General features: G+C 35.5%; 4 protein-coding genes across 8 annotated transcripts in view; 2 read left to right on the forward strand and 2 right to left on the reverse strand.

The window, feature by feature from the left end:
- Positions 1–793: 793 nt before the first annotated feature.
- Positions 794–23,340, forward strand: LOC148305054 (U-scoloptoxin(01)-Er1a-like). Its single transcript, XM_088267289.1, has 5 exons — positions 794–847; positions 4,215–4,335; positions 14,260–14,397; positions 22,139–22,240; positions 23,168–23,340. The coding sequence occupies exons 2-5, from the start codon at positions 4,234–4,236 to the stop codon at positions 23,249–23,251; spliced, it is 426 nt and encodes a 141-aa protein (XP_088123415.1). The 5' UTR covers positions 794–847; positions 4,215–4,233; the 3' UTR covers positions 23,252–23,340.
- Positions 15,699–21,067, reverse strand: LOC148305055 (uncharacterized). The gene is made up of 3 exons (XM_088267288.1): positions 20,938–21,067; positions 20,004–20,275; positions 15,699–18,962 (listed from the first exon to the last, which is right to left on the reverse strand). The coding sequence occupies exons 2-3, from the start codon at positions 20,270–20,272 to the stop codon at positions 18,569–18,571; spliced, it is 663 nt and encodes a 220-aa protein (XP_088123414.1). The 5' UTR covers positions 20,273–20,275; positions 20,938–21,067; the 3' UTR covers positions 15,699–18,568.
- Positions 23,341–33,824: 10,484 nt separating the features above from the next.
- Positions 33,825–114,137, forward strand: LOC148305056 (uncharacterized). 5 transcript variants are annotated; one of them, XM_088267292.1, is made up of 9 exons: positions 33,825–33,950; positions 56,702–56,820; positions 97,454–97,517; positions 103,803–103,930; positions 107,110–107,328; positions 107,833–107,966; positions 108,902–109,096; positions 110,399–110,485; positions 111,582–114,137. In XM_088267292.1, exons 3-9 carry the CDS (start codon positions 97,472–97,474, stop codon positions 114,046–114,048), a joined length of 3,276 nt encoding a protein of 1,091 aa, XP_088123418.1. In that variant the 5' UTR covers positions 33,825–33,950; positions 56,702–56,820; positions 97,454–97,471; the 3' UTR covers positions 114,049–114,137. The 5 variants fall into 5 exon arrangements, with proteins under 5 accessions (XP_088123418.1, XP_088123419.1, XP_088123420.1 ...); XM_088267293.1 differs by lacking the exon at positions 33,825–33,950 and adding an exon at positions 55,036–55,361; XM_088267294.1 differs by lacking the exon at positions 33,825–33,950 and adding an exon at positions 55,047–55,102.
- Positions 114,138–129,354: 15,217 nt separating this feature from the next.
- Positions 129,355–144,179, reverse strand: part of LOC148305057 (uncharacterized) — a 20,727-nt gene continuing 5,902 nt past the window's right edge. Inside the window, exons 5-13 of the mRNA XM_088267287.1 lie at positions 142,591–142,761; positions 141,877–141,969; positions 141,628–141,783; positions 140,702–140,884; positions 138,388–138,536; positions 137,249–137,441; positions 136,431–136,578; positions 134,546–134,655; positions 129,355–133,262 (exon numbers count right to left, since the gene is read on the reverse strand). Of these exons, the coding sequence (XP_088123413.1) occupies positions 131,065–133,262; positions 134,546–134,655; positions 136,431–136,578; positions 137,249–137,441; positions 138,388–138,536; positions 140,702–140,884; positions 141,628–141,783; positions 141,877–141,969; positions 142,591–142,761 (3,401 nt within the window). The 3' untranslated portion in view covers positions 129,355–131,064. The remainder of the gene's footprint in view (positions 133,263–134,545; positions 134,656–136,430; positions 136,579–137,248; positions 137,442–138,387; positions 138,537–140,701; positions 140,885–141,627; positions 141,784–141,876; positions 141,970–142,590; positions 142,762–144,179) is intronic.

Raw genomic sequence — 144,179 nt, forward strand, 5'->3', positions numbered from 1 at the left:
AGTTGCCTTTACACATTAGTGTAGCCGCACTGAGAGATCGCATTTTTACTGCTTTCACTCTACTTTCATCCTTCTTTTGCCAACTCTATGCTTCATTTCCTTACTTAACTCCTTTTGAACCCTTATCCGCACCCAATGTTACATATGGCACTACATCTTATAAACGCAGTGTTATCTTGATCGGTAACACGTGAAGGAAAGGTGATCAGCCCTCCGCTATTGAATAAATATAAGAATGAAAAAATCACTTATATTTGACCTGGGAATCAAACCCAGAAGCTCCAGCACGGTAGCTAAACACGCTAACCATTACACTGCGGAGGCGGACAGTTAATTTTTAATCACATTTTTATCTCAGCCTTGAATTCTCTCCTGACTTCTCCCTGCCTTTAGTTATTTAAAATATAATTTCTTTAATCCGCCTTTTTTGTCCGCCTCCGTAGTGTAATGGTCAGCACGCTCGGCTACCGTTCTGGAGGTCCCGGGTTCGATTCCCAAGGGGGGTAAAAATAAATATAAGTAATTGTTTTCACTGTAATATTTATTCAATATTACCATGGACTGGTACCTGAAGCGGAGGGCTGATCACCTTTCCTTCATGTGTAAAACAATCATGATAACACTGCGTTTATATGACGCAGTGCCCTATGCACCATTAGGGTGCGGATAAGGGTTTTGTTATTATTATTTATTATTAATTTTTTTAATTCTGTACCGAGTTCGCTCCTGCCTACCGAATATCCCTTCTTTTTTAAAAATGAATAAAACGTAAAGAAATATTGAATACGGATCAGTTCGTCTTTACTTACTAAAACATTAGTATCTCAAATTGTCAGGTGATTCAAAAGTATAAACTTACACAAATATCAATTAAATTAAATTAAGTTCAATTTAAAATTTAAACGGTTCAAATTAAATTAAAAAGTGCGTCAAAAATAACACATGAGTCGGAAAACAGAGTTTTGGAAAATGTGCTGATTTATAATAATAATAATAAAACCATTATCCGCACCCCAATGGTGCATAGGGCACTGTGTCATATAAACGCAGTGTTATCTTGATCGTTTACACATGAAGGAAAGGTGATCAGCCCTCCGCTTCAGGTGCCAGTCCATGGTAATATTGAATAAATATTACAGTGAAAAAATCACTTATATTTATTTCACCCCCCTTGGGAATCGAACCCGGGACCTCCAGAACGGTAGCCGAGCGTGCTGATCATCACACTACGGAGGCGGACACTAGGCTGATTTATACGAACATTAATTGAACGTTTTGAGTGTGTCCAAATACTTGTTCACAAATTTGGATTATTTGTTTTAAAAAATTGCACTTAATTTGTAGAACTCCATTTTAATTTATGTATTGAAAGTTAAATTATAACATAGATTTTTCAAGTCTGTTAAGTTGTATTTTATTATTAAAAAACACATAAAAAATATTTTGCGACAATTGTTTCGCCTTGTTATGTCGTTTTCAAACGAATGTATTTAAAAAATGCCATAACTAGGCGAAACAATTGTCTAGAATTTTTTAAAATGTTTTTTTAACTATAAAATACAACTTAGTAGGTACATTAAAACAATTTGTTTTTGATTAAACTTTTAATACATAAATTTGGATTATCTCAAATTATGAGTTATTTTTTTATATTATTTTTTGACAAATTTCTATGACGGTCGTAAGCCCCGTAAAAGCCCAGGATTCCATATTTTCATTCATCTCAGGCAGGCATCGTGGTGTAGTTGGGTAGACGCTCGCCTGCGAAACTGGCGTCGCGGGTTCGATTCCCGCGAATCGCAAAATAAATTCAAGAGAGATTTATTTTAAATTGGTCTGGGTGTTTGTGATGTATTTTTCACATTACCATCGCTATCCTTACTATCCTACCTGCAGACAAGCCTCTAAAAGTAGGTACTTTGCGGGTTATTCCTTGAAAAAAAAAATTATGTCGAGAAGTCAAAAGATAATATAAAACATGAATTAAAATAATATGTGTTTGGAGGGCATGTATGACTAGATGTATGGATGTAAAGGAAGCTAGAAGTGTATGTCAGGACAGAAGAGTGTTGCGTTCCATCCTCGCTGCCTACCCCTGCGGAGAAACAGCGTAATGGTTGTAGTAGTAGTTAATTCACATATTTTATACTGCTTTTATTTTGCATAGTTTGTAAATCTCAAATATAGTATTTTTTTTCATTTTTATTTACTGCCATTTTATAGCCAACTAACTGATTGGCCATCATGCCGTTTCATCGCAGGGGTAGGCAGAGAGATTAGAACGCCACACCAATGCGTCTTTGCAAACAATTTTCGCCTCTTGTGCATAAAAACAGATATATTTCTTAGTCGAGGGTCAATCAGAAATTAAATTAGTTGGTTATACTTACAGTTATGTAAATAAAAATCGAAAATCAAAGCGGGCATATAAGGAAAGGATGCAAGGCTGAGATAAGCTATCGATACAATTAACAAAGGTTTGTTGAGATGGTTTGGGCATGTAAATCAAATGGGCGAAGAAAGATTATTCAAACAAATTTATGAGGCGAATGCGGATGGAAAAAGAAGCGGAAACAGACCGAGGAAAACTTGGCATGATCAAGTTTATCTATTACTTCGGTGTGGTGAGGTCAGGAGTCGGAATATGTATGAGAGAATAAAAGAGGCATTAGAAAACCTCGAACTAGATGGTCGGACGACATAGTCGCTGTGGGGGGTAGAAACTGGCTGCAAGCAGCAACCGACCGGAGGAAATGAAAAGATACGGAAGAGGCCTGTATCCGGCAGTGGAGGTCAGAGGGCTAAAGACGAAGAAGATGCATCCTCATGTATCCGTGAATGTGGAAGAGTAAAAGATTGTTTGCAAAGACAGATTGGTGAAGCTTCTGTTCTATTCTCTCTGCCTACCCCTTCGGGAAGCTAGGGTGTGTGCAACTGGGAGTTGAATACTTTGAAGGGGACCCAAACATGTAAATTAAAAACAAATCACATTCAGTTTTTTTTGTGCGTATCTGTGTATGTGTGTGTGTGTACATATCGCTCACTCCTTTCAACAACGTCATATAACAAAAATCTTCAATTTTCAGTTGTGCATGTTTTAGGAATGCCCAGAAAATGTACTATATCCTAGCAAAAGAGGCATATTTTTAACTTAATGTTTACCCGCTACAGGGCAGAAAATGTTGTTTTTGCATTTTGAAGAAAAGGTATTGTTTAATTATTTTTTTAAATAAAATAAATATTTTTCAAATGGAAAACAACCAGCAGGTTTTACCTAAAAAGATCTGTAGAACAGTAAACAAATCAATAAGTGGCTTCATATTTATTTTTAATACATTGTACAATATTTTTAAACTTTAAAAACGTTCTCCTGAAAAATCAAGTTTTTTGATTTATGACGTTCTTGAAAGGAGTGAGCGATATATGTGTCTTCTTCTAACCCTTATCCGCACGCAATAAGGCGGACGGTGCATAGGACACTGCATCGTATTGAAGCAGTGTTATCTTGATTGTTACTTACATGAAGACAAGGTGCTAGGTTACCCCTGCGCCTAAGGCACCAGTCCAGGGTTATATTAATACTGACCTGAATTATATTGTATACCCACACACGGGCCATGCTATTGTGGGATCTTTTACAAATAATAAATAAAACCAATCCGCACCCCAATGGTGCATAGGGCACTGCGTTATATAAACGCAGTGTTATCTTGATCGTTTACACATAAAGGAAAAGTGATCAGCCCCCCGCTTCAGGACCAGTCCAGGGTAATATTGAATAAATATTACAGTCAAAAAAATCACATATATTTATTTGACCCCCCTGGGAATCGAACCCGGGACCTCCAGAACGGTAGCCGAGCATGCTGACCATTAAACTACGGAGGCGGATTTTATATATATATATATATATATATATATATATATATATATATGTATATATATATATATATATATATATATATATATATATATAATATATATATATATATATATATATATATATATATATATATATATATATATATATATATATATATATATATATATATATATATATATATATATATAGTACTATATATATATATAGTACTATAAGGCAGTAGCTAGTGACTATACGATTCACCCTGTTTTAAATCAAATTTTCCAAGCCTTCGAGTTTTCCTTCCCATGTGTTATATTAATATATTTACTGACATCTTTATCACGTACAGTTTTGAAAAATAACCCAATATGGACATGAGATTAATAATGCAAAAACTTAAAATGTGTAAGTGTGTAAACGTCTTCTTACTGACCATCGTGATGGCCATCTCAATACGGAGTATCGTTCTGGTAAGTTGCTTTAATTATTTATCTCTTCTCCATTTCATTTCCCCTGTAGTGAGAATATACATAGATGAGTTCATATATTTGGGTGTGTGTATTTGATTACGCATTTTTATCCATTGTTGCGCGGTATGATCGATAATGTATATATTTAATATATCGCTCACTCCTTTCAACAACGTCATTTATAAAAAAAAAACTTGATTTTTCAGGAGATCGTATTTAAAGTTTAAGAATATAATAAAATGTATTAAAAATAAATATCAAGACACTTATTGAACTTTTTACTGTGCAACAGATCTTTTTAGGTAAAACCTGAAGGTTTTTTTCCCATTTGAAAAATATGTTGTATATTTAAAAAAATAATTAAACAAAACCTTTTCTTCAAAATACAAAAACAACACTTTCTACCCTAAAACGGATAAATATTAAGTTAAAAATATGCCGCTTTTGCTGGGATATAGTACATGTTCTCTTCTCCGTCTTATTCCTCATTGCTGAGGGTTGTGACCCTTGCAGAAGCAATGACTCTTCTCCAGTCATACCTTGACTGCGCTGCACGTAGCGCTCCAACCACCGAGGTGCCTGCTGCTGCCTTAATTTGATCGGTCCATCGTGTGGGGATCTTCCTCTCCCTGTCTTTCCCTCCAGGCTATTGATCACAACTAGTCGTTCCAGGCTATCCTCGTTGCCACGCGCAACGTGTCCAAAGAACTGGAGAATCCGTCGGGTACAGATATTGGCCAGAGTCAGGCCATCCAAGCGTAGTTCCTGGCGAATGGAGTAGATGTTCTGGGCATTCCGAAAATATGCATAACTGAAAATTGTCGATTTTTTTTATATATGACGTTGTTGAAAGGAGTGAGCGATATGTTAAGTACAATAATAATAATGCCTCACATACTTTACTTAATAATTCCTTACATTCTTAACTTTTTTACCATTGAAACCATACATGGTTTTGCCGCACTGAGAGATCGCAATCCGACTGCATTCAGTCTACTTTCATCCTATGAATATGTTTTATAATAAATATATCCGTTGCCAAGTCAAATTGATCAAAATTAAGTTTTGTTTTCTTACCGTGCGTTCATATCTCTCAGAACAAAAATCATGTTTGCGGTTTTTATTTTATTAAATTACCGATGACGCTCAACCGACTAATCTCAGCCTTGCATTTTTTCCTAATTTCACCATTCTACATATCAATTCACCGTTTTGTCGCCCTTTGACGCTTCATTTGATACATTGGACCAGGACTCTGTTATGCATGTCTAGTTTAGCTTTCGCAAGGTTAGGTTACGTTTTTCCAAGTGATAATAAAAATACCTTAAAATTGGCTTTCACCAAAGACTGAATTTATAAGTTTTACCCATTTTTTAAAGGAATTTACGTTTAGAGGTTTGTCAGCAGGTAGGATAGTAAGGACAGAGAAGGTAAATGTAAAAAATTATCGCATACACCCAGACCAATTGAAAATAAACCTTTCTTGAATTTATTTTGAAAATGCCGGGAATCGAACCCGCGACGCCAGTTTCACAGTCGAGCGTCTACCCAACTGCGGCGTCCGTCATTGATAATGCTAATCTCAGCCTTGCGTTATTTCAACTTGATCTTTCTTCTTCCATCTGAGCATCTTAAACCTGGCATTTGGCTGGCTAAAATGATCACTTTATATAGGTACTTACAATATTTTGAGTGTGTCCAAATACTTGTTCACAAATCTGGATTATCTCCAAATATAGGAGTTATTTTTCTTATTATTTTTTGACATCTCATCAAAGATGAAGAAGAATATGGAAGTCTGGGCATTTACGGGACTGACGACCGTCATAGGCTGGTTTAAGTGATCACTTTACACACGTGTAACATAAATTATCACTTAAACCAGCCTATGACGACCGTCAGCCCCGTAAATGCCCAGACTTCCATATTCTTCTTCATCCTTGATGAGATGTCAATAAATGATACTTTTTATACTTGTGAAACGTTGAATATTCTGCCCATCACTAAACATGCACATCAAATATATTTCTTTAAATTGTAAACATATTATGATATGTATTGTCCATTGTATGTGCATTAATTTCGTATATCAGTTTTAATTTTGACAGATATGGAATTTCGACTGACGGTGGTGCGCTGAAGTTTCTTTCGTTTAAAAACGATAGATTCTTCGTCTCAATTAAGACACCTTTAATATATCTTCTTCTTCAAACCCCTATCCGCACTCCAATGGTGCATAAGGCACTGCATCATAAAAACGCAGTGTTATCTTATCGTTAAAACATGAAGGAAAGGTGATCAGCATTCTGCTTCAGGTAACAGTCCAGGGTAATATTGAATAAATATAAGAGTAAAAAATCACTTTTATTTATTTGAATCCCCCATGGGAATCGCACCCGGGAACTCCAGTACGGTAGCGAAACACGCTAACCATTACACCACGAAGGCGGACAAACGAAAAGTACAAATTAAAGAGTTTCTGCTTAATGCTTGCCTCGTCCCACGATAGATGTCTCACGTGAAGTCTATCGAGATAAGTCAATATATCTAGAAGTTCCAATAATTTTTATAGAGTGGTTGTCAATCATGGGTAGGATTGGTGGATGTCACACGTGTGTAAAGTGATCACTAAAAACAAGCCTATGACGGTCGCAAGCCCCGTAAATGCCCAGACTTCCATATTCTTCTTCATCTATTTTGAGATGTCAAAAATAATATGAAAAATAACTCCTGTAATTGGAGATAATTCAGATTTGTGAACAAGTATTTAGACACACTCACCGATTTTTACTGATAAGTATTTTATCAATGGTGAGAAGTAAAAAAATATTTGAAAAAGTAGTAGTTTTGTAAGTTAATAATCATACTTGGAATTCATTATTAAATTTATTTAAAAAAAAACAATGAATAAGTTTTAGCAATACATTTTGCAAACAATTTTCCACACAACATTGTTCGTAATTGATAATTACCGGCATAATGTGTTGCAAAAGTGATCCCGATTTAATCGTAAACACTGTCGCATAATTATGTCCACATAATTCGAGTATAATATCCACTGTGTGAACCCGGGTGTCGCAAGCCCTCCCCGCTCTATGGGCCGCACTGTGGGCCCCGCGCGACGTGTGAGAAACAAAATTAGTCGCATTATTTATTGCCGACACGCTGAGTTGGGACACACGGCAAGGTCGCTCGAGGCGCTTTGGGAGAAATGTCGAGATTTGTTGGGATATGCTGATTGAGAAGTTTTGCAGTGTGAAATGGGTAATATTTTATTATTAACGCTTTATTAGCAAATGGTTTAATGTAATGTTTTTCATGGGACAATGGGTGCATAATCTGCTGCTAAATATATATAAAAAAAACTAACTAACTAACCATCACGCCGCTTCCCCGCAGGGGTAGGCAGAGAGAATAGAGCGCCACACCACTCTGTCCTTGCAAACATTCTTCGCCTCTTCCACGTTCATGCATCTCCTCATACATACCCGCCGATATATATATATATATATATATATATATATATATATATATATATATATATATATATATATATATATATATATATATATATATATATATATATATATATATATATATATATATATATATATATATATATATATATATATATATATATATATATATATATATATATATATATATATATATATATATAATGTAACTTTTTGGTGAGGACCACCACATATAAACGTGTCCGACCAACAAGTATTGCCCGCCTCCGTGGTGCAATGGTTAGCGTGTTTAGCTACCGTGCTGGAGGTCCCGGGTTCAATTCCCAAGGGGATTATGAAAATAAGTATCAGTGATTTTACACTCTAATATTTATTTAACATTACGTCCCTGGAGCGCTGGTGTGATCACCTTGCCTTTATCTGTTAATTATCAAGATAACACTGCGTCATTACGATGCAGTGCCCTATGCACCATTGGGTGCGGATAAGGGTTAGAAGAAGAAGAAGACTAACAGGGCGATTCAGAAAAAAATATCTTTACACTTGTCCCGACAGCAATGTGCTGTAATAGTTCGGCTGTCCAAATTTAAAACACAGTAAGGGACATTTTTTTGTAGTAGGTTCTACTTACTAGGTAAGTAGAGTCTACTTTGTCCATAAATGCAAAAAAAAACTACTACAAAAAAATGTCCCTTACTGTGTTTTAAATTTGGACAACCGAGTTGTGCATTGGGGTCATTTTACACATTCCCATAAAGTAATTTTTCTTCTACAGTCATTTATGGTAAATTTGACGTTTTTTTTCTTCTAATAGCCATCATCGACTTGGTAAACACGAATGTCCAAAGGTTATACAGTGCCTACATTTATAATTTTAAAAGATATAATGAAAAAATACAATATAACCTCACAATAATCGTCTTCGTTTTGTAATGTCACTCCATTATCAATTTCTCAACATTTTTTGTACAACTTGTCAGTAGATTACGTTTTTTTTTAGATGAGAATTGCATTTATTATTTACCTTGCTTATTGTATACAAGGTTTATAGATCATTTAGTGAATTTTTGTTTCTTCTAGCTAGATAAATATGATTTTATTTTCAAATTATTTTTTTGACATCTCATCAAAGATGAAGAAGAATATGGAAGTCTGGGCATTTACGGGGCTGACGACCGTCATAGGCTGGTTTAAGTGATCACTTTACACACGTGTAACATTCACCAATTCTACCCATTATTGACAACCACACTACTCAAATTCTTGGAAGTTCTATATATATTAACCAATTTAGAAACCTTGTTCATGAATCACTAGAACTTCACTAGAGACATCTATTGGTGAGATGTAAAGAAGCTTTTTACTAAGCAGAAACTCTTATATTAGTATGTGAGATCCGAATCCTGGATTATAATCACACACATGAGAAACGCCAGAAAATACCATTTTCATTTTTATTATTAAGTTTATAATTTGACCAGATAATTTATTTACAACATTTTGAGTGTGTCCAAATACTTGTTCACAAAATCTGGATTATCTCCAATTACAAGAGTTATTTTCATATTATTTTTTGACATCTCATCAAAGATGAAGAAGAATATGGAAGTCTGGGCATTTACGGGGCTGACGAACGTCATAGGCTGGTCAAGTGATCACTTTACACACGTGTAACATTCACCAATTCTACCCATTATTGACAACCACACTACTCAAATTCTTGGAAGTTCTATATATATGAACCAATTTAGAAACCTTGTTCATGAATGCCCAGACTTCCATATTCTTCTTCATCTTTGATGAGATGTCAAAAAATAATATGAAAATAACTCTTGTAATTGGAGATGATTCAGATTTTGTGAACAAGTATTTGGACACACTCAAAATGTTGTAAATGATTTTATTTGAATCTGTGTTGGGATCAGGAGGGATAATCTAGTGTGGGCCAATCGGGAACTTGTCAGCATTTGCTCATTGCTTGGAGGAAACCACGTTGCACTCCTCGGGAGAAGCCGGACTGCTGACTGTCCTCAACAGGCCTTCCGTTCCACTAGAAGTGGGTTCGGCATTTTGTGTCCAGCTTGGTTTATGTTACCAACGTCCTTCACTAGTTTTATCATGTATGCTACCACCTCATATAGATTGCTTGACTGTTGACGAATTACGTTCACGTATAACATAAATGTCTTAGCCCTTAAACGCCAGGCGTCAGGTGTCACAAGGTTAAGGACAGTGGCGTGCGCAGAGTTTTTAATTAGGGTAGGTAGGGTTGGGTAAACATAGGCATAGTAGGCACTGGTCGTGGATGGAATTTAGAGCAACGTGTTCACGCACCAATCCGAAGAAAAACGGACAAAAGCACAAGCCGATCGTAGGGCGTTTGTACGCTTCACGGAATTTTACCGTCAACGTGTGTAAGGTGACGTGTGTAAACCAGCCTATGACGGTCGTAAGCCCCGTAAATGCCCAGACTTCCAAATTCTGAGATGTCAAAAAAATAACTCCTAATTGGAGATAATCCAGATTAACAAGTATTTGGACACACTCAAAATGTTACAAATAAATGTGAATACATCCCAATACAATTTGAATGTGCACAGTCAATGTCGGCTTATAAAGTTGCGGAAACCTGCGTTTACAAATAAGCTATACAAGAATAATGTGAATTCGAAAGATTGAAATCTCACGTTAAAACTTTCGCAACGGTTAAACTAAATCCCAAGATTAAGATCACTTAGATTTCGAAATAAACTAATTCAGTATGAGAAAATATATAACCGCTAGTAACTATCAAAATAGAAACTGTATATTAAACTGACCATTTATTTTTGCCTTCAAAACGGGACACCTTCAAGTTTTTACGTAATAGTATGTATATTAAAAAAACACGTATTTTTTCACTCTTTTTATGTATTAATAAAAGAAAAGGAATGTTGATAAAGAAAATAAGAGGAAAAAATAATATGAAAATAGAATATATCGCTCACTCCTTTCAAGAACGTCATAAATCAAAAAACTTGATTTTTCAAGAGAACGTTTTTAAAGTTTATAAATATAATACAATGTATTAAAAATAAATATCAAGACTCTTATTGAACTTTTTACTGTGCAACAGATCTTTTTAGGTAAAACCTGAAGGTTTTTTCTCCATTTGAAAAATATTTAGTATATTCAAAAAATTATTATACAATTCCTTTTCTTGAAAATGCAAAAACAAAACTTTCTGCCCTGTAGCGGGTAAATATTAAGTTAAAAATATGCTGCTTTTGCTGGGATATAGTACATTTTCTGGGCATTCCGAAAACACGCACAACTGAAAATTGACGATTTTTGATTTATGACGTTCTTGAAAGGAGTGTGCGATATATGAAAAAATATGTGGTTTTATTATTTATATAAAAAGTCGGCGGTCTTTAAATACATTAGTTAGTCTTTGCACATGACTCACCAGCCATCAAAATTCCGTGTTGTGCACAAACGGCTTATGACGGCCATAAACCTCGGAAATTGCCGGACTTCCATATTCTTCTTCGTCTATGTTGAGATGCCAAAAAAATAATATTTAAAAAAATAGCTCCTAATTGGAGATAATGCAGATTCGTGAACAAGTAAAAACACTCGAAATGTTACAAATTTTAATTTATTCTTAAGGAATAAAAACTCTATGCATATAAATGAGGGGGGGAGGGGGATGTATGGACAGAGGTCGACACTGCGTACCCACCCCTCAGGATCCCTATGCCCTATTAACCCATCCGCATATCAGTTTTTTTTCAAAACATGTACATAAAGACACTAATTGAATGTATCCCCGCAAGTAAGAAAGTTGCCCCGCCCGGAGGGGAGGTGATATGGTTTGTCAAACAAGGAGGCGCGCTAATATTTTGCACTTGATAAAACGAGAACAAACATAGAAATAATATTTAATGCAGAAAAAGGTACCGCGCACTAAACATTTGATGTTTAGTGCGCGGTCCAACAGCTGACCAATGACACCGCGCGCGTGGCTGCAGCGTTCACCCATGGGTGTTATAGCCAGGTCGAGTTATTTTTTATTTACACTTTTTACATTTGACTTGTGTTAGTATTCCTGTATTCCGGCACCTTTATTTATGTATAATTTTATTGTTTAAATTTTTAAAATCAATTAGACGAAAAAATGTTTACACTTACATAATTACAGTCTACAACATTTTGAGTGTGTCCAAATACTTGTTCACAAAATCTGGATTATCTCCAATTACAGCCTATGACGGTCGTAAGCCCCGTAAATGCCCAGACTTCCATATTCTTCTTCATCTTTGATGAGATGTCAAAAAATAATATGAAAATAACTCCTGTAATTGGAGATAATCCAGATTTTGTGAACAAGTATTTGGACACACTCAAAATGTTGTAAATAAATTATCTGGTCAAATTATAAGCTTAATAATAAAAATGAAAATGATATTTTCTGGCGTTTCTCATGTGTGTGATTATAATCCAGGATTCGGATCTCACATACTAATATAAGAGTTTCTGCTTAATAAAAAGCTTCTTTACATCTCACCAATAGATGTCTCTAGTGAAGTTTTAGTGATTCATGAACAAGGTTTCTAAATTGGTTCATATAAATAGAACTTCCAAGAATTTGAGTAGTGTGGTTGTCAATAATGGGTAGAATTGGTGAATGTTACACGTGTGTAAAGTGATCACTTAAACCAGCCTATGACGGTCGTAAGCCCCGTAAATGCCCAGACTTCCATATTCTTCTTCATCTTTGATGAGATGTCAAAAAATAATAATTACAGTCTATTATTTTTTTGACATCTCATCAAAGATGAAGAAGAATATGGAAGTCTGGGCGTTTACAGGGCTGACGACCGTCATAGGCTGGTTTCAGTGATCACTTTACACACGTGTAACATTCATCAATTCTACCCATTATTGACGTTTGTCAATAATGGGTATATGAACCAATTTTGAAACATTTTTCTTGAATCACTAGAGCTTCACTAGAGACATCTATTGGTGAGATGAAAAGAAGCTTTTTATAGAGCAGAAATTATTTCATTAATATGTGAGGTCCGAATCCTGGATTATAATCACACACATGAGAAACACCAGAAAATATCATTTTAATTTTTATTATTTAAGCTTATAATTTGACCGGATAATTTATTTACAACATTTATATTGCTGAGGAGGGATTGCCGCCGTGTCATACTATACATATGAACCAATTTAGAAACCTTGTTCTTTAATCACTAGAACTTCACTAGAGGCATCTATTGGTGAGATGTAAAAATTGTGTGAACAAGTATTTCGACACACTCAAAGTGTTGTAAATATATTTATATAACTTGCCAAAATTATAAAATATGATAATGTAATGAATTTTTAAATGATAGTATTTATTGATTCGGCATTAACTTTGTGGAATGACATGTTGATTTTTTTTAAAAATTAAACTCTGAATGAGTTTTATTTATGTATACGACTAGTTTCGAAAACTTACAGATGTTTTCATCTTCTGGTAAAATTAAAACATTTGTTTTAATTTTACCCGAAGATGAAAACATCTGTAAGTTTTCGAAACTAGTCGTATATATAAATAAAACTCATTAAAGTGGTATATTCAAGTGTTTAATTTAAAAAAAAAAAAAATAAATATATATATATATATATATATATATATATATATATATATATATATATATATATATATATATATATATATATATATATATATATATATATCTGTACCCGACGGATTCTCCAGTTCTTTGGACACGTTGCGCGTGGCAACGAGGATAGCCTGGAAGACTAGTTGTGATCGGTAGCCTGGAGGGAAAGAGAGGGAGAGGAAGATCCCCCACACGATGGACCGATCAAATTAAGGCAGCAGCAGGCACCTCAGTGGTTGGAGCGCTACGTGCAGCGCAGTCAAGGGATAACTGGAGAAGAGTCATTGCTTCTGCAAGGGTCACAACCCTCAGCAATAATATATATATATATATATATATATATATATAATATATATATATATATATATATATATATATATATATATATATATATATATATATATATATATATATATATATATATATATATATATATATATATATAGATATATATATATATATATATATATATATATATATATATATATATATATATATATATATATATATATATATATATATATATATATTTAAATGATATTTTAATATAATTTTTTAAATTAAAATGTAACTTTGTTTTAAAATCACCGATTTTGTTCTTCAAATATAAATTACATATTTTTTTTAATAAATGGCTTGACATGAAGTGAGTTTCCTACTTGAAAGTAAAGTAACAAAGAGTAAAAATTAATGTTAAAATTATAAACTAGGGTGGATATGACATGATTCCCAAAAAAGAAGGTCCTGGGTTCTATCTGATCTATTTGATGTAACGTTTTTAGGCGCAGGACGACCAGGAGCCTTCAGGAGGGTCTGAGGTGTATCCATACCCGACGTATCACACCGTGCCGCGGAACCTGGGCTTCACGTGTGCCGACAAGCAGCCGGGGTACTACGCAGACCCGGAAACCCAATGCCAGGTATGGTTACACAGCATCTTACACACTCCACCAACTAGCTAACTAACATCAGCTGCTTCCGTGCAAAGAGGATTCACACTACATCACTCAGTACAGTCCTATCCGATCCCCAAGGAAGAAAAAATCCATCTAGGCCAATCTTTTTTAGCCCGCAGGGTACTTACAAGTTTAGTATTTTGTCACAGCGCCCTACTTTAGTAAGGTATTTGGAAAAGACAATATGTCTGCCTCCGTGGTGTAATGGTCAGCGTGTTTAGCTACCATGCTGGAGGTCCCGGGTTCGATTCCCAGGGGGGGAGGTGAAAATAAATATTAGCGATTTAACACTGTAATATTTATTTAATATTACCCTGGACTGGTTCCTGAAGCGCAAGAGTGATCACCTTGCCTTCATGTAAGTAATGATCAAGATAACAGTGCGTCAATTTGATGCAGTGCCCTATGCACCATTAGGTGCGGATAAGGGTTATAAATAGTAGTTGGGTAGAAGATGCTAGCTCTCAAAAAATAAATTGTTGCTTTATAGGTACCCGAGAATATTTGTAGTTTTCGGATAGTGATAGAGGATCGACTCACGGCGCCCCACATTCTACGGGGCACACTTTGGGAACCCCTGATCTAGGCAATAAAAATAGCAACATTTTGAGTGTGTCCAAATACTTGTCCACAAATGTGGATTATCTCCAATTACAGGAGTTATTTTTCATATTACTTTTTTAACATCTCAATTTAGATGAAAAAGACTATGTAAGTCTGGACATTTACGGGGCTAACGACCGTCAAAGGCTGGTTTTAGTGATGACTTTACACACGTGTAACATTCACCAATTCTACCCATGGTTGACAACCACACAACTCAAGTTCTTGGAACTCCTGTATATTTTGTTCAAATTCGAAACATAGTGTTTGAATTGACTAGAGGAATCAATAGTACGATGAGGGAAGCTTTATATTAAGCAGAATCTTTTCATTTGTATGTGAGGTCCGAATCGTGTATTGTAGGAAACGCTTAAAAGCCTCTTTTGGGTACAGCGTCAGATTTCCTGGTCAAATTTGTCACATCAGGCAAGGGGAGTCAAAACAAACATGTGATTTTTCACTCTAATTTTTATTCAATGTCATCCTGGACTGGTACCTGAAGCACAGGACTGATCACCCTGTCTTTGTGTTATAAACAATCAAAGTTATACATACTTCTTTCATATGATTCGGTGCCCTATGCACCATTGCATGCGGATAAGGATTTGAAAAGGATATGTGGGTAAAATTAAAACTTCACAAATTATGCAAAAAATATTTTATAAAAAATATAAAACTAATTTAGTGACTATCACGTCGCTTCTACGCAGGGGTAGGTAGAGAGAATGGTATGATATACCACTCTGTCTTAGCCTCTTCTGCATTCATGTTTCCCTCATACATACCCGCCGATTATTCCGACTCATGACCTGACCATGCCCAAGTATTTGAAATAGTTGATCATGTGTTAACTTGTTTCTAATTCTAACTAACTAACTAACCATCACGCCGCTTCTCCGCAGGGGCAGGCAGAGAGAATCGAACGCCAAACCACTCGGTCTTTGCAAACATTCTTTGCCTCTTCTACATTCATGCATCTCCTCATACATACCCGACGATTATTACGACTCCTGACCCGGCCGCTTTCAAGTATTCGACATACCTGATTGTGCCAAGTTTTCCTCGGTCGTCCTCTGCTTCTTTTTCCAACTACATTCGCCTCATAAATTTGTTTAACCGTTCTTTCTTCACTCATACGCTCCACATGTCCAAACCATCTCAACACACCTTTCTTAATTTTATCGATAATGCTTATCTCAGCCTTACATTCTTTCCTTATTTCATCATTCGAACATCTATCAAACATCGTTTTGCCACACATTCGTCTGAGCGATCGCATTTCGACTGCATTCAGTCTGCTTTCATCCTTCTTTTGCCAACTCCATGCTTCGCTTCCATACATAAGGGTTGGAACCAGAACTCCATTGTGTACTGCCAGTTTAGCTTCCGCTGATAGATTTTTATTTGCTAAAACTGATTTTAGTGCACCATTCACTCTGTTCCCAGCATTCACTCTCCTTTCTATGTCTTTATCAATCTTTCCATCCCTAGAAAACATACTACCAATTCCAACTACATTAATAATAATAACAATTTCCAACTACATTTATATTGTATATATTCTTAATTTTTCTCTCTTTTTTGTGTGTATATTAGGTTAAAATGGTTAAAAACAATAAAAAATGTATTAAAAAAGAACTCCACCGACAAGACACACAAGGTGGCTTGGTGGGTCTTTGCAAAATAATTTTTTAAATATCGTAGTCATACAGGAGAAAGTGACCAACTAACACAATGTAAAATGTTCAGGAAAGCCATATAAATCTTCTTCTTCTTCAAACCCTTATCCGCACCCCAATGGTGCATAGGGCACTGCATCATATAAACGCAGTGTTATCTTGAACGTTAACACGTGAAGGAAAGGTGATTGGCCCTCCGCTTCAGGTACCAGTCAAGGGTAATATTGATATTGATAATAAATACTAAGAGTGAAAAAAGTCCGCCTTGGGCTACCGTACTGGAGGTCCCGGGTTCGATTCCCAGGGGGAGGTTAAAAAAAATATATATAAATCACTTATACTTAATAATATCAATGCAGTTAGTCATTTTTAAGAAGTCAATATATTATACTTCCAAGTTTAAAATCCTTTGGGATTTTTTCAGGGCAATATTAAGCTAGTAAGATATCAAATAGTCAATGATCACTTTTTTGTTAAAAATGCACTTGGTCACTTTCTCCTGTATGACTACGATATGTTTAAAATTGTGATTTAAATAAATGTATACAATTTATATTAATAAAAAAATAATAATAAATAATAAATTTTAGATAATATACCTAGTGCTATTTTTGTGAAATACTACCTCAAGGGCGCTTCACTGTGAATGAATAGGGGAAAATATTACCGTGGAAATGATTTAGCAAACAAATGTGTTTTTAGCTTTTTTCTAAAGATCATCTCGCTTTCACTATTTCTAACCGCTGGTGGAAGACCATTCATTAAGATAACTTTGCCCGTTGCAGCTTTTGAAGCCGATCGAAGCGTGTGACGTCTGTCAACTAATTCATCTAACCTCACAAATATGTTTTACCATTCTTTCTTCACTCGTTCGTTCCACATGCCCAAACCATGTCAACACGCCTTTCTTGATTTTATTGATAATGCTTATCGCAGTCTTGCATTCTTTCCTTATATTATATCACAGTTTAAATACATACTTTGTTTAAAACATTTTATAAAACATTAACCCTTTGCACTAGAATATGTTCTGATATGCGAGTACCGCTAAATCAATCTAATTCCGAAACTTATGACTATTTTTTTGTACTTATTTGTTTAATTATATTGAAAAGTAAACAACTGATATATTAAAAGTATTGAGTTTCAACACATTGTTTGCAGGAAACGCTTAAAAGCGTCTTTTCCATACTGTTGGTAGAGAGCGGGAGACGCTTGCGAGCGTTCTATTTGCTTACTTTAGGTAGAGCGCGAGAGACGCCTGCAAACATTGTACAGATTGGAATTGGGTGTTGCGGCTACTTGTGATTAGTATACTGAGGGTCGGGCGGCAGACTGCCAGAGTATAATTAGGGTCCTTTTCCATGCTGTTGGTAGAGAGCGGGAGACGCTTGCGAGCGTTCTATTTGCTTACTTTAGGTAGAGCGCGAGAGACGCCTGCAAACATTGTACAGATGGGAATTGGGTGTTGCGGCTACTTGTGATTAGTATACTGAGGGTCGGGCGGCAGACTGCCAGAGTATAATTAAGGTCCTTTTCCATACTGTCGGTAGAGAGCGGGAGACGCTTGCGAGCGTTCTATTTGCTTACTTTAGGTAGAGCGCGAGAGACGCCTGCAAAACATTGTATATATGGGAATTGGGTGTTGCGGCTACTTGTGATTAGTGTACTGAGGGTCGGGCGGCAGACTGCCAGAGTATACTTAGGGGAGGGGTTGATGAACAAAACCCCCCCGGCAACAATATGTTAAGACTTTATTTTCTTGGCACCATAGCGGCGGCACATAGTACGGCAGGTCACGCATGCCGCCTCTTTGGCGGCACTCCAGTGCTAAGGGTTTAATTTAGTGAATTCTACAAAAGTAGCTTGCTTCTTTTAGCTAAGGTCAGTTTGTACTCGTAAAATTTTGCAATGGCATTATTCTTACGTATTATAGACTTCATCACCTCATTTTTTAAACGGACTCTTTCAGCCTTTGATTCGGGGATAGGATTCAACAGCGGAATGTTCCATTCCTTGGACACACTGCCTGGAGTCTCAGATCCTAGAATTTGTGATGTTTTGGTATCGGAGTTCTCAACAGAGACATTTTCGAGTTGTGGCGTTTTGTCTTCAACCTTATTTTCTGTCATTTCGGCAACCGCGTCTAAATTCTTGTCTTCCAAATATTTTGTAGGGATCTCACAATTGCCCATATTCAATAATTCAAGTGTTCTATTCAAAAAGGGATCTGGAACTAAATTGCCTCTGAAAAATATAAAATAATAATTCAATATTAATTTCATAATAATTCTATATAAGTAAAAAAAAAAATCCCTTTACTAATGTGTAAAGGCAACTAGCCGTAACTCAAGTTGCGGCTGTTTGGCTAAACACGGCTCAAAGCATTCTTAAGGTGAAGACTGACCGGAGCATTTCGTCGTAACGTAACACGTTACGATGCGAGCATTCAGGCAGTCAGTACAGCGAGCCGAGCGCTCCATCCATAGTTTCGGATGCTCGCTGATGCTCGCCGCGAGCGATGTTACGATGTTATGTTACGACGAAATGCTCCGGTCAGTCTCCACCTTTATACCTGGCCTCTATCATAAACAATCACAGATTTTGCTCTATCTCTTTCCTTCTTCGAGATATTCATTATCCAAATAGCAGGAAAATTTTATTCATTTAATACATGTTTTGGCAAAAAGCATCATTTTAGTTTGTTTATCTCAAAACTACTGCTTTTAACTTGCGGATATTATCCGGAACATTGGTCTGTATGTTCCCGATAGTTACCTAAGACAGCGTCGACATAGATTGTTTCACATTCCTATACACAGGACCAACCTGCCGATGGTTATGCCTGTAGGAAGAGCTACCGCTATGTTGAACAATATCTCATTGGATATTAATCTGTTCCATGTGTCTGAAGAAGTTTTCCAAAGCGGGATTCTTCTACACCTTTAGCAATAGTTCTTGCATATATTTTATTTTTATGTATTTTGATGTATACGATAATTTTTTTTATAGTTTGTTTTGTATATATTAATTGAAATAAATAAATTGAATTGAATGAAAACATGGCACGATCAGGTATGCCAAATACTTGAAAGTGATCAGGTTAGGAGTCGTGACAATCGGCGGGTATGTATGAGGAGATGTATGAACGTGGAAGAGGCGAAGAATGTTTGAAGACAAAGACAGAGTGGTGTGGTGTTCAAAGACAGAGTAGTGTGGCGTTCTATTCTCTCGAAGAAGATAAAATAAAAGAAATTGTATAAAATTTTTGTTTTACACGATACATACTTCTTACGCGCGTTCATATCGCGGAGACGTTTCTTCGCCGCCTGCTTCATACAGGTCCACTTGTGGCGTAACTGGTCGATGTCTCTGTAGATGCCGTTGTTCAGTGCGTTGAACTTCACGCATATGTCGGTCCAGGCCGCGTCTTTCGCGGCGGTGGTCGCCGCGTTCGATCTCTTGTTATTGATCCAAGGGTTCAACTCCACCAGATAGACCAATCGCGCCAATTCTTCGGTGCTGTAGTTTCTGTTCTTGGGCTTTCTCACTTTCATACTCTGGAAAAGAAAATATGTAAATAACATTTTGAGTGGTGGGTGATATCGCTCACTCCTTTCAACAACGTCATAAATCAAATAACTTGATTTTTCAGGAGATCGTTTTTAAAGTTTAAAAATATAATACAATGTATTAAAAAATAAATATCAAGCCACTTATTGAACTTTTTACTCTGCAACAGATATTTTTAGGTAAAACCTGTATGTTTTTTCTCCATTTTAAAAATATTCGGTAAATGTAAAAAAATAATTAAACAATACCTTTTCTTCAAAATGCAAAAACAACACTTTCTGCCCTGTAGCGGGTAAATATTAAGTTAAAAATATGCCGCTCTTGTTGGGATATAGTACATTTTCTGGGCATTCCGAAAACATGCACAACTGAAAATCGTCAATTTTTTATATATGAAATTCTTGAAAGGAGTGAGCGATATATAGAACTTCCAAGAATTTGAGTTAACAGTTTATCTTTGAAATGTGTAATGTTATAAAAATGAGTCGAATGTAGTCGGGAATAGAAGAATAAGGAATTCAAATGGTTGAAAGTGCGTGAGATTCGTGAATATGAAAGAGGTAAAGAATGTTTCCCAAAGACCGACTGGTGTGGCCTTCTATTATTTGATTTACGTGAAATATTCTTAATAAAGTAGCGTGTCACTTACTTCAAATGGTCATATACATTGTAAAATCTGCATTAATTTCTTATTCTATCGTATACTGTCAACACCGACAAACAAAAATGACTCACTTTTGACAGCTGTCAACGATGGTCACAAACCACAGACGAAAAATAATACAGAACTTAGAAATTTCATGTCATCACATTACCATAGACACAGGGTATTGGGTGGGAGGAAGTAATACCACAGACAAAACGCAGACATATGGTACTTACGCACATGTTAAATTTTGAGAGGTACTGCTACCGGTTTTTATGTATAGGTTGTTTTTAAAACCCACCAATCAGTGTAAGATGGAGGATATCGTGAGGTGGGGACGAAAACGTAGGCGATACTGGAATGAGCATGTTAACAGAATGTCAGAAGACAGACCTCCATGTATGGCCCTTCAAGAAAACCCAGAAGGACGTAGACCCCCAGGCAGACCCGAAAAGGTGGAATGACAGCTGAGAGTCAACATCCCAAGAGCGACATGCGGAGGCACAAACAGATCCCTAGTATCTACAAAAAGAAGAAGACCAAACTGACTTTAAATGGATATAAGGGCGTCTCGATAAAGGTTTCTAGGTTTTCTCCACTCCAAATTCGGCAATTGTGCTTATTGACATTGCTATTTAACCAAAATTTGCTAAAAAAGAAGATCAAGCTGGCGAACCGAACCATGATACTGTATTTAAAATAAATTTGTACAATTTGCACGCGCTGTTTTGACGACAGTCTATTCATGGTAAAATGAAAAAATGTACTGACTAAAAATTAACTGTCAACTGTCAAATTTACAGTCTGTAGAAACAATGTTGCCAATATAAAAACTAAACCTAAAAAAAACTTTACGATTCTGGCACCAACCTTTTTTCCAGCATATAACGTTTTACACATGAATACGATTATGTCTATGGATGTAATTCTTACTATTTCCCTTTTTTCTTATTTTCTTTTTTTAATAGTATATTTAAATGTCCTTCCCCCTTCACGTTCTTCATTTATATCCCGAAAAGCAAATTCTCCTTTTCTATCAGAACTAGAACACAGGAAAAACCACATTACCTTTGTTTAATTAACCATCAAACTATGATCGCGTTCACACGATGAGATGCCCTATTTACTATTTGGGTGCTGTGAGGTGTCAATAAAAATCAAAGAAATGCTTTAATTGATTTGCGTTTTCTTCTCTTTTTTCTAGGTGTGGCACTGGTGCGTTCCTTCCGGTCACAAATATTCTTTCCTCTGCCCGAATGGTACAGTGTTCAACCAGGCTTACAGAGTATGTGACTGGTTTTATAATGTAAGTAATTGAGTACCTACTTTTAAATTTTTTCTTTATCTTTTTCTGAGTAAGAAGAACCATGTCAATATTTTGGATATCACTGTTAATAAATCACACGGCCTGCCTGTTGAAAAATAAATTAATTTCGCATATACAGGAGCCTATAGAAATGATACCAAGCGATTCTAATCACAAGTTTATATGAATTCTTGAAGAAATTCAAATAAGTTGTTTATTTTCTTCTATAACTCTAATCTTAGTTATTCAATTTGATCTTCATTACTGTTCTTGTTTTACAAATATTATTAAATATTTGTAAACCTTTTGTTTTTTTTATTTTTTACAGGTTTTTCATTTCAAATTGTACGTTTTACAAGCCAAATTGGAAGTTTTACAAAACAAATTGGACATTGTATTTAATAAAAACTGTTAGATTAAAAAAAATGTATTTATATTAGTACTACATTTACAATAAGTGTGAATACCTGCCCACATCTTTTCTTCTTAAGACTAGCAAGTGGGTTAGTTGTCAAGTTGGCAAGCCTGCGCAGCGCGCACTCATAGTCTGTGCGCGCGATGTGTACTGAAGTTTTCAGAGAAGATTTTAAATAATACTCTAAATGATGAGTACTGCTTTGAATATGTAATATGTATTTTTTTTTAATTCGAACTTTTAAAAATAAAATACCATAAAATGTCCAATTTGTTTTCTACAGCGTCTAATTTGGAATGAAAAACCTGTTTTGGCTTTGATTTTTAAGTTTAAAACAATTTTAAAACAAGCCTCATACCAAAGCGTATAATGTATTATTATTTTTTTCCACTAGATGTGGTTGATCGAATTAAATAACGGCTGCTCTAAAAGAAATCGTTATTTCATTCGGTTTTTTTACTCGATCATTTAAAGCTTATCACGCCAATAATAAAATAATTTGTAATTTTCAGGTAAACTGTGAAAAGGCGACATCTCTGTACAGCATCAATGACGACCTCTACAAGGATAAAGAAGGAAACTACATCCAAGGATAAAAAAATACCTGCAATGCATTATTTAATATATCAACGATTTGAAACAATTTAATTTATCTTTGTAAATAAAAATAAATAAAAGCAAACAAGAAAACACTAAATATTTTATTATTTGTAACAAAATATAAATAGAAATAATATGTAATTTTATTATTCATTTAAAGCAGATGATTTTCAAAGTTCTGTGCAGAAGAAAAAATATTGATATCACTGAATAAAAAGCTTCTTTCATCTCACCAATAGATGTCTCTAGTAAAATTCTAGTAATTCAAACACAATATTTCGAAATTGGATATATATATAGAACTTCCAAGAATTTGAGTTGTGTGGTTGTCAATCATGGGTGGAATTGGTAAATGTTACAGCGTGTAAAGTGATCACTTAAACCGGCATATGACGACCGTAAGCCCTGTAAATGTCCAGGCTTACATAGTCTTTTTCATCTATATTGAGATGTTAAAAAAGTATGTAATATGAAAAATAACTCCTATAATTGGAGATAATCCAGATTAGTGGACAAGTATTTGGACACACTCAAAATGTTGCTATTTTTATTGCCTAGATCAGGGGTTCCCAAACTGTTTCTTCCCCAAATTCTTCTTCATCTATTTTGAGATGTCAAAAAATAATATGAAAAATAACTCCTGTAATTGGAGATAATTCAGATTTGTGAACAAGTATTTGGACACACTCACCGATTTTGACTGATAAGTATTTTTTATGTAAATTATGCATTGGTTTCAGAAAGCGTTTATTTGACGGAATTCTAAGGAATATTTACTAACCATGAATTTATTTTAATTATGATTTTGTCCAGGAATAAAATACGTATCATATAAAAACACAGCAAAACATTTTTTTAAAGAGAAATATTTATGTTTTTATTATTCACACAAACATTTAAATTTCCTAGTATTTCTGTGAGCCTAAGCGGCTCATTTTTAGAAATAGGTATCAAATTGTGGTAGAGTGGGTTCGAACCGAGAAACTCTGACTTAAGAGTCCGCGACACTAACCACGGGACCACAACCCGACACAATTATCCAAAATTATTATTATAATTTACCGCCTCTGTGGTGTAACGGTTAGCGTGTTTTATTTTTAATATTGAAAGCATTATATATAAACATATAGTATAATAAGACCTATACATAAAGGAGGAGACCACTCATGCGTAAATAATTATAGACCAATTTCATTACTATCGTCAATTGAAAAAATTTTGGAGAAGTATGTATCGATTCATCTAGACGTATATTTGGAAAAATTTGAAATAATAGACAAGTATCAATTTGGATTTCAGAAGAAAAACAGTTGTGATGACCTGCTGCAAAAATTCTCCGATAAAATTAATTGTAGTTTAAATAACTTAAAGCACATTATTGTTATTTTCATAGATTTTACTAAAGCATTCGACACTATATGTCACGCAAAACTGGTCAGTATATTAGAATCAATAGGCATAAGGGGAAAATTGCTAAACTTCTTTAAAAATTATCTTACGGGGAGAAAAATGAAAATCAGAATCAAAAATGTTCTCAGTAAAGACAAAAAATATTTATCTGGAGTTCCGCAAGGTTCGATTTTAGGACCAAAACTGTACATAATATATGTCTCACTGATGAAAAAAATATTTAAATTTGTAAATAGATTTGTGTTCGCCGATGACACAGCTTTAGTCATAGAAAGTGAAAATCCATTAGAAGCTAAAGAAAAATTACAATATGATTTTAATCAGCTTTTAAAATGGGCGCATGATTTTGGACTCTTAATCAATTCAAAGAAAACTAAATGTATGTATGTTTATTAGTTCACCTCACTTTGCTGCCAAATTTGCACAGATAGGTAATATTATTGCACACAATTTTGACTGTTTGCACAATAAAAAGCAACAAAATTGTAGTTGCGATAGGATTGAATTTGTGGGCGAATTTAAATATTTAGGTTTATGTATAGATAATAAGTTCAAATGGGATGCGCATATTATAAAACTCTGTGATCGTCTGCGGGCTCTAGGGAGTACTTTTTATAAGTTGTACTTTATCCTGCCTAAACCAACCTTAAAGATTATATACTGTTCTTTAGTAGAATCCTTAATAAGATATGGAATTAAGTCTTGGGGACATTCGACGAAAACAAATTTAAAAATGGTTCAAAATCTGCAATATTCCATAATCAAAAAAATTGTACCCAGTCATATATATAATCAAAGGGACAATCCAATTTTGTTATATAAACATTTAAAATTACTGCCGGTACGTGGAATATTGTGGATGAGTATCATCGTTGAGCAACAAACTAGACAAAAATATCGAAATCTTCTAGTACACAACCATGATACACGATTTACACAAAACGAAGGTCTGATAGTCCCAAGAATCAACAATAAATATGGAAGTCGAACACTGCAATATATCGTTCCGAACATTTTTAATTTGTTGCCGACGGAGGTTAGAGGTCAAAATAAAAGATGGAACAAAGGCAAAATAAAGGAATGGGTACATGATCAAGAGTTAATTCTATGAACATTGTAAAAAAGATTATATTGTTAATTTTTCTCCTTTTTTGTGTGTATATATTAGGTTAAAATGGTTAAAAAACAATAAAAAAATGTATGCAAAAAGAACTCCACCGACAAGACACACAAGGTGGCTTGGTGGGTCTCTGCAAAATAACTTTTTATTTTTATTTTTAATATATGTTAAAAATTGTGATTTATAAAAAAAAAAAAATTAAAAAAAAAAATTAACTTTCTGGATCAATGTAATATATTTGTTATAACTTATTTTTCCAAAACATGTTAGCGTGTTTAGCTACCGTACTAGACGTCCGGGGCTCGATTCCCACGAGAAGGTGCAAATAAATATTAGTGCTTTTAATAATAATAATAAAACCCTTATCCGCACCCCAATGGTGCATAGGGCACCGCGTCATATAAACGCAGTGTTCTCTTGATCGTTTACACATGAAGGAAAGATGATCAGCCCTCCGCTTCAGGCACCAGTCCAGGGTAATATTGAATAAATGACTTTACACTCTAATATTTGCTTAATATGTGCTTTTACACTCTAATATTTATTTTATCATCAATATCAATATTTTATTATCACCCTAGACTGCTCTCTGAAGCGCAGGAATGATCACCCCGGCTTCGTGTAAAGATCACACTGCGTTTATATGATGCAGTGTCCTATGCACCATTGGGGTGCGGCTAAGGGTTTGGAGAAGATGAAGAAGACTTCGGAAATCTCAAATCTAATCGACAACTGTCAGGCAACATAAAAAGGCTTACTTACTACCGTAGAACGGGGCTACTTGAACTTTGATGTGTTACTTGAGCCCAGTACAAAAAAGAGATTTAAATCTGTATTTGGTCTACAATAATGAACGTATCGTGACAATAAGTGTCACCTGTCAGGGAAACAATGAATCATGTCGATACGTTCATTATTGTAGACCAAATACATATCGCTCACTCCTTTCGAGAACGTCATAAATCATAAAACTTGATTTTTCAGGAGAAAGTTTAAAAATATAGCACAATGTATTAAAAATAAATATCAAGCCATTTATTGAACTTTTTACTGTGCAGCATATATTTTTAGGTAAAACCTGAGTATTTTTTCTCCATTTGAATAATATTATGTATATTTAAAAAAATAATTAAAATATACCTTTTCTTCAAAATGCAAAAACAACATTTTCTGCCCTGTAGCGGGTAAATATTAACTTTAAAATATGCCTCTTTTGCTTAGATATAGTACATTTTCTGGGCATTCCGAAAACATGCACAACTGAAAATTGACGACTTTTGATTTATGACGTTCTTGAAAGGAGTGAGCGATATAATATTACAAATACACTAAATATTTTTTTTACTTGTCTGAAGTTGCACATCAAAGTTCAAGTAGCCCCGTTCAACGGTACTTCAACCTTCTTTTTGTCTAGTATTGAACCAAGGCCTCCCTTTTGAACTTCCACGTTTCTCCGTTTGGTTAAAAAGGCCGCTGGGTCATAAAACCTAATTTTTTTCTACGAATTTTTCATGGCGGTTGTTTTTTCGACGAAAACTCAATGAATCCATGATGCAGTGAATTGGTGAATTTGCAAATTTATGAATCAGACGTCTGTGAACCGGTTAGCGTTCGTGAACGATTCAATTAAAATTAGAATCCGGTTTCTTGATCAATGTTTGGGAACCGATTATTAAGACCCAGTTGTTCACGAACGACCCGTTTCTATTGATAACAGTTACTTGAGGGATTTATTTATTTAAAAAAATATCAAATAAACAAATAAGTAAGACAGATTTTTTGCCTAGAATTTTCATTCATGAATTACATGAAATAATAGTTACTTTTAACATAAAGAGTTAACTCAGTCATAAGTAAGAATACGTTAAAAAACTTATAAATGTAATGCCTAAGTAGGGTAATGATAAGCGGTGTTGCGAAAGCCGTAGGTAATCAGAGTCACTTGGACATCACGCTCACTCCTTTCAAGAACGTCATAAAACAAAAATCGTTAATTTTCAGTTGTGTATGTTTTCGGAATGTCCAGAAAATGTACTATATCCCAGAAAAAGAGGCATATTTTTAGCTTAATATTTACCCGCTACAGGGCAGAAAGTGTTGTTTAGGCATTTTGTAGAAAAGGTATTGTTTAATTATTTTTTTAAATAAACTAAATATTTTTCACATGGAGAAAAAACCTTCAAGTTTTACCTAAAAAGTTCTGTTGCACAGTAAAAAGTTTAATAATTGGCTTGATTTATGTATTAATTTTAAATCAAACACAGATTTTTTGAGTCTACTAAGTTGTATTTTATTAACACAAAACACATAAAAAATTATACTGTGACAATTGTTTCGCCTTGTTATGGCATTATCAAACGAATGTGAAGATCAAATGGACTACGGTCCTTATGTAGCTATACAATTCTAAGTGACAGTTTTAACATGTGCAGCAATAATTTATGGGAGACAACAGTCGCTAATGGGGGATGTAGGTATGTACCCTTATATTTGTTTTCTGGGAAAGGAAGAATTTATTGACATGGCCATATTTTAGAGATTTTAATACAATTTTGGTAATATTATTTTTAAGAATTTTTATATGTAGATGTAATTATTAGTTTATCAATAACGCATCATGCAAGCGTTTACATAGAGAGAGATGATGTACAGTAATAGTCTATTTAAATACATTTAGCAATAGTGAAGACCTAAGGTTAGTTTGTTCATTAAGTAGTGGGGGATGTAGGTATGTACCCTTATATTTATTTTCGGGGAAGGGAGAATTTATTGACATGGCAATTTTAATTTTTATTTTAAGAAAGAATTCATGTATGTAGATATAATTAATAACATATGTATATTAGAGCAATTAGAAATCAATAAATATGTAAACAATCCTAATTTTAAAATCATTAATGAACAAACCAACCTTATATCTTCACCACTGCTAAACATATTTAAATAGACTATTATTACTCTCTATGTAAACGCTTGCATGATGCGTTATTGTTAAACTAATAATTATATCTACATATGTAAATTCTTTCTAAATTCTTTCTTAAAATAAAAAATAAAAATTCCATGTCTAGTAATAATTATATCTACATAGGTTATTAATTATATCTACATATGTTATTAATTATATCTACATACATGAATTCTTTCTTAAAATAATAATAAAAATTGCCATGTCAATAAATTCTCCCTTCCCCGAAAATAAATATAAGGGTACATACCTACATCCCCCACTACTTAATGAACAAACTAACCTTAGGTCTTCACTACTGCTAAATATATTTAAATAGACTATTACTGTACACCATCTCTCTCTATGTAAACGCTTGCATGATGCGTTATTGATAAACTAATAATTACATCTACATATAAAAATTCTTAAAAATAATATTACCAACAATTGTATTAAAATCTCTAAAATATGGCCATGTCAATAAATTCTTCCTTTCCCAGAAAACAAATATAAGGGTACATACCTACATCCCCCATTAGCGACTGTTGTCTCCCATAAATTATTGCTGCACATGTTAAAACTGTCACTTAGAATTGTATAGCTACATAAGGACCGTGGTCCATTTGATCTTCACATTCGTTTGATAATGCCATAACAAGGCGAAACAATTGTCACAATATAATTTTTTATGTGTTTTTTGTTAATAAAATACAACTTAGTAGACTCAAAAAATCTGTGTTTGATTTAAAATTAATACATAAATTAAAATGGAGTTCTACAAATTAAACGCCAAGTCAATAAATAAGTGGCTTGATAATTATTTTTAATACATTTCACTATATTCTTAAACTTTAAAATCAATCTCCTGAAAAATCAAGTTTTTTTATTAATGACGTTCTTGAAAGGAGTGAGCAATCAGGTAATTCAAAATAAATTCATATTGTTCTAAGAGACATCAACGCGCGTACAAGATAAAAACCTGTGTGTAAAATGGAAAAAAAGTGTGTAAAGTGACCACTAAAACCAATCTATGCCGGTAGTAAGCACCGTAAATGCCCGGACTTCCATATTCTTCTTCATCTATGTTGAGATGAGAAAAAATATATATATATATATATATATATATACAAATATATTTTTTTAATTACCTTACGTCCAAGTGACTCTGAAATCTAGCTACGGCTTATGCAACATAACTTATCATGACCCTACTCAGGCTTCAACTTTTTAAGTTTCATATCCTATGCCTACTCGTGAGTGGATTTACTCTTTATTTTTAAAGTTACTATAACTTCATGGAATTCATGAGTGAAAATTCTAGGCAAAAAAACGTCAATTCGATTACAATATATAGGACGTAATGCGATATTTTAATATTGTTTCTTGAAAAGCGCCATCTGTATAATTTGATCGAAATAATCTTACAATATTTTTTTACCTCGAATCAAATCATATCGTTTATTTGTGTTCAAACAAATGAAGTTTGATATACATTGACGCTACGCATTAGGACAGTAGTCGACAAAATCCTGTCATATGATACGATTTAAATTTCACTTGTCCATAGGGTGATTTTGATGGGTGGCAATTATTTGCACTGAAACCATATAGAAAACATGTTGGCACGCACAGCGTCCATAGGGTTATTTAAATGGACTGTAATTTGAAATACAAATACCATGCTGACACCTTGTAGGCACACACAGCGTCCATAGGGAATTAAAGTGTTAAATATTTGTAGGGAAACCATAAGGAAAACATGTTGGCACGCACAGCGTCCAGATGTGAAGAAATCATGGTATTTATCGATTAAAATTTTAATTAAATAATGCGTTAGATAATACTACAAAGTGACTGCCTAATCAATTAATGTGTGTGTGTGTATGCATATATTTCGTTCGAACCTTACCGCACCCCAATGGTGCATAGGGCACTGTATCATATGAACGCAGTGTTATCTTGATTGTTAACACACGAAGGAAAGGTGAGCAGCCCTCCGCTTCGATTCCAGTCCAGGGCAATGTTGAATAAATATTAAATTGAAAAAATCACTTATATTTATTAGACCCCCCTCTGGGAATCGAAACCGGGACCTCCAGAACGGTAGCCGAGCGTGCTGACCATTACACTACGGAGGCGGACGGATATGGTGATATAACGAAATAATTCAAGGCTGTGATAAGTATTGTCGATAAAATTAAGAAAGGTGTGTTGAGATGGTTGGGTATGTAGTTCTGATGGCAAAAGAAGGACGAATGCAGTCGAAATGCGATCACTCAGTGCGGAAAAAACCATGTATGATAAATGTTCCAATGGTGATATAAGGAAATAAAAAGACAGAGTATATATATATATATATATATATATATATATATATATATATATATATATATATATATATATATATATATATATATATATATATATATATATATATATATATATATATATATATATATATATATATATATATATATATATATATATATATATATATATATATATATATATATATATAGTGTATATATATAATTATATATATAATTATATATATATATATATATATATATATATATATATATATATATATATATATATATATATATATATATATATATATAAATATATATAAATATATATATATATATATATATATATATATATATATATATATATATATAAACTTTTTTTTGGGAACGCGCTATTTACCTATTTTATACAATCTGAGGTTTAAACTATTACACTGGATTAGGAAATCTACTCTCTGTTGAAATGAAGTAGGTACCTACATAATTTTTACAAATGATTAAATTTTGGTTTGATTGGTTGTGAGATAGTGGCTCCGTTGTTTGCTTGTTGGCTTATATTGACTTGTCACATTGGCTATAATGTAATCGTACATTTGGGGCTGTTTTTCAGCCTCCCTTCCCGGTGTTGTGTACCTAGTACACATTGCTTCTAATAACCATAATATCTCTATAAATATAATAAATACAAGGCTAAGATTTTAGGTATTCCTCCATAACATATATACGCATTTATTTAAAAAATAATATCAATAATAATCAGAATTTATCGGGTACATCGGATGTATTTTGTGAATATCGGAAACAAATTCGCGTATAAATAGCGCGTGAAGAGTGCGGGAACCGCGACACTATATTCGCATCTCACTCTTGCATACTTGCACTGTGCAACGTGAGGAGCTCAAAGCTCAATGTTCTCTGGCCAGCGGCAGTAGCTTTGGGCTTCCGACAAGAGTGGACCTATGCTTGTTCCATGGGCGCTCACGGATGGTTTTTTTTTAATGTTTTCAGCAAATAAATTTAAATTATCATAATTTTTGACTTCATTCATAATTAATTAAGGGGATTAGCTATGAATGTCCGTATTTTTCCGATTTAAAATCGATATTTTTTTATTGTGTAGTGACTACCCAACACGGGACGCGCGTTTTATTTTAGCACGGGAAGAGAAAGGTTAAAGTATATTTATTTTGAGCAATAGTCCAAACTAATTTAATTTGAATGACATAAAATTGTGTCACACTACTTGACAGATCGCAATCAATTGTGGTCTAACATCAAAAAGTCCTATGTTCAATCGTTGCAAACGCATTTCACAACTGACAAAATAGCCTTTATTATACATGAGCACTGCGAATAAAATCGTTTGTCTACTGATTTTAAATATTTTTTCGTCTCGTGGAAAATTGATCCTTATTTTTAAATGCTGTAAGGCGTATTTTGGCGTGTGTTGTTTAATATTAACAATATAGTTTCCGATATATTTGAAATCGGTCATATGTGAAAGTATTAGGTAACTGCCGTGTTTCAGTTCGCGGGACGGAGTATACTCTGTCCGCTCTACGCGCGAAATAAATGTTTTTTAATTAATTTTTTGATAAAAAAAATTGAAATATTTTTTCAACAAATTTGACGTATTCTGTATTATTTATTGATTCGTGGAATGACATATTGATAATTTTTTTAAAAATTGAATACTTGAATATACCACATTAATGATTTTTATTTATATATACGACTAGTTTTGAAAACTTACAGATGTTTTCATCTTCTGGTAAAAATTAAAACTAACTTTAACTTTAACTTTACGTAAGTTTTAATTCAGAAGATGAAAACATCTGTATGTTTTCGAAACTAGTCGTATATATAAATAAAACTCATTAAACTTGTATATTCAAGTGTTTATTAAAAAAATTATATTCTGTATTTCACCCCACATATCGCTCACTCCTTTCAACAACGTCATATTTCAAAAAACTTGATTTTTCAGCATATCGTTTTTAAAGTTTAAAAATCTAATACAATGTATTAAAAATAAATATCAAACCACCTAATGAACTTTTTACCGCGCAACAGATCTTTTTAGGTAAAACCTGAATGTTTTTTCTCCATTTGAAATATATTGAGTATATTTAAAAATAATAATTAAACGATACCTTTTCTTCAAAATGCAAAAACAACACTTTCTGTCCTGTGGATGGTAAATATTAAGTTAAAAATATACCGCTTTTGCTGAGATATAGTACATTTTCTGGGCATTCCGAAAACATGCACAACTAAAAATTGACGATTGTTGATATATGACGATGTTGAAAGGAGTGAGCGAAATGTAAAGTTATCATTTTTTATCGATGTGTTTGTGATTATTATATTTTTCACATTTTACCTTCCCTATCCTTACTATCCTACCTGCAAACAAGCCTCTTATAGAGGCTTTGCGGGTTATTCCTTAAAAAAAAACAATTATAGGCACCATGTCAAAAGGGTTTAATGATATCGCCCACAGACGCAACATTGGGGACTACATGCACCCTGCTGTAACTAAAAAGTTCTCATTCATTGAAATTCAGATTCGTTGCCGGGGGCTTCTAGACACGCGTCAGAATAAGTACACCTGTGACAATCATTACATCCGCCCAAAAAAAAACTTATGATCTTGAGACAACAGCAGAATACCTGTTAAGGAAAAATAAAGCAAAAAATAAATAAATATCTCGTGTGTTAATTTCTCAGCGAACGTTCTAGAACTCCCACTCCCAGGCGAGAGCAGTCGGTCTTGTCTTAGTTTAACCCGCAGCACGGGCCAAGACGGTAGTGAACTGTAGCCGCTCGTCGCGCGCCATCTTGAATCGCGGAATTGTACAAATTTTCAATTTATAAAAAGTCATCCGACGTTTGAGAGTGAAACCGTAAGCTTATTTGCTATTTATAATGAAAATAAACAGTATGCCGTTGTGTTTTTACGACGAATTTTTATGTTTTGTCGTTTGAATTTGACCGTTTGTTGGAAATTTCTTGTGTGCCACGAAAAGAAATTTTCGAGTATGTTTTTGATAATCAGTGTATTTGGAAATTATTTGATTTCTACACGTTTTGAATGAAAATTTGGATTTTTAAGCCTTGTACGTCCTACCAAGTCAGTGACAGCTGTTTTTTCTTCTTGTTTCTTATTGATACACTTAGAAAATCTTTAAATATATGTAATATATACAGTCTCCAAGCAATTTATTGATACATTTCTAGTATGTTTTTGCTAATCAGTGTATTTGGAAATTTCGCTTTTCATTTCCATATTTTTAAAGGAAAATTTAGATATTTCAGCCTCGTACACGCTTCCAAGTCATTGACAGCTGTTTTTTCTTCTTCCTTAATGATACAGATAGAAAATCTTTAAATATATGTTATATATAGTCTCCAAGCAATGCATTGATACATTTCGAGTATGTTTTGCTAATCAGTGTATTTAGAAATTTCACTTTTAATTTCTTTATTTTTTAAAGGAAAATTAGTATATAAGCCTCGTAGGTGCTATCAAGTCTGTGCCGCGAGTGTTTTTGCCTAGAATTTTCACTCATGAATTACATGAAACTATAGTAACTTTAAACATAAAGAGTAAATCCACTCACAAGTAGGCATAGGCTATGAAACTTATAAAGTTGAAGCCTGAGTAGGGACATGATAAACGGTGTTGCATAAGCCGTAGCTAGATTTCAGAGTCACTTGGACGTTAGGTAATTCAAAAAAAAATTAAGTCTGTGCCGCGAAAAGAAATTTTCGAGTATGTTTTTTGTTAATCAGTGTATTTGGAAATTATTTGATTGCGACACATTTTGAATGAAATTTTGGATTTTTAAGCCTTGTACGTCCTACCAAGTCAATGACAGCCGTTTTTTTCTTCTTCTTTCTTATTGATACACATAGAAAATCTTTCGTGTCGGGTTTAGGTCCCGTGGTTAGTGTCGCGGACTCTTGAATTAGAGTTTCTCGGTTCGAACCCACTCTACCACAATATGATACCTATTTCTAATAATGAGCCGCTTAGGCTCACAGAAATAGTATGAAATTGAAATATTTGTGTAAATAATAAAAACACAAATATTTAGTATTAATAATAAATAATAAAACCCTTATCCGCACCCCAATGGTGCATAGGGCACTGCGTCATATAAACGCAGTGTTGTCTTGATCGTTTACACATGAAGGGAAGGTGATCAGCCCTCCGCTTCAGGTACCAGTCCAGGGTAATATTGAATAAATATGACAGTGAAAAAATCACTAATATTTATTTTACCCCCCTTGGGAATCGAACCCGGGACCTCCAGAACGGTAGCCGAGCGTGCTGACCATTACACTACGGAGGCGGACAAAAATAGTATTTAAATAATAAAAAATATTTAGTATTATAAATAATAAAAAAATGTATGTTATATATATAGTCTCCAAGCAATTTATTAATACATTTCGAGTATGTTTTTGCTAATAAGTGTATTTGGAAAATACACGTTCAATTTTCATATGTTTTGAAGGAAAATTTGTATATTCAACCCTCGTAGGTGCTGTTCCCAAGTCATTGACAGCCGTTTTTTCTTTCTTCCTTATTCACACACAGAAAATTAATTAAGCTATTTAGAAATATTACAAGTAAAATAACAAAGACTGCCTTTACCTTTTCTTAATAATTAATATTGTAAGTTAAAAAATAAACATTTTCTTCTAATAATAAATAAATATTTTATTGTTTATTATTGAAATGCTTTATTTTATTTTATGTTATATAATGCTTTATTTTATGTTTTATGTATTTATGTTATATATACACTCTCCCGGCAATTTATTGATACATTTCGAGTATGTTTTTACTAATCTATGTACATACTTGAAAATTTCGCGTTTAATTTCTATATTTTTAAGAAAAATTTGGATATTTAAGCCTTGTACGTGCTCCCAAGACAGTGACAGTTTTTTTTCTTCTTCTTTATTATTGATACACATAGGAAATCTTTAAATGTATATATACAGTCTACAGGCAATTTAATGCTAGGTTCTTTGCGAGTATGTTTTTGCTAATCAATGTACTTATTTAGAAATTTCGCGTTTAGTTCTAAATTTTTAAAGAAAATTTTGGAAAAAAAATATGTTGTACAAAATGGCATTTCAAATACTTGAACGTGGTCATGCTAGGGGTAGGAATAATCGGCGGTCATGAATGTTGAAGAGGCGAAGATTATTTGTAAAAACAGATCAGTGTGGCGTTCTATTCTCTCTGCCTACCCCTGAGGGGTTAGTTAGTTAAAACCGAAAAAATCCAAAATACACAATTAAAAAAGAAAATATTGTTCAGTCAAAATATTATCTGTTTGCCTCATAAAATAGGTTTTCATCTTGTACGCGCGTTGATCTCTCGTTACGTCTCTCGGGACAAAAAGTATTTTTTTTAAATTACCTACCATCCAAGTGTCTCTGATACCTACGGCTTATGCAACACCGCTTATCATGGCTAGTTATTTAATATTATATACACTGATATTAATTTAATATCACCTTGGACTGGTCCCTGAAGCGCAGTAGTTATCACCTTGCCTTCGTGTAAGTAACGACCGAGATAACACTGCGTCTTTACGATGCAGTGCCCTATGCACTATTGGGTGCGGATAAGGGTAAGAAGAATCCTTTATAGGTTAAGTATATACCTGTGTTAATTTGTTTAATCCCGAGAAATCCCGGGTAAAAATACCGGTTTATTCTAAGGATATATTTGAAGTAGCTCGATTTTTTATCCGTTATTTAATGTGTTGTGTAATAACATAATATAAGTGATTTTTTTTACTGTACTATTTATTCGATATTACCCTGGACTGGTACCTGAAGCGGAGGGCTGATCACCTTTCCTTCATGGTTAACGATCAAGATAACACTGCGTTTGTATTACGCAGTGCCCTATGCACCATAGGGGTGCGGATAAGGGTTTAAAAAAAAAGATAAATAACATAAGCGTCTATACGATGTAGTGCCCTATGCACCATTGAGTGCGGATATGGGTAGAAGAATCCTTTATAGGTTAACCATATACCTGTGTTAATTTGTTAAATCCCGAGAAATCCCGGGTATAATACCGGTTTATTCTAAGGATTTGTTTGAAGTAGCTCGATTTTTTTCTCCGTTATTTAATCTGTTGTGTAATAACGTTATTATGCTTCAACAATATGTCGTTTTAAGCATGCATGTATTCATTGAAAGTGAAAACAGTTTGTTATTTTTGCAAATTGCACGTTTTTATGTAAATAGATTCTTAAATAATTGGCGAACGCACTCATAATACAGTAGACAGTATTTTTTTTGTCTTGTGTTCTCAATTTTTAAAGGTGTCTCAACTTATCAACTTAATATTAGGGGCAGAATTCATTCCACAGGAGTTCATCAGGGAGGTCACATGTCGCTCACTCCTTTCAAGAACGTCATAAATCAAAAATCGTCAATTTTCAGTTTTGCGTGTTTTCAGAATGCCCAGAAAATGTACTATATCCCAACAAGAGCGGCATATTTTTAACTTAATATTTACCCGCTACAGGGCAGAAAGTGTTGTTTTTGCATTTTGAAGAAAAGGTATTGTTTAATTTTTTTTTAAAAATATACTAAATATTTTTCAAATGGAGAAAAACCTTCAGGTTTTACCTAAATAGATCTGTTGCACAGTAAAAAGTTCAATTAGTGGCTTGATGTTTATTTTTAATACATTGTATTATATTTTTAAACTTTAAAAACGTTCTCCTCAAAAATCAAGTTTTTTTATTTATGACGTTCTTGAAAGGAGTTAGCGATGTGTGTTTACGCCCGATTTTTTTTAAAGAATGAATAAGTATTGGTTTTTTTTTTGTTTTTTAGAATATATATAGAAAAAAAAAATATATATAATTCTTTTAAAACTTTATATTTCAGTAACTCTTTTCTTTTCAAAACCATGTAATTATTTCGAAATGTATTTTATCAATTCAAAAACGGTGTTATAAGAAAGGGATGAATGGCTGAACAAGGAATAATTGAAAACATTAGGAAGATTTATTAACGGTGGTATGGACATGTGGAGCGAAAGGATAACGAGAGAATGACTAAGAAAATATATGTGGCGAATGTGAGCGGGAAAACAGGACGAGGACGGCCGAAAAAGCACGATGTATATATATTTATTTAAATGTATCTATATATATATATATTTTATAATTTTTTTAAAATCACTTATATAATATAATATAAGTGATTTTTTCACTCTAATATTTATTCAATACTACACTGGACTGGTACCTGAAGTGGAAGGCTGATCACCTTTCCTTCATGTGTAATCGATCGAGGTAACACTGCGTTTATATGAAGCAGTGCCCTATGCACCATTGGGGTGCGGTAAGGGATTTATTTTTATTATATATATATATATATATATATATATATATATATATATATATATATATATATATATATATATATATATATATATATATATATATATATATATATATATATATATATATATATATATATATATATATATATATATATATATATATATATATATATATATATATATATATATATATATATATATATATATATTATCCAGATGGGATGTCCAGAGTGGATTTATGAATGGGAGAGGATGTACGGATCAAATTTTTGCCTTGCGCAACATTACTGAAAAGTTTTTGTCCAAAAACCAAAAGCTTTTCTGTGCTTTTGTGGATTTGCAGAAAGCGTATGACCGAGTTGATAGAACGAAGCTATGGAAGGTGTTATCTGAGTATGGGGTAAGCAGTAAACTTATCCAAGGCATAGCATCCTTGTACGAGGATAGCACTGCATGCATAAGGGTAAGTGGTTCATTTTCATCCTGGCTTAGCATCTCTAAAGGTGTTAAGCAGGGATGTGTAATGTCACCGTGGCTGTTTAACCTATACATGGATAATTGCATGAAAGAACTGAAAGATTTAAATGTTGGAGCCAGAATGAATAATTTGACTGTCTGTTGCCTTTTGTATGCTGACGATGCTGTTCTTCTTGCCGATAGCAGAGAAGACCTGCAGGCGTTGGTGACAAAAGTGTATAATGTGTGCAAGGAAAGTGACTTATTGATGAATGTTAGCAAATCTAAGATTATGATTTTTGAAAGAGAAGAATGCAGATCTGAATGTGAAATATTGGTAAACGGAGAGATTCTGGAACAGGTAGATGATTTCGTGTATTTGGGTAGTATGTTTTCTAGGGATGGAAAGATTGATAAAGATATAGAAAGGAGAGTGAATGCTGGGAACAAAGTGAACGGTGCACTGAAATCAGTTATAGCAAATAAAAACCTATCAGCGGAAGCTAAACTGACAGTGCACAACGGAGTCCTGGTTCCAACTCTAATGTATGGAAGTGAAACATGGAGCTGGCAAAAGAAGGATGAAAGTAGACTGAATGCAGTCGAAATGCGATCTCTCAGAAGAATGTGTAACAAAACGATGTATGATAGATGTGCGAATAGTGAAATAAGGAAAGAATGCAAAGCTGAGATAAACATTATCGATAAAATTAAGAAAGGTGTGTTAAAATGGTTTGGACATGTAGAACGAATGAGTGAGGAAAGAACGGTAAAACAAATTTATGAGGCGAATGTTAGCGGGAAAAGAAGCAGAGGAAGACCGAGAAAAACATGGCACGATCAGGTATGCCAAATACTTGAAAGTGGTCAGGTTAGGAGTCGTAACAATCGGCGGGTATGTATGAGGAGATGCATGAACGTGGAAGAGGCGAAGAATGTTTGCAAGGACAGAGTGGTGTGGCGCTCTATTCTCTCTGCCTACCCCTGCGGGGAAGCGGCGTGATGGTTAGTTAGTTAGTTTTTTTTTTTATATATATTATCTTTTTCTACGATATTTACATATAACAATACGATATTTTGACGTGACCGCAGTGTTGTCTTGGCCGTTCATTCCGCAAAGGAAAGGTGATCAGTCAAGGGTGACGCGTTGAAAATTGTTGATAAGGAAAATTGAATCGAAGTGTCGAAACAGAATGTTGAATATTCATAGGCCGACCGCTGGCCGCGATATTCGTGGTGATATATCGAAACGTGCTAAAATGAACAATTTCTCTATCACAGGGGAAATATAAGTACATTGCCACAAAATACTATATAAAGTACTGAAATATAGCTTTTAACTAAATCAGAAAAACATATTTATGTCATTTGGATACGATACGGTATTATCACTCGGGAGGAATATCTATTTTAACATACTTAACCTATAAAGGATTGTGTAACACTCGTTTTGTGCTTATAACACCCGATATAATCAATATTTTCTTTCATCATTTTCTTTTGCAAAGTTTGCCTTCGTAAAAACGTTGTTTTCATAAATTGGTAACGAACAACGTCACAGAAACGAATCCAGACTACAACTATTACAGCTCTATAAAGCAGATTGTAACTATTGTTAAAGGCATTAGCCGTTAATAAAATAAAACAAAATAAAATAATTAGTCATATCTTTATCACCATTTAATTTTTATATTTAATTTTTACTTCTTCGAACCCTTATCCGCACCCCGATGGTGCATAGGGCACTGCATCATATAAACGCAGTGCTATCTTGATCGTTAACACATGAAGGAAGTGTGATCAGCCCTCCGCTTCAGGCACCAGTCCAGGGTAATATTGAATAAATATTGGAGTGAAAAAAACATCGCCAGAACGGTAGCTAAACATGCTAACCAATGCGCTACGGGGGCCAACAAACTTATATTTTAATTTACAACGTTTTCAGTGTGTCCGAATTCTTGTTCACAAATCTGGATCCAATTATAGGAGTTATTTTTCATATTATAGTAGTATTGAATAAATATTAGAGTGAAAAAATAACTAATATTTATTTTCGCCCCAGCTGGGAATCGAACCCGGGACCTCCAGCACGGTAGCCGAGCGTTCTGATAACTACACTACGGAGGCGGACTCTGTTTTTTTTAGGATTTCAATTTTGAACACCCTGTATTTTAAATTGAATCCTCAGGAGTCACGTAGATATTTGGTCACTCGAATCTCAGCCCACTCTCACTAGTAACAGACGTTGTGAATTGTAATTTTCCTCAATGAGAAATGCCATTAACAATTCCACGGGCATAGACTGTTATTCGAATCGCTATAATGGCACTTAGCTCATAATTCTACATAACCAATGGATCTTAGTCAAACGGGAGGAATATCTAATTTATCATACTCAACCTTTAAAGGTTTGTATAAGACCCCTTTTTTTTATAACAGCTGATATTTTCATTCATCATTTTCTTTTGGAAAATTCGCCTTCGAAAAAACGATATTTTCGTATGTTGGCAATGAATGACGTCACAGAAACGATGGAGTTATTTTAATGTTGGTGTCATTGCTTAAAGGAATGTAAGGCTGAACGAGGAATAATTGAAAAGATTAGAAAGAGCTCTTTGCGGTGGTATGGACATGTGGGGCGAATGGATAGCGAGAGAATGACTAATAAAATATATGTGGCGAATGTGAGAGGGAAAACAGAACGTGGACGACCGAAAAAGACTTGGCACGATCAGATCAATCAGAACCTAAAATCTGGCGGTGTCAAAAGTCTGCGTAATCGGAGGGCATGTATGACTAGATGTATGGATGTGAAGGAGGCTAGGAGTGTATGTCAGGACAGAAGAGTGTGGCGTTCCATCCTCTCTGCCTACCCCTGCGGGGAAACGGCGTGATTAATTATTGTTGATGTCTATGGTCCACCCTTGTGTCCAAATACTTGTGCACAAATCTGGGTTTTTCCCGTTGGGAGCTATTTTAAATATTTATGGTGATATAAGGAAAGAATGCAAGGTTGACGGCATTTGGAAATATGTTGCCATTGAAGCGTACGGAGAATCAATCGTGATTCAGTTTTGATGCACATTCCACGATATAAAGGTTTGTTTTTTAGTGCGTTGATGTCTTTGCTTGGATTTTTCGATTTTTTTTTTTATATCGACTGATCGCCGGTTTCACAACTAGCATATTAAAATCATGAAAATGCGTTTATTTGAATATAAAAATGAAACACTTGTATTTTACCACTTTTCAGTTTATTAATGTAAATTATATTTCGACATCTCAACATAGATGAAGAAGAATATGGAAGTCTCGGCATTTACGGGGATTACGACGGTCATAGGTTGGTTTAATTGATCACTTTACACGCGTGTAACATTCACCAATTCTACCCATTATTTACAACCACACTACTCAAATTCTTGGAAGTTCTATATATCGCTCACTCCTTTCAAGAACGTCATAAATCAAAAAACTTGATTTTTCAGGAGAGCGTTTTTAAAGTTTAAAAATATAATACAATGTATTAAAAACAAATATCAAGCCGCTTATTGAACTTTTTACTGTGCAACACATCCTTTTAGGTGAAACCTGAAGGTTCTTTCTCCATTTGAAAAATATTTAGTATGTTTCAAAAAATAATTTAAAAATACCTTTTATTCAAAATGAGAAAACAACACTTTCTGCCCTGTAGCGGGTAAATATTAAGTTAAAAATATGCCGCTTTTGGTGGGATATAGTACATTTTCTGAGCATTCCGAAAACACGCACAACTAAAAATTGACTCTTTTTGATTTATGACGTTCTTGAAAGGAGTGAGCGATATATGAACCAATTTAGAAAACTTGTTCTTGAATCACTAGAACTTCGCTAGAGACATCTATTGGTGAGATGTAAAGAAGCTTTTTATAAAGCAGAAACTCTTATATTAAATAATATGAAAATAACTCCTGTAATTTGAGATAATCCAGATTTTGCGAACAAGTATTTGGACACACTCAAAATGTTGTAAACTTGCTTTCTTTCCCTTAATTACCATTCGAGAAATCCACGTGTTTTTTTGTACGTTTTATCTAATTTTAAACGCTTGTATTACGTCTGGGAGCGAGTATCATTACGCTTTCTGCCCGTTTTTGTCAGGTTATTTGTATTGACAGGTTATTTGTTGCTAATTGCATCTAGCCGGAGTGAAATGGTTTCGTTTTGTAGTTGGTTTTGTTATGGCGTCGGTGGAAGCGGAGGGAGCGGTGGTTTCACGTCTCGCGACGCCATTTTGCGAGATTGCATGGTCAACTAATACTGCGGTCTGAATGCAAAACAACTTTATAATGACAGGACCGGCTCAAATCGATCGTTTATTACTGTTTTTTTTTTTAACTTTTTTTAGAACGTTTTACAAAACAAATTGGACGTTGTATTGCATTTTATAAAAAAGTTGGAATTTTCAACAAAACAAATTAGACGTCATATTGCATTTTATAAAAAATAAGAATTTAAAAAAAAAATGTACATATATTTAAAGTAGTACTCATCGCGCACATCGCGCGCATAGACTGACAGCGCGCGCGCAGGCTTGTCAACTTGACGATTAACGCACTTGCTGGTCTTAAGAATAAAATATGTGGGCAGGCATTCACGCTGACAGTATAATATGTAGATATATAATAATACATGGTCTGAAATAGACGCTTTGCGGGTAATTCGTTTTTAAATGAAAAAAAATAAAAATATAATAAGTGTAAAATAAAAGAGACTGAGCTCTTGTGCTTGGAGAGGGACTTTTTTCTTCTTTTTGTGATAGTGACATGAATTCAATAGTGAATTTATTTTTTTCATATTGAATTGATAGTTGAAATAATGATATTGAATTGTCATATTGAAATAATCATCATAGAATTGAATTGATAATTGAAATAATTATATTGAATTGATGAAATATATATATATATATATATATATATATATATATATATATATATATATATATATATATATATATATATATATATATATATTTCATCAATTCAATATAATTAGTTCAATTATCAATTCAATTCTATGATGATTATTTCAATATGACAATTCAATATATATATATATATATATATATATATATATATATATATATTTCATCAATTCAATATAATTAGTTCAATTATCAATTCAATTCTATGATGATTATTTCAATATGACAATTCAATATCATTATTTCAACTATCAATTCAATATGAAAAAAATAAATTCACTATTGAATTCATGTCACTATCACAAAAAGAAGAAAAAAGTCCCTCTCCAAGCACAAGAGCTCAGTCTCTTTTATTTTACACTTATTATATTTTTATTTTTTTTCATTTAAAAACGAATTACCCGCAAAGCGTCTATTTCAGACCATGTATTATTATATATCTACATATTATACTGTCAGCGTGAATGCCTGCCCACATATTTTATTCTTAAGACCAGCAAGTGCGTTAATCGTCAAGTTGACAAGCCTGCGCGCGCGCTGTCAGTCTATGCGCGCGATGTGAACTCAAGTTTTCAGACAAGATTTTCAATACTACTTTGAATCATGAGTACTACTTTAAATATATGAACATTTTTTTTTTAAATTCTTATTTTTTATAAAATGCAATATGACGTCTAATTTGTTTTGTAAAACGAGTATTATTTATATGTATTATTTATGTATATATATATATATATATATATATGTATATATATATATATATATATATATATATATATATATATATATATATATATATATATATATATATATATATATATATATATATATATATATATATATATATATATATATATATATATATATATATATATATATATATATATATATATATATATATATATATATATACATATATATATATATACATATATATATATACACACACATATATATATATATATATATATATATATATATATATATATATATATATATATATATAGCTCTTAATTAAGTCTGCCTATTAATCTTCTTTCTGAACTCGTCCGCCTCCGTAGTGTAATGGTCAGCACGCCCGGCTACCGTTCTGGAGGTCCCGGGTTCGATTCCCAAGGGGGGTAAAATAAATATGAGTGATTTTTTCACTTTAATATTTATTCAAAATTACCATGGACTGGTACCTGAAGTGGAGGGCTGATCACCTTTCCTTCATGTATAAACGATCAAGATAACACTGCGTTTATATGACACAGTGCCCTATGGACCACTTGGGTGCGGATAAGGGTTTTATATATATATATATATATATATATATATATATATATATATATATATATATATATATATATATATATATATATATATATATATATGTAACATTCGCCCCTACCCAGTCCGGGCCTGTCGTCTCCGCTTTTACTAAAACAGCTTGTTATAATAACATAATTTATTTGTCCGTATTGCAAAAGTATTGCATTCCATCGGCTAGTTCCCGTAAGGGTGGGCGGAGTGTTATGTATGACCAAAGAGAGGCTATTCATAAACAAACCCGTCTTTTTACTGGCATCTGAACAAAGATGAAGAATAATGTGGAAATAACTAAATAATTGATGTTTTATTATGTAAAATGCAGTTCCACCAAGAAATGTCAGTACAAAACTCAAAAGTATTTTTACCTGTTGGTGAGAGCAGCTCTCGAAACTAGTCGTGTTAAGTTAGTTAGTTAACATTAATAATCTCAAATTTGGTATTTTAAAAGTTTTTAATTTTTATTTACAACGTTTTGAGTGCGTCCAAATACTTGTTCACAAATCTGGATAAAATTAAAGGAGTAAATTTTCATATCATTTTGATATCTCAACATGGTCGTAAGCTCCGTAAAAGCCCAGACATTTATATTCTTCTTCATCTTTGTTGAGATGTAAATAATATTTTAAAAACTAACTAATTTACCATCACGCCGCTTCACCGCAGGGGTAGGCAGAGAGAATAGAACGGCACACTACTCTGTCCTTGCAAACATTCTTCGCCTCTTCCACGTTCATGCATCTCCTCATACATACCCGCCGATTGTTTCGACTCCTAACCTGACCACTTTCAAATATTTGGCATACTTGATCGTGCCATTCGGTTTGTTTTTATTTTAAATAATATTTAATTTTTATATTTGAACCATGAATATCTTCTTCTCCTAGCTCCATCCCAACTTATCGTCTTTGTAGAATGTCGTCCTCAGATTGTAGGTCCTTCTGTCATATACAACGTCACCTAGGCCATGCCTTCGAATCATGAAATCTTTCTGCAGCATCCATGAATTCTTTGGTCTTCCTCTAGACGTCTTTCGAGGAAGATCCATGGCGATTGCCTGGTTCACAATATGAACAGGTTCTCTGCTTTCTATGTGCCTATACCATCTCCAATTGCCTTTCCTCTTCCTTACTATTGATGTCTATATATAAAGCTGAATTAAAATAATTATAACTAACTAACTAACTAACCATCACGCCGCTTCACGGCAGGGGTAGGCAGAGTGAATCGCCACACCACTCTCTCTTTGCAAACATTCTTTGCCTCTTCTACATTCATGCATCTCCTCATACATACCCAACGATTATTACGACTCCTGACCCGGCCGCTTTCAAGTATTTGACATACCTGATTGTACCAAGTTTTCCTCGGTCTTCCTCTGCTTCTTTTTCCAACTACATTCGCCTCATAATTTTGTTTAACCGTTCTTTCTTCACTCATACGTTCCACATGTCCAAACCATCTCAACACACCTTTCTTAATTTTATCGATAACGCTTATCTCAGCCTTACTTTCTTTCCTTATGTCATCATTGGAACATCTATCAAACATCGTTTTGCCACACATGCGTCTTAATATTTTTATTTTTTATTTTTAATAGGCTCTCGTTTTTAACGTGTTAACCATCTCCAATTGCCTTTCCTCTACCTTACTATTGATGCCTGTTACAGCCAGGCTTGCACGAATGCGTCAACTCTTTATCTTGTCTCCAAGGGACACTCCAGCTGACCAGCTAAGCATTCGCATTTCAGCAGTTTCTAGTTGCCTAGAGTAGGCGTTGTACATCGTCCAGCATTCGGAGCCATAGAGGAGTGCGGGTCTGACAATTGTTTGGTAGACTTTTTCCTTAGCTCGGCTGGTAGCTTTGGGTCACAAAGGACTGCCGTTAGGGTATCTTCATCGCTGATGTGATTTAAATTATTTTTCAGGCGTAGAGAGAGAAAGAGTTGGAAAGGAGGGCCAAGGGACACTCCAGCTGACCGTCTAAGCATACGCGTTTCAGCAGTTTCTAGCGATTGAACCTTGAATATAAATAAATAATAGTAAAACAGTAAGGTTAATTGTCGGGTTTCATGGTATAAACTGTTCCTTGGCATGAATTCAGTCAATCTGCCGTGGGAAAAACGATATCAACTCGGTGTTACGTCTTATTGTTTAGTTAAAGTACTCTTTCTTTCATTTTCTCCGAGTTATAATACACGGTTTATGTACGAAACGGATAAAAATAAACGAAATACTTTCCATATTCCTATTCGATACGTATTTTAATAAGTGCAAAAAACGTTAAGTTTAAAATCTCTGTTTGAATAATGCCTGTTATTTAAAGCTTTTCGGCTGTCTAAACTCAAATCAAATAAAAAATACGAGGAAAAAATTATTTACATAATTAGTTGTTATTTTATTACATTAAATTCACGGCTGTCCAAATTTAAAACACTTATACTTATAACCCTTATCCGCACCCGATGGTGCATAGGGCACTGCATCGAATTGACACAGTGTTATCTTGATAATTACTTACATGAAGGCTAGTTGATCAATCTTGCGCTTCAGGAACCAGTCCAGGGTAGTATTAAATAAATATTACAGTGTAAAATCACTAATATTTATTTTTACCCCCCCTGGGAATCGAACCCGGAACCTCCAGCACGGTAGCTAAACACGCTGACCATTACACCACGGAGGCGGACAAATTTAAAACACAGTAAGGGACATTTTTTGTAGTAGGTACGTTTTTTTGCGTTTTTGGACTAAGTAGATTCTACTTCTAGTCCAAAAATGCAAAAAAACGTACTTAAAAAAAATGTCCCTTACTGTGTTTTAAGTTTGGACAGCCATTTTAGCCGGAATAAAATGCCCGCTATTAGATTTAAAATTGAATTTACTTGTAAAACCATATAAATATGACATTTCAAACTACTTAGTGTATTTTGCCAGTTTATGTAACGTTGAAACCTTTATAATACTACATCATTAAGTCAAAATTGCATATTTTTGAGTTAAAGTTTTTTGCTAGTACACCTACGTTACATTGGATGATTTTTTTTTAGAATACATATTGTGTATAATATATATAATTATTTTTAAACTCCTAACTTCTCAATAACGCTTAACCTTTCAAAACCATGTATTTATTTTGAAGAAACACTTGTTTTTTCAATATAAAAACGATATTTTAAGCAAAAAATTCAATTACGGGTTCGTTAAATGTTACCTGGGTTAAAAAAAATTAATTTAATGAGGGCTATCGATAATCCCGCTTAAATATTAATGTCCATTAGTTTACTAATAGACTTTAGTCTAAGTTATGGACACCTCGTAGTTAAAGCCTTATCTATTCACTATGATCGGCTACTCAGTAGCAGGGACTATATCGCTCACTCCTTTCAACAACGTCATATCGCTCACTCCTTTCAAGACCGTCATAAATCAAAAATCGTCAATTTTCAGTTGTGCATGTTTTCGGAATGCCCAGAAAATTTACTATATCCCAGCAAATGAGGCATATTTTTAACTTAACATTTACCCGCTACAGGACAGAAAATGTTGTTTTTGCATTTTGAAGAAAAGGTATTGTTTAATTATTTTTTTAAATAAACTAAATATTTTTCAAATGGAGAAAAACCTTCAGTTTTACCTAAAAAGATCTGTTACACAGTAAAAAGTTCGATAAGTGGATTGATATTTATTTGTAATACATTGTATTATACTTTTAAACTTTAAAAACGTTTAAAAATACACTGAAATGTTTTAAAAATAAATATCAAGCCACTTATTGAACTTTTTACTTTGCAACAGATCTTTTTAGGTAAAACCTGAATGTTTTTTGTCCATTTGAAAAATATTTAGTATATTTAAAAAAAATAATTAAACAATACCTTTTCTTCAAAATGCAAAAACAACACTTTCTGCCCTGTAGCGGGTAAATATTAAGTTAAAAATATGCAGCTTCTGCTGGGATATAGTACATTCTCTAGCATTCCGAAAACATGCACAACTGAAAATTGACGATTTTTGATATATGACGTTGAAAGGAGTGAGCGATTTGGCAGTGATATTCTTTTAACGCGTAATTTTTCACATTTGATTCGATTAAATAATAACTCCCATGGTCGAATCGAAGTTGTGTCATTTTAAAGCCATATTCGGTTACAGCACCATTTCGTAATCCGCTTGTGGTAGCCACACACGAGTATTGCACACCACACGACAACATATTAATGTTTTCATCAGCACAGCGCTACCATTCTAAAAATGCATCGTAAAATATTAATTAACGGAGAAGTTAGTTTACTCAGAAATCCGCTAGGTTCTCAATCTATGATTACACTGGCCAATAATTTACAACTTTTATTTTGTAACTTGTATGGAAATACCTGATCCTTATGCACTTTGCATAGCTGAATTAAAAAACGAAAGCAAAAAAAATGTAGCACGTCAGATTTTTTAGTTATGGATGTTTTTAATTCTGATATTGACCAAGTTTATCTTACAACATTTTGAGTGTGTCCAAATACTTGTTCACAAAATCTGGATTATCTCCAATTACAGGAGTTATTTTCATATTATTTTTTAACATCTCATCAAAGATGAAGAAGAATATGGAAGTCTGGGCATTTACGGGGCTGACGACCGTCATAGCCTGGTTTAAGTGATCATTTAAGCCTATGACGGTCGTCAGCCCCGTAAATGCCCAGACTTCCATATTCTTCTTCGTCTTTGATGAGATGTTAAAAAATAAGTTTATCTTATTATTTATGTATAAATATATATATATATATATATATATATATATATATATATATATATATATATATATATAATATATATATATATATATATATATATATATATATATATATATATATATATATATATAAATACATATATATATACATATAATGCTATCGTATTCAATATAAATAAGTAAATACATATTTTCTTGTCCGCCTCCGTAGTGTAATGGTCAGCACACTTAGCTACCGTACTGGAGGTCCCGGGTTCGATTCCCAGGGGGGGGGTTCAAATAGATATAAGTGATTTTTTCACTCTAATATTTATTCAATACTACCCTGGACTGGTACCTGAAGCGGATGGCTGATCACCTTTCCTTCGTGTTTTAACGATCAAGATAACACTGTGTTTGTATAATGCAGTGCCCTATGCATTATTGGGGTGCGGATAAGGGTTTGAAATATATTTCCACTGGTACTCCGTAATTATCAATACATTTTTGAATCCCTTAGACCTTAGACTAAAGCATGTCTAGATACCAACCACTATTACGGTTTCAACGTATATGACTGTAATACAACTCCATGCAAACAGTAATATGACTGTAACAGCAAAACTTGACGTGATACAAGCTTGTCACCATATAGACTTTGAATAAGAACTATTAACTTAGTCCAAATTAGTGATCAAAATTTCAGTTACAAAATCATTATTGGCCAGTGTCATCATCAATACTGAGGGAGCTCTTCAGAAACAGAACTCAAAGAGCTGCATGTATAATTTGCCTTGCTTATTATGTACAAAATTTACAGATCATGTGTCGGAAAAGTGTGGCTTTTAATTCATCCTACAAACTTGAGTGAGTGATGTGTGACTTATCCTCTAACAACCTTACTAAATGTGTGATTTTCTTGTCCTCCAACGAACTTAATGAGTGATGTGTGACTCTCTGTCCTCCTGCGAACTTATTGAGTGATTTGTGACATTTGTTTCATCCCATGCATTCATTGATTGATGTGTGACTTTTGTTACATCCTACGAACTTATTGAGTGATGTGTCATTTTTATTTTATCCTACGAACTTATTGAGTGAAGTGTTTTTTTTTTTAATTTTATCCTACGAGCTTATTGAGTCATGTGTGAGTTTATTTGAACCTACGAACTGATTGAGTGATTTGTGACTTATTTCATCCTACGAACTTACTGAGTGGTCTGTGTCTTATTTCATCCTACGAACTTATTTAGAGATTTGTGACTTATTTCATCCTACTAACTTACCGAGTGATTTGTGACTTATTTCATACTACGAACTTATTTAGAGATTTGTGACTTATTTCATCCTACGAACTTATTGAGTGATATGTCATTTTTATTTTATCCTACGAGCTTATTGAGTCATGCGTCAGTTTGTTTGATCCTACGAACTTATTGAGTGATTTGTGACTTATTTCATCCTACAAACTTACTGAGTGATTTGTGACTTATTTCATACTACGAACTTATTTAGAGATTTGTGACTTATTTCATCCTACGAACTTACTGAGTGAGGTATGACTTTGTCCTCCAACAAATTATTATCCTCCTACGAACTTATGAGTGAAGTGTGACTTTGTCCTCCAATCATCCTGAGTGATGACAAGATACACATGTGATTTAACGACAAGCTGGTTTCGTTAGTTTTGCATATTAACATGTTCGCAGCCCACCGAGCATATGTATACTTAACAAATATAATATATTAATACATCAGAGGATACGAAAAGTGTGTCATCCATTGAAAATGACATAACGCATTTTCAGCATCACCAAGTCGTTTGGTCATCTGACATTTCAAAGCTTGACACAAATGATTATTATTACATAAAGAACTACTAATTATTCAATATTATGTTAAAACGCACTCTGCAAGGCCCTGTACTCGCATAAATTCAACACAGATAAGCAACTGGGTGGTATTTATGGCTATTTTATTGCTGACTTGTAAATTTCGACCGTGGATGTCGTAGACTAAGTTTTGTTCAAAATATGTTAAATACTTATATAAAATATATGTAAGGTGTTTTTTAGAGGTACACAGATTCAAATTTCCAATAATAAATTGATGGTGGCTGCCGCAGTGTGGCCAGTTGCGCCATCTTGTTGAATCGACAGCTCTGTCACATCAATGCCATTCAACTAAGGTACGAAGAAGTCAGTAATTATGGTTCTGTAGCGCTCTCCATTGACAGTAAAATTCTGGCCGGCATCGTCTTTAAAAATATATGGGCCAATGATTCCACCTGCCCATAAAGTACACCAAACAGTGACTTCTAATGGATGTAAGGGCGTCTCGACAAAGGATTCTGGGTTTTCTTCACTCCAAATTCGGCAATTCTGCTTATTGACATAGCAATTTGACCAAAAATGTGCCTCACCGGTGAACAAAATTTTGCGTTGAAAAAGAGGATCAAGCTGAATATTGTTTTCGGCCCATTCCCCAACCTACGACGCGCATAATGGTCATTTAGTCTATTCATGGTGAAACGGCAAAACGTTCTGACTTCAAATCAACTGTATTTCTACAGACTGTCAATTTGAAAAACAGGGATGTGTAATGTCGCCGTTGCTGTTTGATCTATACATGGATAATTGCATGAGAGCATTGCTGAGACACAGCTGGCAACTGTGCCTTCCTCGAGTTTCTTGCCTTGTATATGCTGATAATACTGTGCTACTTGCTGATAGTGAAGACGATCTGCAGGAGTTGGTGTCAAAGGTGCATAATGTATGCAAGGAAAGTGATTTTCTGATAAATGTTACGAAATCCTCCAAAGTCATTATTTTTAAAAGAGATGAATCTGTGTGTAAAAAAGTATTGAATGGGGAAATTGTAGTACTGTTTAACCCTTACCACTCTGTAGGCCAGACATTCTGGCCCGTATGATTCTAGTAGGCAGCTCCGTGGGCCACAATGTCTGGCCCGGCGCAGGTATAACTTTAATCACCGATTTCTCTATCACCCAAGTATATTCTTCCAAAAAATATTTCAGATAAATACAGTTAATCTTAATTAACATGGTCATACGAATTGGCAGACAGTGTCCCGAAATCAGGGAACCAAAATATTTATTTTAATGGTAGAAAAACGTCGCATTTTTTTATCAGAGTAGCTGATTAGTTATGAGAAAAAATGGTCAGAGTGGTAAGGGTTAAAGATGTTGTATATTTGGGTATTATGTTAAATAGGGATGTGTAATGTCACCATTGCTGTTTGATCCATACATGGATAATTGCATGAGAGAATTGCTGGGACACAGCTAGCAACTGTGAATCTGAACACGGTGAATTTGTACCTTCCTCGAGTCTTGTAGAGCGCTTGTTGCTTTGTTCTTCTCGCTACATTGAACAGCGGCAGTGATCTCGTGTGTGTGCTGGTAAATTAGATTATCATAGTTATTCAGTTTCCATCTGCGAATTCCGTTTCTCCACACTACACTTCCACACTCCGTTACACACCTAACATACGAGAAAAAAGCGATTACTTGAAAAGAAAACCGCTCAAACGGACATACAGATGAAAAAAATATATTTACAACATTTTGAGCGTGTCCCAAATACTTGTTCACAAATCTGGATTATCTGCAATTATAGGAGTTATTTTTCATATCCATTATGATAAATTTCTCTTATAATTGGAAATAATCCAGATCTGTGAACAAGTATTTGGACACACTCAAAATGTGGTTAATAATTTAACTGGTCAAATAATAAGCTAAAATAATAAAAATGAATATGATATTTTATGGGGTTTCTCGTGTATGTGATTATAATCTAATAAAAGAGTTTCTGCTCAATAAAAAGGTTCTTTTCATCTCACCAATAGATGTCTCTAGTGATGTTCTAGTGATTCAAGAACAATGTTTTGAAATTGGTGCATATATAAGTATAAAACTTCCAAGAATTTGGGTAGTGTGGTTGTCATTAATGGGTAGAATTGGTGCATGTTACACGTGTGTAAAGTGATCACTTAAACTTTTATATTATACGGTTATAAGCCCCGTAAATGCCCAGACTTCCATATTCTTTTTCACCTTTGATGAGATTTCAAAAAATAATATGAAATAAATTTAATTATTTAAATTTGATATCTCAACAAAGATGAAGAAGAATATGGAATCTGAGTATTTACAGGGCATTTGAGCCGTCATAGGCTGGCTTGACTGATCACTTTGTGTAACATTAAGGATTCTACCCATGCTTTGAGTAAGCTTAATTTAGCGCAGACCCTTTGGAATGTATGCAAAGATCCTTACCTAATTATTTTACATACTAGGAGACGTCTGATAACATGATTTTAAACGATTCTTATTGAAATAAACCGTTTAAATACCGTTTAAACTTGGAGAACTCATGTTTTGTGATTCCTGATTTTTTTTAACTATGTGTAGGCAGAATTAGCATTCTACAGTCAATAAGTTGCCTACACGCAGTGTGACCGGCCACTTTCAATGTCACTCGACAGAATTGCGAGCAACTATTATAATATCGGCATTTACACAAAAAAATAAGCGACCAACCTTGATTTTACACCGGTATGCTACAAGTGTGGAGCTCGTTGAAAGCCATAAACAGGAACGGCCATTTAATGTAAGTCTCGAATATTCGACGGACGCCATTTTGCCTGCGGTTTTTACATAATATTTCATTTTAATATTTCGTCACGAACTTTTATTATTTTCGTATGTACCTACCTATTTATTTGTTTAATTTACTTCGTGTTCTATATAACATACTTTTACTTAGGTACCTACTTGGTTGTGAAGTAATAATTTTCAACGGGCCAATATATAATATGTGTAAAAAAATTATTTCTGTATTTTTTCTTTTAGTTTGTACATAAAAAAGGAATTACAAACTTTAAATATAGTAATCATGTACGTGAAATATTATGTTTCTTTTATTACCACTAGATTTTTACATTAAAATACCATTTATAATGTTTATTTTTATATTTATTATTTATTAAATTATTAGATTACAAGTACCCATTCGAGTACCTACCTTCGTTATAATTTTATTTGTAATTTTTTTCTATGGCAACACGCTATTTGTTTATAATAATGATTTGAAAAAACAGCTGTAAACTGGGACCAATAGGATTCAAGTTAGAATTGCAAATGGCGGCTCGCGTTAACGTTACACTGACAGATACCGCGCACGTTTGTTAAAAATTTAATATTTCGTCAACAAAACTCTTACAGAAATGGATATATACAATTCTATTAAGGATTTAATTTGGCTATATCTGAAATTCGCCTTGTACGCTATTGGAATATACGTTTTGGTATATTACTACATTATTCACTTCGGATAAAAGTGCAGTGTTTCAAGTCTTCCGAAGTTTTTGCTAGCGTTTTTACCGCTGGATGTTTTTCGTCGGTTTTTATCGTGTCGCTATTACCGGTACTGCAGTGTTTGGTATATTTTTATTATTGTCTCTATCATAATTATTCACGCATTCAGTGAAAGTGGCCCCGGAATTTCGTATAATTTTTTCTAGAACATCGAATCTGTGGCGTAATTTTATTGTTTTCAGCTCATAAATTTATTTGAAAAAAAGGGGAAATTTGCGGTTTTTGTATGTTTTATTTTTCTTTTCTTCTTAAATATAATCTAACTAGCTAACGATCGTGCCGCTTGTGGGCAGGGGCAGGCAGAGAGAATAGAACGCCACACCAATCTGTATTTGCAAACTATCTTCTCTTCCATATTCGTGCATTTTCTCATACATACCGCCGATTATTCCGACTTAAGACCTGAACGCGATCAAGTATTCGAAATACTTGATCACCCTAAGTGTCCCTCGGTCTTTCCCTGCTTCTATTACCAACCATATTCGCCTTATAATTTTTTTTACTGTTCTTTATTCGGTCATACAATTTACATGTCGAAACCATCTCAACACACCTTTCTTAATTTTGTACCTTGACATCATGCTAAGTTTTCCTCGGTTTACTTCTACTCCTATTTCAAATTACATTGCCTCATCAATTTGTTTTACCGTTCTTTCCTCGCTTTTCGACACATCTTTCTTATTAGATTTTAGTTATTTACTGACATTAAATAGTAAATTCCATCACGCTAAACTGTCGTAGTCGCTTTCATTTTTCAAAACCGGACTGCCGGACGGTAAAATTCCGTGAAGTGCACAAACGCCCTTACGTTCTTTCCTTATTTCGCCATTGGAACATCTATCACACATCGTTCTCGGCACTGAGGGATCGCATTTCGACTAAATTCAGTCTTTTTTTATTTTAAATTTTTTTAATTTATTTATTTTTTATTTTTTTTATTTTTTTTTTATTATTATTTTTTTATTGGACACTGTCTATCCTCACTAGGTATTTGCAGATACCTGTTCTGAGGTAGGCAGGGTATGCTTATTCTTTTTATAATACAGCTTTATATATTTTTAATGATAATATAAAAGTGGTAAGACTGAAATAATATGAAATAATAATTATAAAATGAAAGCAAATAGAGAGTAATATTATAAAATTAGAAAATAGGATTATATAATTATAAAACACTGACACATAGATTAATCACACACAAACTTTAATTTGGTGCTCCAGCTGGGATCTTCCAATTTTTAGGAGCCATTCTTTTGTGTGCATTTTGAATTTATTTTTATTATTATTATTTATTTATTTATTAGTCTACTCTAATCCTTCTTTTGCCAACTCCGTGCTTCAATAAAAAATAATCTCACCCAGGAATTAAAAATTACCCATATTGATTTTATGTTTTTTTTTCAGAGTTGATCCTTTAACACAGTGCTACGATTGGATGAATTAGTTTGTAGAAACAGTGGTAAAAAATTTCGAGTGTAGTGTGGAGTTCATTTCACGGACGGTCATTGGTGATACCAGAAAATGTAAGTACTTTTTAAATTATTTTAATATAATAATAATAATAATAATAAAACCCTTATCCGCACCCCAATGCTGCATAGGGCACTGCGTCATATGAACGCAGTGTTATCTTGATGGTTTACACATGAAGGAAAGGTGATCAGCCCTCCGCTTCAGGTACCAGTCCAGGGTAATATTGAATAAATATGACAGTGAAAAAATCACTTATATTTATTTTACCCCCCTTGGGAATCGAACCCGGGACCTCCATAACGGTAGACGAGCGTGCTGACCATTACACTACGGAGGCGGACATTTTAATATAGTAACATATTTTTTTACAATTTAATACAATTTCCATACTGACATTCTTATTTTTTGACATCTCATCAAAGATGAAGAAGAATATGGAAGTCTGGGCATTTACAGGGCTGACGACCGTCATAGGTTGGTTTGAGTGATCACTTTACACACGTGTAACATTCACCGATTCTACCCATTATTGACAACCACACTACTCAAATTCTTGGAAGTTCTATATATATGAACCAATTTAGAAACCTTCTTGAATCACTAGAACTTCACTAGAGACATCTATTGGTGAGATGTAAAGAAGCTTTTTATTTAGCAGAAACTCTTATATTAGTATGTGAGATCCGAATCCTGGATTATAATCACACACATGAGAAACGCCAGAAAATACCATTTTCATTTTTATTATTTAAGCTTATAATTTGACCAGATAATATTTGGACACACTCAAAATGTTGACATTCTTATTGAAATCTGTAGGGAACTAAGGGAGATATGAAGGTTTAAACTTTAGATATTTGAAAAAAAAAACAAAAAACGTGTTACGCCAAACAGCCGCAACTTGAGTTACGGCTAGTTGCCTTTACACATTAGTACGTTTCTAAAACTAACTAACTAACCAATACGCCGCTTTCCCGCAGGGGTAGGCAGAGGTAATAGAACGCCACACCGCTCTGTCGTTGCAAACATTCTTCGCCTCTTCCACGTTCATGCGTCTCCTCATACACACCCGCCGATTGTTTCTACTCCTAACCTGACCACTTTCAAGTATATGGCATACTTGATCGTGCCAAGTTTTTCTCGGTCTTCCTCTGCTCCTTTTTCCGATTAAATTCGCCTCATAAATTTGTTTTACCGTTCTTTTCTCACTCATTCGTTCCACATGTCCAAACCATCTCAACACACCTTTCTTAATTGTATCGATAATGCTTGTCTCAGCTTTGCATATTTCACTATTCGAACATCTATCATACATCGTCTTGTCGCACACTCTTCTGAGAGATCGCATTTCGGCTGCATTCAGTCTACTTTCATCCTTATTAGAGATAATCCAGATTTGTGAACAAGTATTTGGACACACTCAAAATGTCGCGAAGCGTATTGAATTGATATTTGACGCAGTGATATTTGATTTCCATTCCATACTGCGAAACGTGCGTTACTTTGCCGCGTACAGCACGCCCGTGTTATGCGGACGCGAGTAGACAAGATAGCATCGTTGACTTGCCGACCGAAACCATTCCAACACCGAAAATCACTCAAAGTTTATACTCGTTCGTCTGGAGTAATCATTCATCAGCTGTACTCTCTTGACCCTTTCTGTACCTGCTACATTGCCGAACCAATGAGAAGCCGATATTTTTAATGCGTCCGATTTTTGTTTTTTTTTTGTTTTTGTTTTTTTGTTTGTTTTTTTTGTTTGTTTTTTTTTGTTGTTTTTTTGTTGTTTTTTTTTTTTAAATAACAATAGATCGCCACATAATTTTGTCTTTGTAATCCGTCTTTGCCTCTTCCACATGATGGGAATGTTGTCGGAAATGGGAGCAGAGGAAGACGGAGGATAGCTTGGCATGATCGAGTATGTCATATACTTGAAAGCTGTCAGGTCAGGAGTCGAAATAATTTATCTAAAAAATGTATCGTTTTTATAATGTTTGTGTGTAACATACGTTTATTTTAACATTTTAAAAAAATAATAAATTCTTCTTCTTCACCTTCTTCACCCTCTTCTTTTTCAACTTCTCCTTCTTCATCTTCTTCTTCTTTACCCTCTTCATCTCCTTCTTTACCTTCTTCATCTTCAACTTATTCTTCATCTTCTATTTTACCCTCTTCTTCTTCAACTTGTTCTTCATCTTCTTCTTTACCTTCTTCGTATTCTTCTTCTTCAACCTTTTCTTCCCCTTCTTTTTCACCTTCATCTTCTTCTTAACCTTCTATACCTTCTTCTTCAACTTCTTACCCTTAACCCTTTCTTCGCCTTCTTTTTCACCTCCTTTTTCACCTTCTTCTTCTTCTTTGCCTTCTTTACCTTCTTTGCCTTCTTCATCACCTTTTTTACCCTTTTCTTCACCTTATCTGCACCATCTTCATCTTCTACTACTTCTTAAAATGCCCATAAATCCGATAAATTTGCATCTAACCAGTCTGAGCCAAGGTATCGCGTGGCTGGGTACAACTACATAGCACGCATATAAAGGTGGAGACTGACCTCCATATTTGGTCGTAACGTAACACGTTACGATGCGAGCATTCAGGCAGTCAGTACAGCGAGCCGAGCGCTCCATCCATAGTTTCGGATGCTCGCTGATGCTCGCCGCGAGCGATGTTTCGACATTATGTTACGACGAAATGCTCCGGTTAGTCTCCACCTTAAAATTTCCTCTAATTTTTATTCTATCTTCTGGCAGTGAGAGTGTTAAAACTGCCGGATGCGCTGTGAAGATGACTTGCGATAAAAAACCGAAATTCGGGAAACGATCCAACCTTGTACAGAAGGCATTGGCCATGAAACAGACTGTTATTAAAAACTTATCACTCCGCATTTTAAAAACACATTTATCACTCGGCGAATCGTGTGTTATTATTTTTATTTAAAAGAAAGTAAATAATAGATTATTTCCAGCAAATATATGTGAATCCGAATCGCGTTTTATCTGAATTACAGCCGTGAAAATTGCGAATTTAAATGTGTGTATAATGTATGTATAATGTTCCCTAAGATTTGAAAGGCCGAGATGAGCATTATCGATAAAATTAATGAAAGGTGTGTCGAGATGGTTTGGGCACGAAAAAATATGAAAAATAAACACAATTGTGTCGGGTTGTGGTCCTGTGGTTAGTGTCGCGGACTCTTGAGTCAAAGTTTCTCGGTACGAACCCACTATACCATGATTTGATACCTATTTCTAATAATGAACCGCTCAGGCTCAAAGAAATAGTATGAAATTGAAGTATTTTTGTAAATAATAAAAAAAACACAAATACTGCTCTTTTTTAATAAAAAAATAATAATTATTTATTTTATTATTTTTGACATCAAACATAGATGAAGTCTGGGCTTTTGCGGGGCTTACGACCGTCATAGGTCACTTTACAGACGTGTAGCATTCACCAATTCTACCCATGATTGACAACCACACTAATCAATTTTAAACTCCATATTGATCAAACTCGTGACATCGTACATGTAAGTTCACTACCTCCATCTATGTTGGAATGGGGAAAGCTTTTGATAAGCAAAGACTTTTTCTATTTGTATGCAAGATCCGAATCATGGATTAAATTTATACACTTGGCCCCGCCGGAAAACATGATTTTAAATGTTGAAATGTTACACGTGTGTAAAGTGATCACTTAATCAAGCCTATGACGGTCGAAAGCCCTGTCAATGCCCAGAATTCCATATTCTTCTTCATCTATATTGAGATTTCGCGCACTCCTTTCAAGAACGTCATAAATCAAAAATCGTCAATTTTCAGTTATGCATGTTTTCGGAATGCCCATAAAATGTACTATATCCCAGCAAAAGCGGCATATTTTTAACTTAATATTTACCCGCAACAGGGCAGAAAGAGTTGTTTTTGCATTTTGAAGAAAAGGTATTGTTTAATAATTTTTTTAAATATACTAAATATTTTTTAAATGGAGAAAAAAACCTTCAGGTTTTACCTTAAAAGATCTGTTGCTCGGTAAAAAGTTCAATAAGTGGCTTGATATGTATTTTTAATACATTGTATTATATTTTTAAACTTTAAAAACGCTCTCCTGAAAAATCAAGTTTTTTGATTTATGACGTTCTTGAAAGGAGTGAGCGATTTGTGTACAATTAGTCGCTTTTATTTTTCAAAACCGGACTGCCGGACGGTAAAATTCCGCGTGGTGCACACACAAGCTGCCAAAATGTTGTGAACGAAAAAATCGTTACTTTTCGCTGTAGTTTCAGCCCGGACCAGCCTATTTTTTAAATATCGCTCACTCCTTTCAAGAACGTCATAAATCAAAATACTTGATTTTTCAGGAGATCGTTTTTAAAGTTTAAAAATATAATACAATGTTTTAAAAATAAATATCAAGCCGCTTATTGAACTTTTTACTGTGCAACAGATCTTTTTAGGTAAAACCTGAATGTTTTTTCTCCATTTGAAAAATATTTAGTACATTTAAAAAAATAATTAAACAAAACCTTTTCTTCAAAATGCAAAAACAACACCTTTTGCCCTGTAGTGGGTAAATATTAAGTTAAAAATTTGCCTCTTTTGCTGGGATATAGTATATTTTCTGGGCATTCCGAAAACATGCACAACTGAAAATTGACGATTTTTGATTTATGACGTTCTTGAAAGGAGTGAGCGATATGTAAAAAAAACATAATCCATTTGATTTGATGTCAATAAAACACAGCGGACTCACTTTCATAATATTTTCGCAATGTTTGATGGTAATTATTACCTAAAGTAAGGTACATTAGCATTTTTTCCGTAATACCGCCAAAAATAATTATACACTAGTACACTTTATACGGTTTTCTTAGTGAATTATTCACTGGACATGTAATAATTACGAACAGATTTATTTGCGCAATGTTATTTTGCATTTCAAACAATGAGATTGATCTAATGTAAATTTGTAATATGCATTTGATGGCCTTTCATGACAATACACTGTTAATTTGTTTACAACATTTTGAGTGTGTCCAAATACTTGTTCACAAAATCTGGATTGTCTCCAATTACAGGAGTTATTTTCATGTTATTTTTTGACATCTCATCAAAGATGAATGAAAATGGTATTTTCTGGCGTTTATGTTCATGTTCTTCTTCATCTTTGATGAGATGTCAAAAAATAATATGAAAATAACTCCTGTAATTGGAGATAATCCAGATTTTGTGAACAAGTATTTGGACACACTCAAAATGTTGTAAATTATTTAAGCTTATATGGCTCATGAAAAAAATCAGGTTTTTGATGTATGACGTTCTTGAAAGGAGTAAGCGATATATTGGAGATAATCCAGATTTTGTGAACAAGTATTTGGACACACTTAAAATGCTGTAAATGTTTTTTTTATTCCTTGAGAAACAATTTTTTTGATTTTTTTTGTTTGTTGATAAAATACCTCAATAGGCCCTTTTCAAAGGTCACCGAAGTTGTAAGGATGGGCCTCGCGCATCGACTGCGTTTCCGCAGTCGAGTCACGTAACTCTGCTTGCAGACAGAAGGTGTGGGGGTTCAATGCCGTTCGGAGCCATTTAGTGTCAGGCATGCAGTCATTGTATTCCCCAAATAACGGTGCAGATGTATTGTCTTCGAAAATTGCATTAATTATGCCGTAAGGCCACAGCGCGTAACTCAATGGCAATGTCAAAGTTATATAATAATAATAATAATAAAGCCCTTATCCGCACCCCAATGGTGCATAGGGCACTGCTTCATATGAACGCAGTGTTATCTTGATCGTTTACACATGAAGGAAAGGTGATCAGCCCTCCGCTTCAGGTACCAGTCCAGGGTAATATTGAATAAATATTACAGTGAAAACATCACTTAGATTTATTTGACCCCCCCTGGGAATCGAACCCGGGACCTCCAGAACGGTAGCCGAGCGTGCTGACCATTACACTACGGAGGCGGACGAGTTATATAAATGTATATTATTTTTTGACATCTCAACATAGACGAAGAAGAATATGGAAGTCTGGGCATTTGCCCCGTAAACCAAAATTCCACATCTATAAAAATAACTACTAACATACAAAGGAATCCAACAGCAGTGCATATTTACATCTTATATAAGTATCAAATACAGGCACTTCTAATAAATTATAAAAAAACTCAATAATGCTCTAATAATTACATTATTTTTTGGCATCTCATCAAAGATGAAGAAGACTATGCAAGTCTGGGCATTTACGGGGATTACGACCGTCATAGGCTGGTTTACGGGGAATTGATTGTATTAGACTCGTTTTGTGTTTATAACAGCCGATATAATCAATATTTTCATTCATCATTTTCTCTTGGAAAATTCGCCTTCGAAAAAACGTTATTTTCGTAAGTTGGCAATGAATGACGTCACAGAAGCAATGGAGTTATTTCAATATTGGTAACATTGCTAAATTTTTGGCCGCTCTATTTGTTGATGTCTATGGTCCACACTCCCACCCCCCCCCCCTCATATTTGTTTAGCACAAATGGTAGTGTATTGGTAAACAAACAATCCAACACTGCTACTATTACAGCTCTATAAACCATTGACAATAGACCATATGACGTCATAAAACGTTCGACGACGGAAATTTGATGACGTATGCGAACGCACGTTTTTCGTTTTATAAAAATATCCAATGTTTAAACCTTCATATCTCCCTTATTTTTCTACATATTTCAATAAGAATGCTACCGATAGTCTTGTGATTTTTCATATTAATTTAATGGCCAATAATCACACATCGTGATATATACTATCCATTTTCCGTTCGGGTACGATCGCCCATTATCGTACCCATCCGCTGTGACACGTTGACGACACTAATGTGGCTACTGTGTACGTAATACAGTGTCCACTATTGACGCAATTAGTGGACCGTTAGTAAATATTAATTTACAGTTACATTAGCGTCGCGCGTTGAACGGGCGCCATACGAAATACGATAATTGCACCCGTAATAATTATTTTAATTTTACTTACGAAACGAGAACGGTTGCATTGAGGAACGTGACATTTCTTTCGTACAGTGTGTTTGTTGTTGAATTAACCCGTTCGCGCCGTATGGAAGGTCTTTGTGACCCAAAAATGCTAGCAGAACTTAAGGGAAAAGTGTACTGAACAATTGTGAGTGTGTCCAAATACTTGTTCACAAAATCTGGATTTCCATATTCTTCTTCATATGATGAGATGTCAAAAAATAATATGAAAATAACTCCTGTCATTGGAGATAATCCAGATTTTGTGAACAAGTATTTGGACACACTCAAAATGTTGTAAATAAATTATCTGGTCAAATTATAAGCTTAAATAATAAAAATGAAAATGGTATTTTCTGGCGTTTCTCATGTGTGTGATTATAATCCAGGATTCGGACCTCACATACTAACATAAGAGTTTCTGCTTAGTGCTTCTTTACATCTCACCAATAGATGTCTCTAGTGAAGTTCTAGTGATTCAAGAACAAGGTTTCTAAATTGGTTCAAATATATATAGAACTTCCAAGAATTTGAGTAATGTGGTTGTCAATAATGGGTAGAATTGGTGAATGTTACACGTGTGTAAAGTGATCACTTAAACCAGCCTATGACGGTCGTCAGCCCCGTAAATGCCCAGACTTCCATATTCTTCTTCACCTTTGACGAGATGTCAAAAAAATAATATGAATTATTTTATTTGTAATAGGCTGTCGTTTTCAACGAGTTAACTATTTTAGTTGATTGGTGTACAAGCGGACTAACTCCTTTAAGGACACCGGAAGATTGTTCTAGATGTAGTAGAAATTTAAGGTCAATGGATATGTGTGACGTAATGAGAAAGTCGTCTTGTGTACATATATGTAATATAATGTCAAGTTATAATATGTAATAATATCTAGTAATATAACATTCCTTTACTAAACAGTAAAGGTCCGCCTCTGTAGTGTAATGGTCAGCACGCTCGGCTACCGTTCTGGAGGTCTCGGGTTCGATTCCCAGGGGGGTCAAATAAATATAGGTGATTTTTTCACTGTAATTTTTATTCAATATTACCCTGGACTGGTACCCGAAGCAGACGGCTGATCACCTTTCCTTCGTGTGTAAACGATCAAGATGACACTGTGTTTATATGAAGCAGTGTCCTATGCACCATTGGGGTGCGGATACGGTTTTATTATTATTATTACTAAACAATAGTATGTCCAAATACTTGTTCACGAATCTGGATTATCTCCAATTATAAATGATATTTTCTGACGTTTCTCATGTGTGTGATTATAATCCAGGATTCGGACCACACATACTGACATAAGAGTTTCTGCACAGTAAAAAAAGCTTCTTCGTTTCATCAATACAATGATTAGATGTACAATGTTGCAAAACTGGATCATATATCACTCACTCCTTTCAAGAACGTCATATTTTAAAAACTTGATTTTTCAGGAGATTGTTTTTAAAGTTTAAAAATATAATAAAATGAATTAAAAATAAATATCAAGACACTTTTTGAACTTTTTACTGTGCAACACATCTTTTTAGGTAAAACCTGAAGGTTTTTTCTCCATTTGATTTTTCTAGAGAACGTTTTGAAAGTTTAAAAATATAACACAATGTTTTAAAAATAAATATCAAGCCATTTTTTGAACTTTTACTGTGCAACAGATTTTTTTAGGTAAAACCTGAAGGTTTTTTCTCCATTTGAAAAATATTTAGTATATTTCAAAAAACAATAAAACAATACCTTTTCTTCAAAATGCAAAAACAACATTTTCTGCCCTGTAGCGGGTAAATATTAAGTTAAAAATATGCCGCTTTTGCTGGGATATAGTACATTTTCTGAACATTCCGAAAACATGCACAACTGAAAATCGTCGATATTTGATATATCGCTCACTCCTTTCAAGAACGTCATAAATCAAAAATCGACAATTTTCAGTTTTACATGTTTTCGGAATGTCCAGAAAATGTACTATATCCCAGCAAAAGCGGCATATTTTTAACTTAATATTTACCCGCTACAGGGCAGAAAATGTTGTTTTTGCATTTTGAAGAAAAGGTATTGTTTTATTGTTTTTTGAAATATACTAAATATTTTTCAAATGGAGAAAAAACCTTCAGGTTTTACCTAAAAAAATCTGTTGCACAGTAAAAGTTCAAAAAGTGGCTTGATATTTATTTTTAAAACATTGTGTTATATTTTTAAACTTTCAAAACGTTCTCTAGAAAAATCAAGTTTTTTTATTTATGACGTTCTTGAAAGGAGTGAGCGAAATGTGTGACAACTATGTGCAAATCTTGATTGATATAAGATATTGAATCCATTGTATTGTTTTTTTAAGGATTAACTTTATTAATTTATTTTGAACTATACACATGTACTATCATTTGTATGAGATATAAACTAAATATGATATAAATCCTTGTACATAATAGGCAAGATTTTTTTTCTTTTTTCCCTCCCATAACGCTCTATCTATCTCTCGTTATCAGGGGGTTTACTCTAGCTCTAAAAGGTCGAGAACCTGTAGTGCATATGAAGGTTTTTCTGTATTTTTCCATTGTGTAATTGCACCACATATATACCAGTTTTTCATTCTGGTGACAAGGTGTGTCATACTTCCTCGTTCTTTCTCTCCCAAGGCTGTGTTTTGTTAATTCATATCTCAGTGTGTTTATTACACACATATAAATTAAGTACCTCAATCTTTCCACTCGTGTTATTTAAAGAAAATACCCGTTGACATTGAATCGCACATATAATTTACATATACATACTGTATCGAACATATTAATTGAAACAAACTTTTTTTTCGTATTTTCAACACCCTCTAAAGAAAATGTTGTGGATTCTGATTCTGACAGTTAATAATATTATCGGAAGTCTTTTGTTTTATTCTGAGCGACGCATGCGGCATCTGGTGGTAGAACTGTTTTATGTAGGTACTTTTTGTAAGTACTTAATAAAATGTATAGGTAGGTACCTAGGTATTTTATTACATCTCCCCCCTTGGGGATGAAAATTCATAGTAAAATTTTCACTCGTCCTCCGTAACATCTTCTTGTAGTGAAGGGACTGGTATAAGCTTAGTGATATGATTAAGTTTTCTTTTTTTTTCTTTCTTTCTTTTTTCCTTCTTTTTTTTTCTTTTTTTTTCTTTCTTGTTTTTTTTTTCTTTCTTTTTTTTTTTTTTTCGTTCTTTTTTTTTCCTTTCTTTTTTTTGTATTTTTTTTTCTTCTTGACCCTTTTAAAGTAGACACAGTTTTTTTTCAATCCATTTGTTTTTATCTTTTGAATTCCTTCATTTTTATTCTGACCTCTTAAAGTATCTTCTAATCTAACCAAATTTACAACTTTTAATTGTTCATCTGCATTTTCATTCGAATTTAATACTGGATTCCTACTTAGACAATCTACTTCTAAATTCTTCTTTCCTGGAGAATATTTTATTTTATCTTTCGTAGAAGTTTTTTCTACTTTATTTTTATTTTCATTTTTCAAGCACTGTTTCTGTGTTATTTGTATGTCTTTATTTTTATTCTGATCTTTTAAATTATCTTCTAATTTAACCAAATTTACAACTTTTAATTGTTCATCTGCATTTTCACTCGATTTTAATACTGGATTCCTGCTTAGACAATCTACTTCTAAATTCTTCTTTTCTGGAGTATATTTTATTTTATATTTTGTAGAAATTTTTTTCACATGATTTTTATTTTTAATTTTATCACTAGTTCTTAAATTTCCACGTCTTCTTTGACTATCTTCTAATCGTTTTCTTTGATCATCTTCTAATTTTTCTCTCTCACACCGAACATATTGTAGTAATTGTTTTAATACATCTAATGTTTCATAATCCATTTCCAATTAACAAAATTGTCGTTTTATAACGTGGTAATATTTTCCTTTTGAAAATTAAGTGTAAATAATATGTAAAGTGGGTGTATAATAATAAAATAAACAATGTGTTGCTTTGTAATTAAAGAAACGACAATAAAAGTTTATTCTTAATTAATCTTTATAATAATTTTTATATCTATCTATCTATCTATCTGATTTTGACAGTTAATAATATTATCGGAAGTCTTTTGTTTTATTCTGAGCGATGCATGCGGCATCTGGTGGTAGAACTGTTTTATGTAGGTACTTTTTGTAAGTACTTAATAAAATGTATAGGTAGGTACCTGGGTATTTTATTACATATATATATATATATATATATATATATATATATATATATATATATATATATATATATATATATATATATATATGTATATATTTAGGAGTAAATGGGTTAAGTGTCTAGGTAAGTGAACTAGATATGAGTAAATTTGAATAATTTGAACGAATTAAAGAGTTGTGTTACGCAAGGCAACTAACTGCACAGTACCTACTTCCGGAGTCAGACATTTAAGATAAAATCGAATGACACATCCTGTACTGGATTTCTTCCGGTCCATACGTGTATACCTTCAGCGTACGTTTTATAACATCCTGTACATATTCTCAGGAAACTTTCTTAGTCCAATGGTGTTCTGGGTTGGTTCCCAAAGACTCTGTGATTTTTCAGGGGATCGTTTTTAATGTTTAAGAATATAATAAAATGTATTAAAAATAAATATCAAGCCACTTATTGTTACTTTTACTGCGCAACAGATCTTTTTAGGTAAAACCTGAAGGTTTTTTATCCATTAGAACAATATTTAGAATATTAAAAAAAAATAATTAAACAATACCTTTTCCTTAAAATGCAAAAACAACACTTTCTGCCCTGTAGCGGGTAAATATTAAGATAAAAATATGCCGCTTTTGCTGGGATATAGTACATTTTCTGGGCATTCCGAAAACATGTACAACTGAAAATTCACGTTTTTTTATATATGACGTTTCCCGTGTGACGCGTTTCCTCTTATTAAGACATTATCAAACACTATCAAACATTGCACGATGTATCATTCTATATTATAATGAAAGATAAATATATATATATATATATATATATATATATATATATATATATATATATATATATATATATATATATATATATATATATATATATATATATATATATATATATATATATATATATATATATATATATATATATATATATATATATATATATATATATATATATATATATATATATATATATATATATATATATATATATATATGTATATGTATATACCAGATTGTCCGCCTCCGTAGTGTAATGGTCAGCACGCTCAGCTACCGTTCTGGAGGTCCCGGGTTCGATTCCCAGGGGGGTAAAATAAATATTAGTGATTTTTTCACTGTAATATTTATTCAATATTACCCTGGACTGGTACCTGAAGCGGATGGCTGATCACCTTTCCTTCATGTGTAAACGATCAAGATAACACTGCGTTTATATGACGCAGTGCCCTATGCACCATTGGGGTGCGGATAAGGGTTTTATTATTTTATTTATATATATATATATTTATATATATATATATATATACATCATTTTAATATGTAATTATACATCGTCACATATATACAAAAAAAATATTTCCCGGAACAAGCAAATTAATTGGAATTAGCTCATAAGAGCGACCTCAGAAAGAAGTCAGACCTCAATTTATTTCCAAAAGTGAATAATTAATGACGCTTGGCGACCAATTATCTCAATCTCGTATCGACGGATGTTTGAATAAAAACCAGTTTTTGAAGCGCGTACGAAAATAATTTAATTACAAGCGAGAAACTAGAGTAATTCTGTATATGGGTGTCAGAAAGGGCTACTCATGGCACTGTTAGAGAAATATATGATTTATAATCGTTCATGGTAATAATATACTCAGACTTCGTCAGCCCCGGAAATACCCAGACTTCAATACTCCTTCTTTGATGAGATGTAAAAAAAAATAACTGCTATAATTGGAGAAAATCCAGATTTATGAACAAGTATTTGGACACACTCAAAATGTTATATTATATATATATATATATATATATATATATATATATATATATATATATATATATATATATATATATATATATATATATATATATATATATATATATATATATATATATATATATATATATATATATATATATATATATATATATATATATATATATATATATATATATGTATATATATGTATATATATGTATATATATATATATATATATATATATATATATATATATATATATATATATATATATATATATATATATATATATATATAAACAAAATAATAAAAAAAACCCTTATCCGCACCCCAATGGTGCATAGGGCACTGTCATATAAACGCAGTGTTATCTTGATTGTTTACACATGAAGGAAGGGTGATCAGCCCTCCGCTTCAGGTACCAGTCCATGGTAATATTGAATAAATATTACAGTGAAAAAATCACTTATATTTGTTTTACCCCCCTTGGGAATCGAACCAGGGACCTCCAGAACGGTAGCCGAGCGTACTGACCATTACACTACGGAGGCGGACGATTATAATATATAATATAATATAATATAATATATAATAATAAATTAACTGTTCAAATTATAAGCTAAAATAATAAAAATGAAAAATATATTTTTTGGCGTTTCTCATGTATGTGATTATAATTAAGGATTCTGACCTCACATACTAATAAAAGAGTTTCTGCTTAGTAAATAGCTTCTTTTCATCTCACCAATAGATGTCTCTAGTGAAGTTCTAGTGATTCAAGAACAACGTTTCAAAAATAGTTCTTACAAATATATAAGTTCCAAGAATTTTAGTAGTGCGGTTGTCATTAATGGGTAGAATCGGTGAATGTTACAAGTGATCACTTAAACCAGCCTATGACGGTCGTCAGCCCCGTAAATACCCAGACTTCCATATTCTGCTTCACCTTTGATGAGATGACAAAAAGTGATATGAAAAATAACTCTTGTAATTGGAGATAATCCAGATTTGTGAACAAGTATTTGGACACACTCAAAATTTGATTCGATCGCAAAAATGCACAGAAACAGGCTTACAGTCAGGACAAACATACATACGAGTGCATAATATATCCGAAATTTGGAGTCAAAGGATCGGGTAAGCAGTTGAAGGGACGGGGGAGAGGATCCAAGAAAGGGATGACGGGATGATGAGTTAAGACTGAAGAATAAAATCAGACATTTGAGAGATGTGTATTTCTGTTTTAAGAGTGTTTTAAAATGACTAATCACCTAACCATCACGCCGGTTCCCCACAGCGGTAGGCAGAGAGAATAGAACGCCACACCAATCTGTCTTTGCAGTTAATCTTCGCCTCTTCCACATTCACGCATATCCTCATACATACCCGCCGATTATTCCGACCCCTGACCTGACCACGCCCAAGTGTTTGAAATACTTGATCATGCCAAATTCATCTCGGTCTTCCTCTGTTCATTTATACGATGCAAGATCAAATTTTCATAGAATTTGTGAATACGGATATCAATGATGTCATTCAACAGCTGCGCCTTGCAATAAAATTATAAATTATATGTAAAAAAATATATATGTTTATACATATTTATTCTAAAATGCATTTGCTACGGCAAGAAAAAATGGTTTTTTCTCCTCGAAATCTTTAAATTTAAAATTCACTTATTCAAACAGAGTAACTTTGGTATTTAAAATAATTACTTTTAAATGTCAAAAACTACTTTTTCGATGTCGATAATTGCTCATAAAAAAAGTTGATTTTAAAATTTTAAATCTATTTTATTTTTCAACTTTAAATAAGCGCCGATGGCATACGCGAAAATCGTTGAAAAATGTTTAAAAATATTCGTACTTAATTAACCATCACGGCGCTTCCCCGCAGGGATAGGCAGAGAGGATAGAACGTAGCGCTGTCACCAACAAACTCACGTTCCTTTGATTGACCATCAGTTATGTGAAGAAATATGCAGCTTAAGAACCAACCTATGCAATCTTTTATTTGCTTATTCTTGACGAGTATTTGCCAAGAATTAACATATATATCATCGGTATTTTTTTTTTATATAACCATCATGCCGCTATCCACTAGGGTAGGCAGAGATAATAGAACGCCACACCAATCCGTATTTATAAACAAACTTCGCCTCTTCCACATTTACACATATCCTCATTCATGCACGCCTATTATTTCAATAAAAATCGTTTAAAATCATGTTTTCAGGCGTCTCCTAGTATGTAAAACAATTAGGTAAGGATCTTTACATACATTTAGAAGGGTCGGCGCTAAATTAAGCTTACTCAAAGCATGGGTAGAATGCTTAATACTTGCTTAATACACGTGTATAATGTGATCAGTTAAGCCAGCCTATGACGGGTCAAATGCCCTATAAATACTAAGACTTCCATATTCTTCTTCATCTTTGTTGAGATATCAAATTTAGATAATTTAATTTATCTTAAATGTCGTCAGTGTCATTCCTCAGGCAGATAACACAGAGAACATATTAACATGTAGCTCACTCCTTTCAAGAACGACGTGTATCAAAAATCGTCAATTTTCAGCTGTGTATGTTTTCGGAATACCCAGATAATGTACTATATCCCAGCAAAAGCGGCATATTTTTAACTTTATATTTACCCCCTACAGGGCAGAAATTTTGGTTTATGCATTTTGAAGAAAAGGTATTGTTTAATTATTTTTTTTAAATATACTTAATATTTTTCGAATGTAGAAAAAACATTCAGGTTTTACCTAAAAAGATCTGTTGCACAGTAAAAAGTTGATATTTATTTTTAATACATTGTATTATATTTTTAAACTTTAAAAGCGTTCTCCTGAAAAATGAAGTTTTTTTTATTTATGACGTTCTTGAAAGGAGTGAGCGATATTTCATCAAATATAAATAAATTAAACTTATGGCACACCCTGTAGATGATGTGCGCCACACATGCCTGGATGTGACATAACCAGGAATACACAGTCCGGTTTTTAATGTCAAAGAGTCAACTTGTCGCTTATACATATGTACCATGTACCATATATGTATGTAAAGACACATAATCCTTTAATTTTAGAAGTATTTCGCCTATACAACGGTGTGCGATATGGCGAAAAGCCAAGATGGCCGAGTCAAGTCAGTTTTCAGTTAAACGTCCAATTTGTATAGTTAAACGTGCAATTTGATTAGTTAAACGTCCAATTTAATTCGTTAAACGTTCTATTTGATTCGTTAAACGTTCAATAGGATTCATATACGTCCAATTTGTTAAGTCAAACGTCTAATTGATTCTTTTACGTCCAATTTGATTAGTTAAACGTTCGATTTGATTATTTACTGTCCAATTTGATTAGTTAAACGTCCCATTTGATAAGTTAAACGTACAATTTGATTAGTTAAACGTTCAATTTGATAAGTTAAACGTCCAATTTGATTGACAGCATTTTGAGTGTGTCCAAATACTTGTTCACAAAATCTGGATTATCTCCAATTACATTACCTATTTTCATATTATTTTTTTACATCTCATCAAAGATGAAGGAATATGGGAGTCTGGGCATTTACGGGGCTGACGACCGTCATAGGCTGGTTTAAGTGATCAATTTACACACGTGTAACATTCACTAATTCTACCCATTATTGACAACCACACTACTCAAATTCTTGGAAGTTCCATAAATATAAACCAATTTGGAAACATTGTTCTTGAATCACTAGAACTTCACTAGAGACATCTCGGCTGTCCAAATTTAAAACACAGTAAGGGACATTTTTTTTGTAGCACGTTTTTTTTTCACTTTCGGACTAAGTAGAGTCTACTTAGTCCATAAATGCAAAATAAACGTACCTACTACAAAAAAATGTCCCTTACTGTGTTTTAAATTTGGACAGCCGATCTATTGGCGAGATGAAGTTATTGATTAGTTAAACGTCCAATTTGTCTCGTCCAACGTCCAATTTAATTCGTCAAACGTCCAATTTGATTTGATAAACGTCCAATTTCAAGTTCAAAATCTGTGTAAGTGTTTTATTTTAACATTTAAATGAGATGTTATAACTGTAGGTTATATCCATGTTAAGAAGATATGTATAATTATATATCGCGGTAAACGTTTGGCTACGTTATTTGGAATACGTACCAGATTTGCGGTAAGGTCGTGACTAGGTGTCAGGATTCGTGATGCCTTCAGAATGAACCCATATACCACGAGATCTTCGCAATTAATCACTGCGCTGCAATTACCAACTAAATGCCGCTCGGAGGGCCGTTCTAAGAGTACCCACATAAAGGCTTGGTTGATAATTAAAAATATGTACGTTAACTAAACATTTGTGGGGCTAGTGTAGTTGGAAATATGAACAGATTAAGGTCGAGGAAAACTTGGCACGGTCAAGTATCTAAGAAAATTGGGTTTACAAATCGACGTGCCATACGTAAAGTGCTCTAACTACATTTTTGTCGATTTTGCGAAATTTGGTGTATGTTATCAACTGACCGTTACCTTCAAATATAATTAAACAAAATAATATATATATATATATATATATATATATATATATATATATATATATATATATATATATATATATATATATATATATATATATATATATATATATATATATATATATATATATGTAATAAAATAACTAGGTACCTACCTATACATTTTATTAAGTACTTACAAAAAGTACCTACATAAAACAGTTCTACCACCAGATGCCGCATGCGTCGCTCAGAATTAAACAAAAGACTTCCGATAATATTATTAACTGTCAGAATCAGATAGATAGATAGATAGATAGATATAAAAATTATTATAAAGATAAATTAAGAATAAACTTTAATTACAAAGCAACACATTGTTTATTTTATTATTATACACCCACTTTACATATTATTTACACTTAATTTTCAAAAGGAAAATATTACCACGTTATAAAACGACAATTTTGTTAGTTGGAAATGGATTATGAAACATTAGATGTATTAAAACAATTACTACAATATGTTCGGAGTGAGAGAGAAAAATTAGAGGATGATCAAAGAAAACGATTAGAAGATAATCAAAGAAGACGTGGAAAACTAAGAACTCGTGATAAAATTAAAGATAAAAGTCCATGTAAGATTTGTGAAAATTTAAATAAGGGAACTCGATATCACTCTGAAGCAACGTGCTGGTTTAAAACAAAGGAGGATGATAAGATTAATAATAAAAATGAAGATTTACAAATTACACAGAAACAGTGCTTGAAGAATGAAAATAAAAATAATGTGGAAAAAATTTCTACAAAATATAAAATAAAATATACTCCAGAAAAGAAGAATTTCGAAGCAGATTGTATGAGCAGGAATCCAGTTTTAGAATCGAAGGAAAATGCAAATGAACAATTAAAAGTTGTAAATTTGGTTAAATTAGAAGATATTTTAAAAGATCAGAATAAAAATGAAGACATACAAATAACACAGAAACAGTGCTTGAAAAATGAAAATAAAAATAAAGTAGAAAAAGCTTCTACGAAAGATAAAATAAAATATACTCCAGGAAAGAAGAATTTAGAAGTAGATTGTCTAAGCAGGAATCCAGTATTAAACTCGAATGAAAATGCAGATGAACAATTAAAAGTTGTAAATTTGGTTAAATTAGAAGATACTTTAAGAGATCAGAATAAAAATGAAGGAATTCAAAAGAAAAATACAAATGGATTGAAAAAAAACTGTGTCTACTTTAAAAGGGTCAAGAAGAAAAAAAAATACAAAAAAAAAGAAAGGAAAAAAAAGAACGGAAAAAAGAAAAAAAAAAGAAAGAAAAAAAAACAAGAAAGAAAAAAAAGAAAAAAAAAGAAGGAAAAAAGAAAGAAAGAAAGAAAAAAAAACTTTATCATATCACTAAGCTTATACCAGTCCCTTCACTACAAGAAGATGATACGGAGGACGAGTGAAAATTTTACTATGAATTTTCATCCCCAAGGGGGGAGATGTAATAAAATAACTAGGTACCTACCTATACATTTATTAAGTACTTACAAAAAGTACCTACATAAAACAGTTCTACCACCAGATGCCGCATGCGTCGCTCAGAATTAAACAAAAGACTTCCGATAATATTATTAACTGTCAGAATCAGATAGATAGATAGATAGATAGATATAAAAATTATTATAAAGATAAATTAAGAATAAACTTTAATTACAAAGCAACACATTGTTTATTTTATTATTATACACCCACTTTACATATTATTTACACTTAATTTTCAAAAGGAAAATATTACCACGTTATATATATATATATATATATATATATATATATATATATATACATATATACAATATATATATATATATATATATATATATATATATATATATATATATATATATATATATATATATATATATATATTGTATATATGTATATATATATATATATATATATATATATATATATATATATATATATATATATATATATATATATATATATATATATATTGATTTGAATTGAAAAATATTTAGTATACTTATTTAAAAAATAATAATGAAACTATAGTTTTTCTTCAAAATGCAAAAACAACACTTTCTGCCCTGTAGCGGGTAAATATTAAGTTAAAAATATGCCGTTCTTGCTGGGATATAGTACATTTTCTGTGCATTCCGAAAACGTGCACAATTGAAAATTGACGATTTTTTATATAAATGACGTTGTTGAAAGGAGTGAGCGATATGTAAATATTGTGCGATCCACAAATGGCATTGTATCTACAAATATAGTTTAGGTTTCTAGGGTTAAATAAATAAATAAAATGATATGCATGACGACTTTTACTAAAATGAGAGTGTGGCTGAATTCGGAGAATATTTACTGGTCAGATGACCCTCAAAATCTGTATAATCATGTATATCAAAGACCGGGTTACATAATTTTATATACATATGTACATATACGTATGTAAACCAGCCACGAACGTCGATTCATTATGCAAAACCAGCTGTGATTGCAAGGACATGGAAAGCGAACCTCACTGCATCATACTTTGAAGATGGCTTCATTTTTTATACGTAAAAAACTTGTTAAATAATACTAGGAAATTCAAATTGGGTAAAGGTCGACACCGCTTGTAATACTGGCTCGTCGAAATAGAAATTTTAGTGTATTTGTTAGCCACAGCATTTTGAGTGTGTCCAAATACTTGTTCACAAACCTGGATTATCTCCAATTACAGGAGTTATTTTCATATTATTTTTTGACATCTCATCAAAGATGAAAAACAATATGGAAGTCTGGGCATTTACGGGGTTGACGACCGTCATAGGCTGGTTTAAGTGATCACTTTACACACGTGTAACATTCACCAATTCTACCCATTATTGACAGCAATGGGTAGAATTGGTAGAAGAATTTGAGTAGAACCACACTACTCAAATTCTTGGAAGTTCTGTATATATGTACCAATTTAGAGACCTTGTTCTTGAATCACTAGAACTTCACTAGAGACATCTATTGGTGAGATGTAAAGAAACTTTTTACTGAGCAGAAACTCTTATATTAGTATGTGAAGTCCGAATCCTGGATTATAATATCACACATATGAGAAACGCCAGAAAATACCATTTTCATTTTTATTATTTAAGCTGATAATTTGACCAGACAATTTATTTACAACATTTTGAGTGTGTCCAAATACTTGTTTACAAAATCTGGATTATCTCCAATTACAGGAGTTATAACTCCTGTAATTGGAGATAATCCAGATTTTGTGAACAAGTATTTGGACACACTCAAAATGTTATTTTTTTTCATCTCCAAATACTTGTAAACACACCTAGATTATATCCAAATATATGAGTTAGTTTTCATATTATTTTTTTCATCTCACCAATAGATGTCTCTAGTGAAATTCTAGTGATTTTGCTACAATGTTACGAAATTGGATCATATATATAGATCTTCCAAGAATTTGAGTAGGTAGTGTGGTTGTCAATCATGGGTAGAATATGTGAATGTTACGCGTGTGTAAAGTGATCACTTTAACCAGCATGGCGGTCATAAGCCCCGTTAATACTCAGACTTTCATATTCTTCTTCATCTATGTTGAGATGTCACAAAAAAACAAATTTGTTAGCTAGTTTCGTGTCGATTTTTGCATTTTATGGTTAGGTGCAATAGCTATATAGAGTATGGGCCATCATAGTTTATTTTAAATGCTGCCCGGGTTGGAATATTCTGTTAAGTTCTTACCTTATCCATTTTATTCCAGAAGTGATCAATGCTCAGACGAATGTGTGGAAAATCATTGTATGATTACCAGTGCTTACTATTTGTTATCTTATTATTATTTTATGTTTAAGACTTTTTGTTTCTCTATGAGTGTATTCATTAGTGTATTTTTATATGAAAAATTGTATATATGTATTATGTTAAAGGCTTTAGCCGTTCAATAAATAAATATACTGCTCTGATTTCACGACAGAATTAAAAACGAAGATATAAGAAAGGAATGTAAGGCTGAACGAGGAATAATTGAAAAGATTAGGAAGAGTTCTTTGCGGTGGTATGGACATGTGGAGCGAATGGATAGCGAGAGAATGACCAAGAAAATATATGTGGCGAATGTGAGAGGGAAAACAGAACGTGGACGACCAAAAAAGACTTGGCACGATCAGATCAATCAGAACCTAAAATCTGGCGGTGTCAAAAGTCTGCGTAATCGGAGGGCAGGTATGACTAGATGTATGGATGTGAAGGAGGCGAGGAGTGTATGTCAGGACAGAAGAGTGTGGCGTTTCATCCTCTCTGCCTACCCCTGCGGGGAAACGGCGTGATGGTAGTAATAGTAGTAGTAGTAGTAGTAGTAGAACGTTTTTAAAGTTTAAGAATATAATACAATATATTAAAAATAAATATCAAGTCACTTACTGAACTTTTTACTGTGCAACAGATCTTTTAGGTAAAAGCTGAAGGTTTTTTCTCCATTACAAAAATATTTAGGATATTTAATAATAATAAAATAAAACCCTTATCCGCACCCCAATGGTGCATAGGGCACTGTGTCTTATAAACGCAGTGTTATCATGATCGTTTTACTTATGAAGGAAATGGGATCAGCCCTCCGCTTCAGGTACCAGTCCATGGTAATATTGAATAAATATTACAGTGAAAAAATCACTTATATTTATTTTTACCCCCCTTGGGAATCGAACCCGGGACCTCCAGAACGGTAGCCGAGCGTGCTGACCATTACACTACGGAGACGGACAAGAGGATATTTAAAAAAATAATTAAACAATACCTTTTCTTCAAAATGCAAAAACAACACTTTCTGCCCTGTAGCGGGTAAATACTGAGTTAAAAATATGCCGCTTTTGCTGGGATATAGTACATTTTCTGGGCATTCCGAAAACATGCACAACTGAAAATTGACGATTTTTTATTTATGACGTTCTTGAAAGGAGTGAGCGATGTGTATCTAGAAGCTAAGACTGTATGCCAAGGTAAAGTCAGGTATAACGCAGACCTCCATTGCTTCATGTCTGATGAGATACAGTATACTCACAAGTATTTGGACATAGGCAGTATTGTAAACATTTTTCATAAGCGAAAACCGTATTATCAATGGCCTTCCTGACATAATCGACTTCAGACAGACCAAGGTTAATTAAAAATTACTAATTGGCTTTTAACTAACATGCTTTTCTCCCAGCACTATTGTTATTATTTTAAAATACAGTAAAACTTCGATATAACGGACCTCTATTTGACGGACTAAAAATCCAGTAAAATATAGAAAACTACAATTAAATTTTAATAACAAATATTTGTGTTTTTATTATTTACACAAATATTTCAATTTCATACTATTTCTCTGAGCCTAAGCGGCTCATTAGAAACAGGTATCAAGAGTCCGCGACACTAACCACGGGACCACAAACCGACACATCGCTCACTCAAGAACGTCATAAATCAAAAATCGTCAATTTTCAGGTGTGCATGTTTTCGGAATACCCAGAAAATGTACTATATCCAAGCAAAAGAGGCATATTTTCAACTTAATATTTACCCGCTACAGGGCAGAAAGTGTTGTTTTTGCATTTTGAATAAAAGGTATTGTTTAATTATTTTTTTAAATATTCTAAATATTTTTTAAATGGAGAAAAAACCTTCAGGTTTTACCTTAAAAGATCTGTTGCACTGTAAAAAGTTCAGTAAGTGGCTTGATATTTATTTTTAATACATTGTGTTATATTTTTAATCTTTAAAACCGTTCTCCTGAAAAATCAAGTTTTTTGTTTTATGACGTTCTTGAAAGGAGTGAGCGACATTTTGATTTTGTTTATGTTTTGTATTGTTTATTTGTATGCTTGTGGTTATTTTGTTAAAAAAAATCATACAGTGTCCAAATTTTCAACAGCAAAAAAGATTTATTTCAAACCTATTTTTATACAACGGACTTTCGGCTTTGACGCACACCCCCCTCCCCCCAATTAGTCCGTTATATCGAGGTTTTACTGTACTGTATTATTTTAAATTACAATGTACATTGTAAACAATATACTACACTGGTCAAATGGATTCATTGTTGCTTTTGAGTCAAGTTCACTAACCGTATTGTTTCACAATAGTAATTAACTTAGATTAAGGCCCGGTGAACAATTGCTTGATAGATTCCAGTGATAAGATGGACAAATTGATACAGCAAGCTGTGTATTTGGGACCTACTGCGCGCATATTCACTGTATTGTAGAATTTACATAAGAAAAATGTCCCTATTTTAGAGTGAAATTGGAGGATTTTATCTGATTATAATTCTGTTTCTACAATAGTTATAAGACATAGGAACACAGATAATATTGTACTCTAATTTATTGCATAGTTTCACGAGTAACCTGCTCCGCGCGTATTCACTGTATTGTAGTATTTAACGTTAGAAAAAGGTCCATATTTTAGAGTGAAATTGGAGGATTTTAAATGATTATAATTCTATTACTGCAATAGTTATAAGACATAGGAACACAGATAATATTGTACTCTAATTTATTGCATAGTTTCACGAGTAACCTGCTCCGCGCGTATTCACTGTATTGTAGTATTTAACGTTAGAAAAAGATCCCTATTTTAGAGTGAAATTGGAGGATTTTAAATGGTTATAATTCTTTACAACATTTTGAGTTTGTCCAAATACTTGTTCGCAAATCTGGATTATCTTCAATGATGAGTTATTTTTACATTATTTTTTGACATCTCAACATAGATGAAGAAGAATATCGTAGTTAGAAGACATAGGAACACATATAATGGCGTCACTTCAACCAGCGCATAAATCTTCAATCTCTCACGCTACTTTATAATATTCTTCACAACTCTAATGCACCTAAATATCTCGCTGAAAATTCTATACGCCTCTCAAATCATGGTCTATCACTTCATTCTTCCCAAGAAAGAACACTTTCCATTCCTCGCCATATCACATCATTCTTCAGCAATTCCTTCTCTGTCCAAGCGGCCAGACTATGGAATGAATTACCTCTCCGCGTAAACAAATGCACCTTCTCTAATAACTTGTAAGAAACGTCTGAGACATTACTATCTATCATTAGAATCCTAACTGTCCATTAAACCTCCTCCCTCTACCTCCTTCCCTAAACTGCCTTTTTCCTTTGCCCTCCTTATTATCATATTTTGTAATTTATGTTTTTTTAAATGTTCAAGTACTATCTACCCTCTGATTGCCAACAGCTTTATATGGTATCAAACGTTTTGATCAATATCACTAGTCTGTTTTTGGTTGGCTGGAGGATATTGCTTTTTAGCCTAAGCCCGCCAATGCACTCATTTCTTTTGTGTACATGAAGTTTAAATAAAAATATGAAAGTCTGGGCATTTACGGGGCTGACGACCGTCATCGGCTGGTTTAAGTGATCACTTTACACACGTGTAACATTCACCAATTCTACCCATTATTGACAACCACACTACTCACATTCTTGGAAGTTCTATATATATGAACCAATTTAGAAACCTTGTTCTTGAATCACTAGAACTTCACTAGAGACATCTATTGGTGAGATGTAAAGAAGCTCTTTTATTAAGCAGAAACTCTTATATTAGTATGTGAGGTCCGAATCCTGGATTATAATCACACACATGAGAAACGCCAGAAAATACCAGACATCTATTGGTGAGATGTAAAGAAGTGATGTATCTCTAGTGAAGTTCTAGTGATTCAAGAACAAGGTTTCTAAATTGGTTCATATATATAGAACTTCCAAGAATGTGAGTAGTGTGGTTGTCAATAATGGGTAGAATTGGTGAATGTTACACGTGTGTAAAGTGATCACTTAAACCAGCCGATGACGGTCGTCAGCCCCGTAAATGCCCAGACTTCCATATTCTTCTTCATCTTTGATGAGATGTCAAAAAATAATATGAAAATAACTCCTGTAATTGGAGATAATCCAGATTTTGTGAACAAGTATTTGGATACACTGAAAATGTTGTAAGTTTAAGTAAATAAATAATAATGTAATCTAATTTATTGCATGAGTTACCCTGCGTGTGTAGGCATAAAAAAAGTGTACAAGGTGCAAACGCCTGATTTCTAATTGCATATAACTATTGACATTTTTTCAGCATTCTCTTTTCTGACTCTGTCGTTCTTTCGATTCGATATAATATATCTTATTAAATCTCTTCATAGATATACCTTTTTTTATAAACGTCCGAACGTGATTCCAACAAGAATAGCATAATCTATTATAATTGCGTTCTTGTGATTGTTTATGTACCGTTGTTAGGCCCTCCGTTCACGCGCAGTTCTCTCGGACTGATTTGTCGTATTTTATTTGTACAATCAAAATGATTTTGTTACTGCTAATGGTACTGGAACACTGATGATGAGGAAGACGGAAACGCGCAAATGGAAACAATTATTTATTCATCAAAAATTACAAAATTATCAAAGCGAGAGGAGCAAAGCGACGCCAATAAATTGAGTGAAGCACGATGTTTCGCTTCTTAACAGTACTGAGTATAAACACAAAGAAAACACGTCACCAAACCGATCAAATTATACTCAGTACTGAAACTCAAAGGACAAAGAGCGAGCGCGACGTATAAACGTTTGAATTATCTTATCTGAGCACACAAATATTGGTCCTCCACCCCTTATATACGATTTTAAAGGAGTTAAATGTGGTAGGAACAATATTATAAACAGAATAAAAATCGATGAATTGCGTCTCTTTGTTCTTCTCGCATAAATTTATGAATACAATTTTAATACACAAATTCTAAAAAAAATACACAATTTTGGAATAAACAGATGTGTTACATAGTAATCGCTCTTTTGAGACAGCCCGATCACTTTTCATGATAAAAATAGTAAGGGACATTGGTACCATAAACCAAGTTAGGACACAAAATACCCAACCCTCTTCTAGTGGAACGGAAGGCCTGTTGAGGACAGTCAGCAGTCCGGCTTCTCCTGAGGAGTGCAACGTGGTTTCCTCCCAGCAATGAGCAAATGGTGACAAGTTCTTGATTGGCCCACACTATGGTGGGGACTGACCGGAGTCATTTCGTAGTAACGTAACACGTTACGATGCGAGCATTCGTAATGTCAGTACAGCGAGCCGAGCTCGTACCGAGTACTCCATCCGATGTTGGGATGCTCGCCGCGAATGTTACGTTACGACGAAACGATCCGGTCACAGATTAAAATAAAACATTTTTTTAAAGCTAGAAGAAACAAACACCCACTTCATGAATTATAAACCTTGTACATAATAAGCAAGGTAGATAATAAATGCAATTCTCATCTAAAAAAAGGCCGATTACTTTGATAGTCGATACAAAAGTAAATCATAATTACTTTTTGATTTTTCATCTACTTGTGGGCCAATCGGGAACTTGTCAGCATTTGCTCATTGCTGGGAGGAAACCACGTTGCACTCCTCAGGAGAAGCCGGACTGCTGACTGTCCTCAACAGACCTTCCGTTCCACTAGAAGAGGGTTCTGCATTTTGTGTCCTAACTGGGTTTACTGTACCAATGTCCTTCGCTAGTTTTATCATGTATGATACCACTTCTCGTGAGAGTTGGTTAAGAACTATCACGAATCCGATGTCGGATAGGTCCTCACCCAGGCTCCTGCAATGACGACTAAATAATAATGAATTGGAAATGAACATCGATTAGTTTGTGCGACACCGTCAGACAATTCTTTCGCATGATCGTGACGCGTCGTCCGCGGGGGCTCTTACGTACACAGTTCGTATGGCAAATAACAAAGAGACCAGGCCGAGTAGTGACTTGGGCACTTTTACTTTCATAGCGAAGGTCACCCGCCGCGGCACCTGCCGACCGCCGTTCGCGTACCTAGCCACAGGCAGAGGTGACCAAGTCCAAAATAGAATACCTGCATACTATTACAATCACTGCGTCAAATGTCAATTCAGTTCAGTTTAGTTTAGTTTAATTTAATAAATTAAAAACCCTTATCCGCACCCCAATGGTGCTTAGGGCACTGCTTCATATGAACACAGTGTTATCTTGATCGTTTACACACGAAGGAAAGGCGATCAGCCCTCCGCTTCAGGTACCAGTCCAGGGTAATATTGAATAAATATTACAGTGAAAAAATCACTTATATTTATTTGACCCCCCCTGGGAATCGAACCCGGGGCCTCCAGAACGGTAGCCGAGCGTGCTGATCATTACACTACATTACATCATTTTGAGTGTGTCCAAATACCTGTTCACAAATCTGGATTATCTCCAATTATAGCGCTATATAAAGATTATCTTATTTTTCTGGCGTTTCTTATGTATGTGATTATAATCCAGGATTCGGACCTCACATACTAACATAAGAGTTTCTGCTTTGTAAACAGCTTCTTTACATCTCACCAATAGATGTCTCTAGTGAAGTTCTAGCGATTCATGAACAAGGTTTCTAAATTGAATATATATATATATACAGAACTTCTAAGAATTTTAGTAGTTTGGTTGTGAATAATGGGTAGAATTAGTGAATTGTACACGTGTGTTAAGGGATCACTTAAACCAGCCTATGACGGTCGTCAGCCTCGTAAATGCCCAGACTTCCATATTCTTCTTCTTCATCTATGTTGAGATGTCACAAAATAATATTCCATACATATTTATAGACTTCTACCATACACATTTTAGTACTAGACACGTTCTAATGTAAGGAAATAGTACACTCGTTGACCATTAGATTCTAGTACCTTTTAGTGACCAATATAATTCCGGTTGGTTATATAACGCATAACGCAGTACTTTTTAAAGGCCCCCAATAGAACCTACATAATACCAAACCTACAGTATTGGTGTCAGCCTATACAATCACACATCGCTCACTCCTTTCAACAACGTCATATATAAAAAAAACTTGATTTTTCAGGAGATCGTATTTAAAGTTTAAAAATATTATAAAATGTATTAAAAATAATTATCAAGCCACTTATTGAACTTTTTACTGTGCAACAGACCTTTTTAGGTAAAACCTGAATATTTTTTCTCCATTTGAAAAATATTTAGAATATTTAAAAAAATAATTAAACAATAACTTTTCTTCAAAATGCAAAAACAACACTTTCTGCCCTGTAGCGGGTAAATTTTAATTTAAAAATATGCCGCTTTTGCTGGGATATAGTACATTTACTGGGTATTCTGAAAACATTCACAACTGAAAATTGACGATTTTTGATATATGACGTTGTTGAAAGGAGTGAGCGACATGTAAAGATATATTACACACATCAAATCCACACCGGTTGCGTGTGGCTGGAATTCGACAATATATCAACTAAACACAATCACTCAAGAAGTTCATAACTAAGTAATGATCACGCCGCTTCCCGCAGGGGTAGGCATAGAGAATAGGACGCCGCACCGATCTGTCGTTTCAAACGATCTCCGCCTCTTTCACATTCACGTATCTCCTCATATATACCCGCCGATTATTCAATCCTGACCTGACCACGCTCGAGTATTTGAAACACTTGATCGTGCCATGTTTTCCTCGGTGTTCATCCGCTTCTGTTAAAGCTGCACTAACTGTTACTCGCCTTACATATTTGTTTTACCTTTCTTTCCTCAGTGATTCGTTTTGCATGTCCAAATTATACCAACACACCTTTCTTGATTTTATCGATGATGCTTATCTCAGCCTTGGATTCTTTCCTTATATCACCATTTGAACATTGTCGAACCGTGTCCTGTTGTGGTCCCGTGGTTAGTGTCGCGGACTCTTGAGTCAGAGTTTCTCGGTTCGAACCCACTCTACCACAATTTGATACCTATTTCTAATAATAGCGCTTAGGCTCACAGAAATAGTATGAAATTGAAATATTTGTGTAAATAATAAAAACACAAATTGCTCACGCCTTTCAGTAACGTCATATATCAAAAAACTTGATTTTTCGGGAGATCGTTTTTAAAGTTTAATAATATAATAAAATGTATTAAAGATAAATATTCAGCCACTTCTTGAACTTTTTACTGTGCAACAGATTTTTTAGGTAAAACTTGAATGTTTTTTCTTCATTTGAAAAATATTCAGTATATTACAAAAAAAATTAAACAATTCATTTTCTTCAAAATGCAAAAACAACACTTTCTGCCCTGTAGCGGGTAAATGTTAAGTTGAAAACATGCCGCTTTTGCTGGGATATAGTATATTTACTGGCCATTCCGAAACGTTGCACAGCTGAAAATTTACGATTTTTTATATATGACGTTGTTAAAAGGAGTAAGCGATATATACATGTATATATATCAAAAAACTTGATTTTTCAGGAGATCGTTTTTAAAGTTTAAGAATATAGTAAAATGAAGAATTAGAAATAAATATCAAGCCATTTATTGAAGTTATTACTGTGCAACAGATTTTTTAGGTAAAACCTGAATGTTTTTTCTCCATTTGAATTTTTTTTAGTATATTTTAAAAAATAATTAAACAATACCCTTTCTTCAAAATGCAAAAACAACACTTTCTGCCCTGTGGCGGGTAAATATTAAGTTAAAATATGCCGCTTTAGCTGGGATGTAGTATATTTTCTGGCCATTCCGAAACGTTGCACAGCTGAAAATTTACGATTTTTTATATATGACGTTGTTAAAAGGAGTGAGCGATATATACATGTATATATAATTTGATTGTTAGCTAAATTGCGTTATTGGAAGAGCAACATACACGTATGTGTTTGGGTAATTAAAATTCAGTTAGGCGTAAAAGCGTTCTAGTTTCGCTTTCGACGGACATGCGCAGAATCGGCGAGCCACTCTATTTATTCTGATCTCGTATTGCGCACGTACAGGGTGGAGTAACGCGTCGTGAGCTACTACCGGGTGGGGCAGAAGACGAGTTCAAATTATGAAGACTGAAGAAGAAGAAGACTCTGATGTAGACTTTGAACAGAACGTTTAGCATTTTGTGCAAACGTATCGAATTGCTAGACAACATTGTTTCTATATCGTGCAGTGCCCTAGGCATCATTGGGTGCGAACATGTATATATATATATATATATATATATATATATATATATATATATATATATATATATATATATATATATATAAATACCCTCAGTCTGCCTCCGTAGTGTAATGGTCAGCATGATCGGCTTCCGTACTCGAGGTCCCGAGTTCGATTCCCAGGGGGGTTGAAATAAATATAAGAGATTTTTTATATTCATTCAATATTACCCAGGGCTGGTACCTGAAGCGGAGGGCTGATCACCCTTCTTTCATGTGTTATCTATCGATCAAGATAACACTGCGTTTATATGGTGCAGTGCCCTATACGCCATCGGGTGCGGATGAGGGTTTGAAGAAGAAAAAAAATATATAGGGTGTTTTCTAGAGGTAAACAAATTTCCCACAATAAATTGATAGTGGCACGCGCCGTGTGGCATGTTGCGCCATCTTGTTGAAACCACAGCTCTGTCACATCAATGCCATTCGACTGAGGTACGAAGAAGTCAGCAATCTTGGTTCTGTAGCGCTCTCCATTGACCGTAACATTCTGGCCGGCATCGTCTTTAAAAAAATATGGGCCAATGATTCCACCTGCCCATAAAGCACACCAAACAGTGACTATGAACGGATGTAAGGGCGTCTCGACAGAGGCTTCTGTGTTTTCTCCACTCCGAATTCGACAATTCTGCTCATTGACATAGCCATTCAACCAAAAATGTGCCTCATCGCTGAACAAAGATTTTACGCTGAAAAAGAGGATCAAGCTGAATATTGTTTTCGGCCCATTCACCGAACCTACGACGCGCATAGTGATCATTCAGTCTATTCATGGTGAAATGACAAAACGTACTGACTACAAATAATATAAACCCCCTATCCGCACCCCAATGGTGCATAGGGCACTGTGTCGTATAAACGCAGTGTTATCTTGATTTTTAATTTTTAACACATGAAATAAATGTGATCAGCCGTACGCTTCAGGTACCAGTCCAGGGTAATATTAAATAAATATCACAGTGAAAAAATCACTTTAATTTATTTGACCCCCCTGGGCATTGAACCCGGGACCTCCAGAACGGTAGCCGAGCGTGCTGGCCATTACACTACGAAGGTGGACAAATTGACAGTCTGTAGAAACAATGTCGCAAGTTTAAAAACCAAAACAACAAAAAAACACGTTATTTTAATTTAATTTTAATCGTCACTTAATTTATGAAAGGTAATAAGACTATTACCGCATATCCGTGTATACAGGGTCGTCCGACTTGTTTTTATTTTAGTTTTTTTTTAATTATATATACGGAACACAAAATGTCCGCAAAAAACGAGGTCGAAGATATAGCAATATTTAAATTATTACCATAATTAATTTTGCATATCATTTAATACGTTTTCATGGGCGTATACTTTTTTTCGAACCACACTGTATCGCTTATATGATGAAAATAGTTTTAATTAAATACAAATTATGTCCTAATACAGATGAAAAAAAATAGGGAATTTCATTAATTGATTCGGCAGTCATTTTGTGGTAAAATCTATCCATTTTTAATTTAAGTTTTACTTACAGCATTTCGAGTGTGTCCAAATACTTGTTCACAAATCTGGATTATCTCTAATTAAAGGAGTTAGTTTTCACTTTATTTTCATCTCACCAATAGATGTCTCTAGTGAATTTCTATTGATTCAAGAACAATGTTTCTAAATTGGTTCATGTATATATAACTTGAGTTGGTTCATGTATAAGAATTTGAGTAGTGTGGTTGTCAATAATGGGTAGAATTGGTGAATGTTACACGTGTTTAAAGTGATCACTTAAACCAGCCTATGACGGTCGTCAGTCCCGTAAATACCTACATAGAATTACATGTTCTTCTTTATCTTTGATAAGATGTCAAAAAATAATATAAGTTTTACTTGGTAAATACCAATATTTCTTAAAATCTATTGTGACACGTGTTTCGATGCATTCCGCATCATTTACAATTGATGCGGAATGCATCGAAACACGTGTCACAATAGATTTTAAGAAAACGTGGTATTTACTAAGTAAAACTTATCTAATTTTTTGACATCTCATCAAAGATGAAGAAGAATATGTAAGTCTGGGCATTTACGGGGCTGACGATCGTCATAGGCTGGTTTATAAAATGAATTTGGCAGTCTGGGTGTTTACAGGGATTATAACAGTAATGGGCAGGTTTAAGTGATGACTTTATACACGTGTAACCATCGCGTAACCAAGCCCATGACGATCGTAAGCCCGGTAAATGCCCAGACTTACATATTCTTCTTCATCTATGTTAAAATGTCAACATAGATGTCAGTTCTACGTATTAACCCTCATCACTTGAGACGTGCCGCTACAGCGCCACATAAAATATTAATTCCACTCGTAAGGCGCCCCAGCGGCGCCACGAACGATAGTCGTACATTTTATTGTTTTTAAAATCCAAGGGTGCACGGACAGGTTCCTTCATGTTTACTTGTTTCTTCATATATCGCTCACTCCTTTCAAGAACGCCATAAATCAAAAAACTTGATTTTTCAGGAGAACGTTTTTAAAGTTTAAAAATATAATACAATGTATTAAAACTAAATATCATGCCACGTATTGAACTTTTTACTGTGCAACAGATCTTTTTAGGTAAAACCTGAAGGTTTTTTCTCCATTTAGAAAAATATTCAGTATATTTAAAAAAATAATTAAACAATACCTTTTCTTCAAAATGCAAAAACAACACTTTCTGCCCTGTAGCGGGTAAATATTAAGTTAAAAATATACCTCTTTTGCTGGGATATAGAACATTTTCTGGGCATTCAAAAAACATGCACAACTGAAAATTGACGATTTTTGATTTATGACGTTCTTGAAAGGAGTGAGCGATATGATTTTTTCTTCTCGAGTGATAAGGGTTAATTGAACAGGCCAAATATATGGTTTTATTTTTATATTCTTTTTTGAAGTGAAACTGATTGTCTACTCAAATAATAGGTCTGAAATCACAATACTTATATTTTTTTATCAAAACGCTTTCACTATTGTAGATCAAGTACACTGCCATAGTCCACCTTCCGTGTAGGCCAAACCAGCACGTACTACCCATTACTTAGGTTTCAAAATCGCTTGGCCGCGTTTAGAGTCTTAAGCCTTTATAGATGTGTGCAACAGCAAATTAGTGTGTAATTTCTAATACCAGCTTTAAATGCCAAATAATCAAATGCCGCGGTCGCCGGTATTCGTACAAGACGAATTCGGAAGCCGGACGAATAGCGGTGTGCGAATGTGGAGACATTTTTTTGGTGTATTATTTTCTCAGCATTCGTTTTCGAGTCGGATTCATTCCATCGGAGAGGTCACATGTCTACTCACGCCTGATTTATTTTTAAAAGAATGTATTCATTCGTTCAAACCCTTATCCGCACTCCAACAGTGCATCTTATAAACGCAGTTATATCTTGATCGTTAACACATGAAGGAAAGGTGATCGGCCCTGCGCTTCAGGTACCAGTCCAGGGTAATGTGGAGTATATAAGAGTGAAAGAACGAATGAGTACATTCTTTAAAAAAATCCATCATAATATATATATATATATATATATATATATATATATATATATATATATATATATATATATATATATATATATATATATATATATATACATATATATATAAAATGCCGGATTTTTTTAAAGAATGTACTGATTTGTTAAAACCCTTATCCGCATCCCAATGGTGCATAGGGCACTGCATCTTATGAACGCAGTTATATCTTGACCTTTACATATTTTTCTACCACCAGTATTTAGTAGTATAATAGTTTTAATACTAAATTGTAATTTTTCGTATCTGAAGTGAAATCAGCCAGCTTAATTTTTTGATACAGCTGGAGATTTGTCACGAATGAGCGCGTAATATAAGTGAAATTTCATTCTCTTTGTTGCCTAAATAATAATATAGTAAGCCGTGTTGCTTTTTCTTGTTGCACTTAGCCTTTGTACCGTAAGCATATTATTTTTCTTTTTTTACTATTAAAATCTTATACAAGGTTTCTTGTATATTCTTTGTTTTCTAATCGTGTTTGAATGACGTCGACTCTAAAACAACGATTGAGAAACGACGTGTCTTTATATGAAAATATGTCATTAAATTTTACTCTAAAATAGGGACCTTTTACTAACGTTAAATACTACAATACAGTGAATACGCGCGGAGCAGGTTACTCGTGAAACTATGCAATAAATTAGAGTACAATATTATCTGTGTTCCTATGTCTTATAACTATTGTAGAAACAGAATTATAATCATTTAAAGTCCTCCAATTTCACTCTAAAATAGGGACCTTTTTCTAACGTTAAATACTACAATACAGTGAATACGCGCGGAGCAGGTTACTCGTGAAACTATGCAATAAATTAGAGTACAATATTATCTGTGTTCCTATGTCTTATAACTATTGTAGAAACAGAATTATAATCATTTAAAGTCCTCCAATTTCACTCTAAAATAGGGACCTTTTTCTAACGTTAAATACTACAACACAGTGAATACGCGCGGAGCAGGTTACTCGTGAAACTATGCAATAAATTAGAGTACAATATTATCTGTGTTCCTATGTCTTATAACTATTGTAGAAACAGAATTATAATCATTTAAAGTCCTCCAATTTCACTCTAAAATAGGGACCTTTTTCTAACGTTAAATACTACAATACAGTGAATACGCGCGGAGCAGGTTACTCGTGAAACTATGCAATAAATTAGAGTACAATATTATCTGTGTTCCTATGTCTTATAACTATTGTAGAAACAGAATTATAACCATTTAAAGTCCTCCAATTTCACTCTAATATAGGGACCTTTTTCTAACGTTAAATACTACAATACAGTGAATACGCGCGGAGCAGGTTACTCGTGAAACTATGCAATAAATTAGAGTACAATATTATCTGTGTTCCTATGTCTTATAACTATTGTAGAAACAGAATTATAACCATTTAAAGTCCTCCAATTTCACTCTAATATAGGGACCTTTTTCTAACGTTAAATACTACAATACAGTGAATACGCGCGGAGCAGGTTACTCGTGAAACTATGCAATAAATTAGAGTACAATATTATCTGTGTTCCTATGTCTTATAACTATTGTAGAAACAGAATTATAATCATTTAAAGTCCTCCAATTTCACTCTAAAATAGGGACCTTTTTCTAACGTTAAATACTACAATACAGTGAATACGCGCGGAGCAGGTTACTCGTGAAACTATGCAATAAATTAGAGTACAATATTATCTGTGTTCCTATGTCTTATAACTATTGTAGAAACAGAATTATAATCATTTAAAGTCCTCCAATTTCACTCTAAAATAGGGACCTTTTTCCTTCGTTAAATACTACAATACAGTGAATACGCGCGGAGCAGGTTACTCGTGAAACTATGCAATAAATTAGAGTACAATATTATCTGTGTTCCTATGTCTTATAACTATTGTAGAAACAGAATTAAAATCATTTAAAGTCCTCCAATTTCACTCTAAAATTTGTTCATTTCTCTGAGGCTAAGAAAACGCTATTATCAAGCTCTGCGCCATTGAGACGTAATCGATAGATGTCGCATTTGGCTGTAATTATTTTATCTAAGTATCTCTTTGACACTCGGACGTAGCAATGGCAGGCTACAGCGACAGTATCTGTGAATAGCAATCTTGTAAACTGTATATCGACAACTTTCTTACGGATTTATTATCATTATCTTCACTCTCCTTTCATATTTTTATTTATTTTTTTAGTTTAATTTTGTTGTTAGTAATTATTATTATTTAAGGCTTGGTCCATTTGGGCTTCCTATATGGAGCGCATGGAAATATGGAATCCATAATCTGATTCGAAATTCTTTAGTCGAAACAATACGGCCAATCATTACGCAGTTTTAAAAACAGTCTTATTCTTTTTTTTTCTTTTTTTTTAATGGGAATTGCATTTATTATCTAATTTGCTTATTAAGCACAAGGTATAGATCAACAAGTGGATTTTTGTTTCTTACCTCAAAAAAAAACTTATTTTTCTTCTTATAACCCTTATCCGCACCCAATGGTGCATAGGGCACTACATCATATAAAAGCAGTGTTATCTTGATCGTTAACACACGAAGGAAAGGTGATCAGCCCTGCGCTTCAGGTACGCGAGTCCAGGGTAATGTTGAATAAATATTTAAGTGAAAAATCACTTATATTTATTTGACCCCCCCCCCTGGGAATCGAACCTGGGACCTCAGCTACGGTAGCTGAGAGTGCTGACCATTACACTACGGAGGCGGACAAAAATAGTAGTATGACAAAACAAAAAGAGAAGTGTGGCTGTGGGGGCATGGGTAGAATGGTGAATGGTGCACTTGTGTAAAGCGATCAATCAACCCGCCCATGACAGGTCGTAAGCCCTGTAAATACCCAGACCTCCATATTCTCTTTCATCCATGTTAAAATGTAAAAAATACGGCATTTTATTGTTTTGTTGGATACGTGTCGGGTTGTGATCCCGTGGTTAGTGTCGCGAACTCTCAAGTCAGAGTTTCTCGGTTCGAACCCACTCTACCACAATTTGATACCCACTTCTAATAATGAGCCGCTTAGGCTCACAGAAATAGTGTGCAACTGAAGTATTTTTGTAAATAACGAAATCAATTTTTTTTAAATAAAAATATACCTACTCATGCGTACATAGATATGCAGGTATGTAGTTATTAGAGTACCTACCTGCGATTCGTTCTTGGCACAAATTCGACGCATTGTTTGATGCATGTGAACCTATTATACACACACTTATCTAAGCGCATATTGTCTATGAATTTTTCCTCTGAACAATCAAATTATTCCTTAAAGATTTTTACTGATACATATCGCTCACTCCTTTCAACAACGTCATATATAAAAAATCGACAATTTTCAGTTGTGCATGTTTTCGGAGTGCCCAGAAAATGTACTATATCTCAGCAAAAGCGCCATATTTTAAACTTAATATTTACCCGCTACAGGGCAGAAAGTGTTGTTTTCAAACTTTGAAGAAAGGGTATTGTTTAATTTTTTTTTATGTACCTAATATTTTTCAAATGGAGAAAAAACATTCAGGTTTTACCTAAAAAGATCTGCTGCACAGTAAAAAGTTCAATAAATGGCTTGATTTTATTTTTAATACATTTTATTTTATTTTTAATCATTAATGAATCACTAGAACTTCACTAGAGACATCTATTGGTGAGATGAAAAGAAGCTTTTTATTGAGCAGAAACTCTTTTATTAGTATGTGAGGGCCGAATCCTGGATTATAACCACACGTCGCTCACTCCTTTCAACAACGTCATATATAAAAAAAAACTTGATTTTTCAGGAGATCGTTTTCGTAAAGTTTAAGAATGTAATAAGTGTATTAAAAATAAATACCAAGCCACTTAATGAACTTTTTACTGTGCAACAAATCTGTTTAGGGAAAAATCTGAAGGTTTTTTCTCCATTTGAAAAATATTTAGTATATTTAAAAAAATTAATAAAACTATACCTTTTCTTCAAATGCAAAAACAACACTTTCTGCCCTGTAGCGGGTAAATACTAAGTCAAAAATATGCCTCTTTTGCTGGGATGTAGTACATTTTATGGGCATTCCGAAAACATGCACAACTGAAAATTGTCGATTTTTTATTTATGACGTTGTTGAAAGGAGTGAGCGATATATCTAACAGCTCATATATTGAAGGCCCTATTCTGCAATTGCAGTGTGATGTTTGTATCAACACTCTCCGTTCACACCTATATGGGTAAGGAGAGCAGAATTATAATAAAAATTATGCTTTGATTTGCATAATAGGCCCTTTTCGGCCGAAAGTAACAGTCTACAGTAGCTGTCAATACGCAGTTAGGAAATCTACACGGGAGACTATTCTCTAACTATATGGACTGTTTAAGAAGAACGATAAATTTATGAGGCGAATGCAATTGGATAAGGCGAACTGGGTTGAATTTAATTTTTTCATTTTTATATTATTTACGGGGCTGACGACCGTCATAGGCTGGTTTAAGTGATCACTTTACACACGTGTAAATGCGTAAATGCCCAGACTTCCATATTCTTCTTCATCTTTGATGAGATGTCAAAAAAATGATATTTATATATTGATGCTAATTATATACCAATATATGAATAGCTACGTATCTAAATTAAGTATGTCTATTAATCTTCATAACTTCTGCTATATTTTATTCTTGCTGTTTACTTTTAACTCATTTAACATTTCGCTCACTCCTTTCAAGAACGTCGTAAATCAAAAATCGTCAATTTTCAGTTGTGCATTTTTCAGAATGCCCAGAAAATGTACTATATCCCAGCAAAAGAGGCATATTTTTAACTTAATATTTACCCGCTACAGGGCAGATAGTGTTGTTTTTGCATTTTAAAGAAAAGGTGTTGTTTAAGTTTTTTTTTAAATAAACTAAATATTTTTCCAATGGAGAAAATACCATCAGGTTTTACTTAAAAAGATCTGTTACACAGTAAAAAGTTCAGTAAGTGGCTTGATATTTATTTTTAATACATTGTGGTATATTTATAAACTTTAAAAACGTTTTCCTGAATAATAAAGTTTTTTGATTTATGACGTTCTTGAAAGGAGTGAGCGATTTGTGAAATTTGGTAATTTGAATGTTACAATTACCTGTTGTATTTATTATCAACTAACTAACTAACCAATACGCCGCTTCCCCGCAGGGGTAATGAGAAAGAATAGAACGCCACACCACTCTGTCTTTGATAAACATTCTTCGCCTCTTCCACGTTCATGCATCTCCACTTATACATACCCGACGATTGTTACGACTCCTAACCTGACCACTTTCAAGCATTTGGCACACATGATCGTGCCATATTTTTCTCGGTCTTCCTCTGCTCCTTTTTCCAATTACATTCGCCTCATAAATTTGTTTTACCGTTATTTCCTCACTCATTCGTTCTACATGTCCAAACCATCCCAACACACCTTTCTTAATTTTATACATAATGCATCTTGTTATTCATTATTGTAAATGTATTTATGTGAATTTTCTGTTAAATTTCTAAATAAATAAAATTAAAAGAAACTTTTGTAACCATATTAAATAATAAAAAACGAAATAAAATTAAAAAGTACGACACGGACGTAGCCGGGCACGTAGAAAAATGTGTTAACGAATGATCGCTGAGGAATAGGCCCCCAAAGTATTACTGAAATGGAAATTATGCTAATATGAAGACTAGCATTATCTTTTATGCGTTGGGTTATTTTTTTCACTCTTTTTCTCTTTTAGACATTATTTTAGTAAACAAACCATTATTTCATTATCTACTCAATTAATTTACATATAGTTTTTTTTATGAAACTTTTTACATCTCAACAAAGATGAAGAAGAATAAGGAAGTCTGGGCATTTCGACTGTCCAAACTCAAAACACAGTAAGGGACAATTTTTGTAGTACGTTTTTTTTTTGGATTTTTGGACTAAGTAGATTCTACTTAGTCCAAAAAATGCAACAAAAAAAACGTCCCTTACTGTGTTTTAAGTTTGGACAGCCGATTTACAGGGCTTAGTGATCACTTTACACACGCGTAAACATTCACCAATAGATCAATATCAGACGGGAGCAATATCTAATTTAACATACTCAACCTATAAAGGATTGTATTAGACTCGTGAAGTGTTTATAACAGCCGATATACTTAATATTTTCATTCATCATTTTCTTGTGGAAAATTCGCCTCCGTAAATATGCCGTTTTCGTAAGTTGGTAATGAATGACGTCACAGAAACGATGGACTTATTTTAATATTGGTAACATTGCTAAATTATTGGCGGCTCTATTTGTTTATGTCTATGGTCCACCCTGTAAATACCCAGACTTCCATATGCACTCTCTCATGAGATTGGTCGATATATATAGGAGTTCCAAAAATTTGAGTAGTGTGGTTGTCAATCAAGGGTAGAATGGTGAACGTTGCACGTCTGTAAAGTGATCATTTAATCAGCCTACGGCAGATCATAAGCCCTGTAGACATTCATATTCTTCTTCACCCATGTTGATATGTCAAAAAAATGTAAAAATAACTCCAGATTTGTTAACCAGTATTTGGACACACTCGAAACGTTTAAACCTAATATGTTTTTTTTCCATTTTTTCAGAGGTGACACCCCTTCAGCATGAAAAGAGCAAAGGACCGATGGACGAGTGGTCACCTTGCAGTTGGTGAGTACTTAATATAGCTAATTAACCGTCACGCTGCTCCCCGCAGGGGTAGGCAGAGGGAATAGAACGCCGCACCAATCTGTTTTTGTAAACAATATATTCTAATATTCTTCAGAGATTTTTTTAAATATGTTATTTTTTAAATTTCAAACCTTGAGGTGAAGTGTGCAGACCTCTATTGTTCATATATACCCGCCGATTATTCCGACTCCTGACCTGACCACTTTAAAGTATTGGCATACTTGATCATGTCAAATTTTCCTTGGTCTTCCTTTGTTACCATTTCCAACTACTACATTTGCCTCATTGATTTGTTTCACCGTTCTTTCTTCACTCTTTCGATCCACATGTCCAAACCATCTCAACACACCGTTCTTAATTTGATGGATAATGCTTATCTCAGCCTTGCACCCTTTCCTTATATCACCGTTGGAATATCTAACACACACGGTTTTGCCGCACTGAGAGACCGCAATCCGACTGAATTCAGTCTACTTTCATCCTTCTTTTGCCAACTCCATGCTTCAATTCTATACATTAGGGCCTCCGTGGTGTATTGCAAGTATAGCTTTCGCTGTAAGGTTTTTATTTGTTACGAGTATAACAGAGTTCAGTGCAACATTCACTCTCCATCCTTAGAAAACATACTTCCCAATAAAGCAAATTATCTAACTAAGCATCACGCCGCTTCTCCGCAGGGGTAAGCAGAGAGAATAGAACGCCATACGCCACACCACTCTGTCTTTGCAATCACTATTAGCCTCTTCCACATTTATGCATCTCCTCATACATACCCGCCGATTATTTAGAGTATAGGAAATCGTGAACCTGTTCCAAAATTTCTTAATTTTCTTTTATTTTACACCAGATCTATATTCATCTCTTTAAAAAACCAGTATATTTAGATACTTACGAGACATATCGCTCACTCCTTTCAACAACGTCATATATCAAAAATCGTCAATTTTCAGTTGTGCATGTTTTCGGAGTGCCCAGAAAATGTACTATATCCCAGCAAAAGCGGCATATTTTTTAACTTAATATTTACCCGCTACAGGGCAGAAAGTGTTGTTTTTGCATTTTGAAGAAAAGGTATTGTTTAATTATTTTTTTTTAATATACTATATATTTTTCAAATGGACAAAAAACATTCAGGTTTTACCTAAAAAGATCTGTTGCCCAGTAAAAAGTTCAATAAGTGGCTTGATATTTATTTTTAATACATTATATTATATTTTTAAAATTTAAAAACGATCTGAAAAATCAAGTTTTTTGATATATGACGTTGTTGAAAGGAGTGAGCGATATGTGAAGGTCCTCACCAAAAGTTACATTTCCAATATTGCACACAAAAAGTCCTTTAAATGCAAATCTGTTCTGTTTGCTGTATTCTATCGAAATCCTAATTAAAGCTGCGACAAAACGTGACCAATCCTGTGTTAAACCAATACGACATCATTGAATCGCACCAAAACGTAACAATTTTACAAGCCAGTATAGTTAGTAGAATGAAGTTATGGAAGGTGTTATCTGAGTATGGAGTAAGCAGTAAACTCATCCAAGGCATTGCATCCTTGTACGAGGATAGCACTGCATGCATTAGGGTAAATGGCTCTTTTTCATCCTGGTTTGACATCTCTAAAGGTGTCAAACAGGGATGTGTAATGTCGCCTTGGCTGTTTAATCTATACATGGATAACTGCATGAAAGAGCTGAAAGGTTTAAATACTGGAGCAAGAATGAATAATTTGACCGTTTGTTGCCTTTTATATGCTGACGACGCTGTTCTTCTTGCCGATAGCAAAGAAGACCTGCAAACGTTGGTGACAAAAGTGTTTAATGTGTGCAAGGAAAGTGATTTATTGATGAATGTTAGCAAATCCAAAATCATGGTTTTTGAAAGGGATGAATGTAGATCTGAGTGTGAAATATTGGTAAATGGGGAGATTTTGGAACAGGTAGATGATTTCATATATTTGGGTAGTGTGTTTTCTAGGGATGGAAAGATTGATAAAGACATAGAAAGGAGAGTGAATGCTGGGAACAGAGTGAATGGTGCACTAAAATCAGTTTTAGCAAATAAAAATCTATCAGCGGAAGCTAAACTGGCAGTACACAATGGAGTTCTGGTTCAAACCCTTATGTATGGAAGCGAAGCATGGAGTTGGCAAAAGAAGGATGAAAGCAGTCCGAATGCAGTCGAAATGCGATCGCTCAGACGAATGTGTGGCAAAACGATGTTTGATAGATGTTCGAATGATGAAATAAGGAAAGAATGTAAGGCTGAGATAAGCATTATCGATAAAATTAAGAAAGGTGTGTTGAGATGGTTTGGACATGTGGAGCGTATGAGTGAAGAAAGAACGGTTAAACAAATTTATGAGGCGAACGTAGTTGCAAAAAGAAGCAGAGGACGACCGAGGAAAACTTGGCACAATCAGGTATGTCAAATACTTGAAAGCGGCCGGGTCAGGAGTCGTAATAATCGTCGGGCATGTATGAGGAGATGCATGAATGTAGAAGAGGCAAAGAATGTTTGCAAAGACAGAGTGGTGTGGCGTTCGATTCTCTCTGCCTACCCCTGCGGGGAATCGGCGTGATGGTTAGTTAGTTAGTTGGTTAGAGTTCCTGATTACTTAAAATCATTTATAATGGAATGCAACGTTTTGGTGAGGACCTACACATATGTACCTATAGTATAGTTTAAATATGTAATATAGGTGCAAGTACATTATGTACTTTAAAGCTGATAACCTTACAAAAGTCCTTGATTACAAATTTATGCAAAAGCTGTTTCCATTGATTAATTTTTTTACATTACATTACTTAGTTTCTCTTGACGGTAATCCACGATTTATATATGTAAATCCTGATACAACGATATTTATTTTATTTTCTTATAACTATTGTAGAAACAGAATTATAATAATTTAAAGTCCTCCAATTTCATTCTAAAATAGGGAAATTTTTCTAACGTTAAATACTACAATACAGTGAATACGCGCGGAGCAGGTTACTCGTGAAACTATGCAATAAATTAGAGTACAATATTATCTGTGTTCCTATGTCTTATAACTATTGTAGAAACAGAATTATAATCACTTAAAGTCCTCCAATTTCACTCTAAAATAGGGACCTTTTTCTAACGTTAAGTACCTACTACAATACAGTGAATACGCGCGGAGCAGGTTACTCGTGAAACTATGCAATAAATTAGAGTACAATATTATCTGTGTATAACTATTGTAGAAACAGAATTATTATCATTTAAAGTCCTCCAATTTCACTCTAAAATAGGGACCTTTTTCTAACGTTAAATACTACAATACAGTGAATACGCGCGGAGCAGGTTACTCGTGAAACTATGCAATAAATTAGAGTACAATATTATCTGTGTTCCTATGTCTTATAACTATTGTAGAAACAGAATTATAACCATTTAAAGTCCTCCAATTTCATTCTAAAATAGGGAAATTTTTCTAACGTTAAATACTACAATACAGTGAATACGCGCGGAGCAGGTTACTCGTGAAACTATGCAATAAATTAGAGTACAATATTATCTGTGTTCCTATGTCTTATAATTATTGTAGAAACAGAATTATAATAATTTAAAGTCCTCCAATTTCACTCTAAAATAGGGACCTTTTTCTAACGTTAAGTACCTACTACAATACAGTGAATACGCGCGGAGCAGGTTACTCGTGAAACTATGCAATAAATTAGAGTACAATATTATCTGTGTATAACTATTGTAGAAACAGAATTATTATCATTTAAAGTCCTCCAATTTCACTCTAAAATAGGGACCTTTTTCTAACGTTAAATACTACAATACAGTGAATACGCGCGGAGCAGGTTACTCGTGAAACTATGCAATAAATTAGAGTACAATATTATCTGTGTTCCTATGTCTTATAACTATTGTAGAAACAGAATTATAACCATTTAAAGTCCTCCAATTTCACTCTAAAATAGGGACCTTTTTCTAACGTTAAATACTACAATACAGTGAATACGCGCGGAGCAGGTTACTCGTGAAACTATGCAATAAATTAGAGTACAATATTATCTGTGTTCCTATGTCTTATAACTATTGTAGAAACAGAATTATAACCATTTAAAGTCCTCCAATTTCACTCTAAAATAGGGACCTTTTTCTAACGTTAAATACTACTATACAGTGAATACGCGCGGAGCAGGTTACTCGTGAAACTATGTAATAAATTAGAGTACAATATTATCTGTGTTCCTATGTCTTATAACTATTGTAGAAACAGAATTATAGTCATTTAAAGTCCTCCAATTTCACTAAAAAAATAGGGACATTCTGCGACATTTGTTTTACGAGGTTTTAGTACTTGTTCCTTGATTCCTGGGTCATTATCCTTGCGAAGAAAACAGGATTATCCGGGATTCTATTCCGCGTTTATTCAATCCTTAGGAATGCTGTATGTGTGGGCGTTTGTTTAAACCTCTTTTTACAGGACTTTTAAATGACTGGTCATTCTAAATGACGCAACATATGTTAGCGAGGACTCTAAATAGCAAAATATGGGAAATATGTAATCATGTCTAACAAATTAATAATAATAATACAACCCTTATCCGCACCCCAATGGTGCATAGGGCACTGCGTCATATAAACGCAGAGTTATCTTGATCGTTAACACATGAAGGAAAGGTGATCAGCCCTCCGCTTCAGGTACCAGTCCAGGGTAATATTGAATAAATATTACAGTGAAAAAATCACTTATATTTATTCGACCCACCCTGGGAATCGAAACCGGGACCTCCAGAACGGTAGCCGAGCGTGCTGACCATTACACTACGGAGGCGGACAACAACTAACAAATTAACTTACTTTTATTTTGTTTTTGACATCTCATCAAAGATGAAGAAGAATATGGAAGTCTGGGCATTTACGGGGCTGACGACCGTCATAGGCTGGTTTCAGTGATCAGTTTACGCACGTGTAACATTCACCAATTATTATTAAACCATATCCGCTCCCTAGGTGGAGCATATGGAGTCCACAAACTGTCTCCAGGCTTTTCTGTCGGCTGCCAGCTCCCTTGCATCCTCCCAAGTCAGACCGCGTCTCGAAGTTCTGACGAGAGCTGCCGACAATTCACCAATTCTACCCATTATTGACGACCACGCTACTCAAACTTTTGGAAGTTCTTTTTATACGAACCAATTTTGAAACATTGTTCTTGAATCGCTAGAACTTCACTAGAGACATCTATGCCCAGACTTCTATATTCTTCTTCGTCTTTGATGAGATGTCAAAAAATAATATGAAAAATGACTCCTGTAATTGGAGATAATCCAGATTTGTGAACCAGTTGTTGGACACACTCAAAATGTTGTAAAAAAACTTACCATCACGCCGGGGTAACTTCTGCAGGGGTAGGCAGAGAGAATAGAAACCCCTAACTACAACTCGACGAACGATAAATATAGGAACTCTATATAATTTTTTTAAATATTTTTGGCAGATATTTTGTGGCACATTTTATAAACTGTATAAAATAAAACAACTTTGTTTTAACCGCTTTTTATTGGTACAGTTTTTCCAACTGGTTTCGACAAGAACCTTGTCATCATCAGGGTTTATGTACTAATTCCAAAACATTGAAATACTCGTAGTTAGGTTATAGTTAAGGGTCTTTTTCCAATCGGTTTCGACAAGAACCTTGTCATCATCAGGGTTTATGTACTAATTCCAAAACATTGAAATACTCGTAGTTAGGTTATAGTTAAGGGTCTTTTTCCAATCGGTTTCGACAAGAACCTTGTCATCATCAGGGTTTATGTACTAATTCCAAAACATTGAAATACTCGTAGTTAGGTTATAGTTAAGGGTCTTTTTCCAATCGGTTTCGACAAGAACCTTGTCATCATCAGGGTTTATGTACTAATTCTAAAACATCGAAATTCTCATAGTTAAATAATAAATATCAAGCCACTTACTGAACTTTTTTCCGTACAACAGATGTTTTTAAGTAAAACCTGAAGGTTTTTTCTCCATTTGTAAAATTTAGTATATTTAAAAAAAATAATTAAGCAAAACCTTTTCTTCAAAATGCAAAAACAACACTTTCTGTTCTGTGGCGGGTAATATTAAGTTAAAAATATGCCTCTTTTGCTGGGATATAGTACATTTCTGGGCATTCCGAAAACACGCACAACAAAAATTGATGATTTTTGATTTATGACGTTGTTGAAAGGAGTGAGCGATATGCCAATGACGCGCCTGTAATCGCCTGTCGCGCTTTCTAGGAATGATGTTCCTGTGCTGCCTGGTGTTGCCCCATGCATTTGGAGCAAAAGCCACTTCCCTCTTCCGGACGACCACTACCACGACCACAACCACCACCACAACCGCAGACCCCACAGAAGTCGATGAGGTTTGTACACCGCAATATCATTTTATACGATTTTTTTCTTATATACGGGACCTACTCGAGTCACCACAGTCTCTATATTCTGGTATTATTATTGAAAGGTGTCCCACCGCATTCCCAGACCTGATACAGAAGCATCTAGGCTTCCTGACAGACCTTCTCTATAATAATAAGCGAGGTACATTGAGAGCTGTCCCACCGCATTCCCAGACCTGATACAGAAGCATCTAGGCTTCCTGACAGACCTTCTCTATAATAATAAGCGAGGTACATTGAGAGCTGTCCCACCGCATTCCCAGACCTGATACAGAAGCATCTAGGCTTCCTGACAGACCTTCTCTATAATAATAAGCGAGGTACATTGAGAGCTGTCCCACCGCATTCCCAGACCTGATACAGAAGCATCTAGGCTTCCTGACAGACCTTCTCTATAATAATAAGCGAGGTACATTGAGAGCTGTCCCACCGCATTCCCAGACCTGATACAGAAGCATCTAGGCTTCCTGACAGATCTGCAGGAGGGTCCGATACCTTGCGGGTAACCCGCCTGGCACAGCGCGGGTGTAAACTGTGTTTGTGTGAAAGCACTAAAATAAAGAATTGATGTACAGTGAAACCTCTATCTATCGTTTTTAAAGGGACCTATTAAAGTAAACTATGAATGCGGGATTATGAGGTCAATACGCAAATAGATACGACCGAGTAAAGATACCGTCCTCCCAATCTGCATAACCATTCACAGGCTAAAATTCTAAGAAGAATACATGTTTCAGGAGCAAATGTATTTATTTAAAAAAAAATACAAACCTGAATAGAATTTAAATAAAATAAAACCCTTATCCGCACCCAATGGTGCATAGGGCACTGTGTCATATAAACGCAGTGTTATCTTGATCGTTTACACATGAAGGAAAGGTGATCAGCCCTCCGCTTCAGGTACCAGTCCAGGGTAATATTAAATAAATATTACAGTGAAAAAAATCACTTATATTTATTTTACCCCCCTTGGGAATCGAACCCGGGACCTCCAGAACGGTAGCCGAGCGTGCTGACCATTACACTACGGAGGTGGACGAATAGAATTTAAAAAAATAATTTTGTTTTTTAACTGTTTTATTTTCGTAAGTCAATAGTATATTTTCGGCTTTGCAAATAGTATTTTTTTCAGCATTGGTTATTGAATGTGCGCTGTAGAAAGTTTTCTTTCAAAGAGTGTGCACGCTTCTAGAAATGCAGGTACAGGCAGCGGCTCCTTTTCATCAACATCGACCTCTCCCGCTATCGGTTACACAAGCTTTCCATAGTTTCTATCCCATACGCTGCCGTTGAATGTAAGAAAATTGGAAATAATGTAAAAAAACAGACAAAATGTATCAAATATGCAGCTTAATTCGTACGATAAACGCGGTAAATGGTGATAGAGAAACGATCGATGCGGCTTAGTTTAGTATGAAATTAAGTCGGGATAGAAGAAATAAACGACACATCCGGGAAAATGGTTATTCGAGGAACGATAGATAGATGTTTCACTGTATTCTGGTATTGTCTATACATAATAATGTGTTCCTCTGGCAACTTATTCACTTCAACTACAGAGCTGTGTATCATATGTAGCATATGTAATCACTAGCCTTCACGCCGCTCTCCGCAGGGGTAGGCAGAGAGAAGAGAACGCCACACGCTAAGTTATTAGTTATATAATACAATAACAACTTTATATTCTCTGCCACGTATATTTTATTCGACCAGTGACCAGGTTTCGTCATTATCGACATCATCAGACTTACGACTTACGGGCGATTAAATCAGATGTCAGTAACGATAAAACCGGTCACTGGTCGAAATTATATGAAATGCAGTTCCACCAAAAAATGTCAGTACAAAACTTAAATCTGACAAAAACAGAGCTGTGGCGTTCTATTCTCTCCGCATACCCCCGCAGCGAAGCGGCTTGATGATGAATTAGTCAGTTAGATTATCGTTTATATTGAACATAAACCGGGTTTCGCTTACAAAAGAGCTCCTATATAATAAAATAATAATAAAACCCTTATCCGCACCCCAATGGTGCATAGGGCACTGCGTCATATAAACGCAGTGTTATCTTGATCGTTTACACATGAAGGAAAGGTGATCAGCCCTCCGCTTCAGGTACCAGTCCAGGGTAATATTGAATAAATATGACAGTGAAAAAAATCACTAATATTTATTTTACCCCCCTTGGGAATCGAACCCGGGACCTCCAGAACGGTAGCCGAGCGTGCTGACCATTACACTACGGAGGCGGACAAAGTAATTATTCTAACAATTATTGTTAGTATACAAGGACATTTTGTAAATATTTGATCAGTCAGTGTTTGATAATGTCCTAAGAAGACGAAACGCGTCACGTATTAACATATACATAAATAAATGTAGAATTCAATCCAATAAACCTTGTTTTATTTTGGATATATTACCCAACAGTCCCATATTTATTGTTAATTCTTGGGACTATCAAACCTTCGTTGTGGGTAAATTGTGTATCATGGTTGTGTACTAGAAGATTTTGATATTTTTGTCTAGTTTTTTGTTCAACGATGATACTCATCCATAATATTCCCCGTACCGGAAGTAACTATATGTTTTAACTACTACTACCATCACGCCGTTTCCCCAAGGGGAACGCCACACTCTTCTGTCCTGACATACACTCCTCGCCTCCTTCACATCCATACATCTAGTCATACATGCCCTCTGACTACGCAGACTTTTGACACCGCCAGATTTTAGGCTCTGATTGATCTGATCGAGCCAAGTCTTTTTCGGTCGTCCTCGTTCTTTTTTCCCTCTCGCATTCGCCACATATATTTTTTTCGTCATTCTCTCGCTATCCATTCGCTTCACATGTCCATACCGCCGTAAAGAACTCTTCCTAATCTTTTGCAATTATTCCTCGTTCAGCCTTACATTCCTCTCTTATATCTTCGTTTCTAATTCTGTCATACACTGATTTTCCACACATTCGTCTGAGGGAGCGCATTTCAACAGCGTTCACTCTGCTTTCATCCTTCCTTTGCCAGTTCCATGTTTCGCCTTCCATACATTAGTGTCGGTACCAGCACGCCGTTGTGAACCGCTAGCTTGGCTTCATTGTGTTTTAATTCTTCCATATTTTTTAAAAATAGAGTAATCTTTTCCAGGTGACAGATGTGGACGCTGCAAATGTGACCCTGCCCACCAACTACACCGGGATTCCGCAGAAGGACTACATCTACGATCCCAATCTCCCGCGGGAACTAAACGGGTACAATCTCTCCTCCTACCCCTTCCTGGAGACGGTGCCGCCATTGGACCAGATCACCTTCAAGTGCGACGGCCTCCACGACGGCTTCTACGCCAGCATCGAGTACAAGTGCCAGGTAATTCAAATGAATTCAATCGAAAGCTTATTTTCATCTCACCAATAGATGTCTCTAGTGATGTTCTAGTGATTCAAGAACAATGTTTCATAATTGGTTTATATATCGCTCACTCCTTTCAACAACGTCATATATCAAAAAACTTGATTTTTCAGAAGTGGTTATATAATAATATAATAAAACCCTTATCCGCACCCCAGTGGTGCATAGGGCACTGCGTCATATAAACGGAGTGTTATCGTGATCGTTTTACTCATGAAGGAAAGGTGATCAGCCCTCCGCTTCAGGTACCAGTCTAGGGTAATATTAAATAAATATCACAGTGAAAAAAATCACTTAAATTCATTTTACCCCCCTTGGGAATCGAACCCGGGACCTCCGGAACGGTAGCCGAGCGTGCCGACCGTTACACTACGGAGGCGGTGGTTATATACTAATATTATTAACATTTTTGTAAACAAAATAAATAAGTAAATTGTTTGAATGTATTTTGGTCTGTTGCAGGTTTATCACCAGTGCCTGTACGGGACCCGCTACGACTTCCTCTGCGCCAACTACACAGCGTTCGATCAGAGCACTTTCATCTGCCACTTTGTGTCGGAAATCGATTGTGTCAACTCCCAGAAGCACTGGGGAAGGTATTGCCAGACAATTTTCTCTCTCTCCATAGCCGCATTAGCCGCATGATTACATTGTATTGAAAGCTGTCCCACCGCATGCCCAGATCTGATACAGCAGCATCTAGGCTTCCTGACAGATCTGCTCTTGCTAATCAATTTTTTTGTTTTTAACTAAGTTGCGAAATTTATTCAAAATGTGAAACAATATAAAATTGTATCCCGATTTTACTGTGAATTTACATTTAACCGCATCCACGCGGCTCGAATAACCGTATGTGTTTTCATAAAACATGCCCCATACGCGGCTGACATAACCGTATGTGTTTTTACTTTGCTCCAAGTTTCGAACCTCAGTTCAACTTGGAGGGATTTTTTCATGGTGTGGAACTTTGGATAAAATAATACGTCAATCCTTGGCCTTATGACATCTGTTGAAATATCTGACTAATAATTTGTAACATCACAAGGATAAATAAAAGAACAGATCCCTGATTTTTCTTGCGGTCGGTAATTAGTCCGCGCCATAATCATGCCCTATATCTGTCTCACTTTTGACGCTACGCATCGCCAGTGGGTAAGAGTGACACAAGATGCGTGCTTTGATTTATTTATGTTACGATCTTGTTTGTTTATATTACGATATATTTCAAGAATAATGTGACACGAGTGTATTATAGAGTACCAAAAAGGCACAATGAATCCCATTGAACGTTTTTGTTTAGGAAAATGAATCGTTTCTTATCTAAATACATGATAAAAGTAATCATTTAAAAAACGGCAAATACCGCCGCGCACAGGCATCTCTTAGGGACAAAGTTAACGCGGTTAAAAGGTTTTAAAACCTTTTAACCGCGTTCACTTTATTCCTAAGGACGCCCGTGCGCGGCGGTATTTCGCCGTGAACGTGATGTGTAAAATTTACGAGCACTTTCATTTCCATTTTGTGTTTGCAGGAATGATGCGCTGTACAAGGCCACCACGACGTCCACGGCAGCGCCGCCCTCCACCACCACCACCCCCGCTCCGCCCCCGCGCCCCCGCCCGGGGGGCCGCAGGAGGCCCGCCCGCAGGCGCAGGCCGCAGTACGACTACTACGACGAGGACTTCCTGCCGGAATCCCGGGATGAAGATTATTACGAGGAAGACAGGTAACCAGCTCTCCGTGTAAGGTCGCATGGTCAACCAGGACCTTGACAGGACACTGCAGACTGAGGAAACACATGACAAAAATCTCACTTCACGACGCCCCAGTATGCAGATTTTGTATGGAGGATGACAAAACGCCAATCCACATTCTCTACAATTGTGACGCACTCGCTCGCAAACCAAGTCACATCCTCGGAGGACCTCTACTGGACTCCGAGTAGGTGAAGCTCCTACCGCCAAGACAGGTCGTGAGTTACATGACTCATGTAGGTCTTGGCAGTGAGCTGTAATACAGAGGGAGGTCACAATGGACCTAATAGTTTGGGAAGAAGGAGGTCCCAGGATCGATGTCCGGACGGAGGCAAAATAGATAAAAGTGAAGCGTGGAGTTGGGAAAAGACGGATGAACGTAGAGATTGAATGCTGGCGAAATGTGTATATATCCTTTGTAATGCCGTTTAATGTCATACTTTTTCAAGATAGAAACAGAATCGTTGCATATCAGGCATGGTCCATCTGTCTTAAAAACTTGTCAGTTCTTCTGTTACTCTTCTCTTCTACGTCCAACGTCTTTACTACTTGACGCCATTATGGGTCTTGAAATTGTTAGGATAGTGAAATACTCCCATATATGGGATATGATACGAACTACGCACGATGGGATGTTCTTTTGGTGGTTTTGTGTTCACTAAAGGAAAAAATGCGTGATTTGCTCCGCGGGCCGCAAGTAGACACCCGGCGGGCCACATGCGGCCCGCGGCCCCGCGGGTTGTCCACCCTTGGTCTAATGTATGGAAGTGAAGCATGGAGTTGGTAAAAGGATAAAAGTAGACTGGATATAGTCGGAATGCCATCTCTCAGTGCGGCAAAACCATGTATGGTAGATGTTCCAATGCTGATATAAGGAAACAATGTGAGGCTGAGATAAGCTTATTCGATAAATTAATTAAAAAAGGTGTATGGAGATGGTTTGGGTATGTGGAACGAATGAGTGAAGAAAGAACGGTAAAACAAATTTACGAGGTAAATGCGGTTGGTAATAGGAGCAGAGGAAGACCGAGGAAAACTTAGCATGATCAAGTATTTCAAATCCTTCAGCATGATCAGGTTGTGAGTCAGGATAATCGGCGGGTATGTATGAGGAGATGCGTGAATGTGGGAGAGGCGAAGATTGCAAAGACAGAGTGGTTTGGTGTTGTATTCTCTCTGCGTACCCCTATGGGAAAGCAGCGCGATGGTTAGCTGACGTTAGTTGTTATGTGTATGGAGAAAAATAAATAAATTTAAAAAAAAATCATTTGCAGAGCGTACAGTGAGGGTCGCAGGAGGAGGAAGAGGCCACGTCCAGCACAGCGGAGGCCGGCCTACGATGACGACTATGAAGATGACAGGTCAGTCTTTATCCATCTGGTATGGTATATCAAAAAATAAGAGCGCGCTGCCGCCGTGAGCAATCTTTAGTGTTGCGTGTGTCACTATTATGTTCAACAGGTGGCGCTGCCATTGAGATAAAAAGAACTGTTTTAAAACTTAACATTTTTTTACCTGTCAGGTATATTTTATAACAGGCATATTTGAAAGAGCTATCAAATAAGTAAGACCTATCCTTATGTTTTGAAATTCTTCTCACCCAATGGTGCATAGGGCACTACGTCGTGTTATCTTGATCTTTACTTACATGAAGGCAAGGTGATCACATGATCACACCCGTACTTCAGGGACCAGTCCAGGGTAAATTTAAATACATATGAAAGATCGTTCAAATTTATTATGCCTGGGAATCGAACCCAGGGCCTCCAGCTTGGTAGCTAAACACGCTGTTAATTAACGAAGATATACTATATAAATTTTCATTTGATACTACATAGTGTCAGTCAAAACCTTCTTCTTCTTCCTGGCTACATTGCAACTTATCGTCTTTGTAGACTGTTGGGGTCAGCTCTCCTCGTCCTCAGGATGTAGGTCCTTCTGTCATGGACAACGTCACCTAGCCCATGTCTTCGAATCATGTTATCTTTCTGCAGCATCCATGAATTCTTTGGTCTTCTTCTAGATGTCTTTCGAGGAAGATCCATGGCGACGCCTGGTTTACAATATGCTCCGGTTCTCTGCGTCCTATGTGCCCATACCATCTCAATTGCCTTTCCCCTACCTTACTATTGAAGCCAGTTACAGCCAGGCTTCCACGAATGCGTGAACTTTTTATCTTGTCTCCAAGGGACACTCCAGCTGACCATATAAGCATTCGCATTTCAGCAGTTTCTAGTTGCCTGGAGTAGGTGTTATACATCGTCCAGCATTCAGAGCCATAGAGGAGTGCGGGTCTGTCAATGGATCTTTGTCAGACGGGAGAAATTTCTTTTGCCTGATTTACGACATGCGTTCTCTGCGTCCTATATGCTCTATATGTCAATCAAAACATTATAAAATATATTTTTAAATCAGGCTGTTAGTTGCCATCTTTACAATGTCGGTTCTCGATTCCAGGTATGAGCGCAGACCGGAGGGTCGAACCAGAGTAGAGGAAGAAGACTACGAGGACAGGCGGAGCTACGAGCGCCCGCGCAAGGGCAACCGCAGACCGAGCGAAGACAGGGACAGGACGGACTCTAGAAAGCCGGCCGACAGCGAGGAGGAGCTCCCCAGGCCCCAGGACAAGAGGAAACCGTCCAGGGACGACAAGAGGCCTTACGAAGAGGACAGAAGAGATTCTGAAGCTCCCAGGAGGCCGTTGAGAGATGATAAACCGCCGCCTAGAGCAGCCGATGATCCGAAGGAACTGACCAAGGATGATAAACCCATCACTAACAGGGACAAGCTCTTCAGAGATACCGGAAGAGAGAGGCCTCACAGGATGGATGAGAGGAGTAAGAATGAAGACAGAAGGAATGATGATAGACCAAGAAATGATGATAGGCCAAGGAATGATGATAGACCAAGGAACGATGACAGGTCAAGAAATGATGATAGGTCGAGAAATGATGACAGATCAAGAAATGATGATAGGCCAAGGAATGACGATAGGTCAAGAAATGATGAAAGGTCAAGAAATGATGATAGACCAAGGAATGATGATAGGCCAAGGAACGATGATAGACCAAGAAATGAGGATAGGCCAAGGAATGATAGACCCAGTAGGAACGATGACAAAGAAGAAAGCAGAAATTTCGATGATTCCAGAAAGCCCATTGAGCCGACTGCCGGAGGCGCCTACGTGAAGCCCAGTGGACCTTCCCTCTTCAGCAAGCCGAGGCTGCCACCCAAGATAGCGAGGCCGGTGCCTATCAGCGAAAAAAACAAGTTTAAATATGTCACGGTTGCTCCTACCACCACCGCCGGGTCGTTGGATGACTATTATTACGACGATTATGAAGAGGATCCCAAGACCACTTCTTCCTCGTTCAAAACCGCATCGAGGTCTAGACCAGAACCGGTGGAAAGAGAGAAGTTCAAGCCTAAGTCGGATAGGAACAGGTCAAATTTTGACCAAGACGCACCAAAACGACCTCTCTCCGGTGCGTCGGGGAACAACAGGCAGAGGAGACCAGAAGCGGATAAGAGACCGACAGATTTAGAAGATGAATACGAAGAAGTTGAAGATGTCAGGCCGAGGAGGCCGACTTCCGCGAGACCGCGCGACGAGGGAAGGTATTCTTCGAGGAAGCGACCGGTCAAATTAGAAGATGATTATTACTATGACTATGAGGATTCGAGACCTAAAACTGATGGCAGGAAGGATGAAGATAAACACAGTATCAATACGAGAGCTAAAGAAGATGTGCCCAGCAGTGAGGAATTTGTAGAAAGGGAGATTTCTACTAAAGGTAAAGAAATAACTTCGACAGAGGCAGTGACAACTGCGAAAAGCGGAAAGGGACAAGGCTACGTAAGGGTGGTGAAGAGACCTTTTCTACCTTCTCGCGGAGGTAGTCCATACTTGCCGAGAGGTCTGCAGCCACTAGGAGGAAAAAACGGAGATAAGACCACAACCGTGACGACTAGCACCACTACATCCACAACGCAAAAGCCGCAACAACCAGACTACAGTTACGAAAGTGACTACGACACCAAAGCCACAAATGACAGGGATCCAGCCGAAAATTACTCAGCAGAGTACGGCCAGAGCGGAGAGCAGTACGAAGTCAATGAGCAACCAAAAGTCGACAAATATTCTAGCGGCGAGCGAAATTTTGATAAGCAAATTAGCTACACGCAAAGCAAGCAGAAAACGGAGCCTACCACGGAAACGATCGCGGTCAAAAATGACCCCCCGACAACAGAGAAGCCTCTGATCAAAGAAATCACGACGCAGAGCCCTGCGTTCAACTTCAGAGGCAGCGTACAATACGACACCGTTACAAAAGATCAAGAATTCAACCAGGTTAACAAACCTGACAAATTCCTAGAGAAAGAAGCCACGTTCAGACCGTCACCGCAAATATCCGACCCGTACAAACCGACAAACAAACCATACACGCCTCGAATACCGGAAAACATCTCCATTAAACAAAATTTGGCGGATTCGATCGAGAATGATTACGATGTCACCTTGAACGACGCGTTGAATCCGACGCTGCCAAACCTGACTCCTGTTCGTAGCTACCCGAGTCCGTTTTCAGAAACGCCCGACAGAGATTACACATTCGCTAGGTTCAGAAACAACAATAATAACTATCAAGATGTCGGATCGCAAGCCAATTACCAGCTCAGAAATCAAAACAATGCCAAGTACTCCCCGCGGAGATATCAAGCTCCTTACAAGTCCATTCCCGTAGCCGATAGTTCGTTTGCTGCCTCGGAACATTCCGGAGGCATCAGCGTCAGGACCCCGCAGTCCTTCTACATCCAGCATCCCGGCTACCCGGGCGCCTACAGCCCGGAAGAGACCAACTCCGGGCTGAGACAGAGTCAAGTCGGCTATCGGCACGCCAGCCTGGGAGATTATTATGTTTAGTGATACTCGTAGAAGTAAGAATGTGTATATGTAATATTTAACTGTATTTTATACTGCCAAAAAAATATATAAAAAAGAAAATTATACAATATTACCAGACTTTTTCATTTATATATGCATTTATTTATTTATTTCACATACCTTGTTTGAATGAAGTTTGATAAAGATTTTTATTTTTTTTTAAAATACTAACTAACTTGCTAATCATCACGCTGCTTCCGCAGGAGTAGGCAGAGAGAATAGAATGCCACACCAATCTGCCTTTGCAAACATCTTCTAAGATTTTTTAAAATATCATTTATTTTCTTCATTCTAAATGTTGAGGTAAAATGTGTAAGGTACGGCATATGCATTATACAACATATCGCTCACTCCTTTCAAGAACGTCACAAATCAAAAAACTTGATTTTTCATGAGAATGTTTTTAAAGTTTAAAAATATAATACAATGTATTAAAAATAAATATCAAGACACTTATACTTAACTTTTTACTGTGCAACAGATCTTTTTAGGTAAAACCTGAAGGTTTTTTCTCCATTTAAAAAATATTTAGTCTATTTAAAAAAATTATCAAACAATACCTTTTCTTGAAAATGCAAAAACAACACTTTCTGCCCTGTAGCGGGTAAATATTAAGTTAAAAATATGCCTCTTTTGCTGGGATAGTACATTTTCTGGGCATTCCGAAAACATGCACAACTGAAAATTGACGATTTTTGATTTATGACGTTCTTGAAAGGAGTGAGCGATATGACAAATGCGAATAGATGCTATCCAAGCCGGCACAAAATGTGTGCCAAATGCGTGTGGTCACTTTCCAAGTTGGCACAGACTGTGTGCCAAATATGTGTGAACTTTCCAAGCTGGCACAGAATGCGTGCCAAATAATTTTGGACACCATTCAAGTGGCACAGACTGCCAAATGCGTGTAGGCACTCCAAGCCAGTGCAGACTGTGTGCGAAATGCGTGCAGGCACTCTCCAAGCTGGCACAGACTGTGTGCCAAATGTATATGAACACTATTCAAGGTGGCACAACTGTGTGCCAAATGCAAGTGTACACTATCCAACCGGCGCAGACTGTGTGCCAAATGCGTGCAAGCACTCTCCAAACTGCCACAGACTGTGTGCCAGATGTATATGAACACTATTCAAGGTGGCATTGACTGTGTGCCAAATGCAAGTGTACACTATCCAACCGGCGCAGACTGTGTGCCAAATGCATGTTGTAACTACCCAAGCCGGCACAGACTGTGCCAATTGCAAATGTCTACTACCCAAGATGACAGACTGCTTGCCGACTGCGAATAAAATATCAAAAACATATTTTTTAATAAAATATTAAATTAGTTTTATAACTTACATTAGTCCGTCTCCGTAGTGTAATGGTCATCACACTCGGCTACCGTTCTGGAGGTCCCGGGTTCGATTCCCAGGGGAGGTCAAATAAATATAAGTGATTTTTTTCACTCTAATATTTATTTAATATTATTACCCTGGACTGGTACCTGAAGCGGAGGGCTGATCACCTTTCCTTCGTGTGTTAACTATCAAGATAACACTGCGTTTATATAATGCAGTGCCCTATGCACCATTGAGATGCGGATAAGGGTTTGAATCGAAAAAAAAATTATGTTTTATAAATAAAAAGACAATGATAATTTTTCTAATATATTTTATTATAATACCATTTGTGTAGTAGTGAATATACATTTTTATAAAATAACCTTAAAAATATTCCCACGGTTTTATCATACCTCACAGCATAATCAAAGGAATAAGACAGACAATATTGAAACCCGGATTCAAAGACTTTGCAAATTGTCGCAAATCTTCTTCCTTTCAATGGTGTTCGGGTTAGGGGAACAGATGAAGTCAGTAGTGAGATGAGGTGAGTAAGGGAGGGAGGCTGGGGAAGAACAGTGATCGAGTGATTGCTCAAAAACTCATGAGTTCTGAAGCCTAATGGGCTGGAGCTAAAAACAAAACTAACTAACCATCACGCCGCTTCTCCGCAGGGGTAGGCAGAGAGAATAGAACGCCACACCACTCTGTCTCTGCAAACATTCTTCGCCTCTTCTACGTTCATGCGTCTCCTCATACATACCCGCCGATTGTTACGACTCCTAACCTGACCACTTTCAAGTATTTGGCATACCTGATCGTGCCATATTTTTCTCGGTCTTCTCTGCTCCTTTTTCCACTTGCATTCGCCTCGTAAATTTATTTTACCGTTCTTTCCTCGCTCATTCGTTCTACATGTCCAAACCATCTCAACACACCTTTCTTGATTTTATCGATAATGCTTATCTCAGCTTTGCATTCCTTCCTTATTTCACTATTCGCACATCTATCATACATCGTTTTGTCGCACATTCTTCTGAGAGCTATCTCATTTCGACTGCATTCAGTCTACTTTCATCTTTCTTTTGCCAACTCCATGTTTCACTTCCATACATTAGAGTTGGAACCAGGAAGCCGTTGTGCACTGCCAGTTTAGCTTCCGCTGATAGGTTTTTATTTGCTATAACTGATTTCGGTGCACCATTCACTTTGTTCCCAGCATTCAGCATGGGCTGGAGCTAATGATCATTACCAAAAAAGATTTTAAATAATTCCCGAAATTAGGGCAAATGCGCCAAAGGAGCTGAGGGATGTCACAAAAGAAGCGTTCGAGGACTGTTCCCAAAAGTGAAAACACCGTTGGGATGAGTGTGTGTGTCGGAAAGGTGACTACTTCGAAGGGGACCCACACATGTGACTTCTAAATAAAGCACATTTTATTTAAAAACACTGGTCTACATATTAAGACCTTAACAAACGCACGTAAATGTATGAGATATCCCTCACTCCTTTCAACAACGTCATATATCAAAAAACTTGATTTTTCATGAGATTGTTTTTAAAGTTTTAAAATATAATTTCATTTTGATTCGGCAGTCACTTTGTGGTAAAATCTATCCATTTTTATTAATGTTATACTTAGTAAATACCACTATTTCTTAAAATCTACTGTGACACGTGTTTCGATGCATTCCGCATCATTTTCAAACACTGTATTCAAACACAGTGTTTGAAAATGATGCGGAATGCATCGAAACACGTGTCACAGTAGATTTTAAGAAATAGTGGTATTTACGAAGTAAAATATTAATTAAAAATTTAAAAATATCATTAAATGTATAAAAAATAAATATGAAGCCACTTATTGAACTTTTTACTGTGCACCAGATCTTTTTAGGTAAAACCTGAAGGTATTTTCTCTATTTGAAAAATATTCAGTATATTTAAAAAAATAATTAAACAATACCTTTTCTTCAAAATGCAAAAACAACACTTTCTGCCCTGTAGCGGGTAAATATCAAGTTAAAAATATGCCGGTTTTGCTGGGATATAGTACATTTTCTGGGCATTCCAAAAACACGCACAACTGAAAATTGACAATTTTCGATTTATGACGTTATTGAAAGGAGTGAGTGATATACGACTCTAACCGTACGCATCGGCAATTTTATTCAAAAATTCATCTGTAATAAATATAGAGGCAAAACCATCTACATTTTCATGAGTTTTCTGGAAAAATTTTATAGACTTCACCGTCCCTTATCTAAATATCACTAGGATATTCTGAAAATTTCCAAACAAATTCGATCGGACCACAAAAAATATCACAGACACTCAAGATAAGATTTGAATAGGGTCAAATCCAGGTAAAATTTAATAATCACAAAATTTTAGAATTGAGATACAAACGAACGTGTGGAAAATCATTGTATGACAGAATTAAAAACGGAGGTATAAGAATGGAATGTAAGGCTGAACGAGGAATAATTGAAAAGATTAGGAAGAGTTCTTTACGGTGGTATGGACATGTGGAGCTAACGGATAACGAGAGAATGACTAAGAAAATATGTGTGGCGAATGTGAGAGGGAAAACAGAACGAGGACGACCGAAAAAGACTTGGCTCAATCAGAACCTAAAATCTGGCGGTGTCAAAAGTCTGCGTAATCGGAGGGCATGTATGATTAGATGTATGGATGTGAAGGAGGCGAGGAGTGTATGACAGGACAGAAGAGTGGGGCGTTCCATCCTTTCTGCCTACCCTTGCGGAGAAACGGCGTGATGGTAGTAGTAGTAGATACAAACGTTCATGAAATCAACGCGTAGCCATGACACGAACCTTTTTAAGTAGCGTGAATTTATTTTCGAATGAAATTTGATTTACTCGAAAGATGTCATTGAGTTAGACTACATTTAAACACACGAAAACACAGGACCAGTCTTGAAGGTGTTGATTGAACAGGCCAAATATTAAACAAAACGCTGCTAAAATTCAATTTCAACAAGTTTTGATAGAAATACAGTTTTTTTTTCAATATTATACATATGAATCCTTCAATTATGCGTGCGAAATTCCATAACAAATTCGTTAACAAGAAAAAAACTAAAGAAAAATGACAAAATTGTGTGTAAATTAATTAATTCAATTCAACGTCACATTTGAAATATGTATATAGGACTAGAAAAATTACTCAATAATTTAAAAATTTTATTTTTCATAAACGCAATTTTTTAAATGTTAAATTTTAATAATATAGAGATCATTTCCGAGTGAATATAGAAAAATACACATTTAAAGAATACAGCCGATAAAATTATATAAATTTCGAGAAACCTTCACTTTGGGCAGTGAATGCATTTTCATAAATCTAATTCAAGCATTTTTTAAAAGTGAAAAACGACGAATTTTTAAAATACACTGCTTTTATTGCCAAAATTATTTGCGGGAGCACTTCAAAAAGTCTTTTCCATACTGTTGGTAGAGAGCGGGAGACGCTTGCGAGCGTTCTATTTGCTTACTTTAGGTAGAGCGCGAGAGACGCCTGCAAACATTGTACAGATGGGAATTGGGTGTTGCGGCTACTTGTGATTAGTATACTGAGGGTCGGGCGGCAGACTGCCAGAGTATAATTAGGGTCCTTTTCCATACTGTCGGTAGAGAGCGTGAGACGCTTGCGAGCGTTCTATATGCTTACTTTAGGTAGAGCGCGAGAGACGCCTGCAAACATTGTACAGATGGGAATTGGGTGTTGCGGCTACTTGTGATTAGTATACTGAGGGTCGGGCGGCAGACTGCCAGAGTATAATTAGGGTCCTTTTCCATACTGTCGGTAGAGAGCGTGAGACGCTTGCGAGCGTTCTATATGCTTACTTTAGGTAGAGCGCGAGAGACGCCTGCAAACATTGTACAGATGGGAATTGGGTGTTGCGGCTACTTGTGATTAGTATACTGAGGGTCGGGCGGCAGACTGCCAGAGTATAATTAGGGTCCTTTTCCATACTGTCGGTAGAGAGCGTGAGACGCTTGCGAGCGTTCTATTTGCTTACTTTAGGTAGAGCGCGAGAGACGCCTGCAAACATTGTACAGATGGGAATTGGGTGTTGCGGCTACTTGTGATTAGTATACTGAGGGTCGGGCAGCAGACTGCCAGAGTATAATTAGGGTCAGGGTTGATGACCAAAACTGCCCGACAACAATGTATTAATGCTTTACCGACTGCACAATTAGACTTGCACTTGAAACTGCACATAATAACACATTTATTACGGCATGCACATATCGCTCACTCCTTTCAAGAACGAAAAAAGTTCAAGTTTAAAAATAAAATACAATGTATTTAAAATAAATATCAAGCTACTTATTGAACTTTTTACTGTGCAACAGAACTTTTTAGGTAAAACCTGAAGGTTTTTTCTCCATTTGAAAAATATTAAGTTTATAAAAAAAAAAATTAAACAATACCTTTTCTTCAAAATGTAAAAACAACACTTTCTGCCCTGTAGCGGGTAAATATTAAGTTAAAAATATGCCGCTTTTGCTGGGATATAGTACATTTTCTAGGCATTCCGAAAACATGCACAACTTAAAATTGACGATTTTTGATTCACGACTTCTGTTCTTGAAAGGAGTGAGCGATATTAGTGCATTTCAGAAATTTATATGTTGCGGCGGTTTGCACATTCTGTGAATTTCAGAAACCAACACTTTAACTAGGGCATACATCACGTTGATGTCTTACTTTAGCCATGCGTCATCAGCCACGTACGCCACGTTGACATTCTCAGCTATACGCAACATTGCTCACTAAAAAAACCTAATACAATTTTAACGCTTCGAAATTTCTCAGTCCAGTCAAATAGAAAAGAAAGAAAAAGGAAAGAGTACATTTCTAATATGTATAATTTCACAATGTGAGGCAAGGAAGCGTGTGTAGATTTGGTGAACGTGCGTAAAGTGATCACTTAACCAAGCCTATGACGGTCGTAAGCCCTGTAAATGCAAGTCTTATTCTCCTTCATCTATGTTGAGATGTCAAAAAAAAAATCAATGGTTTTTATAAAAATATTTGAAACAACAAAGCAATCAAAGACAAGCTGTCCGCGTATTGCGTGCGTTAATATCACGTTCAACAGATGGCGCTGCCATCGCGATAAAAATAGTAAAAAAAAAATGTGTTTATCCATCATAGATAAAAAAAAAACATTAATCACAGGTATACAAAAAACATGCAACATTTTATCAAAATTTCAAAGCAATCGGTGAGTGACTTTGGGAGATGTAAGATTTTGAACAAACGAACGGTTACATTTTTATTTACATATTGCAGAAAGTCGCCAATGTTGGTCGGCAAAACAATCGGTCAGTAATGGTCGAATCCGGTAAAAAATCGGTAATTATCCTGTAAAATCCGGTAATGAAGCGGTAAAATCCGGTAATGAAGCGGTAAATACCGGCAAGATAACCTGAAAAATCGGGTAGAGCCCCGACAATCTGGTACAATTTATTTAAAAGTTATTTCTAGAATTTATTTCTGATTTTCTATCTAAGCGTGCTAAATTTCAATAATCAACAATTGATATATCAAAAACGATAATTAAACGTAAAAAATAGATACATTTAAATTTAAAAAAGCGTTAATATATTTGATAACATTTAAAAAAAAAAATACAGTGGAACCTCTCATAATGTGCATAATTCGTTCCAGAATCTTACTCGTTAAACGAAACGCCTGAAACGTCATTATCTCACCTTAGAACCCTAACTGTCCATCTCCTCCTCCCCTGACCCCTCCTCTCTTTCTTTAACTTGCTACCTGATTCTACCTATTTATCATTAGAATCCTAGAATACTTTTTTGTCTAATTGTTAATAATTGTTTTTTAGTTTTTTGATAAAATCTATTACATCAGACAATAATATGTATTAACTTTTAAAAACGTCTGAGACATTACTATCTGTCATTAGTACCCTAACTGTCCATCAAACCTCCTCCCTCTACCTCCTTCCCTAAACTCCCTTCTTCCTTTGCCCTCCTTATTATCGTCTTTTGTTAATTTATGTTTCTTTTTAAATGTCAATTTGTAATTTATGTTTTTTTAAATGTTCAAGTACTATCTGCCCACTGATTGCAAACGGCTATATATGGTATCAAACGTTTTGATCAATATCACTAGTCCGTCTTTGGTCGGTTGGAAGATATTGCTTTTTAGCAATAAGCCCGCCAATGTACTTTTTATTTTCTGTACATGAAGTTTAAATAAATAAATAAATAAAACGTTTATTGTTTTGACTGCCGTGAAAGTTCCGGCTCACAAGTGAATGTCGTAAAAAGGGGACTTGCCCTCTGTAACTCGTAATATGAAATGTCGCTCGTTAGGGCAGCAACTTTTTCACTTTATGAGAGGTGCTTATTATGAGGGGTTCCACTGTATTTATTAAAACGAATGGCCACAATTTTAGAGACCATAGTTTAAAAATATTTGGTAAAAAGCGAATATGCAATGTAATTAGCAAATTTGCCGTCAAAATTTAAAATCGATGTAGAACATGGCGCATGGGGCACTGCGTTTGATCGATGCGGAGCCGTCAACGCAAATTTTGAGACACATTACGGTAATATTGACAGTTTATATTCAAACGCGTACATAGAACCATCTGTAGCTTCAGAAGTTACCATAAATTTAATGCCGAATCGATAAATAACATTAAGTTTTACTTGGTAAATTCTTAGTAAATTTTGTCCGCCTTAGTAGTGTTATGGTCAGCACGCTCGGCTACCATTCTGGAGGTCCCGGGTTCGATTACCAGGGGGGATCAAATAAATATAAGTGATTTTTTCACTATAATATTTATTCAGTATTACCCTGGACTGGTACCAGAAGCGGAGGCTTGATCACCTTTCCTTCGTATGTAAACGATCAAGATGACACTGCGTTCATATGACGCAGTGCCCTATGCACCATTGGGGTGCGGATAAGGGTTTGAATTACTTTGGTAAATACCACTATTTCTTAAAATCTACTGTTACACGTATTTCGGTGCATAAAACATCATTATTCGGTGATAGATGATGATTTTAAGTAAATTGAAACACGTGACACAATAGATTTTAAATTTTAATAAATTTTATTGAATATTGGTACCTATTTACCAAATAAAAGGGAGTTGTTAAAAAAAAGTGGTATTTACCAAGTAAAAGTTACATGTATTTAACCTTTTAACCGCGTTAACTTTGTTCCTGAGAGACGCCCGTATTTGGCGGTATTTCGCCGTTTTTTAAATGATTACTTTTATCATATATTTAGCTAAGAAACAATTTATTTTCCTAAACAAAAACGTTCAATGGGATTCATTGTGCCTTTTTGGTACTCTATAATGCACGTGTGTCACATTATTCTTGAAATATATCGTAATATAAACAAATTAGATCGTAACATAAATAAATCAAAGCACGCACCGTGTGTCACTCTTACCCACTGGCGATGCGTAGCGTCGAGAGTGAGACAGATATAGGGCGTGATTATGACTAATTACCGACCGCAAGAAAAATCAGGGATCTGTTCTTTTATTTATCCTTGTGATGTTACAAATTATTAGTCAGATATTTCAACAGATGTCATAAGGCCAAGGATTGACATATTATTTTACCCAAAGTTCCACACCATGAAAAAATCCCTCTAAGTTGAACTGAGGTTCGAAACTTGGAGCAATGTAAAAACACAAACGCTTATGTTAGCCGCATATGGGGCATGTTTTCTTAAAAGACATACGGTTATGCGAGCCGCGTGGATCCGGTTAAAACATGTATAAGTGGTATAAACCACATAAAAGTTGAATTTTAAAAATTTGCTAGCGGTATTTACCAAGTACAATTTAAATTAACAAATACAGATAATTACCAGCTGAGGGTTAAATTTTAATCAAAACATCCCGGAAGGGGTTGTACACATTGTGCATTAAGCCGACTATACGTCCATTCGTCGATTTTAAATTTTGACGGTCAAATGAAAATAATTAATACCATACAGTACTTAAAAATTAAATTGAATCAAATCATAGTTGCCATATTATGAAACTAACAGCTAATTTTTACAAATTTTTTTATGCATTTTTTAAAACATAAACCCATTGTGTATAAATTATTTGAAATGATATATATTCATTTAAATTTCATCATATCGCACACCTAGATCAAAACTGTATCAACTCAAAAATTATGATTTTTTTTAGATAATCACGTATTCGTAAAAGAGGTGTGTGTATATATACAGTTGCGGACTGGGTAAGCCAAATACATACTTAGAATTATTTAGTAAATTTTATAGTCACAACTTGATATGAAAAACATGTGTCGTTCCTCTTTACATGAAATAAGACGGAAGTCTGAGCGTCCCAGGGCTTACGACCCGGCATTCGGTTGGCTTGATCCTTTCAGGACAACTGGTTACAGCTGCTAACCACAAATTTAACCTTTTAACCGCGTCAACTTTGCACCTGAGAGACGCCCGTACGCGGCGGTATTTCACCGTTTTTAAAATGATTACTTTTATCATGTATTTAGTTAAGAAACGATTTATTTTCCTAAACAAAAACGTAAAATGGGATTCATTGTGCCTTTTGGTACTCTATAATACACTTGTGTCACAGTATTCTTGAAATATATCGTAATATAAACAAATTAGATCGTAACATAAATAAATCAAAGCACGCATCGTGTGTCACTCTTACCCACTGGCGATGCGTAGCGTCGAGAGTGAGACAGATATAGGGCATGATAATGGCGCGGACTAATTACCGCCCGCAAGAAAAATCAGGGATCTGTTCTTTTATTTATCCTTGTGATGTTACAAGTTATTAGTCAGATATTTCAACAGATGTCATAAGGCCGAGGATTGACGTATTATTTTATCCAAAGTTCCACACCATGAAAAAATCCCTCCAAGTTGAACTGAGGTTCGAAACTTGGAGCAATGTAAAAACACAAACGGTTATGTCAGCCGCGTATGGGAAATGTTTTATGAAAACACATACGGTTATGCGAGCCGCGTGGATCCGGTTAAAATAAATTGTCAAAGTGCCTACAGGTTTCTAGTTAAAACAATAGTGCAATATGTGTTGCCTATGTAACGGAAATAGTGCTTGTATAGATTTCATGTTGGTATCATTGTCTCGGAGCTTATTTCAGACCATTTATTGTGGCGATGTGCAAATGTCGGGATATTTATAGGTTATCTGTACCTTAGTTTATCAATTTTTAAGGTTATTGAACGAAATAGACGGGTGAGTTATAGTCATGCGATCTCTCAGAAGAATGTGCGACAAAACGATGTATGATAGATGTGCGAATAGTGAAATAAGGAAGGAATGCAAAGCTGAGATAACCATTATCGATAAAATTAAGAAAGGTGTGTTGAGACGGTTTGGAAATGTGGAACGAATGAGTGACGAAAGAACGGTAAAACAAATTTACGAGGCGAATGTTAGTGGGAAAAGAAGCAGAGGAAGACCGAGAAAAACATGGCACGATCAGGTATGCCAAATACTTGAAAGTGGTCAGGTTAGGAGTCGTAACAATCGGCGGGTATGTATGAGGAGATGCATGAATGTGGAAGAGGCGAAGAATGTTTGCAAGGACAGAGTGGTGTGGCGCTCTATTCTCTCTGCCTACCCCTGCGGGGAAGCGGCGTGATGGTTAGTAAGTTAGTTTTTTAGTTATAGTCATAATAATACTGTCCGCCTCCATAGTGTAATGGTCAGCACGCTCGACTATCATTCTGGAGGTCCCGGGTTCGATTCCCAGGGGGGGGGGTCAAATAAATAAAAGTGATTTTTTCACTCTAATATTTATTCAATATCAGTCACCCTGGACTGGTACCTGAAGCGGATGGCTGATCACCTTTCCTTCATGTGTTAACGATCAAGATAACACTGCGTTTATATGCAGTGCCCTATGCACCATTGGGGTGGGGATAAGGGTTTGATGATGATGAATACTGAAAATATGTGACGGTCGTAAGCCCCGTAAATGCCCAGACTTGCATATTCTTCTTCACGGATGTTTAATGTTACACAAAGTGATCACTTTAGCCGGCCAAATGCCAGGTCGTAAGCCCTGGATTGCTCAGACTTGTAAGAGGAACAATAGTTTCATATCAAGTTGAGACACCTATAGATATAATTATTTACTTATACATATATGTTGTATACATTTCATCATCTTTACATACGCTCAAACTAGGCAAAAATGCAGTAAGTCCGCACTCATACAAAAATCTGAGTTGGTACTTTGACTTATAACCTTTCCCTTACGGTGCTAAAAACTTCCGAGTGCACCGGTGATATGTATTTTGTACACCATATGAAAAAGTGGATAAAAAAAATGGGAAAAATGTTCCTAAATGTTGTTTTTATTGACCAAAGTTTATTGAAGTTTAAATGTAATCATTTTGTAATATAAGTATCAGAAAATGAGAAAAATATACATCGCAAGTACCCGCAACAGCTAGCGTAGCGACACGACCGCCTCGTATGACAATCTCCGCACTACTGGCACGGTAAACACGCTACGTCATGTAAATAGTTACCTAAGACAGCGTCGGCATAGATTGTTTCCCATTCCTATACACAGGACCAACCTGCCGATGGTTATGCCTATAGGAAGAGCTGCCGCTATGTTGAACAATATCACATTGGATATTGATCTGTTACATGTGTCTGAAGGAGTTTTCCGAAGCGGGATTCTTCTACAGCTTTAGCAATAGTTCTTGCATATTTTAGATTTTTAATGCATTTAATGTATACGCTTTAAATTTTTTAGCTTGTAATGTAAATGTTAGTTGAAAATAAATAAATTAAAATTGAAATCGAATTGAAATCACGTCCACGCACGCACACATTGAAAAACGTTTGCGCATTGGTGATTTCACCACCGATTTTTTCACAAATGGTTTATTTCCGTCGCTGTAAATGAATGTCGCTTTATATCATAATACTTTCATGAAATACATAATTATATTACGGAGGAGTACAAAAATTCTGAGCCCGTGTATATTATATTTTTAATATTGATTTTGCCATTTTAAAAGTCTGCCTGCATTGCTCCTTTCAATGCCTGCATTGCTCCTGTTCTCTTATACGGCTGTGAAACATGGCACCTTACAAGGGCCCAGAACAGCCATGTACTGAGCTTTGAGAATAGGCGTTTGCGGAGAATCTTAGCCGTGCGGTGGTTTGACTTTGTGAGGAATGAAGAGATAAGGCGTAGGACGCAGCAAATCTTGGTCACAACTGTCGTCAAGAAAAGGCGAGTTGGCTTGGCCATGTACTCCGCATGCCTCCCGAGAGCCGCCATCAAGCTTGCCTCTTTTACAAGGCATCAGGTTCCCGACCACTGCTGACGATTCGTCGGCAGTTCTCGTCAGAACTTCGGGACGCGGATCTGACTTGCGAGGATGCAAGGGAGCTGGCAGCTGACAGAAAAGCCTGGAGACAGTTTGTGGACTCCATATGCTCCAACTAGGGAGCGGATATGGTTAATAAAAAGAAAAAAAAAGTCTATTTGTAGTAAATACATATCACCGGGAGGGGAAGGTTATATATACCAACCTAGAATGTGGTTTATATTTATATTCCTAAAGATATGGGCATATTCAGTTAGCGGAAAATCAATGCGAATGATGCTATCTGCAATTTGAAGGGTGTTATCACATAATTAAAAATATCAGATATATTCGCAAATGAAGGAGGTTTTTTTGTTCTTGATTTATACAGGGTGGCACAAAATTAATCACACTTTTTTTAACAATACTAATTTTTACTAATAGCGTCGTCGTACGTCAATCATATCCGACATTTGCGAACTAGACAGCTGCAGTATGCAAACAGATTCGGGGCGGTGCAAAATTTATCATCCAATTTTGTTTCTGAATTACTATTTTACTAAATAAATAAAATGATTTTGATTAATGAAAATCTTTCAAAATTCATTCAAACCCTCATCCGCACCCAATGGTGCATAGGGCACTGCATCATATGAACCCAGAGTTATCTTGATCGTTAACACACAAAGGAAAGGTGATCAGCCATCCGCTTCAGGTACCAGTTCAGGATAATATTGAATAATTATTATTAGAGTGAAAAATCACTTTTATTTATTTGACGCCCCCCCCCCCCCTCCCCACTGGAAATCGAACCCGGGACCTCCAGTACGGTAGCCAAGCGTGCTGACCATTGCACTACGGAGACGGACAAAATCTTTATTTGGACCTTAACATTTTTTTCGCAAACTGAAAAAATTATTTATTGTAACTGCAGACAGTTGGTAGAATTCCATATTGAATTGTTTGGTAAATTATCCAAAATAAAACACGGTTTTTATTGGATTGAATTCTACATTTATTTATGTATATTTAAATACGTGACGCGTTTCGTCTTCTTAGGACATTACCAAACACAAAATATACATAAATAAATGCAGAATTCAATCCAACAAAAACCGTGTTTTATTTTGGATATAATACCCAACAATTGAAAAGATGATATCCGTCAAGTATCTGCCGCCAGTGTTGATACACATTTGTGTCCGTTTTATCAATCTGTATACTGCAGCTGTCTAGTTTACAAATCTCAAATATGATTGACGTACAACGCCATTTGTAAAAATTAAAACATCTTCCTATAGGGTGATTCATTTTGCGCCACCCTGTGTAATATGATTGAATTTCGCAATCGGTACTGCTGTACTAAGCACAAAGGAGGTAACTGACATTTGATATTCAGGCAGAAGAAGGATGAAATTAGACTGAATGCAGTCGGAATGCAATCTCTTAGTGCAAGAAAACCATGTATGGTAGATGTTCCAATGCTGATATAAGGAAAGAACGCAAGGCTGAGATATGCATTATCCTTCAAATTAAGGAAGATGTGTCGAGATGGTTTGGGCACGTGGATCAAACAACTAAGGAAAGAAGGGTTAACGAAATATATGAGGCGAACATAGTTGAAAATAGCAGCACACAAAGAATCTTGCATTCTTTCCATATATCGCTTACTCCTTTCAACAACGTCATTTATCAAAAAACTTGATTTTTCAGGAGATTGTTTTTAAAGTTTAAAAATATTATGTATAGAAATAAATATGAAGCCACTTATTGAACTTTTTACTGTGCAACAGATCTTTTTAGGTAAAACCTGAAGGTTTTTTTTTCCATTTGAAAAATATTTAGTATATTTAAGAAAATAATTTAACAATACCTTTTCTTCAAAATGCAAAAAAACACTTTCTGCCCTGTAGCGGGTAAATATTAAGTTAAAAATATGACGATTTTGCTGGGATATAGTACATTTTCGGGGCATTCCGGAAATATGTACAACTGATAATTGACGATTTTTGATTTATGACGTTGTTGAAAGGAGTGAGCGATATATCACCATTGGAACATCTACCATACACAGTTTTCCCGTATTGAGAGATCGCATCCCGACTGCATTCAGTCTAATTTCATCCTCCTTTCACCAACTGTACGATTCTCATCAAAACATTTCTTTTGTAACCCTTTAACACTTATAGTGCATAGGGCATCACATCTAAGTTGAAATACAATTAAACCTTTGTAAATATCACTTTTACAAATTTTACAAAACCCCTCGTGTAATACAATCACAATACAACCGAGAATTAAACATAATATTTATTTACAATATATCGGTTATACCAAAATAACCGTTGACCGAATTTCTAAAGTAAACATACAATTCTCAGAGAATAAAAATAAAATTATGCTATGACTCAATTTTGACTATTTTTTCGAAAAAAACATAACTCTATGAATACAAAAATATAACATTATGCAAAAAAAATCACACCTGTATTTAGTATAATACAGAAAAATCATACTGGATGTTTTATTTTTCATTCTATCGAAAATACTTCTTTTTCTTCTTGGTGTACGTCTTGTAAACTGTTCTCTGTCGATCCATCTCTTTGGTGTTCTACCTTGGGGTTGGCCGTGCAGTGTAATACGGGGGAGTCTGGATGGTTCCATTCTCCTCACACGCCCATACTATTGTCTCCTTCGTTGCCTTCCCCACCTAACGACATCTTCCATCTCACATATTTCCCTTATCCTGGCGTTCCTTATTCTATCTCGTAGACTCTTGCCAGATATGCTCCTTGGGAGTCTTCATTTCTGACACTCTTGGCGCGTGTTTTGTTACTGCGGTATCCACGCTGCATTCGATTCCATATCGCTCACTCCTTTCAACAACATCATATATCAAAGAACTTGATTTTTCAGGAGAACGTTTTTAAAGTTTAAAAATATAATACAATGTATTAAAAATAAATATCAAGCCACTTATTGAACTTTTTACTGTGCAACAGATCTTTTTAGGTAAAACCTGAAGGTTTTTTCTCCATTTGAAAAATATTTAGTATACTTAAAAAATAATCAAACAATACCTTTTCTTCAAAATGCAAAAACAACATTTTCTGCCCTGTAGCGGGTAGATATTGAGCTAAAAATATGCCTCTTTTGCTGGGATATAGTGCATTTTCTGGGCATTCTGAAAACATGCGCAACTGAAAATTGTCGATTTTTGATTTCTGACGTTCTTGAAAGGAGTGAGCGATATGTCATGATGGTTCGCACGCAAGTTTTATATATTATTTTTTAATCTTGCTGCCGATCTTCATCTCAGGGTTTTTCCATACACCATTTTTCAGGCATCCTGAAGAGATGGCTGCAGCCTTGTTCTTTTGCCCCATCACTCCACATCGAAGATCCGTTTGACAATGCAAAATGCACACAAATGAAAAAAAACTTGCCATGTATATTTTTTTGTGTAAATAAAAATGACGCACCATTTTAACGCACTTCAAATGCTAATTTGAAGTAATAAAATGTTTTTCTATCATTAATTAATTGAATTAAATGAAAATAAAACACTGTATAAGACCACTTTCGATTTTATCATCAAAAACACAACTGGTTTCGAGAACTGCACATGTTTCCATCAAATTTTTGAAAGAAAGTTTGTATTTTCGCCTGTTAATGAGAACATCTAGAATTTTCAATACTATGTGCTGTGTAAACTGACTGTTCTATCAATATGAACAAACATGATAAGTCTGCTATATCGTTGCCTTAAGATAACAAGCCGTAACACTTATGTTCAGGTATAACAAAGTATACCCGCAATCAAAGAAACATTTTAGTAATAAAATGTTAAAAAACGATTTAAGTGAACTAATTTCTGCATCACCCTGTGAAACGACGCTCGGGTACAATCAGTATCTATTCGTATTTCTATGAGCCATGCATGGAAACTTGCAAATTGTATTTCGGACAAATTTCCAAGTTTCGTCTTGTGCTGTGTGGAAAACAGAAGTATCCAGGGACAACCATAGATCAAAATATAACAAGTAAGGCATAATGCCCCAAAATTGCCACCAACTATTGGATTTTTTTATTTTTTAATAAAGAAGTGAAAGAAATATTTGTGTTTTTTATTATTTACACAAATATTTCAATTTCATACTATTTCTGTGAGCCTAAGCGGCTCATCATTAGAAATAGGTATCAAATTGTGGTAGAGTGGGTTCAAACCGAGAAACTCAGACTCAAGAGTCCGCGACACTAACCACGGGACCACAGCCCGACATTTGCATTTGACATTTTACAGACTGTTCCCAAACATCATCCGGTCGTCGTACAAGCTGAGCCTGTTTGAAGACGTGGACTTGCTCTTTTCCTTAGCGGAGGATGTGCGCTTGATTCTCGGCCCCCCGAGGCTTCCACGGACCCTCCGCACGGAGGGCGGCACGTCTCCCGGCGTCTTGATCCTGTCCGCGGGGTCCTTGAGCCTCGCCAGGTCTGCGGAAGAGGAGAAGAGCTCGCTGACCAGCTCCAGAGAGTGCTGGCGGGAGAGGTTTTGCTTGATGCTTAGTGGCCGCGTGATCTTGGATTCAAACACTTCGTCGCGCAAGGTCGAGTCATCCGAATCGCTCGCCATCTCCGATCCGTTTGTCTTGCGGAAGACATCAGATATGACATTATCGTCAATGTCTATCAAGCTATCGTCTATATCATTCTTACACAGTGATAAAACAGAACCGTTTCGAACCAGGTTGATCACGGATACGTCATTTCTATCGATGATCGAACTCTTTCTCCGTATATCCCGAAGCGAATTCGCGACATTCACAGTCAAATTTCTATTGTCCCCTTCTAAAAGATGTTCGCTGGATTCATTTTCAAAGTTTTCATATCTGCCTTTCGGCGCGTACTTGTTACAAAGACTCGTGAAGCTGCCGGCGGCGGTTTTTGTCGGCACCTCATCACAAGGGGTGCTCAAATTCTGTTTAGGTTTCTTCTTGTTCTTGGCGTCGAATCTCTGCCGCATGGTGATCTTGGATCCGCCGTTTTCGGAGAGTAGAAGCATGTGCTCGTCCTCGCTGTTGCTAGAATAGTCAATTGCATTTGGATCATAGTTTTCTACTTCGTTATTATCATAAACGCAGAAATTTCCGACCTCAAATTCGCCGCTGTAGGAATTCCTATTGGCAGACTTTGAAGCTACAGAAGCCTCTAGGTTAGTTGAGAGCCCATTTCTGGTGGAAAACATCTTTTCGTCACAGCTGAGCCTTTTAACAGATAATCCATTTGGTATAAGATTGACGATATTCTCTTCAGCCGCCTTTACATATCCATTTGCGAGCTTTTTATTTCTTTCCGCATTAGATCGTGCGGGCAGCAATGCTTTCCCGTTTTTATGCTTCCAACTGCTCTTGTCGTAGTCCTTGCTGTTGACATCGTTGCAGGTGCCGTTCCGGAAACTAGTCTTCGGCACGATAACCGCAAAGACCTGGTTTTTGATCGGATTCGATACCCGGGAGCTCCCGGGTAGTTCCTTGAACCCGACTATGAGATTGTCCGCCTCGCACCGGTTCTGCGTCGCGGGAACAGTCCTATTAGGCGGAGAAAGGGTGCAAGTATTATCTAAGCGTTGAAGATTATTCCATGTTTCCGGATCTAAGGCGGAGCTATCCTCGGACAAGCTGACGGAATCGATCCCGGGCAAGCTGGAAGGCCTGTCAACAGTCAGATTATCGGAATATCGCGGGTAGTTGATGATGAAATCGTCGCGGTTGATTTTATCATCCAGTATAACAGAGGTCTTGATTTTTCCGTTTGACGTATTGATGGGTTTTCCGTTAGCTAAGACGAGATTGACTTCCGTTTCGAGTGGTCGGCTCTGGCGGCTTCTCTTCTTGAAGACCTTGGAATCGAGCAGCCGCCTGAGATTGCGAGTGGTCCACCTAGCTCCGCCCTGTTCCATCTTGATATTAGTGCGCTTAGATACGTGACCGTGACTGCATTCCCCGCTAGTAGCATCCGTGCTACTGACGTCATTTTGAACATATCCGACAGGCGTTACTGGCCGTACAATAGTCCGAAACGCATCATCGTGCAAAGGATCCAGATTGATCAGATTCGATGAATTCTGGTTGCCGAAGCTTCTGCCGCGAGCCGTCGATATCTCTGTCTCATTTCTAGAGAAGTCCTGCGGCTGATGACGGCTGAGATTAGTCCCTGTGATGGACTGCTCCGTCCTTATGAAGTCGTTGGTCCCGTACCCGTTTCCGGAAGACCCCGAGGAATTGGCCGGCATGTCCTTGAGGGACTTGTCTATGAGACGGTCGCCGGGGCCCGCGGTGGCGAGGTTCCTCTCCAGACAGGGGTTCCGGCCCTGGTACGGCTGCAGCGGCTGGAGAGGCTGGATGTCGAAGACGGCCGGGTTGGGAAGATTGGCAGACGATATGATGTTGGAGTTTTTGTCTTCTACGGAACTGGGGCCGTGTGAATTGGTCGTATCTAAAAAGAATAAAATACATACTCTGAATATATAATTTCCTCCTGCTGAGAACACTTACTTACTTACTTATAACCCTTATCCGCACCCGATCGTGCATAGGGCACTGCATCGAATTGACGCAGTGTTATCTTGATCATTACTTACATGAAAGCAAGGTGATCACCTTGGGCTGAGAATAGGGTATTATTATCACTTGTGAGGAATATCTAATTTAACATACTCAACCTATAAAGGATTGTGTTAGACTCGTTTTGTGCTTATAACAGCCGATAAAATCAATATTTTCATTCATCATTTTCTTTTGCAAAATTCACCTTCGTAAAAACGTTGTTTTCGTAAGTTTGTCACAGAAACGAATCCACACTACTACTATTACAGCTCTATAAAGCAGATACATAAAGGGATACATACGCTTCATAATTTCTTCTCCATGTTATAATGGATAAATTTAAATGTTGTGTTTCACTCTCTCTCGCTGCTCGCTGATAGTGTGCGAAGGAGACGTGTGTTTACCAGTGCTTACTATTTGTCATTTTCTTATTATTAAGACTTTTTGTTTCTCTATTAGTGTATTTTTATATTAGATACTGTAAATATCGCTCACTCCTTTCAAGAACGTCATAAATCAAAAATCGTCAATTTCCAGTTGTGCATGTTTTCATAATGCCCAGAAAATGTACTATATCCCAGCAAAAGTGGCATATTTTTAACTTAATATTTACCCGCTGCAGGGCAGAAAGTGTTATTTTTGCATTTTGAAGAAAATGTATTGTTTAATTATTTTTGTAAATATACTAAATATTTTTCAAATGGAGAAAAAATATTCAGGTTTTACCCAAAAAGATCTATTGCACAGTAAAAAGTCAAATAAGTGACTTGATATTTATTTTTTAAAACATTGTATTTTATGTTTGAACTTTAAAAACATTCTCATGAAAAATCAAGTTTTTTGATTTATGACGTTCTTGAAAGGAGTGAGCGATATGTATTATCTTAAAGGCTTTAGCCGTTCAATAAATAAATAACACACCCGAAGATGCAAAATTTTATGACATAGTCCGTTTAGTATAGCGGAGTCCGTTTTACGTTTTATTAAAATATATTAAAATAATAAGTTTAAACATTCATATCTCCCTTAGTTCCCTACAGATTTCAATAAGAATCATACCGATAGTCTTGCGATTTTTCATATTGAATTTATAAGCCAATAAAACAACATTATGAGAAATCCCTATTGTAAGACCAGCCCATTAAATGGTTTAACCGAGTGCAAAATTTGTACCATGATTGGAGTTGGGCGGCCTCAAGTCATTGCTGTTGATGGTGGGGGAGGGGGCCGGCTTCAGGCTGCGTAGCTCGCTCAAACGCTCCACCACGCATACGGCCGTCAGTCTGAAAGTTTAAATTGATGTTCAGCAAAGAATTATTAAAATATTATTATTTATTAAACCCTTATCCGCACCCCAATGGTGCATAGGGCACTGCTTCATATAAACACAGTGTTATCTTGATCGTTAACACATGAAGGAAAGGTGATCAGCCCTCCGCTTCAGGTACCAGTCCAGGGTAATATTGAATAAATATTACAGTGAAAAAATCACTAATATTTATTTGACCCCCCCTGGGAATCGAACCCGGGACCTCCAGAACGGTAGCCGAGCGTGCTGACCATTACACTACAGAGGCGGACTAAATTAAAATATTGAATAGTTTGATCTCCCTCAAGCCCTTGCAAACCAAGCTGTATTTGAGAGCGTTTTTTATGGCTTGGTAATAAAATCGCTACAGATTTTACCGTATTATAATGCTAACAAACATAACAGCTTCTTCCTCAAGACTAATAAATCATCTCCTTCTTCTTCCGACCCTCTCATGCACCTGACGGTGCATAGGGCACTGCATCATGCAGAAGCAGTGTTATCTACAATAGATTGTTAACTATACAAAAAAAAACAGTGAAAAATTATGCGCTCCAAGTCCAGGGTAACGTAAAATAAACAGTAAAGTGAAAAATCACTTTGTTCGTTCAAAATCTTAATCACCTCTTGTTATTCACAGATTGTATTGAAATTTTAACACGATGCTGCACTCAATTACCCGTATATTTTTAACTATGTATATAAATAAAAACGTGAAAAGTATTTTTACCTGTGACAGATAAAAATGTGTTTTTGTCAAACAGCGTTTTCGAGCTGTGGTATATTTTTAACATGATCAAAGAAAACAAAAGAAGAATGTGCGACAAAACGATGTATGATAGATGTACGAATAGTGAAATAAGGAAGGAATGCAAAGCTGAGATAAGCATTATCGATAAAATTAAGAAAGGCTTGTTAAGATGGTTTGGACATGTGGAACGAATGAGTGAGGAAAGAACGGTAAAACAAATTTATGAGGCGAATGTTAGCGGGAAAAGAAGCAGAGGAAGACCGAGAAAAAAGATCAGGTATGCCAAATACTTGAAAGTGGTCAGGTCAGGAGTCGTAACAATCGGCGGGTATGTATGAGGAGATGCATGAACGTGGAAGAGGCGAAGAATGTTTGCAAGGACAGAGTGGTGGGGCGCTCTATTCTCTCTGCCTACCCCTGCGGGGAAGAGGCGTGATGGTTAGTTAGTTAAGAAAACACTTGTTTTATACCACTTGAGTTTTATTAAAGACTACATGTTTCGGAAGTTAAACTTCCATCATTCAGGTCCGTATAGTAACTAAAATATAAAATATAAAATTGTTTTATTAATAAGGAGAGTGGAAAGTTAGGTTAAGTTAAAACCTAAATTCTAATAATAATTTATTAAATATTATATTGTTTTAAAATTCTTCACCTTTGCTTTCCATTTTTCCTTTGTTTTCAAACTCCGCCCCTTGACTAACCCCCTCCCCCTAACTTTCCCCTCTCCTTATTTATAAAACAATTTTATATTTTAGTTATTATACAGACCTGAATGATGGAAGTTTAACTTCCGAAACATGTAGTCAAGTGGTTTCTTTAATCATTGTAACATGTCTTACCACAAAGTTAATGCCGAAACAATAAATAAAACATTTTTAACATAATGGCAACAGCGAACAGCGTGCTTCTTGACCGGCCAGTGAGCCCCGCAAGTGACCAGACTGCATATTTGCATTTCCCGAGGATCCGCTCGGTGCACAGCGCAGCGATCTCACCTGGCTTCGGCGTCGTGGTCCCAGCAGTCCTCGCACGTGTCCCTGGCCAGACGGGCGCCGCGCGTGTTGAGCAGGCGCGGGGAGAACAGCGGCCGTGCCTTCCTCCGGGCCACCACCAGCTGCATCTGCTCCAAGGACGGCTGGTCCCCTGCGGAGATGACAGACGCACATCTCAGTTTGGTTTTTTCAGATTTTTTAAAATATATAATTTAAAACGTGGGTAGTATAGGATAGGATTGCTACACGTGTATAAAGTGATCACTTAAAACAAGTCTACAATGGGTCGTTTTTTCTCCATCTCCAAAAATATTTAGTATATTTAAAAAAATAATTAAACAATACCTTTTCTTCAAAATGCAAAAACAACACTATCTGACCTGTAGCGGGTAAATATTAAGTTAAAAATATGCCTCTCTTGCTGGGATATAGTACATTTTATAGGCATTCCGAAAACATGCACAACTGAAAATTGACGATTTTTGATTTATGACGTTCTTGAAAGGATTGAGCGATATGGGATCGAATGCAGAGCAGACACCACTGAGAGTGTCAGAAATGAAGACTCTAAGAAGCATACCTGGCAAGAGTCTACGAGATAAGGAATACCAGGATAAGAGAAATATGCGAGATCGAAGATGTCATTAGGTGGGGAAGGCAACGAAGAAGACAATGGTATGCGCATTTGAGACACAACTGAATATTGACGATTTTTGATATATGACGCTCTTGAAAGGAGTGAGTGATATGTGAGCAAATACGGCGCAAAGTAGACAAGTCTGAGCACGTCGATTGGCCCTCCCTGGGAGGTGAGCACTCACCGACTTGCGCGTGGTAGGGCGGCGCGTAGTCGTGCGCGCCGGGCGCGGCGTGCGCGGGCGCGCAGCGAGACAGCAGCTCCCACAGCACGAGCGCCAGCGCGTACACGTCCACGGCGCGCAGGGCCGCCCCGCAGCGGCGCAGGTCTAGGGCACCCTCCAGCGCCTCGGGCGCCAGATAGCGCAGCGTGCCCGCCTGCAAACGCACGCAATTTATTTTTATTTACACGAATCCAGATTTCTCACTGGAAAAAATTCATATTACTCTTATAGATCGATACTATTATTTCAATATTCTACAAAATATAATACCTGAAAAAGGATTGTGAAATATTGTACCTGTAAAATGTTGTATTAAATTAACTAAATTAGTTTTTACTAAGTAAGGCTTATAGGTTTTTGAAAATATTTAATGTTGATTAATTTAAAAAAAAAAAAATCATGTTTCTATCTTTGCGCCACATATTTACATTTGTTTAAATCTGATAAAAAATTAAATAAAATATTCAAACCCTTATCCACACCCCGTTGGTGCATAGGGCACTGCATCATATAAACGCAGTGTTCAGTGATCTGCCGTCGAGATCAGATCAATCAGAACCTAAAATCTGGCGGTGTCAAAAGTCTGCGTAATCGGAGGGTATGTATGACTAGATGTATGGATGTGAAGGAGGCGAGGAGTGTATGTCAGGACAGAGGAGTGTGGCGTCCCATCCTCTCTGCCTACCCCTGCGGAGAAACGGCGTGATGGTAGTAGTAGTAGTTATCTCGATCGTTAACACATGAAGGAAGAGTGATCAGCCCTCCGCTTCAGGTACCAGTCCGGGATAATATTGAATAAATATTATAGTAAAATAATCACTAATATTTATCTTCACCTCCCCTGGGAGTTTATTTATTTATTGAATGGCAAATGGGTTGACGTGGCACAGAGTTGACCGAGTTGACAAGGTTACAGGGTTCACATGGCAACTGTGTAGACCGGGGTGACATGGTAACAGGGTCTACATGGTAACTGGGTTGACTAATCAATTAACGAAAAAAATCTCAGCACTTAAATGATTAATACTACCAGGAGCGCAGGACTTATCAACTGGTCTTCATACACTCGATATGACGGTTAGTCATATACTGTCACTCACCTCCTGGATGCGGTGCTGTTGCGGGGCCTTCCTGCAGTCGGGTAACGCCATGGCAAGCCCGAGGTCGGCTAGACAGCAGCTCAGGTCGGCGCGCACAACCACATTGGAGGAGTTCACGTCCCGGTGTACGATGCACGGCTTGTAGTCACCTACAACACACCAACAACAAATCACTAACCACTTCTGCAAAACCGACCAATCCAAGAGTTGTCCGCACCGTCCATACAAAACTTGTCTCAAAGTAGTGTGGGCGTACATGAACGGCCACGCTTATAACTAAAGCGTAGATATTTATTTCTAAAATGGCATTTGGACTGCCATCTTTGCTTGTATTTAACCGGATCTACGCGGCTCGCATAACCGTATGTGTTTTAATAAAACATGCCCCATACGCGGCTGACATAACCATTTGTGTTTTTACTTTGCTCCAAGTTTCGAACCTCAGTTCAACTTGGAGGGATTTTTTCATGGTGTGGAACTTTGGATAAAATAATACGTCGATCCTTGGCCTTATGACATCTGTTGAATTATCTGATTAATAATTTGTAACATCACAAGGATAAATAAAAGAACAGATCCCTGATTTTTCTTGCGGGCGGTAATTAGTCCGCGCCATAATCACGCCCTATATCTGTCTCACTCTCGACGCTACGCATCGCCAGTGGGTAAGAGTGACACACGATGCGTGCTTTGATTTATTTATGTTACGATCTAATTTGTTTATATTACGATGTATTTCAAGAATAATGTGACACAAGTGTATTATAGAGTACCAAAAAGGCACAATGAATCCCGTTGAACGTTTTTGTTTAGGAAAATAAATTGTTTCTTAACTAAATACATGATAAAAGTAATCATTTTAAAAACGGCGAAATACCGCCGCGTACGGGCGTCTCTCAGGAACAAAGTTGACGCGGTTAAAAGGTTAACCTAACTGGATCTAACAGGTGAATTGAAATTCCCCATTTATGAATTAATAATTTATTTTTTAAAATAAAATTAAACATTTATTTGTATAAACTATAAACATACATATAAATACATATACTGTGTGCAAAAATTAAAAAATTTATAAACATAATTAAGTTTTTTTTGCAGAGACCCACCAAGCCACCTTGTGTGTCTTGTCGGTGGAGTATTTATACATATGTTTTTATCTATTTTAGTGTCCGCCTCTGTAGTGTAGTGGTCAGCATGCTCGCCTACTGTTCTGGAGGTCCCGGGTTCGATTCCCAAGGGGGGTCCAATAAATATAAGTGATTTTTTCACTCTAATATTTATTCAATATTACACTGGACTGGTACCTGAAGCGGAGGGCTGATCACCTTTCCTTCATGTGTAATCGATCGAGATAACACTGCGTTTATATGAAGCAGTGCCCTATGCATCATTGGGGTGCGGTAAGGGATTATTATTATTATAAACATACATATAAATACATATACATACTAACTCTTGATCATTCACCCATTTCTTTATTTTGCCTTTGTTCCATATTTTATTTTGACCTCTAACCTCCGTCGGTAACAAATTAAAAATGTTTGGAACGATATATTGCTGTGTTCGACTTCCATATTTATTATTAATTCTTGGGATAACTTTAGTATTCTAAGAGCTAAATACTGAATCCATATTTTTTGTACCTATAAAAATAATAAAAAACAATTAGCTAATGTATGGAAGTGAAACATGGAGTTGGCAAAAGAAGGATGAAAGTAGACTGAATGCAGTCGAAATGCGATCTCTCAGAAGAATGTGCGACAAAACGATGTATGATAGATGTGCGGAATAAGGAAGGAATGCAAGGCTGAGATAAGCATTATCGATAAAATTAAGAAAGGTGTGTTGAGATAGTTTGGACATGTGGAACGAATGAGTGAGGAAAGAACGGTAAAACAAATTTATGAGGCGAATGTTAGTGGGAAAAGGAGCAGAGGAAGACCGAGAAAAACATGGCACGATCAGGTATGCCAAATACTTGAAAGTGGTCAGGTTAGGAGTGGTAACAATCGGCGGGTATGTATGAGGAGATGCATGAACGTGGAAGAGGCGAAGAATGTTTGCAAGGACAGAGTGGTGTGGCGCTCTATTCTCTCTGCCTACACCTGCGGAGAAGCGGCGTGATGGTTAGTTATAAAAATAATAATAAGGAAAATTTTCCCATTCATTTTGTTACAATTTAGTCAGTCACTGCTTGAATGCGGGTTGAAAAGGTCTCGTTTATGCTGCGTACTAGGATTTCCATACATCCTTTGGCACCCCCCTTTTTGATCGAGTGTAATTTTTGTGTGAGCGGGATGGGCGGGACACTCACCGTCCTTGTGTATGTGCGTGTGCAGGTGCGCGAGGGCCGAGGCGACGCCGAGCGCCATGCGCGTGTAGGTGTCCCAGTCGAGCGTGTGCGCGGTTAGGTAGCCGCGCAGCGAGCCCAGCGGCGCCAGCTGCAGCACCAGCAGGTGCTCCTGGCCCCCGTCCAGCGTGGGCCGCACGTCGCACCCTGAGGAGGGACACCAAGCGGACCATCAAAGATTTTATCCATTTTTGGGGTTGTTGTTGCACTTGACAATGCACGGATGTGAGTGTATGAAAAGTATTATGCTTGATAGAAAAATGTTTTTAATTTTAGATTACTAGACATGTCACTTAAAAGGCAAGATATTTAATAGGAAATTGGCTTACATTTTAACAGTAAAATGTCTAGTATTTTAACAGTAAAATGTATAGTACTTTAACAGTAAAATGTTTAGTAATTAAACAGTAAAATACCGAGTATTTTAACAGTAACATGTCTAGTATTTCAACAGTAAAATGCCTAGTATTTTTTAAGTCAAATTACTTGCATTTTAACAGTAAAATGTCTAGTATTTTAACAATAAAATGCCTAGTATTTTAACAACCAAATGCCTAGCATTAACAATAAAACATCTAGTACTTTCATAGTATAATGTCTAGTATTTTATAGTCTAGTATCACGAATGGTGAATATTATACAGGTATAAATCAATCCCTCAAACCAACCTAAGTAAATACCCAGACTTCCATATTCTCCTAAATCTACGTTAAGACCATCAATTCACATTCCAATTCGGCACTGCAAAACCCAAAAACGTCACCCTTTTCTCTATTTTCTGAGACCAGTTTTCAGATTCAAATTCGGCACTGCAAAATCCAAAAACGTCACATCTATTTTTTCGAGATCAGTTCTGATCACTTTCCGGGAGACCATAAGACCCAACGTACCCAAGTAGGCGAGCAGGTTACTATGACTCATGTGCGGCAGGGAGTAGAGCTCTCTTTCCCTCGTCCACAGGGCAGCTCTGGCGGCCGGGACGGCCTTCACAGCCACCGGGACGCCTCCCAGAGATCCTCTCCACACCTTGGCATGGCGGCCTTCGCCTGGGAATGAATGATTGTAACGACAATGATAAAATTATGGACTACTGGCTTTAGAAAGGTAGAATAGATGCAAATGAAGGATGTATGCGTTACCGATATTGTCATGAAGCTTCAGATTGTCTACGCAGGTGGAGCTGCAGGAGAAGCCGGGCCCGCCGTTCTCTTGAACCGTACCACGCTCTATATCTGAAAACACAAATAAGTTTCAATTACATGCACACTCTGTATTTTCAAGATACACACTTCTGAGCATACTTTGTGCCCATTAGATACACACTCCCAAGCACACTTCACACTCTCAAGATACACACTCCCAAGCACACTTCACACTCTCAAGATACACACTCCCAAGCACACTTCACACTCTCAAGATACACACTCCCAAGCACACTTCACACTCTCAAGATACACACTCCCAAGCACACTTCACACTCTCAAGATACACACTCCCAAGCACACTTCACACCCTCAAGATACACACTCCCAAGCACACTTCACACCCTCAAGATACACACTCCCAAGCACACTTCACACTCTCAAGATACACACTCCCAAGCACACTTCACACTCTCAAGATACACACTCCCAAGCACACTTCACACTCTCAAGATACACACTCCCAAGCACACTTCACACTCTCAAGATACACACTCCCAAGCACACTTCAGACTCTCAAGATACACACCCCCAAGCACACTTCACACTCTCAAGATACATACTCCCAAGCACACTTCACACTCTCAAGATACACACTCCTAAGCGCACTTTGATCCCCTATTCTGACACAGCACAGAACTATCGACTCACTGATACTTGTAGTGGCGTTGGCCTTCCCGACCCGACAGCACAGCAAGACGAGGAGAGCCCCGCTGATGATCACCAGACTGCCGAGCCCCATGAGCACCGCCTTGCCCAGCAGGCTGTCGGGGGTCTCCGCTATCACTAGCGGAGGCGGCGACTCCTCGGTCGACGGAACAGCTAAAAATAAACAACAAAAATCAAACGATGAGATATTAATATAACTGACTAACTAACTGACCATCACGCCGCTTCCCCGCGTTTCAAAAGTTATGCTTCGACCGTCAGATCTAAATATATTTTTGCCTGAAGATGGAAGCATAGCTTCCGAAACTAGTCATTATAGTAAAAATATAAAGGTGGGGTCTGACCGGAGCATTTCGTCCTGCTTTGACTGTGGATGGAGCACTCGGCTCACTGTACTGACTGTTAGGAGTCCCCACCATAACACAAGCACTAAAAAGCAAGTATTTTTCTTTTCTAACACAAGAACACTTACTCTAAATTGATAGTCGATGTCAGGGGGACCTCGGCTATCCACACTCAAAACACAGTAAGAGACATTTTTTTGTAGTACATTTTTGGCGCATTTTTGGACTAAGAATGTTCTACATAGTCCCAAAATGCAAATAAAATGTAACTAACCACTACGCCGCTTTTCCGCAGGGGTAGGTGGAGAGAATCGAACGCCACACCACTCTGTCTTTGCAAACATTCTTCGCCTCTTCTACATTCATGCATCTCCTCATACATACCCGACGATTATTACGACTCCTGACCCGGCCGCTTTCAAGTATTTGACATACCTGATTGCAACATATATAATAAAAACCCTTATCCGCACCCCAATGGTGCATAGGGCACTGCTTCATATAAACGCAGTGTTATCTTGATTGTTTACGCATGAAGGAAATGTGATCAGCCCTCCGCTTCAGGTACCAGTCCAGGGTAGTATTGAATAAATATTACAGTGAAAAAATCACTTATATTTATTTGACCCCCCCCCTGGGAATCGAACCCGGGACCTCCAGAACGGTAGCCGAGCGTGCTGACCATTACACTACGGAGGCGGACATTACACTACGGAGGCAACATATATGTTAATATATATTTTTTTATTACTATCACATTGTTTGCAGGAAACATTTAACCTGTTAACTGGGCAGGACGTATGAATACGTCAAACGTAGACAATATCGGGTACGGGTAGAACATATGAATACATCCTGTAAATATATGTTTCACCCTATATAGGGCGGGACCTATATTTTCCAACTACAAAGGCAATTAGTCATCCACACATGTTTCGACATAAATTCATTTCTATTGGTTTGTAATTTTGTAATTTTCTTAGTGATTTATATAAAAAATAAACAAAAAGAATAAAATAAAATTAAAATGTAACTTTGTTTTAAAATCACTATAAATATTTTATTGTAACTTAATTATAATGTCTACCGGTTTCGAAGCAAACCGCTTCTTTATCAAGACTGATTAATACTAAAACACTATCTACTTAACAAAATTCAAAATATTATAATGTTTCAATATATATAATGTTAAGTTTAGTATTAATCAGTCTTGATCGAGATAACAAT

Source organism: Brachycentrus maculatus, unplaced genomic scaffold (genome assembly GCF_059751285.1).
Source record: "Brachycentrus maculatus isolate JH-2025_06_01 unplaced genomic scaffold, ASM5975128v1 h1tg000288l, whole genome shotgun sequence".
In the NCBI taxonomy this organism is placed as follows: Eukaryota; Metazoa; Arthropoda; class Insecta; order Trichoptera; family Brachycentridae; genus Brachycentrus; species Brachycentrus maculatus.

Bases quoted from the DNA above. Each gene is read 5' to 3' on its own strand.
- LOC148305056 (XM_088267292.1), top strand. From the start codon at position 97,472: ATGAAAAGAGCAAAGGACCGATGGACGAGTGGTCACCTTGCAGTTG. The intron at 97,518-103,802 runs GTGAGTACTTAA...CGCGCTTTCTAG, and splicing joins GAGTGGTCACCTTGCAGTTG to GAATGATGTTCCTGTGCTGC. The intron at 109,097-110,398 runs GTAACCAGCTCT...AATCATTTGCAG, and splicing joins GATTATTACGAGGAAGACAG to AGCGTACAGTGAGGGTCGCA.
- LOC148305054 (XM_088267289.1), top strand. From the start codon at position 4,234: ATGGACATGAGATTAATAATGCAAAAACTTAAAATGTGTAAGTGTGTA. The intron at 14,398-22,138 runs GTATGGTTACAC...TCTTTTTTCTAG, and splicing joins ACCCGGAAACCCAATGCCAG to GTGTGGCACTGGTGCGTTCC. The intron at 22,241-23,167 runs GTAAGTAATTGA...TGTAATTTTCAG, and splicing joins TATGTGACTGGTTTTATAAT to GTAAACTGTGAAAAGGCGAC.
- LOC148305055 (XM_088267288.1), bottom strand. From the start codon at position 20,272: ATGAAAGTGAGAAAGCCCAAGAACAGAAACTACAGCACCGAAGAATTG. The intron at 18,963-20,003 runs GTATGTATCGTG...TATATTTTTCAG, and splicing joins GATATGAACGCGCGTAAGAA to AGGCAATTTAGTTCCAGATC.